The sequence below is a fragment of the Indicator indicator genome, chromosome 10 (genome assembly GCF_027791375.1).
Source record: "Indicator indicator isolate 239-I01 chromosome 10, UM_Iind_1.1, whole genome shotgun sequence".
In the NCBI taxonomy this organism is placed as follows: Eukaryota; Metazoa; Chordata; class Aves; order Piciformes; family Indicatoridae; genus Indicator; species Indicator indicator.
The window spans coordinates 6,423,186-6,541,670 of NC_072019.1; the positions used below are offsets into that span (position 1 = coordinate 6,423,186).

At 39.9% G+C, this 118,485-nt stretch overlaps 3 protein-coding genes across 3 annotated transcripts; 1 reads left to right on the top strand and 2 right to left on the bottom strand.

The window, feature by feature from the left end:
• Positions 1-39,148: 39,148 nt before the first annotated feature.
• On the bottom strand, positions 39,149-43,103 carry S1PR1 (sphingosine-1-phosphate receptor 1). The gene is made up of 2 exons (XM_054384612.1): positions 43,079-43,103; positions 39,149-41,871 (listed from the first exon to the last, which is right to left on the bottom strand). Exon 2 carries the CDS (start codon positions 41,737-41,739, stop codon positions 40,600-40,602), a length of 1,140 nt encoding a protein of 379 aa, XP_054240587.1. The 5' UTR covers positions 41,740-41,871; positions 43,079-43,103; the 3' UTR covers positions 39,149-40,599.
• Positions 43,104-50,813: 7,710 nt separating this feature from the next.
• Positions 50,814-79,852, bottom strand: LOC128969393 (uncharacterized oxidoreductase ZK1290.5-like). The gene is made up of 7 exons (XM_054384227.1): positions 79,798-79,852; positions 78,516-78,764; positions 71,758-71,859; positions 60,108-60,199; positions 53,221-53,403; positions 52,664-52,723; positions 50,814-51,189 (listed from the first exon to the last, which is right to left on the bottom strand). Exons 1-7 carry the CDS (start codon positions 79,850-79,852, stop codon positions 51,094-51,096), a joined length of 837 nt encoding a protein of 278 aa, XP_054240202.1. The 3' UTR covers positions 50,814-51,093.
• Positions 79,853-92,537: 12,685 nt separating this feature from the next.
• Positions 92,538-112,614, top strand: DPH5 (diphthamide biosynthesis 5). The gene is made up of 7 exons (XM_054384228.1): positions 92,538-92,672; positions 95,204-95,328; positions 98,206-98,314; positions 107,729-107,849; positions 110,620-110,659; positions 111,733-111,836; positions 112,388-112,614. Exons 1-7 carry the CDS (start codon positions 92,538-92,540, stop codon positions 112,612-112,614), a joined length of 861 nt encoding a protein of 286 aa, XP_054240203.1.
• Positions 112,615-118,485: the final 5,871 nt, after the last annotated feature.

Sequence of the window (118,485 nt, forward strand, 5' to 3'; positions counted from 1 at the left end):
TGTATTCTGCCAGGCACAAGGAGTACATGACCGCTGCCAGCACAGTTACACAGCATCCCTCGTCTACAGTCAGGGGAAAAAAGGTTGTACTCCTTCACTACTGCTGACCACTTGAACATGCTACAATCGAGGACAAGAGCTTCCCCCTCCACTTTCTAGCCCCAGGGCATCCCAACAGGGCTCTAGCAATCAAATGACCAAAGCCTACACAATTTTGCACCTTCTGGGTGTACTGTTGACATGCCACAACTCAAGAAAGGCTTCCCAACCTCAGATAGCAATGATGCTCATTGTTTAACACAAAGTCAAAGCCCCAGTTCTCTACAACGGAATAGAAATTGACCTTTGTACCTGGCAACTATAAACTCATCATACATATTTATTATTCCAAAAGAAATTACTCCATAAATTTCATTCTCTCAAAGTTCCATTTTGTTCAGATTCCAAACTGAAGTTTCAAGTGTCTTTTAGAGCAAATAAATTTTCTCTCTCAAATGATTTTAAGAAGTCCATTACAATAGGCATGGAAAAAAGGAAAGTTTTGAGCTATTCCACTTTATTCTGTACCCTTGCAGTAATTAGTTGTGAACCCAGACTTCAAAACTTCCATACAAAGAAGTCTATCAGGCATATCTCTTAACCAGTATTTGTAGCAAACAAGTAAACCCTTTGAGAAGTATCCTAAAACTCTGAAATACTTTATACCCTGAACAAAAGAGGATCAAGACAAAGAAAGTAATCAATAGCCTAGTGCACAGCAAATAAAATTATAAAGCAGTTTTAAGTTGATTGCTCCTTTGAAACTGACAGCTCTCAACGGCAGTGGATAGAAACAGGAGGTGCTTCTGAACTTCAGTGTATAGGACAATCACTACACTTAATTAAAAGGACAGCTCTTTTCCCTGACATATTAAAGTAACTAACCACTCACCAGCCAAAGTACCTGCAAGGATGCTATAAATGAGGGGTAACTGACCCACAGGCAGGCATTTCTGACTAGAGCAGTAGCACTTCGAGATTTAATATTTTAATAGGAATGCTGACAGTGCTCTGCTGAAATGATTGAATGTGGACTGCATTGAAAAAGAGCACCATATACTCTGCTGGCTTTACAAATGTAATGAAAACATCACAGAGCAGTACAGAAGGGTTTACAATTGCTGCAATCCACTTAGCCAGCTGCCCAGCAAAAGTTCAGTGTAATTAACAGTTTAAAGACAGGTGATGGGAGAGAAGAGGCTTTATATAAAAAGAGCATCTAAACTCATAAAGAAAATACTTTTATTCAAGAAATAGTATCATTAATTTACTCCTGAAACACAAATCTATATCCATAATAAAACACCAAAGCAAAGCTATGTCATCTCTAAAGTCTACCAAGGGAGAAAAAACAATCCATCCAGGAAAAATCAGGTGTAAAGGAGCCCCAGGTTAAATGAAATTGTATGCACTAGATTATATTTCCATGTTAGCAGTTTCCAGTGGGCTGTTTCCTGGGATCTGTTAAACTTACATGTCATGGTATTAAAACAAGATGCACACGTACAACTTGTAGCCACACAACATTCAGCACAGGCCCTACTCTCTCATGTGCACTGCTGGTCATGGCAACAGTCCACACCCTCAGGGACAAAGTAGTATCACCAACCCAAAGAGACATTTAAGATGTGGCAGAGAAGGCTCAGAGTTGAAACTTCCTCCTTCTGGTCTTTTGGAAGGATTGGATCTGTCGCAAATTCAGAAAGGCAGCAGCTTGAGTGAGAACAATTCTGAAGCTTCTGATAAATTTGTGGGAGAGTAAGTTCCAGCCAAAGAAAAGCATTCAGACTGCTAAATGATTACAAGACTCAATATCCAGTAGGGATTTTCTTAAAAAACAAACAAATAAACCAAAACCACCACCCCCAACAAACTAAAGCTCTTGAAAAGATTAGGCTGCCTAAATTTAATCCTTATTTGGTAGAAATTCAAGTATACTGACTTCTCCAGCTGAACATCTAAATGAAGCTTGGGCACAAATAGGCAAGCTCTGTGAAATTTCAAAGGAATTAGGCACACAGACTTCTATAGGAATTTATCTGCAAACCCCTAAAGACAGAGAATGACTAAGAATCTCTACACAGGGTTTTTGATCTATCCTCAGACAGAAATAGCTTTCTCAAATGCTCTATTATGTTACAAAAATAAAAGAAAGGCATAAAAAGCTATGAAGTCAGGCTTGCCTTAAGCTTAAAAGGTTTTATCAACCACACCAGGCAGTTAGAAATAACCTATATTCCACAGGGCCTGGATCCATAAACTCTACTTTGCTACCTACACAAGAAAAACAAGAATTCAAAATGCTAGGTGACAAAATGGTACCTTCTCCTGTATGTGTGCAGCTCCTGTTTAGATTTAATACACAGCAAACAATGAAAAGTTATGATTTTATGATAGATCCTATCCCACTCCGACTTCCAAAATGTTTTCAGAAGTGTTAGTCAACCCCTACAGCATCATAACAATGGTACAACTAACAGTTGTACAATTCAGCTTTACCCTATTATTAATGCAGAAAGGCTTCTGCTGAACTGCTCCTTTTCACACCAGTGGAAGGTAATGGCAATATCTACTTTATCCAAAGAGAACTGCAGGCTGCATCAACAAGTTTTGTTTCTTAATGACGTTCTGTACTGCCTCTGTCAACTGTTTGAATACCTGTGCTCTATGAATGCAGGTGCTCTATGACAAAGATGTTTTCTAGAGGATTTAGGAAAGCAGAATGCATTTAAAAAATCTCAATGCAGAAACCACCATTTTCATTAAGCAATGGGGGAATCTTTTTCTGACAGTATTTGTCACAATTTCTAAAAACATTACCACAGAAAATACATTTAAGGCTGTCAAGCTCATCATCCTAGTGTCTACCAACTACTGCTTCGTATTTATGTAGAGGAGCTCCTTCTACAACATTCAAATCATCAATCCTACCATCTACCAAGCAGCTTTCCTGGCTTCAGAAACTGAAAACAGGACTTAGTTGTGTAAGTACAGGCATGTAGCATTATTTTGGACAACCAAAGTCATCTCAGACACATACAGTTATTTTTGCATAGTACATTATACTACCCATTCAGTGCAGCATGCCCTGGAACTCAGAGCAGGGTTTCTAATAAATACAATTTATCACTATTTTTCTGCCTTTTGATACAAAGCCCTAAATAAATGAAAGGACTCTAAACCACGCAGAAAGCTGTCATTGTCAAATGTGTAATAATCACTTCCACAATCCACTTCAGATTTCTCAGGAACTATCCACTCCGTTGTCAGATCTAACCTGCCTTATCGATCTAAGCAGTGGTGGAAACTGAACTACACTCAAAACTGAGGTACAAGAATTTTACTATAGGTTAAATTCTTACTGAGTTAAACACAAATGGGTCTTCATATCCTGCAGCTGTTAATGATGAAAGACTTGTCTGTTGCCATATTCAAGGAAACAGCAGCTTAACCAGTTAAAATACCACAGTAAAAGAATGATTGTCTGCTAAAGCATATTTAACTTCAGGTAGTGTCCCTGGTAATTGACCAAATAGATAGCCGTTTCACACATAATCCTCAAATTAGCATTCTCACTTACTGGATTTATGTGATTTAACATGCAGTCGTTTTCTTAATAAGACTTACATATCCAGTACCTGAACAAGTGATTGCTGCATTTAAACCACAATCAAGCTTTTCTTTCCTGGTACTCTTGTCTGTGATACCCAGAGCATGCAATCATTTGCTTTTAAAAGCCAACATGCTGTAGGTATCAGCCATTCTTAAATTACTTCAGACATGCAGGTGTTGTTGGAAACAGGTACCTACCAGGACCCTGGGCAAAGAGTGTGTCATTATACTCAGCCAGGTTGTGTCCCTTGTGAAAAAGGGAATGCTCTCTGAAGCATAGAGCTTTCAAGCATGCACAAGTGTTTCTAGCACAATAGGAACCAAGTTTGACATGTGACATAAAATTAAGATGCTTTTAAGAATACCATGTTTCTGTTCCTCATATTCAATTAATTCAGAGGAAATGATGCCACATATATCCAGATATCAAACAATGCTTATTGTTTGCCAAACAATAAACCTTACATACATGTCATCAAAATGGTAGCTATTCATCTACCAGAACTGCCTAGATAGCATAGAAGTTTTGGGATGGAGGAGGACAGGACAACACACAACCACACCACTGTGAAAAGCATGATTCAAAAACTGAGGCACTGAAACCCAGTAAACACATTTAGAAGTCCAATTCTATATTACTTAGCTGACCAACCATACTTAATGAAAAAAAACAACAAAAAAACAACAAAGTAAGGCACTCTGAGCTCCTGCACAAACAGCCTAAAAGTTACCTGTTAGAAGATCTACTCAGTAGTGACCACTGTGTTACAAGAGGATCTACAGAAGGTGGAACTGGTTGGCAATTGGTTTTTAAGTAATATTAACAAAATAATTTGACCAGCTCTAATCTCTATTACATAACAGCCCTGATAATGAGAAGCCTTTTTCCCCTCATTTACAGCAAAATGAGATATGGTATTTCAGCTCTGTTCTCAATAGCTAGTCATTGCTGCTACACTGAACACATGACATACACTTTCACATTCAGAGAAAGGCTATTAGTAGACAAACTAGTAAGGGACCTCTTGACATCAGCCACACTGTGGTTTTCATTTGACTCCCATTTCTGTTTTGCTCTATTCAGCATTTGTGAAAACACCCTAAAACTTTCAGTATGAGTTCCCAAGTTCCTCAAGGTTTTTGAATTATATAGAATAGAATGTTACTTTATTCAAATATTTGTATCCTTTAGTTAAAAGGTATAGCTTTATAGCAAGGAAAAGCTTATCCTTGGGGTCACAGAAACAATCTACCTAGCAAATGTGTTTGCAGGTTATGGGAAATGCCAGCAAAGGTGCTGAATGATCATTGGGAACAGCGTGTAATGGGTGTTAGAAACAGGAAAGTTAGTTGTGGTTTGGGGGTTTTCCCTATGAAATTATTTTAGTGACAAAAATTCTGTGTTGTTAAAAATGAACATTGAAGAAGTCAATAGTCACAATATCAAAGTGGCACAAATCCTCCAGCTTAGGATACTTCTACAGCCCTGGAAATAGCCAACCCCCAGCTGAGAGCAGGCATTCACTGACTGCAGTGAACAAAATGGGTAAACTATTGTTATTGTGTTTTGTCTGAATTTACTTGAGGCACTACTGGTTTCTTCTTTAGTTTTAGGGGGGGCGGGGGGGGAGGAAGAATTTTCTATACAATGGACTTGATTCTTCACAGCTTTCCCCAGAAACCAGTTTCCTACCTAAAGGTTCCATAGAAGAGATTATTTTTTCTTTTATATATTTCACAAGCAATGTCTCCCTACAAAACATTTCCTCCTCCTTGTGTGAACGATCCAAACAAGTGTAATATCATCTCTGAGAAGAAAACAGAAGAAACCAGCACATGCTTCCTCATTTACAACACATGCAAGCACCAACACAATCCCTCTTGAGACTACTTAGATGACAACAGCATACATCAAAGCCACATCAAAAAGCCAAAATACTTCTCCTCTACAAATTGTGTACTGCACATTCGGCATTGCTCTATCCAACTGTAGAAACATAAAAGCAAGGATCACTTTCTAGCATCACAGCTGACTTAGCCATGATTCAAAGGCGGGAAGAGAGTTTTCATAAGTCTCAAAGTTATGTCACTGAACTGCGTGAACGCAATTCTTCAGGCAGATCATCTGCCACAAGATTGTCTTTTAAACTTCTCTCAGAATATACTAAATTCTGTTCTTACAAAACTACCACGGACTATCATCTTATGATGGTTTAGACCCACATCTACCACCACATCCTACTACAACTTCAGTGTATATATACCTCTGGGTTGGCTGCCACTCCTTAGTCACGTTGCCACTGGCAGGAGAAATCCATTTGTGATTGTTCATCCCCACAGTCACCATCACATGTTCTATTGGAGTCAGGCAGAAACACAGCCTTCCTTATCCTGTGGGGTTAAAAAGAGGAGTCTTTCAGAAAATGTCAACACAAGGACACATAACTAAATTCCTCTGGTTGAGTCACAGAACGGAGGCCCTGCAGATCAGAGAACTGAAGGATACTTGCAAGACAGCCAAGAATAAATCAAAAGAAGACAGACTTCTGGCAATGATGAAGCTACTTGTCAAGGTTACAGAGCACAGACAGAATGATCTCCCAGCTGAGAGGCACAATACATAGGTCAATGAGAACACAGACACTCCCAAACTGAGGAGAGCTGGGAAGGAAGATCTCAACTGCTACTCCCCTGCTTGGTGAACACAAGAGCCAGAGGCAGTCTAAACTCTTGGAAACATTTTGTAAAGGGCATTTGGTTGCAATAGGTTGCACTGCACATTGGGGCAGGAGCGGAGCATTTCATAGTGCTGCACTCCACCACAGTATGAGGCACAGGCCATAGCACTTCATCCTAGCATTTTAACAAGTGTACCTTATAGCATTTGAACAGAATATTTTAGGCTGCAAAACATATTAAGAGGCAGAAGATACTCTTTTGGGAGAACATGATATAGCAGCAATTTGGAGTCACATGAGAATTAACAAAAACAGAGAGGTATCTGTGTAGAGGTATCAAGAAGCTAAGAACACATACTCCCTCCTGTTCAAAGCATTTCTTGCAGAAATTTTACACCATTTGCCAAAGACATAAAAGAAATTTTAGGATATGGTGGTTTATAACAATGGTAACAATACAAAGCAGCACTGCCCTGCCATCTGCTCTAGACAAACAGCTATGCTTTTTCTGCACCTTAGAGAAACTAGTCTGGCAAATTTTTTCATTCTACATCTTGTTTGACATCTAGACAAACTTCAGCCTCCTGGGCACAAAAACAAAGGTGTAATAAATACTTCAAAATAGGTACCTACACTACTATCAACCCTGTTAATGCAAACTACTAAGTCCTTCCCACCCTTGTTCTCCCACTTAACAAGCCTCTCACAGCACTGCTACCAATCTCAATGCCAGACTCCCCTGAACAGTCTCAATGCCACACACCGGTATATGCATGGACACCATGAAGACACAAGGAGTAAATTTTACTTTAAACAAAAGCTGCAAGACAAGAATATTAACATGTCTAGTCTCAACACTGGGGGAAAAGCCATAAGGACAGTAGTGCAATTACAAGGGTTTTTTTTTTAATCTGTGATGGAAATTGGAAAGAATAACAACCATCTGCTATTTTCAGTTCTCTTGTGAAACCTGTAGTAAATGAAGCAGTGTTTTGCCTTCCAGAGCTTCAGCAGGGGAAGCTGAGAGGAAAAGAGAAGAAATTAGACTTTGGGATTAACTTCATTCAGAGGGCCAGACAGCTCAGTAAGGGAGAGCCCTTGGACCTGCCAAGAATGCAGTGAAGTGACTCATCAGTACCCTTTCACAGCCACACAGCAATCAGCCTGACTGCTCAACAGCTCACTCCGGAGAGCCTTCCTGTGAGCCACTCCGTGGAAAACATCAGTAAAGGAGTCGTTCATGAAAAAAACACCACTTGGCTTGAGATCATGTTCCAGGAAGAAGGGCTCTTCTTCAAGAACAGCATGCTGCAGACACACACTCCCCACCCCACACACCCCCCCTCCCACCCCCCACCCCCCACCCCCCATTACTGGAAGCAGCCAGCCCCAATTTCTGCCTTCTGGAAGCCTGAGCCCTCTGCTACTGCCCAAAGCACCTCTGGTGGCCCAAGCCATGTGTTGGTGCTTACTGTCATAGCTGTCCTAGGTGCTCTGCAGAAGGCCAAGCTGAAAGCCAGTTACACACTAGTAATTTCAAGGTCAAATGTAAATACATTTTTTTTCCCAAACAATGGCATATTCCTGAACTGTAATTAAACATGAACACCCATACTATTTATTTTCAACTTCCATCATTTTGACTGATGTGGATTTGACTCAAATGTTTCCACTTTTGTACCAAAGCTTTCACAAAATTTTAATAATTGCATTCAGTAAGGCTAAAGAACAAATACTAATTGCTTTACGTTCATGTAGGTTCATATATGTATATATACATATCTGTACTTATTGAAAGGTACTAATGTTTCATTCAAGTTCCATAAAAAATCAGGCCTCCCAAAACAGGGTTGAAATCATCAAACAAGAAATATGGAAATTAATTTTAGAAATATTTGCAAATCATTCCATACCATCATCCTTGACATTTCATTAACTATTTCTGATATTCTGTGAAAACAAAGAGGGAAAAAAAATAAACAGAACTTTAATATGGAGTAAGACAACACAAAACAAATAAGCTGCAAGATTTCATGAAGTTAATGAAAAATGTCCACTAAGAACTCACTAGATTACATCCTCATTATTTTTTCCACCTTAATAACTTTTTATTACAATATAAATGGAGTATTTTAAAAAATGAAGTCAGAATTCTAAAACTCAGACAAGCTTTTCAGTCAGAAAACATTTCAAAAAATAGCTCACACTAAACGTCAAAATACAATTTTCCTGTGAAAAAATATTTATGGTTTCATAAGAATACTCAAGAAATATTATTCCAAAATGCTTTCATGAAACATTGCTGATGTTTTCATTAAATAACTTCCTCAAGCATTAAAGGAGACATGCCATAGCCACAACTCCAGCAGTCACTAAAATCTAGGTGCAAGTGTCCTCAGCCACTATAGGTTGGACAAGGCTGTCTCAGCATCTGCTTACAGAGCCATAGCCTCTCCAGGCCTTAGTCTGCTAATTCTTGTCACAGGCTAAAATTGGCCTCCCCAAGGCCCCAGCACACATTGTTATTCTGCAGCAGCTTAGATATGCACATTCTCTTTCTCTGATTGAAATCAGCAGCAAACAGTGCTGAATTGGATGGTCAGCCTCCCCAAGAATAATGAGGCTCATGAACTTCACTCATATCCATGGCAGCCAGGGCAACAAACCTACAAACAAGACAATGCTGGACCCCAGCATCCTGAGTCTTCCTTGAAAAAGAAAGCAGTCTTTAATCAAAGAGGACTTTCTTTTTACTGCCCAAAAGCTGGTGCTCTAATTTCAAATGTATCTAGAATCTCAGTGTTGGAAATGGACCTCAAGAGATCATCAAGTATACATACATCAGTCCTGACAAATACCTTTCTAATCCAGTCTAAAATAACCTTCAGAAAGGAGCTCCAATACATTTTCATGGGTGACAGGTTTCCTCTCTGCTTGGAGAGAAAGGGTCCTCTGGACAGAAGTCATAATGTGATAAGACAGCCAGGAACACATGTAAATACTGATTTACAGATACAGAAAAGCAATTACAGTGGAGTGATCACTGAAAAGCCCTCACACAAGGGGAATTATCCTGACACAAAGATACTTTACTAGTCAGTTCAGCTAAGCCTTGAACTCAAATTATACTTGCACTTTTTCCTGTGGTATTTATTCATATTCTGCACAGTGACCCTTTCCTAAACTTTAATCTTTCCTTGAAAGCAATAGTAAGTCTTATTCAACCCAGTTATGTCCAGTTCAACTATGGGCAAAGACAGCTTCTTGCTTCACTTGATGTCACTTTCATTTATCTTTTCATTCCCATCAGCCCTCAGAGAGGCTCACAAGCAGCCCCTGGCAAATTGCTCAATCTTTCGTCTCCCCTATGCCAATGTTTTAAAGATTCTCTTTGATCTTAGCTGCAAGTCTAGGACAACTAAACCTCATTAGACTAACAGAAGCTACAGAAATAAATCTCAGGTTTTTTCATTGCTTCACTGTCCTCAAGGACCCTTGGTATTTTCTGACATGTATCTTCTCATAGCCACTCTTTCAGCTCTAGACAGTTCTCAGTTCCAATCCTGTTCAGTACAACAGAAAGTCACACGGGTGACCCAAATACCTAAGAGGTTCCTTGAAGTTAGTGAGATGCTGCCTTACTGAAGCTCACTGTCTGAAGAAGCACATCATTCACCTGGAGGAACTACAGACAGTGAGGAATAAATTTGGTATCACACTCCCATTCATCTTGGTATAGTTAAAAAATGAAGGCAAATCTAACATGGCTGCTTTCAATACAGTGACCCTGCCCTGTTTCTAGCAAAGCACATGTTACCCGAGCTTGCTGAGACCACAGAGTAAAGGTCACCTTCTTATTAAGAGGCTTGCATGTTTTCTGAACCCTGTTCTTGAAGCCGTTTGGAGAGACTTAAAATATTGAGCTACCACAGCAGAGAAGAAAGGAGGAATAATTTCAAAACCTAGTCCAAAACTCTCTTTGCACAAACAGCCTATCCTTAATCTCTCGCATGATTTGATTCAATTTAAACAGAATATAGTCTGGCCTTTCAAATACCTTTGAAAACTAATTTTCTCCCTGTGGTCCACTTTTTAATCTCCACAGCAGACAAACATTTTGAACATTAGAAGAGACCAGTCTAATCTATATAAGCATTAGCACCACTCAGCATTTTAAATTTGTAGAGCAATTAACTTGGAGCAACAGTCTAGTTCACAGTGTTTTGGAAACGACACAGTGTGCAGACAGTTTCACAGCTCATCAGTTTTAGAACATTTTATGTACAAGTGCTTGCAATTTAACATCAATTATGATCTAACTCATGTATGATTTTCTAATGAAGTCAAATTATGAAATAAAAATTTTAAAGATATTTATTCCCAGCTATAATAATAATATAATAACCAGTAATAAATCTAAAAATCTAATATGTTTTCAACACTTCTTCATTCTTTAGTGCTTTTGGCTTATTACTGAAAGCAGATTTTTATTTATCTGCAATCTACACTGTTGTACCCAAAAGTGGCGTGCCACAAATGGAAGAAAGTTTATTTTGTTTGGACGCTTAAATCAGTTTGGTTTTCTGCAAACTTTAGTTATTTGATAAAATACTTTTAAATTCTGCATAGCCCTTTTTAATAGACAGCATTTACTACCAGCACACTTCTGATTGAAACTAATTTATTTCGAATTTCACACATATTATTGGCCAGTTGTATTTCAGCCTGATCATATTCATATCGTGAGTTAGCACAAAGCAACCAGATTTTCTGCATGCACAATTCAATGCAGTGTTGTCCTAGTGTTAACACAGTTGGAAGACAGATAGAACAAATTACTTGGGAATAGTGGTAAACAGAAGATAACTGCCAGTGCATGAACAAAGCCATTTACTTCTGTGTTCCCCTATAATTTGATTTTAAAATTAAAATTGGATAATCACCATGTGACTCTTTTGTCAATGTCAGAATTAAAAGAGTTAAGACAATAGCAGGCATTTCTCCAAAATCATGCTAGGACTACTCTTGTTCTTGTCAGTTTATGTGCAAAACAACTGTATACTCAAACTGCCACTTCTGGAGTTTACAAGTATCTTCTAGTGGCAGTCAACAGTGCTTGTTTACATGAATAAAGGGCCCACAAAGACTATATCTGTATCTTTTGGATCACTCCCTGCAAAGTGGTGATCCCATTTAATACCTGTGCATGAAGAAATGTTGAGCCTCAGCAATGCAGACCTGTGATGTGGCTTAAACAGCCACACCTGTTGTAGGGATGAAAATCACCCAGCAGCAGTTACACAGCATTTGGCTGTGAAATGCTGAATAACCTCAAGAGAAAGTCTCTGAGATGTTGAAAAACTGAGTGACAGTGCTTGGGAGGCAGTGGGATTTAAGATGCTTCATGCATGCTGCCCGGCCTTAAATTAGTAGCTGGCACAAGCTTCTCCAAGGAGTTGTTGCCATATCCCCTTTCCATTCCCAATAGCAAGTTTCGTTGGGATACTTAACTTCCTCATTAGAGCAGCCAGGATTGTAGGAGCTCTTTGTGTGACCTTCTAGTATGCCAAGTAGAAGAACAGACGTAAAGGAAATAGGGAAAGACTAAAAATCAACCATTTACCTGGTTTCCAGTTTCCCTACAAATCTCAGCTGTGAAGGATTATTATCTGGGGTTCACAAACGTTTCAAGAGACTGTAGAATCCATTCCAATGGACTTCTACTTCAGTCCTGCGGAACAAACTAGCTATGTACACCTCTCCACGTTTTAAAAAGATCTCCTTACAAGCTGGGCACTCCTGCTATTTGTCTCTTTACTGTTGCCAGTGTCATAAAAAAGTGAGGGCTGGCAACATGGAAGAGAGAAGCAGCTTTTATTTGTTTTTCTTCGTCACTTTTTCCTGTTTGTAGAAAGGGTTGGTATGCTAGTGTGTAAGCATAACGGATTAGATTTTTGACAAGATGCAATCTCACAGAGAAGTTATAAAGTTTAACTTGCTTTCACAGCCCCTGACATTTGCATCAGTCCTAAACAAGACCTTAAAAGCAGCTGACAGAGAAACTGTGCTAAGTGTCTTTCTATTATCATCAAAACTGAAGGTTTTGGCAGGAAGAAAGAAGACTTTGCTCCAAAGTTTCACAGTAAAAGAGCACCTAAAACTATACACAAGCCTTTTATTCTTTATGCAGCCAGCGCAAATCAAGAATGATTCTGTTTCCTAAGAATAACCCAGATTGACAATGTGGTGCAGTCTGAAAGAAATCAACCAGTAGAGAAAGCAGTGGTTTACACAACCATTGAAATTTTCACTTTGTTGAATATTCTTCATCCCTATTTCTAAAGAATCAGTGCTCAGTTTATTTGTACCACTGAACACTTTATAGGCCTTTACCACTGGACACAGAAGCTATGGTTTTCTAAATCTGATAGCTGGCCTCCATGTAAGGCTGATGTCGAGAAGGTAATGGCTACTACCCCTTATTAAAATGGGCTTTTGGTCTGGGTCATGTTTAGCCAAATGCCACAAACTCCACAATGAAGAAGGTCACACCATTTCCTGCAGCACTGTGTACAGCAGAGGCCATTGAGATGGGACAGTCTTATACTGCAAGCAGAGCTTTTGTCTCAAATTTACTTATGAGCACAGGACTAAATATACCTTAGGGCACATACTGAGGATGTACAGCTCAATGACTCTGGATCAGGCTTAGACTGCAGCTTGCTTTAATCTGTGCCATATCACAGCAGACTCTGGACAAATAGACTAAATGAGCAGGCTACAGATTTCTTTGTGCCCCTTCTCATCTCTCTGATCATGAGTTGAGCTGCAAACTCCAGAGGCTTTCCCATAACATGGCAGTGACTTTAACGGACTGCCTCAAATCCTAACCCATCAGTTCAGATCTGATTAGGTCATCATTAATTTATTAAGTAACAAATTGTATGTCAAGAATATTAGTGGGTGCTGAAGCAGGCACCCATACAATGCTGTTACTAACCCTATCTGTGGCAGAGAGACACTGCAGTAAGATCCAGTAGCCAAGTCTCAGGCAGGCAGTGCTGGGTAGCAGTGTTTGCCCTATCCCCAAGGGCAATGGCTTGCTGAATATTTAAATGTCACAGTACTGTTTACTAGCAGGAGATTTTTTTAAAAGGAAAGTTGAATTACTGTCATAAAACAACAATTCACATTTTCTCTAGCTGCTACTAAGTTTGATTAGGAAAAAACAGGCAACCTGTTTAGTGGTTGCATAATTAAAGACTCACGCTGTTCTTCCTGTGGTTTTTCATGCTTGTGATTTTCCATTGTAATCCATTAAGTGCTACAGTATTAGCAGAGATTTAACACATCAGATTTAATCACAAGTACTTCCTATACATCAGAACTGTGCTCAGAGAATTGTACATTAAATAGTGGTTTTAGCGAATTATCTGACCTTTCACTCTCAAACCCACACCTCTAATTACAATGTTACTTGTTTTGGTATAAAATACTCACAAGGTCAAAACTTGCCACAGCACTTGCAGATTTTCTCAAGAGGCTCCCAGAAATGGCCTATCTGCTTTTACAAGCCATGACTGCAAATGTGTTTGTGTTATCTACATTATTTTGTATTAATGAGATTTACAGTTCTATCTTGCAGCCAGGAAAATTGCTTTGATTTTTCATCTCTGAGCAGAAGGCAACTAGAAAGTAGAATATGCTTACTACCACACAGAGTTCTTTAAACTCCTGCTATGTTTCCCCTGACAATTACTTTTCCATAAATCCTCCTGTCCTGGAATACCTCCCTGAAATTTGCTAATATGGCAGCAAAGGACATCTTCTGGTTGACATATTCTAAAATTACTTCTACTGAAGACCATTTCCCCCCTCTTTTTTATCTAAAAGCAGGTGGATTTAATTCTGGATTAGAGAGAAGCAAACACAAATGGTCTTCATCTTCAAGACATTGTTTGTTTGTACACAGTGGGTAGATTCATCTAACTGTAACCTTAAATTCCAAATACTACTATGAAGTCCAAATATTGAGCCCAGCTCTTATTTCGCAGTCATCAGGCTACTAGGAGCTAACCAAATGCATTCCTCCACTTACATTGATATAGGCTCAAATCGATACAGTAGAGCTTCATGGAGAATGCACCATGGATCTATTTCCACAAAACCATAGGAAAAAAAATAGTGGCTTAAAAAATGAGCCACCAAAGGCTCAGGAGGTAGGGCATTCAGACAGGCCATGGAACACCTCCAAGTGCCCATCGTATTATGGATCAATTAGAGGTTCTACATAAGGTCTGTAAAGTTGCTGGTTTGCTCCTGGAGTTCGAGCATGACTGAAGCCTGTGGCAATGCTTACAGTCCTACCAGTGGATCTGGACCAGTCTTCAAACATGCAACCAACCACCAACATTCCCAGCATTCATAAATGCTGTTTGTCTCCTTCTCTGAAAATCAGCTGAAAGGCACAGATGAAAAACCAAACTCCAGTCCAACTGGCTTGTGCTTTTTCCTTATACCTGTGTCACACCCCTACCTTACCTACCTTCCACATCCCCAGACTATGACCACACACTCCTCTCCAGGCCTTTCATCAGGACAACAGCAAAATGGCATTGGAGGCTTTGTAAGTTTTCTGTCTTATACCATGACTGAGCTTCGGGCATCTCATATCCAAATACTTCAGTTTTGGCTGGCCAAAGAGTTTTCAAACAAAGTCTACCATAGGAGCCTGCAACATTTTTCTTCCTAAAACCCATGCATAGCCAGTTTTATCTAGGAGAATATACTCTAGTTTGATTAAGAATACTGAAATCCCCATCCTTCTCCAATTTGAGTCTTCATTTCATATTCTAGCTGTAAATACCTGACCTGAATTCCATTAGGATGCTAGCATGAGGAGGAGTATGAGGCTCCATGGGGAACAAGGCGGTATTTCAACATCACTACTTCTGGAACGCTAATATTTCTTCGCTGTGTGTATTCCAGTCAACTTGATAATTACATCCATCACCATGAGGTACAAAATTCAGGACATAATGCAGAGTATAATTGGTATAATTGTACTTCAGTAAGTATCATATATACTACAGTCAAACCCCCACACTGCTGGAATTTTAACAGCTTTTTCTCCATGAAAAGACTCCAATAACATTATACTGTTGGTTCGTTTTGTCCCTCTATGACTTACATCAGTAAACACATTTTAATAAAAGAGAGTGCTTGTTCAGACAGTAAAGGGAAGATGTTCTCCTGGTTTTGCTTACAATTTGGAAAGGCTTCAATAAATACAGTATTCCACATGCTGAAGCAAAATTGATTTAAAAAGAGGCCTTCTTTCCATAAAACATGGAATGACCTTTACAGATGTACATCTGCAGCATGCAGTACTAATGACTGGGTAAGGACAACAGTCTGCTCAGCATCACCTTTGATCTAATTTGTTCCATTTGAAGACTTAAGACCTCAATAGGCAATGCAGAAGAAGATTGTCTCCTGCTGCTAATTAGTAGTATTTCAGCAACAAAGAAATATTTTTCTAAAGTTGTAACAACAGCTAGGTGAGAAGTGTGTGTCCTGGATGCAAGGTGAAAAATTAAGGTAAATGTAGCCATGTTCACTGACTGCTGCTATTGCCACCAGAGAAGGCAAGCTGCAAGCTGCCTTTTCTCCCCCATAAGGTTACATGGAACCTGCCTTCTAGGAACAGGCCACAAAGGGTACCACTCTGGCAGCTTCATGAACTATATTTAGAGGAAGTGGCTGAAGGGCAGCAAGCCCACACTACCATCACACAGCAGCACTGCTGCCTGTTCCCCTGTCAGCCAGTGCAAAGGACAGCCAGGAAATCCACCACAACCATATGTCACAGCTTTGGTATTCAGAGCAGACACAGCCAGAGAAGATGCTGAGAAACAGGCTCAAGGGATAACCAAAACTGCTGAGTTTTGAAAGATGCAGAAGAAAGAAACAGTGAGGATCAAAGGTAGCCAAGAAGGCTCTGGAAGGATAAGACAACCTGGAACTTGACCATTAAAAAAAAAATTGTTAAAATCAGTGAAGAGCAAATTTGAAGTGAGATTCAGGAGTAATAGAGGAAATGGCTGTATAAAGCATTTCCAGAAATGTGGAAGCAGAAGTACGGGAAGACATGAGAAAAATGTGAGAATTTGTTCTTGCCCAAAGTAATTTATTTTAGTGTGACATGTGAGCCTGTTAAATGCTGACAGGAATGAGATAATCAAAGAGTTCCTTCTTTTTTTTTTTTTTTTTAAAGAAAAACTCCCTTCTGCATTACAGTTTCCTTGCAACTCAGTGAGGGTCATCTGAACAAGACAAACCAACACACCTAAGTCACTTTCCAGCAGAGCAAATGATCTCACCGTTCCTTATGCACTGGGTTTATTGCTCTTCATATGTGAGCTACCTAACCTGAAGCTCATTCAGACATCTCCATGCTGCACTGCAGTCAGTTCTTACTACAGCAGTAGCATTACCAAAGTCTGTGAAATATGAGCCTTTGCAGGTACCTGTAACATCTTCAATTCCAGAAGGCCTGCTGTCTTCCCAATAATCTGGTGTACAGGCTACTGTACTTCACAAGGATGATTTGGTGGAGATGAAAAAAGCTATTTGTTGTCATAGAAACAGTAAGAATCAGTGCTATTGTGCAGGCTGATATGTAAGGATATTATTTTTTGGCCTTTTCCCAGGCAACCAGATTGAGAAATGCTAAAAAGCTTTTTTAAAAAGCCCCTGAAATTTTGCCAATCAATGAGATCCACGATTTTCACAAACACATCCAAATATTTACCAACTGTTGTGGATAAATTTGAAAAGCCCTAAGTATAGGGCTGAAACACTGCTGAAAAAATATATTCCTGCGTTAAAAAAAAAAACAAGCAATGGACATCTTGTAAAAAGCTACAGGAAATGTCAAAAAATAAATTATGAAAATGCCATTAACACAACAGCCAATTGTCTTCACTTCCCATCGATTAGCTGAGGCTAATATTTCAAAAGCCTATAGTGAGTGCAGTAATTAGGGCTAGTACCACAAAAGCAGCTATCTCAAGGGCTTAACAGCTGCCAAAGAGCACCACAAACTAAAACGAAGGAGAAGTGTTCATGACTTTTCCCGCTGTTTATGTTAACTGGAGAATAACAGCATCAGTAAATCATTAAACAGAACTCAGAGTGTTACCAAACCTCCTAATGCCCCAGGTAAGCAGCTGCGCTCCGCAACCAGCTCCAGAGGAAGTATGTTTACACCTGAGTTAGAATTCACAGGTCACAGAAACATAGGGGAATTAGAAGGGTTTCAGATCACCTCATTTATTTTGGACAAAAGAAGATTTCTTTTACCAGACTTTTTTATTTCTTTCCTTCACAATTTTTCATAAAATACCCTCATCCTCCACTTGCAGAACAATATTTCTCAGTTATGACAGTATGGAAAGATAATTCTGAAGGTGTGAAGGTATTAGTGGTTCATAGAAAAGGTGCATTTTTAAACTATTTGATTTAGAAAAAGAGTGACCATGACTAAGATTACACCAAACTTTGGCTGAATGTTGTGCACAGGTGGGGGGAAAAAGCAATCTAGAGTATAAAGGTGACCTCTTATCCATTTGCATTGGAATTTCCCATTTTTATCATAACAGTCCAATTTTCTCTCCATCTGTTCCAAACAGTTTAAAAACCTGTCCCATTTAGCACAGCAATCATTGCTCCCTTGCTGGAAGATAGACAAAATTATCCAAATGGCCTTACATGTACTGTGTTAAAAAAAAAAATAATAAAAAAAAATAGCCCTGTCACTTGCAAACAGCCTGTCCCTGTCATAGAATCACAGAATGGTCTGGGTTGGAAGGAACCTCCTAGTCCATCTCCCCTGCACTCAGCAGGGACATCTTTCATTAGATCAGGCTGCCCAGAGTCCTGTTGAGCCTCACCTTGAATATCTGCAGGGATGGGGCCTCAACCACCTCCCTGGGCAACCTGTTGCAGTGTTCCACCACCCTCATGGTACTGAACTTGTTCCTAATATCCAATCTGAATCTACTCTTTTCTAGTTTGAAGCCATTGCCCCTTGTCCTATCGCTGCAGGCCTTTGTAAACAGTCTCTCTCCACCCTTCTGGCAGCCTCCTTCAGGTACTGCCAGGCTGAACACCCCCCGCTCCCTCAGCCTGTCCTCATAACAGAGGTGTTCCAACCCCCTGATCATTTTTGTGGCCCTCCTCTGGATCCACTCCATCAGGTCCACATCCTTCTTGAACTGAGGGCTCCAGAGCTGGATGCAGTATTCCAGTAACATCTTACCAAAGTGCCAGAATCCCCTCTCTCCGTCTGCTGGCCATGCTTCTCTTGATGCAGCACAGGCTGCCATTGGCCTTCTGGGCTGCAAGCTCACACTGCCTGCTCCTGCCCAGCTTCTAATTCACCAGAACTCCCAAGTCCTTTTCCTCAGGGCTGCTTTCTCTCACCTCCTCCCCCAGCCTGTATGGATAATGGCACAGGTGCAGCACCCCACACTTGCTCTTGTCGAACCTTGTAAGGTTCACCTGGGCCCACCTCTCCAACTTGCCCACTTCCTCTGGATGCCATCCCATTCCCCTAGCATATCAACAGCACCACTCAGCTTGGTGTCATCTGCACAGCTGCTGATGGTACACTCCTTATCCACTGAAGAGTCCACCCATCAAATCTGCATCTCTCCAACTTGGCAAGTAGGATGTTGTGGGGGACTGTGTCTGACATCTATGAGTTAACATCCAACTGTTCTATTGCTCCATAAAAATATTCCCTGTTTTCTTACTGAAAGAATATGCTTCTATTAGAGAATACATCGTACTCTTCTCCCATCTCCACAGGAACAGTCAGAATGCCTTAGCAATTGTAAACATGCAATTATTCAACTTTCAGCTCTCCCAGGCTATGAAACTGGACAGATGTGACACTAAACTGAGCCATGAGGAGAGTGAAGCAAAACTGCTGGAGGAACAGTTCAGGTTGCAGTGCTTTTCTTACATTTAATGTCTATTTTCTCCTTGGACAACAAACAGCCTAGGGCTGCAGCCAGCCAAATGCCTCCTCCTATGCCAGATTCAGCATCCATTCTCTAACCCAGCTTCCTTTTGTGGGTTTAGGCCCTTCGTATTCAATGTGATTGCCACCTCCAGCAGCAATCTAAAGCCAGGCGGGAGGACATAATACTCTGGGAAAAGGAATAGCATGTGAGAGGCAAAATTATCAGTCATTTTGACTGTAATTGTTTTTGTATTATGTGTATAAGTACATAAAACAGAACAGCAGGGTAACTAAAAAAAAAAAAGAACCTGCCATTTTCTAGATTCTCCTTCACTGACTATTCAGACTGATGCCACTTGTTAGAGCTGAACAAAAGAGGGGAACTGAGAAGCCTGTGGTGATACTATTTCTGACCTAACACAGAAGACAATTACAGAGTGACTTTTAGGCTGCACTCCCCTTCAATAACAACCCTGTGCAACCACTAGCTGTGGAAAATTCAACACTTTGCCTTTCCCTCCATATGCTAAATAAGTACTTTTTAAAAACAAAGGGAGTTTGATTAGATATGCTGCTTTTTTCTTTTTCTTTTTTCTTTTCTCTTCCTCAAAAGAGGAGAAGTTGTGACTTTCAAAGCCATGAGTTTGGGCTACATACTTGATCAGCAAAATAATCCACTTGTCGAAGCCTCTGATGATCCAAGCAAAGTAGCACTGGCTGTGTAGTTATTTATTGACTTAGCCTGTAGTTCTTCACTGGACTGCACCAAGTCAGAGACATCTCTGACTGGAATTTGCAGACATTATGATGATATAAATAAATACTGACATCATCATGCAGACATACATGGCAGAATCCAGCTGGTTTTGGAATTATCCCTCATTTGCCCAAATTATAACAACAGCTATTAACTGATGTAACACACCTTTACTTTGCAGAAAGTAAAAAAATTATTTCAGTGTCACAAAAAATAGTTTGATCTGGAGTCCCTGGACACCACTTGAAGATGTGGAATGCAATGAAAATACAACTGTATTGCATCTACAAATTTAAAGACCTGTAAGTCAAGCATCTTTCTTATTCTTGTGATAAACTTATCTTTCTTAGCTAAAATCTAGCAAGAAATTCAGGTCTATTTCAAATACACAAAATAACAATATAGGCATTCTTAGGTCTCAGAAATTATAGGACATGGCCACTTCAGGACATATGAGGCAAACTACAAAAATATCTTCCTTCTCTGGAGATACTCAAAACCCAAATCATGTGCAACCAGCTCTAGGTGAACCCACTCTAGCAGGGGCATTGGACTAGGGACCTCCAGAGGTCCCTTCCATATCCTACCATTCTGTGATTCTGTGTGATTCTGTGGCACAGTGAAAAATTACAGTGCTCATATCATACACATTTGAGACAAACCCAAAAATGAGAAAACAGAAAATGCATTCAGGCAAACACCTCTTCAGAATATTTTCTTAAAGCTAAAAGCACATTCTTGAAGGCTGCATGATCTTATTAGATGACAGGAAAATGAAGATGGTCTGTAAACAAAAGGCCAGGAGTTAGACTGAGACACAAGCAGCAGGTGTCACGGGGCTGAAGCAAACCTCTGAAATTTCTCTGCATGACAATTGCAAGTTTGTGAAATTCCTGTAGCTACAAATTTTTCTCCTGTAATGTCCTGAAGAGAGGCTTTCCCTGGCTGAAGAATCAGGTTTCTGCAAGAAGCATACTAATTTAATTGCAAGAGTGACGTCCTCCCACTCTCCCAGAAGCCTGTGTTGGCAGACACCAGGAGCTATGGGTTAGTCTGGTGAATTATTGAAAAGGCAGGTCAGATAAATTGCTTATAACTAACCAAACTGAAATTCTCAGATCCAGAGATAACTCTGATTTTGATTCCAGAAAAAAAAAGTAATGGGTGACCAAGGGAGAAGCATGTGCTGGGCCTGGCTCACATGATGTATGCAGACATACCAGCTGGAAGAAATTCTGTGGATAACGAGAATCTGCAGCTATGGAAAAATAAAGAGTAGACCTTGCACAACAGAGAACACTGACAGCAAATATAATTTCTGCCTCCTTATGTATCATTAATGTAATGCAAAGAAATTACAGTACTAAGCAAACGGAGAAATTGGAAAGAAACAGGTGATGTCATAAGACTTAGGTTACATATATTGAGAGAGTAAGGTTTAAAAAATGATTGCTAACGCATCGGCTGAAAAACTGATTAGGCAAATTTTGGCTCCTCTTTGTGTTTGCTTTTATATGAAAAGCTTGTTTTGATTTTCTCCTTCTTTTTACAAATCCATAATTTATTGCGGCAATACACAAAACGTGCCGCTCATGTTGGTCAGGGAAGTCGGAAAAGGCATCTTTCTGTGCCCTCTGCTGGAAACAGAGAACACAGCAGGGTCAGCACTGCACAGATGGTCCCCCCTCCACATACAGAAGACCGACTTCAGCTATGCTATCAGACCAACTGATTCCGTAGTGACACTCAGGCTGCATTTTAATAAACCTAGTCAAAATGAACGTTGTCTTAATTATCCAGAATTGACTTCACTCTATTACATACCTGCAGTACTGTGTCCAGCTCAGGAGCCCTCAACACAGGAAGGGCATGGACCTGATAGAGCAGGTCCAGAGGAGGGCCACAAAAATGATCAGGGAGCTGGAGCACCTGCTATGAGGATAGGCTGAGGGAACTGGGGTTGTTCAGAGTGAAGAAGAGAAGGCTCTGGGGAGACTTAATAGTGACCTTCCAGTACCTGAATGGGGCTACAAGAAAGGTGGAGAGAGACTGTTTACAAAGGTCTGCAGTGATAGGATAAGGGGCAATGGCTTCAAACTGGAGTAGATGTAGATTGGATGTAGGAACAAGTTCTGCAACATGAAGCTAGTGAAACACTGGAAGAGGATGCCCAGGGAAGTGACCGGTGCCCTGGAAATACTCAAGGTGAGGTTCGACAGGGTTCTGGGCAACCTGATCTAGTTGAGGATGCCCCTGTTGACTGCAGAGGGGGTTGGACTGGATGACCTTTGGATGTCCCTTCCAACCCAGACCATTCAGTGATCCTATGATTCTATGATATAAATCCCAATTAAAGTGGAGTAAACAAACAGTATCTCTGTAGAAATCAAGAGAATTTTATTATTACAAAATTGTCTAAATACAAGCAGAATTATACTGCTATAAATGTACTTGGTAAGATATGAATTAGTATATTCACAGATAGAAGCACTTTACATAAACATGTCTCTGGAAATACAGTACTGATCCCAGTGGATGGAATCCTAAATCACCTGAAATTATCATCATCATCAATAATACTAAAACCAATGATGATGATAATACATAATAATATTTTATAATAATAGTAAGAACAACAGGCATAAATCTGATTATTCTTCATCAGATTTTCTTTAAAAATTTTCTGCAGACACTGTGTGTTTGAGCCCAACCAGCTTGTGCAGAAGAACTTGCCACATACATATTACAGGATCATTAGGAATGACTGATTGATTTAAAGATTAAGATCACAAAGACAGCTTAGCAGAACTACATCCAGAAAGAAACTGACCTATTAATCAAAGCCAGGAGTAGCCAGGCCTATGCTACACCAGCTAACCCCAGGGAGGTCAGGAAGCAAAGGATCTGACAAAACCACTGAATACTTCCAGCCCTTTTATCACATTTACCATTCTTCTAAAGCCATTCCTCCCCATAATCAACATTATCAGAAAATGTTATTTCACCTTAAGTGTTTGTTTCTATTTTATTAACTTCCATCAATTGCCCTTTCTTCTTTTTTCTTTTTCTTTTCTTTTTTTTTTTTTTTTTTGAGGGAAGAATCCTACAAGGATTCAAGCATCTGAGTGAAATGTGCATTTCTCATTTCTCCAGGAATTCTGCAATAACCTGTTAGTGATGGCACTCACAAGACAGATTTTCTTACAATTTTTTTCACCCATGTCCAGTTGTGATATCTGTTGGACCATTATCCTAATCCAGAATTCTAGTTATCATACAGGAAAAAGCACAGTTAGTTAAAACTGACAGAAACAATCCACTAATTAGCAGGCAGACTGTATTCTAAAAATCACACTGCTTCTTTCGCCTGTCCTACATTTAGCTCATCTCTTCCTATAAGCTGATTCAGACCAGCCAAACCTCAAACAGCCCAGATGTTTTTCCAAAGATGACCTTTAGGATTATAAGGCATACATGCAGCATTGCTCTTTGTGCTTCGCTCTTCTATGCATTTTACATTTATGTGGTTTGTCCATATGTGGTAGCAGATCTTCAGCATTCAGAGGGTGTACCTTATCATAATGAACAATAAAAAAAAAACCTGCACTGGCCATCATGCAGCCCTTTTTTTCTGGGCTTAGCTTGGCTTCACCTAGTGAAAGGCTTTACCCATTGTGGGTTTTTTCTTACTGATAGAAAACTACATCATATTCAAAACTAACACAACTGTCTCCTAATTTTATTGCTATAGATGATGCTTTGATCCTTCTAGACTTACATTTATAAAAGATTGGGTTTTTTAAATTGCCTTCCTCAAAGAAATATATCATCCCCTGTGGAGGCTTTGACTGAATTGTGTTCTCTGGGCTTCAGTTTCATAACACAAGAGAAACACAGGATGGTAAAGTCATTTAAATAAAATATCATCCTGTCCTCTTCTACCTTTCATGCTCTTATTGTAAATTAAATTTTAATCAATTCGTACCCCAGATACATTCCTCCTTTAAACATACACTTATCATGTATTGTTAAAAGCATTTCTAACAGGGCAATTCAAATGTGGTGCCAAAGCTGCTTCTTAGAAGCCCTCTAATTCACATTTATCTCTGGTATCAGCTTCGACCACAATGCTCTTCCCTTTCACATGCTCCTAGATCTGTATTCAAGCCGTGCTTTGGATTACAATCCATTTCTGCCTTCTGGGCTTGCTGAAAGGGATTCTGTATTAAACACAGGGGCTTTCAAAGCTGCAAAGAGCAGTGAGGAATCCACCTACCACACATATTTTAGAAAGTCCCTCCTAAAATTTTGTTTCTAAAGGTACAAATTTTTAAACAAACAAACAAAAACCCACCTAAACACACACACAACCCCCCCCCAAGCATGCAACTAGCTACACCACTATAAAGTTAGGTTGTGTTCTGTATGACTGAAGCTTTCGGTTGCAAAAAAGGAGAGAATGAGGTCCATGATTCACAACACATAAATGAAAAACTACAAAATATACAGCCAGCACTGCTTAGCAATTGTCTTTTCATTGTAAACTCTCCTGTTTTTTCTCATTTGCCAAATTTTAAGCATTCTACTTTCATTTACTATAGGGCTGTCTGCATCAGAGCAAGGTTTTATTGAGAAGGGTGAGGAAGAAAAGAAAGGGAAAAAAATTTCCCAAACTGAAACTCACATGTTTCTCATCACTGCAAATCTGTTATTTTCACTGGGAAGTTCTAACATGTTTACCTTCAAAGTGGGTCCAGCTGAGAAATACACTTTTGTCACACTTCATCACCACCAAAATCTGACTAAATCTTCCAAGAATCCTAACCAGTGTTAGGTCAGGAAAACTTTAGTGGACTGGAAGCTGAATTTTCAAGTCATTAAGTCATTCCCCCTGAGCACTTTCCAGCACTTCATACCAGGAAAAATAAACAAGCAAGCAAACAAACAACAACAAAAACCCCACACAAACACACCAGCTTACAGACAAGGCTTCAGCATCCAGGGTGGCACTTCCCAGGAGTCACTTGTTGAAGCTCATAGTCCTATCTGATGCAAGGCGTTCTCTGGGCTTTCTGACTTTGTGAGTGTTTGGCTTTACAAATTTACCATTTCACTATAAAGCAGCATTTCACTATTTATTACTGTTTCCAATAGGAACATTACTTGCTTTCAAGGAAGACAGTGACCCAGTGCAATACTGAGAAATATCATTAGCAGAGGAATAAAGTTGCTATATGTATTTTCAAAAGTTTAATACTGCATCTAGGTACCATATACAAAGTCTCCTTAAAAATGCTAGGAATCTGGGAATTATTGTTTCTGATGAGATTGCATAAGATTCGAGTCACATTCTGGCAAATCTAGAAATAGATTTGCAGTCATCGCCTCACAGGTCATTTTATAGGAACTACTGCTTAACCTTTTCTATTGCCTTTACAAACAAAAATCGGTAACAGCATCCCCTCTTCTGTTCACATCTCCCTCTCTTCCTAACTAGTTCAGATTTGTCAGAATAACAGAAACATTAAATGTTAAACCCCAAGAACAGAAGATGAAAGCTTGCCCTAATAAAACAGGACTATTCAAAATCCTTTCCCTGTACACATTTGATTTTGTACCCCACTGCTTCCTTTAGCAATATATCATACAGGACCAAGTCACTGCCCCACACAAGCCCTTGCCCGTGGGATTAATAGTGGATTATACGAACAGTGCGGCGGAAAGGCTGAAAGCTGCCGGGTCCCACAGCCAGTTCAGCAGGTGAAGGCGACAGGGCCCAGCTCCGGGCCTCACTCGCTCCCCGCCGCTAGAGGGCGGTCACGCCCCGCCGCAGGAGGGCCGAGGCCGGCCCGCGCCAGCAGCGTGCCCTCGGCAGCGGCGCCGGGAGCTCTGTCAAAGACAAGCGTCATCGCAGGCCTTCTCCTAGATAGCTGGAAGAAGGCGAGGTGTACTGGGAAGAGTCCCTAAACACTTCAGGTCCCGCACGGTTCTCTTGGCGCCAGCATCCGACAGGTCAGGCAGCGCGTCGAGGCCGGTGCCGTGGGTGCGCGGTAGAGAGTGAAGCTCCCTCTGCTTCCCCCGCGCTGCGGCTGCAGCCAGATTTCTTACAGACACTCGGCCTAAAGCGCCTACGGTCCGCAAGTGATAATAACTTGGAAGTGAACTCATTTTTTCAGTAATCACGTTACCTCATTACATACTACCTAATCGCAGGCTCAGTAATTCTTTTTTTTTCCCCTCTGGGTGTGTAAATTGGCCAGTTAGTAAATAAGGTCAGATTGAACACTGCTTCTAGCCAGAACTCAGGGGGTGCAGGAGGAGAACACAGATACAATAGAAACGGGAAAAGGACCACTGACAACTGTTTCAGGCTGATAAAAAAATGAACTTTAGGGATAGGGGCATTTTCCCTTTTCCAGGACAGTAATGCACTTCCCTTCAGCTTTCCCCCCAAACCAATGCTCTAAGCATCCCTTCCTACAAGCTCTCTTCTGCCATACAAAACCAACACTTTTTAATGAGAAACGAGAAGAACAGACTAGAAGAAGCAGAGGGGTAAGCATAGTCAGATGGTGAACGTAGGAGGATTAAGCACATCTCAAAGCAAGTGGGCTTTGCTCTGCTGGTGAGTCCTGTAGGAGCCCCGCCCCTGGTTGCTGTGGGAACACAGCAGGGATGTCAGGGAGGCCATAGCAAAGATGAAGCTAGCTGAACGTAGCAGGCATATAGCACACATCCATATTCCTATTGCCTTCTGCAGTCACAGAGGAATGTGGGTTTAAATTAGATTTGGGGGCATAAAAACAATGAAGACAGGAACCTGTTGGCTAAGTTACCATAAGCTGAGCTGATTGAGCAAATTATCTGCAATCTTTACAGGTGACAGACTACAAGCATAGTGCTAAAGAGAGACAATTCACTTATACGAGCATAGAATTTCCTAAATTTTCACAAGTAAGTACCAAGAAGAACCAGACAACTTTTTTTGAGAGCGTCCATACACAAATCCAAATGTACTCAGGAACACTTCTGCTTTTATTAGAAAATTGTCCCCATCGAGTAATCAGTTTTTCTCATTCACCTGACCTGACACTTAAAACGGATTTTGAAAAGCTGATGAAAAAGTCTGCAACTATTGGAACAATCCTGCATACTTCTCATTGCTGCTGTTTGTTAAAAGGGGTCACATTCATTAACTTTTAAAGACAGTTCTAAAGCTAGTAACATACTGTCTTCACATAGACATAGGTATGCACAATGCTATCTGTTCAAAGCTGTTCAAAACCTTGCAGTTTATTCTTAAAGCATGCTGACATACTAATATTATCCAATTCAAGAGAGTCCAGAGGGGGTAAAAAAAATAAAATCACTAGGGGGTCTAGAAAAAATATATCCTTGAGGAACAATTACATCAACTGGGATCAGTTAGTCTAAAGACTGAGAGAACAAGGTGGCAGCCTGACAGATTTTTAATACCTAAAATTTTTTCGCAAGTGCAAATGAAAGTAGGCAGAGTAGATGGACTAAGAAGTGATGGATTTAAACTGCAAAAAGACAATTTTAGAGATTTTAGTGGTAAGGACAGCAGAGTGCTAGGACAGATGGCCTAAAGAACTTTCAAGTCTTTACCCAGGAAGACCTTCATAAATAAGTTGAAACTGTTTCTAGGATGACCTTGCATAGTTATTATGACTGAAGGTACAACAATATGTTAGATGAATTTGTGTCATCTTTTCTGTTCAACGATCTCATGCAACACTTAGATTTTTAAGAAATTGCTAGTTTCATAAAGTACAGCCTTTCAGATTGTGGTGGGTTGGAAATTCCCCCTCAATATTAACTTTACCAGACTAGCTCAAAATCTGTAACAAATGTTAAAGGCATAACCTCAAACCACCACAATGCTCATGTTGACTGATTCCTAATGCAACACATAGCAGTGTTTTTCCTATGTCCAGTCATGCTGTAGCCCCAACGGAACATTCATTTCTCATCCACCTCTGCCATTTCCATGCCTGGCAGAATAAAGAAAGGCAGAGGCAAGTTCCAAGAAAGTTAAAACAAACAAACAAACAAAAACCTGTAAAAATTGTAGCCAAGTATCTGGAACCACCTATGTTTAAGAATGAGCAAAACTTTAAGACTCAGAAGTGGTTCATATTCCCGAAAATCTGAGTTTCAAACAAAGATGCTAGCACATTCTTGGAGATTAAAGAAAACCAAAATACATGTAAGTGGATATTCCCATCATTCGCATGATGTGTGAAGACTTGAGACAGAAAAACTCCATCTGGCACAGAAAAACAGTGCAGAGGCCTGTGACCCACAGGAAAACCAGCAACTTCACCTGCTAAACTGCAATTAGGTTAGGTGTTTAGGCTCCTACAGGGTGTGAGTTGCAAACACCTGGACTTATTCTTTCTTTTGTTTGTTTGTTTGTTTTGGGTTTTTTTAACATACATGAAAGGAACCACATCAGAGTACAGATCACCCAGACCTTATTAGAACCCATGGTTTTATATGTAAAATACAGTAATTTGTCTATTACAAAAATAATCCTGTAATTCTGCAGAATTACAGTAAAACTGCACTCCAGATGTGTGGATAACATGGAACGTTCACCTCAGAGCCTGTTCGGAGCCTGCAGCTCTTTCTCCTGATCTTCTTGTAACTTTCAGCTCCCCAGCAGCTGCCCCGCTCTACCTGTTTCTGGTTATGATTTTGTGCAACTTAACTGAGTTAGCTCAGGACTTAACTGTTAAGTACTATTACTTTCAGAGAAAGAAGAACAGAATTTGCAGTACCTGTTCTGTACCATAAACTGGAGCAAATGTTATTTCACGAAGTACCTCTGTAACTGTAACATGAATTCCATTTAATGGAAATAAACACTTGCACAGCCACCATTCACTTGTTTTGCACTATTCTGGATTCTCAAGAATGAATGAACGAAACAAAGTTTATTTTCTATTGATGCAGACTTTATGGGTTTGCTCACATAAACATTCAACCATGCCTAGTAGGGTGGGGCTGAAGTTTGGTTTTTCTAAACATCTTATGTTGTCATTCTGAAATTTACAGTCATGATCAGCTTTGCAGGATTTCCCTTTCATGCTGGGAGAAAGGACTGAGCCAGCATGCAAGGCAGTGCACAGGAAAAATTAAGAAGTGCAACCATCATTCATTTTTCACTACAGTTACAACACTGCTCCCATGCAAACCGGTGGTAAATTTTTCACTGACAGCAAAAGTTCAAGGTCTGACCTAAAACCAGCATCAATGTATTAGGCTGTGACCACTGAGAGGGTCAGATGAAGGTCTGGTAGAAGTGGGCTGAACTTTTAACAAATTTGATAGAATTTCCACCACCTTTTGCCAAGAACAAAAGTGATCTGAGCATAGGATCTGCATTAAATGAGTGTCCTCCCTGTACAACTCTTGCAGTCTTCTTTCTGCTTTACAATGCTTTCCATTCATAGTCCCATTGCTAATTAACTGTTGTATAATAACAAAGACTAAGCAAATGTGCCTTTTAGTGACCAAGCAGCAGGATCCTGTGACAGACCACTGAACAAGGAGTAATGGAAAATGATGCCTGACCGGCTTAAAAACAAAACAAAACAAAACAACAAAATAAAACACTTAAGAAAAGCAAGACAATAAGCATGAATTTTAATCCTTCTCTAGAGAATACAAGTAAACAGTGTAATTTCAGCTTCCTCAATGCTTTACATATAAAAGCTCTCTTTTGAAATACAGACAGCAACCACAAACCGGAACTGTAGTAATGTCTTTGCAATCAAAACAGTTCTGGGTACATCTGTGTGCCTGGGGGCAAATAAATTAGAGTATCTAAGGCTGGCAAGACGCAAGACAGATCAAGTCCAGACACCAGCTAGCCATGTTAGCACTGCTGAAACTAGTAAACCACACAAAATATGGTGCATCTGCTTAGGCTGCCTTGTGGTTAATGCAGCCACACAGCTTTCAGGCTCAGATGCCCAGGTCAAAGCAAAGAGATGTGTCTGCACTTGACCTACCTTCCATGTGAAGAGTAAATTAACATTACATACAAACTTCCAGAAACATGTAGCTACAAAGAGAAATAAGAAGAGCAGCCTGTTCTTCTGGTCTCCTTTGCTTTCCATCTGACTTACTCTCCCAGATTTCACCTTTGCAAACTCTTAATATACTCACAGCATGCTGTGGCAGCATTTTAAAGAGCACTACGATCAAGACAGATGCGAGTCCAAGCCTTTTTCCTAAATCACTCTCTAGGTCATGCTCATTTAACGCATATACAAAAGCACACACAGCCATCCAGAATGAGGAGTCAAAGGCAAATGACTGACAATGTTTACATTCTCCTCTCGTGTTTCATCAGCACAGAGACTGCTGTTCCTCAACCACAACTAGTCAAACAGGCCAGACATTTCTTTGTAATGGACACAGCTGTAACAACCTTCGTGAGTGTGACTGGAACCCCTGAGTATCATTTTGAAAACAAGGGAAATCTAACCATTAACTCTTTATGAATTGTTTGTAACACCAAAACTCGATTTAAATTGCAGGTCTTGTCCAAGTCCTCCACTACAGCCACCTTTGTCTAAAATTCCAAGTCTAACAGAAGGGCTAACAACAGACTATAACCAACCTCTAAGAGTTTTCCATAAGCCAACTTGCCAAAGAGAGTCACAGAGCAAAGCCAGCTCAGGAGCTAGCTACTGTGGGATAGAACTGGGCAAAAACCCAAGAGATGTTTGTATTTTGACATCCTTTCCTCTCCTACAGCACAAGGGGGATGTCAATGTTACCTGAATCTGCAGCTTTTGCATTTTTTTTAATTCAATGTGAAGTATGTATCAGACATAAAATCTCACTGGCTTCATTCATTATGTCATCAAAAATCTGAACATGTTAAAGCCATCGCTGTACTACCTCTAAAACCCAGGCAAACATGGACTTGCTTGGCATACCCAGGCAACGTTCAAAGGTGACAATCTTTTTTGAGTTCTCTGGCTTTGGTCTCATGCATGCAATTATATCAGTGAAAGTCCTACATCTGATTTGTGGGAACTCCTGCACTTTCAGTTTCATTAAACTACTGCCAAATTATGATCACGACGAGGAAACACAAGGTATTGCAGTTGATTGATGGACAGGGGGAGAATCCTGCTGGTGGTTAGACTGACTTTATTTTGTGGTTAATATTGCTTCTTTTCTGACTCACCGTATCATAACAATGCCATTCACTTTGAAGGGAAGGACTTTTGTTCAGTGCATTTGCCATAACAGAGAGGCTACACAAGGCTAAGGCTGCAAGTGGCACATACCAAAATGCCTTGGAATACAGCTAAAAATGCTTTGTTATTTGTTCTACTTTTCTCTAAGGTGTGGTTCAGAGCCATGCTAACCTCATTTTGTGCAGGGACACAGTCAAATTGGACAAAAAATATGACCTCTAGGAATACTTCTGCTTTCTCCAGTGTACATGATTAGATTTGTTTGTTTGCAGTCCCTTCTATCCCAGCAAATAAAAGTTTTGATGAAATTAACAAGTCCCAAAGAACCTTCTTCAGGAAGAAGGATCAAAACTTCAGTTATTTCATCAATAAAGGATCTACATAAATGTATACAAGATGAGCAGAGACTTGTGTGAAGGCTGGTTAATAACCTGTTTGAGAAAGCTGGATCCTTTAACTGAGTAAGCATTACTTTGCATCATAATTCCCACGGTGTCAAACTGGGGTGGTACTGACCTGCTCTGTGCCTTGTGTCTTTAAATAGCCTTTTCCCAAGAGGCTGCCCACAGATGGATCACAAACAATACTCAGGTAAGTTTGGAGGACTACAGTAGAGACAAGACTGTAGCACTTTGTGATCTGCACCACAGGTTTTGTATTTGTGTTCAGTGGAGTTTGTAATCAAACTCCAGCTACCAAGATTTTATTATAAGTTTGGGCTTTAATTTCGTATAGTATCATCTACCCTCACTGTACATCAGCTGGAGAAGTATGTATCACATACTTACACAAGCACAGAGTCTCACCTCAACTAACTGCAGGTCTACACCATCCCCACACAAACACCACAGCCCCCCATACCAGGAGGGGAGAAATCAAGCTAGACCGAAGGTCACAACACCCGAGGGACCCAGCCCTGCCACACCAAGCTTCTCCATGCTGGACCTCAGCCCTACCTGCTCTCCCTCCTTACCACCCCAGGGACACGGGATTCCCTGCAGAGTGCCCTGCGCCTCAGACAGAGGCTTTCTCAGCCACCGCTTCCCTCCCGGCAGAGCCCCATGCCAGGCCACCCCCAGAGCATGGCATGTTTGGGGGCTCTCCCGAGCAGGCCCTCGACCATACCACCTCATACAGCCCGTCGCAGAGCCAGTTCCGCTTCAGCTAAGGGAAGATAAAAACGGCGATTTCAACAAAAATCCTTTCGTAACGATCAAAGACCTGCAAAGCACTTCGGCAAAAAAAAAAATACTTATGGCTGCTTTCACCTTGCCCGAAAAGCTTACCCAGGGTTGCCTGTTTGTAGTGAAACATGCTGCCAGGTAGAGCTGGAGGTATGCGAGGCAGGGACACACACACCTTATTGTCACCCGAGGAGCAGCAGGGAACTGACTGGGCCTCAGCTTCTCCCCAAAACACATCTGTCCCCTCAGCCTGCTGTTTTCCTTACCGCGCTTTAAAGGCTGTGTTTGCTTTAAGACGGGTGAATTTGTGCTCTTGGTGAAATTATCAGCAGTAAATAGAAGTGTTTAAGTACTTCCCAATAAAAACATTGACCCTCTGGAGGCCTGGCCTGCTTTACAGCTGCTTGTGCCTAAATTCTCACCTTTAAAGTTCAGCCTTAACACCTATGAACGCAGCACTCATGGAGGCCGAGCAGCACTTCACGCTTTCTGAGCAGCTGGTTTAACCTTTCAAGAGCTGCGAACGCCGGCTGGGGGCCGTGAGGCGAGGAGTGGGGACTGCGGCAGCCCGCAGGGGCACTCGCCGCCCTTGCTTACTGTGGGACTCCTCACACTCCCATCTCCGTTACAGCACATGCTTTTGATTAATTTACTTATTACTGAGAGAAAAGTGGTTGTTTGGGGGTTTTGTGTGTGTGTATGTGGTTTTTTGTTTGGTTGGGATTTTTTTATGGGGGTGGGCTTATTTTTGGCAGTGTTTGGGTGGTTTGGTTGTGTTGTCATCCCCCTCTTGCGGCGCCCCGTGAGCTCGCGGCTCCCTTTCCCGCGGTGCCGCCTGCGCCTCCGTTCCCTGCCAGGAAGGGAAACACGGCGCAGGAAAAGCCGGGCCGGGCCAGCAGAAAAACCTGGGCGAGGGCAAGAGCAACACACAGGAGGGGGGCCATGGGCGAGGGCAGCCGGAGCGGTTTCAGTGGCCTCGTCGAAAAGGGCACGGGGAGGAAGGGAGGGTGGGTTTCGTCTCAGAATAAGCAACTGGAAGCCACCGTCAATCTTTTATGAGGACTGAGAGCCGGCCCTGCCCGCCGGTGCTGTGACTTGGGGTGGCGGAAGCCCGGCTCTCCCCAGCACCCCCCGAGGAGGGCAGACGCCGCCCGGAGCCATTTTGTGTGGAGGTGGTCTGCGGCCTCGGGTGCCGTCAGAAAGATCGCACCTTCAAATACATCAGTCTTACAAAACCGCAGCGATCCCAGCCCTTAATTAAATTCTGAAATGCTGTGGTACTTCTGAGTCTTCAAACGTCAAGATTCAAGTAAATTCTAATCTGAAATACCTGACATGTTTTAACTGGTTCAGGTTCCTACGAACTGAAGCTGCTCTCTGCCTGGCGCTTTAAAAAGTTTTCTTTCTGTGTCACCCAGCACACTTACATGGCGTAGCTGCTGGGCTGAGTATTGTGTTTCCCCATTCTTGTCTCTGCGGTGGGAAAAGGCTTCGCTCACTGAGTCTTTTATGTTAGTTCATCCCATTAAAGCGCTTTGCTTTGTTGTCCTCTGAACCCTCTTTAATGCCCCTGCATTTTTCAGCAAGTTTAGTGAAAAGCAGAACTTCACCAGTATCATTAGAGCCCTGAATAGAGCCACTTCCACTGATGAACCATTTCAAGTTAAAAGATTGAGTATTCACTATCGCCCACCTCGGTTATGCAGACAAGATCCTTTCCTTATGCCTGTGTTATTTATTAGGAAAATAAAATGCAGCCACTTTCGCATGGGAAATGGACAGCCTCTGAGATGAAAATGAAAGATTTCCTTAAGCAGTGTGTGAAGGTTGACAAAATCAGTAAGATAGCTGATAAAATGCAAAATGTTTTGAATTCTAAGACCGGGGCAGGCAAAAAAACCAAGCCAAACCAAAAGTTAGACTTTCTGGACAAGTTCTCGGCTGCTTTGTGCCAATGTAAAAGATTTGTTCAAAAAGGTGCATCGATCAAATAACCCTGATCAGAGAGAGAAGTTACAGACCAGCTGCAAGAAATTTCTTATCTTGCATTTGAACCAGATGGAAATAACATCTAAAAGTGCCTGGTGTTTGGGAAACAGCTCACGTGTATTCCTTGTACAACAGACATGTGTATGGTCACCAGATTAGAAGAAATCGTTAGACCATAGTTGTGTCTTCCCTGAAGGCAAGAAAGATAATAACTCAGACTTTGTCGAGTTGTTTTTCAGTAATAGCACGTCTTCAGAATGTCTTTCAGCCAAGATCTCTATCCTTCTTCCAGCCATGAAAATGGAGCTGCACGTATTTCTATAATTTTTTTTTTCTCCTAGTAACTGTGATACAGCAGCACCCAGCTCATCAAAGCACATGGAAACATTGCAAGTATCTGGGCAGTAAATGAGCTGGCAAACCACCCCCTGTATTCAAAATGCCACAGATACCAGCTCTTTAAATAGTAGCACAAAATTCAAAATATTCTCTTCTAAACATTCTTATGTGTATGCTACTTATATATCCTTGTGGGAAGGTGGGAATTCATGAGATGTTGCCTAGGAAAGAACTGCAGATCTAAAGGTAGAGTTCACAAGTTTAAATTTTCAGCTTTGTGTCTGTTACCAGAGAGGATTCCTTCCCTTCATTTCAAGTGGAAAATACCAAGACTGTTGTCTTGATATCCCCCCACCAATGTCCCTGAAAACTTGTGCTTCCTTACACTCTCAATCACAATCTTGTGCCAAATCAAATTTTCACATCAAATCCACATAAAATCTGTTTCTATTGCTTATAGCAATTCATGTCCCCACTTTTCATATTATGCAATTGTAGGTGCTCACTATTGGCAAGAATTTGTCTGAGACTGTATTTCAGCAATTTATACCAGTGTCTTGCTAAGTCAAGAAGTCTTGGTTTATGCCAAGTCTATCTATGCTTAAGAAAGCAAAACTACCTTTAGGAGAGAGATCAAGTCAGCACCAGGAAGGGTGAGCTATGACTCAAATTCCAGTTTTCCCAAGTAGTGATACTGCTTTCATCAAAGATTTCGTGGAGCCCAGCAGATAATTGTAACCCTGTATTTATTCAGGTGTTTCCTTCTAGCCTGTGTTTTCCAAGTGTTCATTAGATATAAAAAAATTGTGCAGCCTGTATTTCAAGCCCACTTTTAGCTGAGAAGACTGATTCTGAACAAACACTGCAGATGCTCCCTACACATGGTAATGTTTTGTGTGGCTCTGGTCATGTATCTTTCTGATGAGCCATTTCAATGTATAGTTAACTGTACCACATACTTTAAAAGGGATCTTCTCCAGGCACGTATTTGCCTTTGTATCAGTTTCCCATTAGGCAAGTACTAAACCAGCCTTGGTGGAAGGTTTGGAGAGGGTCGACAGAGCTTTGTCACTCTGCCTTATTAGGACTTTTCCATGCCAGAGCGTTCCTAGGTGTGGCTGATGGGATTTCCTGCCTTTTTGTCCCATGAAGGTAGCACGGAGTGTCCGAGCGCAAGGAAATGGTTCCTGTTTCACTCCCATAAAGATCATTCGGTAAAGTAAGAGATCTGGCTGTGCAGAGCATTGCTGGGGGTATGGGGTGGTGTTCAACAGCTGCTGCTTTGATAGGATTTCTCTGAATTTGTGGATCAGCAGGGGGGCACAGGAGGAATGTGTCACCCTGTTCCTGCAGGGAGAGGGTCCTTGAGTTGTAACTCTCTTTAGTGGATCACGTAAACACTAATTTTGTTCCCAATTAAAAAACAAAGGAACACACAAACCAAATTAAACTTTAAATATCTTCATTTATATTATGTGTTTGAGTTTCAGATCTCTCCAGGCACTTAGTTGGAAAACTGGTACCAGAACAAGTTAGCTGTACCACATGCTCTTATATCTAACTCCTGTGTGCAGAGTAAATTTGATTACTGTTAATATCAAAGAAAATCCTGTGCATGGAAGAATAATTGAATGGAGATTTATTGACCTGATGCAATTCTTGAAGACGTATGTAAAAGAAATAGGTTTTATCAGAACAAATTAGACAATAACGAATGTGCAAACTCTATCTCTGAACACAAAAATGGAGTTATAAAAGTTTGTGAAAGCAGATTTAGGGAACTGAATTTAAGTGGATTTTGTTAGTTTCTTAAATCTTCGCAGGTTCAGTTGTAGTTGGATTAATTTTGTTTTCCAAGAAAAGCAGAGCATGGGGAATTACTAACATACAATAGATGTTTTCCTGGGAAATTTCAGAACCTTCCAAATGACAAAACCTGTCCCTGGGGAATTTCCAGCATTTCAGAGCTGAGTAGATTACAAAGGCCTGGTCTACATATCCACATATTTAGATGCTTTGTCAATCTGACTCTTTTTACAACATCTGATAATGCCTCAGCCCATACAAAATGTAACCAGTACTGAGATATTCCAGGCCAAATTAGGAAATGTTACAATTGGGCAATCCCTGTATCTCACGGGTGGCAGAGAAAGAAAGGGATGGGTAACTCTATTTTTATGGCATTTCATGTCCTCTGGTTTGGGTCCTGGCTGCCTGCATTGTACAGCAAGCCCAAGGTTTGTTCCTGCTGAGCTGTCTGTAGGGCGCTCTTACTGCAGCCCCTCTGCTGCACAATGTACACCCCACCATACCTCAGTCTTACATAGGCACACCTAGCCAGTTGCTGAGAGAAAGACAGATTTGATCATCCTTTTCCACCCCTGGTCTGTTCCTTACACTGAAGGAACAGCTAGGAAAAAAAGAACATGTATCAAAAGGCCTGGTTACTCCAGATAATTCAGACTATTTTATTTCAGGTAGACATTTGGCACAATGAACCTTCTCATTTTTCACTTTATTTTCTCTGCCTGTTTGTCACATGGGCAACAGCAGGACAAAGCTGCACATCCTGTCAGTGCATACTGAAGGTAGTCCAGGGCCTGGGAAGGATGCTTCCTACACTGCACTTCAAAACTGTGCACTGCACTTCTGGTGTATGGTAGTGCATGTCTATGGACAAGGAGCTCCAGTTTCCCTCTAGTAAGCAAAGAACAGTACAAATGGCCTGTTTTTTTTTAAATTTCCCTTGTTTTTATTAGTGCTATTATTTTATTGCAGTTATTGTTCCCTGTCTCAATCTTACCTACATGCATAGATGTGGCCAGTCTATGGATTTCAGTCATCATGATCAAGAGCATAGGAAATGCTTCCCATAGCCCAGTGCCACACTCTGGTGTTTGCATTTCTTACACCATGTGAATTACATAGAGCTTTGAGTTCCTTACCTAAACTGGGCTTCCATCGCACAGTCACCTCCATAAGGGAAGCAGGCATTTTCCAAAAAGGCCTGCAGCACAATTAGATAAGTGAGGGATGCAGAAACAAAGGCAAAGCAAAGGGAAATGACTCACCTGTGGGCTATCAGCTATGAATACAGAAAGGACAGTGGTAGCCATGAGGGCCCAGTGACAGCCTTGCTGGGACACAGCTCATCCTGTCAGAGGATATCAGACCAGTGTGGGACAAACAACCTTAAGGGTCATAAGGCTTCAAGAGCAGAAGTGCCCTTGTCTTTTAGATAAAAAACACCCCAACAAATTCAGATGTCTTTATGCATTGCCTCATCACTTTTACATTTCAGTTACTCACTAGTAACTTGGTCTCTTATGGTTTATCTGCTTTTGGTGCTTTGCATAGAAGTGACTTCTTCCCTGGGACAAAGTAGTGCTTTCCCTCCCGACTGGTGGGAAAAGCACTTGTGTAAACCAGCCCTGCCCAAATAAAGGCCTGAGCCAAGAGAGACTTTATCTTGTGCGCAAATACAGATTTGACATTTTTTCCAGCCCTGCTCAGGTCACCAATTAAAAGCCTAGGAAGTGAGCACACATGAAATCATTCCTTCCGTACAGGCAGACAGATGGAGAGAGATTCCAGCCTGCTTCCACTCTTTTGTCTTCAGGGCATTTTTGGAATTTCCTTCAGGAAGTGAGGTTGTGACCAAGTGCCTTCCTCAGTGAGCAGGCTTTCGTTTCCCACAGTAGACCTTGCACAGCGCTGACACACAGTATGAGAAGGTGAGGTTTATCTCCAGACTCCAACTGCATCCTGTGCGAGTTCTGTGGAACTTAAAAGTAATACTGAGAGGGAATGGCCACAAGAGAGGAAATGGAAGTCAAGCCTTTGGAAGAAGTAGTGCAGCACCTATTCAACTTCCTTGATGTGTGCAGTAAGCTAAGAATTCCATTTAGGAACTATATTAGGGACAGATGTGAATTTTTTCACTTCTACTCTAGGCAGCCTTTGTAAAAGTGTTAGGTATGTTTTTTCTTTTGTTTGTACTTCATTAGCTGTTGGAGATGCGTCACTGCTGTAGAGATTCCAACGGCAGTTCATCAATATAACATGCTGATGAAAAACTATATTCTAGTGTTCCTTTTGTATATGACATGATCCTGTAAGTGGCATTATGCATCCTATGTTCCCACAGAATTGGCCTAATCCCAGCATATACTGAAATCAAGAAATTCCTTCCCTGGCTTCTGTCAACAAGAAACCCCCACAAAATGACTAGTGATCTGATGACAGAATATTTAAAAAAATCAGTTTATTAATGTTTAGAAGTCAATAAAGCTATGTGCAAATCGAACAATAAAAGTCAGAAATGTTTTAAATACTATTTTTTTTAACCAGAAAAAAACCCCAAGAGTTTAATTGCACTGGAAATTTTACTACAAAGGCAATACATTTTCTTTACAAAATACCACTTCTAGGAATGCCAATAACTGTAAATCAGTCAATTGCTCTCAGCTATCCCAGATATACCACTTCTGTTACAGTAATACTCTAGGCGCATGAAGTCTCCCTCATCTTATTAACTTATTTACATTGTACACATTCAACCCCATTAGCACAGGTTAGAAAAACAGAGGAGTAAAAATGATGCTGTAAAACAAATACATTCAATTTGACGACAAGTACTTCTTCCCAGAACTGATAAACCCTTTGCTGAAATTATTAATAAAATGTGCCAAGATGTATTGCATTTTGTTATGGAAGTGCATTTAGCTATAGTCATTTCACTTCAACTTTCCTTTTATTTTCCTGAAACTCAGGGTACTCTGTTCAGATTTTTCCCTCCCCTCTTTACCTTTGGAAAGGCTGTCAACCTGACACTGGACTGCCCCTGCGGCTTTTAACTCTTCTTTACTTGGGCAAAAATCCTGCTGTTGTCAATAGTATCTTATACTATTAGATTTATTTTCAGTCATCTTAAAGAGAAATAACCTTTAGTTCTACCTTACATTTATCATAGTAAGTTTTTTTAATGCTACAGAATAACAAGGTGATCAATGTATGGGGCCAAATGCTGCTCTGAGCTTCTCCATGAAATCTGACAGTCAGTGGAAATGGCTTCGGATGTAATATGGACCAACAGCAAAAATCCATAGCTGTGACTTTGCTTAATAAAACCCCAAGAGCTTTGGACTCTGCACATAACACCTTAAGACTTAACTAAAAACTCTGAAAAGTGATGCCAAATTATGGTTGTATGTTGTCTAAGTTGTATTTGTGTTACTTCTTTCCCTGTTATGTGCTAAACAAACAGTTCAGACCAACTATACCAGAGCAACCACTAAATTCACTACAGAAGGATCTTTGTGTCAGTGGTGCGCTGCAAGTAAGGGAGAAATAACTTCACATTCTTCTCACATGGGAAAAAAAAAAAGAAAAAAGATTCATTCTCCCTTTTCCCTCCTCCCCCTCTCTCTTTTTCTCACACACACCAGGCATCATTTCACCAAGGCATCAGTCTTTCAGAGTTACTAAGGAGATTTCAGGATATGAATGCGCCTGACAATCCTGAGCTGCCTCAGTGCAAAGACAAAACAAGCCAGAACAGTCTGTCCCATTTCTTGAACTCCAGCCTCGCAAATGCACCATGTGCCCCATGAGAACTAAGGCTACTCGTTCCCTTAGCCCAACACTGCTGTCGTGAGCAGGAGGCGTCTCAGCTCCCCAGTTTCAGAGGAGGGCTCTGAAATACCCTCCCTCTCCCCCCAGGTTACTCCTAAGAAGATGAGGTAACATTGCCTGAAGACATGATGGTTTCAGGACGGTCGCCTTCCTCCTTCTGTGGGTGGGAGGAGTTGTCAGACTTACTCCGGCTGAACTCCATCCCTCCAATGATTGGCCTCTTGAATTTGGTCCCAGAGTCTGCTGGGGGACATTTGCAGCAGCACAGAATCTTGATGAAAGCCCTCCGCATCTCTTTGTTCGTCAAAGTGTAGATGATAGGGTTCGTGGCTGAATTGAGCACGGCCAGTACTAAGAAATACTCTGCTTTATAGAGGATGGGACAAGTCTTCACTTTACACCCCACATCCAGTAAAAGCAGAATGAACAAGGGAGCCCAGCAGGCAATGAAGGCACTCAGGACTATGATCACTGTCTTGAGCAAAGCTAAGGACTTTTCTGAGCTCCTAGTAGCTTTGGTAATGTTTTTCCGAAATGTCAGCCTGCGGCTCCTAGTCCTCACCATGGAGTAGATCCTGCAGTAGAGGACGACAATAGATAGCAACAGACCAGTGAAAACTGTGGTGCAAAAGAGAATATAGTGCTTGTGGTAGAGAGGCAACACAGTGGAACAGTTGGATAAGAGGCTGATGCAGTTCCAGCCCATGATTGGGAGTCCCCCAAGTATTGCAGAGATAACCCAGCAAGCACTGATCAGCAAGAAGGAGCGGAAGCTGTTGCTGCCATTGTGGAGTTTCATCTTCAGCATGGTGATGTATCTCTCAATGGCAATGGCCAACAAGCTGAACACAGAAGCTGACAAGGCAACAAACATGCTGCCTTCTCTTACAAACCACTGGGAGGGGGTGAGGCTATAGGTTTTGTGTCCAGATAGCAGGAGGTTGGCAGTGTAAGCCACACCAGCCAGCAAGTCAGAAAGAGCCAAGTTCCCAATGAAATAGTACATGGGTCTGTGAAACTTCTTAGTTTTCCAGATGGTGAGCAAGACAAAAATGTTCTCTAAGATTATAAAGCAGCAAATGATGATAAAAACCACTGATGTCACTTTTATTCCACTGTCTGCATTCTCATTTAGCTTTCCCGTGTAATTATAATGCTCTTTGATGACATAGTTGACATCAGTGTTGGCAAGGCTGCTGACGACCTTCAGCGAGGTGGTGGTGCTGGAGCTCATGGTGCCCGACTGGGTGCTGCTTCCACAGTGGCCACCGGACGGTGACACTGAGCACAAACCCGGTGGCGGTCGCGCAGTAACTTGGCCCCGCAGCCCGCCTGGCACTGCTGCAGGGTCTCAGAAATCGCAGCCCTGAGAGCAAGAGGCACAAAGCCCAGAGTTAAAATATGTAAGGTTTAAAACAATCTACTAGTTTAGTTACGTGTCACAGCCACAAATGTCTTCACATAGGAATCTGCTTCATTCAGCTGCTAAAATACATTTAAAAGATTGGTGCATTCAGTAGGTAAAGCTAATCAGACGAAGTCCTGTTATGCAGAGCTGAACAGCTGAATTGGAGTCGGCAAGGACTGTTACTGAACTTTTTCCAATGTGAAAGAGGTCAAAACTCCCCAGCAATAAGTTCTATTGTACCTTCAGTGGGAAATACACTTTTTATTACAACAGCAGAGATTTAGGAAAGGAAAGAAGTTGATTTGATTTAACTGCAAATGTGTGGAAAGCCTGCACAGAAATTACTTGACAGGAGCCCTGTCTTTTCCTCCGTTAATAAAGTCTGACTATGCCTTGAAAGGGGGCAGTTATGCCATTTACCCATGCCATCTTGAAGAGTGATGAATTCACTGATCAATCGAATGATCGATCCATCTATCTATAAGCAAAAGATACCTCAAAGCTATAAACACGAACAGGGTGTCTTCACTAAATAGAAGAACATGCTTTACATGCAAAGTGAGAACTTTAGAAGTAAGAAGGAGTACAAATTTTAGAAAATCATTAAAATACGGAAAAATCAATAAAAGAGGTAAAAAGCCTTTCCCGCGGGTCTGAAACAAAGAATTGCAAAACCGCCCACCTTGCATTCGAATAATTAGCACTGCAAGCTTTTTAAATCGTTAAGGAATAGAGATAGAGGAAACTCCCTTTACACGTAAACATCTTCTAATGGACTTTCCGAAAGAATTAAGGGCATGAAATCCCGCAAGGAAAGAGCAGGCAAAGTTACAGCTTCAGCGGGGCAACGCAGGAGGTGCGATGCCAGCAGGCATTCGCCACTCCAGCCCGCACTGCTGCCGGGCTGCAGCCCGCACCGCTCCTGTCCCGTACCGGTCTCTAGCGCTCACGGCTCCTGTCCCGTGCCGCTCCCCAGCTCCATTCCGCGCCGCCTCAGCCAGACGCGGCCCCAAGCCGGGCACAGCGGGCCCCGGACAACTCCCTCGCCTCTTTTGTTTCGGGAGCTCCGGGGGACGCGCCGAAAGGCGAGCCGCGGTGCCGGCACTTCGCGGTGGCCCCACGCTCCACAGAGGCGCCCCGCGGTGCGCGGCTCCACGAACCTTACCTCGCTCAAGCGTGGCGCGGAGCCCACACCGGCCCTGCGCATCTTTCGCGTTCTCGTGGAGTAATTCCAGCGCCTGGGCCGGGGGCTCGGTGGTTTTAATGTTTCTGTCGCTGCTGCTCTCCACCCCGTTCCCGACGATTTCCCCTCTAACTCCTCCCTGCCTGCCTGCTGCCGCGGGGCGGCTCGTAGTAAGGACCCGCATGCCCAGTCCCACCCGGGCTCTCGCAACCGCCCCGTCGGCGGCCGGGGCATCCTCGCCGCGCCGCCCCGCCCCGCCCCACTCCGCCCGGCGCACCCCGGCCCTACCAGCCGGGAAGGGAGCAGCCGCTGGTGCTGCTGTGCCGGGAGTTTTATAGACCAGAAGCCTGGGGGCGCGGGGATGGGACTACCCCGGCCGTCCTCCAACCCTTCCTGTGCTGGACGCCGGCGCCTGTCGTTCACTGGCCCGGCGGTGAGGTGTCGGCTCTAATCCTACCGCCTCTCCGTCTTTCTTCCCACTTTGACAGGCAGAGAAAGGACAAAACTCGGGAAGTATCCCATGTGCCACCTTAGGCCTTGCTCATGGGGTACATAAGTAACGTTAAAGAACACACCTGGAAAAGGCTCTTCCCTTTTCTCATTGGATTAAGTTGGGGCCATGCAGAGCTGTTTTTAAACCTGGCAGGCCTGCTGGCTGCGGTAGCAGCCATGCGGGGAGTCACCTGCACTTGTGGCCCATAGACTCCTGTGCAGCACTGGACAACTCACCAGCAGCTTGGTTCCCCCAGCACATGCACCAGCCCGTGGGTGCTGCTGGTTGAGAACCAGCAGCACACCAGAAAGGCAAAAGTCAGCACTGGCCCCTGGCCAGTGGAGAACTCCATGCTACTGTCAACCATGACTCTGTGTAGTGCTTCCCACATGCAAGTAAGTAATTCAGAGGATGCTGTAAGATACCAACATGTTTGCAAAGATGAAGAAAAGTTTAAAATTAAATTTTAAAAACAAAGTTGGCAACAGTAACTACAGGCAGTGGTAACAGTGTTGTGACAGTGAGTTTAGGTTTTGTAATTTTTTCTCTCTTCAAATTTTCAAAAGATAAAACACCTCAGTGTAGGTAACAAGGTAACTCTGTTGGTAATCCACAGTTGCACTTACAGAAATTCTCCTCTTCCTTCTTTGCTCTGTTCTTTAGCTCCACTTCAAAATACAAGAGAGTATCTAAAGCTCAATATACTAGGCCTTTTAGTTCACAGCATCACCCCAGTTGTTATGGGGAAGCAGCTTTCCTCTGAAAGGTCCTCTCTTATTTATGCTAATAGTCACGCTTCGATTGCTCCACGCCTCTCCCAGAATGACTCAGATAAATTACACTGGCAAACACACGTTACTCTTCTACCACAAAGCTAGAAACTTGAAAAGATGTTTAGCCTCCTGAGAGCCTGGAGGAAAATACAGCCGTTAAACTACAACTGTCAGAAAAGGCATGCAAGATAAATCATGCTTGAGGCTGACATATGCATCCCCTGCAAGTGCCTGACAGACCCTAGATATCTCAAGCTTTCCCCTTTATTTAGCTAATTTGTAGCAAATACTAAAGTGTATTCACTAGGCATTTTCCTCTAGGAAATAATTCTCACATAACTTTAAGCAAGAGACACATATTAAAGGGACATGCTTTAATTACAGGACAGAATGACTCAAGGTTTCAACAGCCTGATGCTTTCATGTTTAGGTCACTGGCTAACCAGCTGAGAGGGCTCCAACTTGGAGATGCGACACACAGCAAATTATTTGTGAAAGGCTGTGCAAAATACCTGGGCAATTTTTGGTTTCACTCCCAGCACTTGGGTATTGGTATCACAAAAGTTAGATGAGCACACACATTTATATATCTATTGACAGCTTGGCTGAGAGAAAACTGAAATACAGTTTCATTCTTAGGCAAATGAAGCCAGACCAGCTGGATTTGCACTGAAGGCTAAAGCCTCAAAAGTAATAGGTTAATATGGTTAAGTAGGGTGTAGCCTGCTTACATGGGCTGAAACTCAGAGGTAAATTCAGGTTGGTCCAGCCAACTCAAAAGTATGCTAGTTAGTGTTTATTGAGATGATTTACACCAGGGTTATACTCCATACTCCATCCCCAGTGACAGAACAAGAACTCTTTCCTCAGTAACTCCCCAGCCACCAGGCCCAGCATTACAGAAGCTTTACTTCCATGAAGAAGCAGAAATCCAAGCTATATATAGCTCCTTTGAGAACCTGGCTCTAGAACTGCCTAGTCAGAAGAAGAACAACATAATGTTACTCATCTACCATTTCAGAAACAACTGTAAGGCAGGCCTCAGATGAACACCAGCAGAAGACACATGACCTGGGTAACCTGGTTAAAAAAAGTTCCTGCAACACATCTGCAAGCATAGAAGACGACACTGCTGTTCACAGGGATCCTGAACATGTATATGGTCTTGGACTTAGGAGCTTTTGGGGGGAGCAGAAACTCTTGGTTTATGGTCTGGCACCAAAACAGAGAAATTAGCTGCCTGTGACAACCAAAGTTCTTCTGGAACTTCCTACAAGAATTTAGTGTGGTGGTGCGGCTCAGAAACCTGGCTAGTCATAGGGCAGTTTTCCTACAGGAGAATTCTTTGGTCTCATCAGAAAGTAAATTGGAAGTTGGAGTATTCCCAAAATCTGCATATTAATGGAACAGCAGGCCTCCAACACCACCAGCAGACTGCAGCCTCTTAGTGCTAGCACTGCTGGCTAAATCATGACTGCACCAGGAGTAGCTGAACATTATCCAAACTGAAAAGATACAGAAATTCTGCAAGACAGATCAGCAAAGGATTTTTCTCCAACACATTACTCTTCAGGACCTTCAAAAATCTATATAAGCACAAAGTACTTTTATTCATCCTAACACAACTTAGGCCATAAACCAAAGCTACATCAAGACAGGGGATCCTTGAAACAGTACCAATGGAATACATCTTCTCACCAAGAAAGTATCAAAAGTGCCCTGCAGCATTCCCCAGAACTCCCATTGCTAGAAGAAACATAAGAAGTATCCAAAGTCAGATGCAGATTTGTACAGTAATCCCAGAACAAACAGACTGTATTTTGAGTAACTTAAGGTTTACAGGCACTCTAGCATGCCCTAGTCTGTGCCTTTTCAAAATCTGTAAGGAAAGATAAACAGCCCCAACTTGCTCGTTCAAATGGGTTAAAATGACACCCTAAATAAAGTACCCGCAGGCAGAAGAAACTTCATTGCAATATCACAAGATAGCTCAACCCATGCCTCAAGAATACAGCCAAGAAGTTTTCAGAAAACAGAGAAAATGCTGAAAGCAAGCAGTTATGTATCTGTAAAAACATCAAAGAGGAGCGAACTAAATGATTTTTATTAACTTGTTAACAGTAAACACAAGACACTGATACTGATTTTGATTAGTTGTATTTATCAGGCACTCTGAGTACCCAAGAGAACAAGGTAGATTTAGCATTCAGTTTAAAATGAACTCATCTTTCAGTTGGATCACCTTTCCACTATGGAGCATTGAGGTTTAAAATTATCCTTTCCACAACGGATAGGTTAGATGAACAAATTTTCCGTTGATACTCGTAGTGTTCAAAAATTCTGTACCTTCTTCCTTCAGATTAAAATAAAAAACCTGGTTTGGAGGGGGGAAAAAAAAGTGCTGACAACATGGCAGACTAAAGTACACATTTGGTTAGTACTAGCACTCTATAGTTTGGAGGTCTGGTTTTATTTCAAGTTCTTGATACTGATAATAACTAAATGATCCTTTTTGTTTTAAAAGGTTATTGTAAAATGTTTGTTGTATTAATTTGTATTTTGTTTTGAGATCACTACTCTGAAAAGTTTAAGTCCAAGTGGAAAGAACTGAAGTAGCTGAGAAAACGAGATGCAATCCTTGCACCCCAAATTGTAATACGCTTCAATAGATCTAATTATGGCTTTGGCTTGGAGTGGTTTATTTCTGTTGTTTCTTTTCCTTCCATATGTAGTAAAATGTAGCAGGAGTTCTATAGTAACAAAAGCGCATAACACAGCATTAGAAAACTTTGTCAAGGTTGATTTTTTTATTCCACTGTATGTTTTCTTCTAGGGTAAGCTGAAGACATTAATGGGACACAATAACTGAGCCAAAGATGCTACTCTGAAGAAACAAAAGTCTTCGATGGAAATCTGCAATTACCTGCTGAATACAGATATCACTTATTTGTGATACTGAGGGGAAAACAAGGCAACCAATAGGATGATAATGCTGCTAACATACTCTTAGAATTTCCTATTAGTAGTTCAGCTACAGAATGGTTCTCCAAGGACACTGGCTAGCAATGCCACTATTAAACTTTCCTCTTGGACACAGTGAGACTGGTACAATGGATCTGTGCAAAGCTGCTGGGAGAAGTGCATACCTTAACACTGAGCATGTCTAGAATGGCTTACAAGCGCTATGTGTCATAGCCATGGGAAGTAGTATCAGTGTTATTGATTTAAATTCAGTTCAGGTTTTGTGCTTCTGTACTTTTCTTCCCCCCCAAAGGGTAGTTGCAAGTTTCAGAGACAGTACTTATGCTTTAGAAGCTGCTACTATTCTGTAATGTCCTGGCAGTTGTCCTTAGTCCTGTGTGATGCTACAGAGGGATAAGCAGCTACTCACAAAGACAAAAAGCTGCATCAATTATATCCTAAATGTAATATAAGCTCACTATAGGGTACTGCAAATAATCAAAACTTTCTTTCAAAAGTACAGGTAACTTAATGTGGGCAGTGAAAAGTACCAAAAGGTTAACTACAGAAGAAGAGTCCCAACAGAGCAACACAAAAAATTGCCAGAAGATTTGGTTATTTTCTCCCAATACATTATAGTCAGAGATGAGTTCCAAAGCTTTGGAAGGGGTATTGCAACACAGAAAGATTTAACTGCTTGGATTCAGTTAGTGTCAACAAGAGTTATTCCATCTTTGACCCCATTTTCAAAACCATGGGGCTAGCATCAGCTTTCCTGTCAGAACAGTTCAGCACAGCCATTTGAAAGAGAAAAATCAGCTGGTGTTACCCACAGCACAAGAAATAGGGTGCCTATCATGCAATCTGCTTGGCTTAGTTGATTTGTGAACATACTAGTATTGTAGTTTATTACACATGCCACTCAGAAAAATAATGTCTTGAAAGTTATGTTGGGGGGCAGGTGTGGTAGAAACTGCTGCAGCCTGATTGAAGGAAAAAAAAAAACAAACAAAAAAAACCTTAAACCTAAAGTATGCACTTTGAAACTAACAGAAATAATTTTGTAAATTAAATGCTTTTAAGTGCATTCATCTCCAGTCCTATAAACAATGAAATTCAGAAATAGGTAAGAAAAAGGAAAGGGGGAGCCACTCAGTCAGGAAGCTAAGTAGCTGCACAGAACATGACCTTACTCTTTCCCCCACGTTTCAGTTCATTTGTTTCCTTTCTCTATTTGTTTCAGGAGAGTTCCTTCCATTCATAGTTTGCACTTGGGTAGATGACATTCATCAATTGTATCTTATTTTTAAATAGTGGTTTATCTTACCTAGAAAGAAGTGCCTAATCAGCCCTACCATAAATGACCTACATAACATGGAAGAGTCAGTGCTTTCCATTTTCAGGTGTATTCCCTGCATCTGTTGGCAAGATGATGGGTGGGGTACACTGTATGCATTGCTGTATCTCCAGCATGGTCATTGTAGAAAGGCAAGAAGTTTTCTCCCTAGAGAAAGCTTGTCTTACAGAAATCTGGACAAGAAGGATTTCAGCCTAGGGAAGAACATGCATGCAATTCCAAGAATTCAGTTGAGGGATGAATTTTAAGTTTTAAAAATACATGTATAAAAATGTAAACAATGAGCACCTCCAGGCTAACTGACCAAAGAAGAAATACAAAATTGAGGTAAATGTCCTGATTTTGTACATTCTGCACTTTGACGTCCTGTTGGTCTTCTAGGTTCTGCTTCTACCAGAGAATATCACTCCTTATTGCTACCCCTAGATCTCACTACTGTTCACTTCCCAATTTCTTAGTAGTTGTCCTGTTTCTTTATACTATGGATCAAGTCTGTCAGTTCTTTAGAAACTTCCATTTAGATGAAGCAATGTGGACTTACTCTTCATCAGTCTTTGCTTGGGAAGAAAATTACCACTATGGTAATGTCAATTCAGTTGTAGAGAGAAGCAAAAAACATGAATCCACAGAAGTCTATCCTTCCCTCTGCAACCTGATCAACAGTAAAAGATGATTTGCTCATTGATTACCTAACATAGTTTAAAGCTTGGGAATACCATACTCAAAGATGCAGGGAAATCTTTCCAATTTCCACTTAGTCATTGCCAGAATTTTCTGCAAAAAACTAAAAAAAAAAACAAACAACAAACCAAAACCAAAAAACCCACAAACAAACAAAAAAAAAAGGGGTGTGTGTGCAAAAAAAGCAGCTCAGATTTATTGTAATTTTATAAATGACCTTTACTTTTTGGAACTATTGAACCCCTCATCACAGCAGTGAAGGCCAGATGCATAGCTGTTCTTAGACTCGTGAAGCAGCATTCCTAGATACTGAAGCATGTCAAGCTGGAAGCCACACTAGAAAACATTGATGTGAAGACTGTGCATCTTCCTTGGAATGGTACATTGTACAGGTGTAGTGAGCACAGCATATCATATAGCAGCTTGGGGTTTAAAATAATAAATATTACATTAATCATTCTAGAAGCACTTCCAGACCAATTTTGATGGAAATGTTTACCAGGAAAAACTACCAAATCATTTTGAGGAGCTGTTATCAATAAGGTAAGTTTGCCTGTATTGTAACCAAGCTGTATAGAAGCTCTGCTATGAGGACAAACAATGCAGGCAAGAATACATGATTGCTCTAAGTATCTTCTTGATTAAAAAAAAAAACAAAACACTGAGGAGCTTCATTTCATGATATGACTAAAGCAGAACAGCGCTGGGAAAATTGCCTCAGGAAATCCATACACAATATAAATCATAGTTAAATTTTCCATACCTTTCTAGACATGGGAGCTCCTAAAATATCAAACCAGCATGACTAGAATGTAAATACTCACCCAATAAAAGACTCTGCAGACCTATTCCTCAAAACAGATCTGTGAGCTACGTACACACCTGTGTTTATCCCTCTATATACATACATACATATATTATAAGAAACTCTGAGAAACAGCATGGCCTCTCAATGATATTCCTTGGACAAACTAAAAATGAAAGCTGAAGTAATTCTTACTAAAACCTCCTCAGAATTTCCAGTAAGTGAAAGAGATCAGAAATAACAAAGATGATGCTGCTCAACTCATAGCTAGGCAGGTAGTTCATTTGTATACGGACTTTTCTGGAAAGACTTCTACTTTGTTCTATCTACAGGCTAGTAAACAATATGCATAGAAATCTCTGGGTCAATCCCACTATTAGGCAATAATATTCCTAAATCTTCTTTTGGTGATGCTCAGATATTGCTTATTACAATGAGACTGTTTTTTTTTCCTGGATATTTGCAATATAGCATATAGTTTAAATACTCTAATAGTGGTATACACATCTTTTTCACCCACCTTTTTCTTTTTCATACATTCCCTCCAACAAAGTACTTGAAAAATTATTTCACACTTAACACCTGTGTTATACACTGGTAGATGGCATTTATTCTTGCATTTTTCAAGAAGGAGTATCTCCCCATGCTCTTTGATTAAATAGCCTAATGCAGGGTGAATGGCATAGAGATGAGGTTTTGTACGGGCTTCATTTGACTATGGATCAAGATTTGAGATGGAAATGTAAGATCTCAGTACAAAAGTGCTACCCTCCAAAAATATTTGGCTGGTTCTCAATGTTTTGGATTTAAAATCAGCCATTAACAGCAGCCATTAATCTTATGATTGCATTCTTATTGTAGCCTTCTTTGAATTTAAATTACATGATGTGACTGATCACCGACAAAGGAAAAAGCTCAAACCTTCATTCACACAACAAGGCTTGGGTCCCAGGAAACATGTCTTCCATCGTGCATTCCATTCAGAATTTCAACATCATCTTCTGCTAATGTAAAATCAAACACCTATGGGGATGCATATATGGTTAACAACATAAACTATATAATAAAGAGCATTGCTGTTATTTAGACTAACCAATAAATTTTTCTGCATTTTTCCTTCTGGAAATGCTTACATTTTATCACAAATATTCCATTACGCTGACAGGCTTCACTGGGTCCTTTGCTCCTTGTAAATATTTGTAGACTGTTAAAATCGTTTGTAGTGCCCTGGCCTTAGGCAAAGGTCCAAAAAAATGGTAGCATCAAAACTGTTTCTGATAGCACTTTATATGGTCACTGCAAGAAGCATATGAACATCCTGACTGAAATCTCTCTGGAAACTTGAACTCAGTATTTCACTTGTATCCCAGTGTTCAGCTTAAAGCATGACAGTTCTTTTCCTCAGAACTTTAGCCAAAGAGAACTACTGGAAGTTATCAGGACAGTCACAAAGCTAGAAGACCAAAGGCTAGATCTATCTCTTCTAGGTATACTTAGAGAAAATACTAATGGATCTACTAATACAGAAAGAGATGCTGTGCTACTGTGCCTCAGTGCCAACTTGAAAGCAACCTCCTGTCTTCATGCATAGGTTCTTAGATGCACTGACTTCTCCTATGGCAAGACCTGCAACATGAAGGATGCCATCAGTGTTTGCTTAGAAGGTGTCTTACTCAGACAGTTGCACTTCAGAAATGAAGTTGCTTTAAGTTGGTCTGTTGTTTTTGTCAGAGCTCCTCCACGCTCAATAAAAAAAGATCTGGCAGAGCCTGAACCACTGCCAAACAAGTTCCTCCCATCCTACATTATCCAGAAATCACTGTCTGCTGGAATGACCCTTATAGTCCAACCTCAGTGCTCAAGCTTTTCAAGCCTAAACCAGAGACTAGTCACAGAACTAGAAATACCTATATAATATACTATATTATACACTGAGGGCTGTGCTACTTCTCCCCTCCTCCTATCCATCCTAAGTGTTTTAAGTTGTGTTGCAATGCATTCCCTCAGTTGTGTGAAACTTATTGTTGGGGCCATAAAGCAAACTCTGCAAAAACCAGAATTAATCTGGATTCAAAATACAATTGAGGAAAAGAAAATAAAAGGAAAAAGGAAGGATTTAAAATCTGGTTTTGCTCTCTGATCTGGTTCACAATACGGTGAAGTAACAGACATGTCTATCACAAAAAGGATCAAACTATGATTGCATTTGCAATATGGTTCAGTCAGCCTAGTAATAAATAAAACTACTAGTAAGGAAAGGCCTTTCTGAAGATATCTTTTTTTTCTTAAGCACAGTGATTAACTCTCCAGCTGATTTCCAACATTTGTGAATTATGTTTTTCTACTGTATTTTAGTAATTTTGTTACTAAAATTTGCTGACTTAGTAACTGAGTTGCCCCAATACAAAACTAGCATAGGAAAAAGGACAGGCAAATCAAGGTATTATACCCAGTCATTTGGATGTTAGTCAGACTTGAATGCATAAGCAAATCTTACCCTGCAGTTTTCCTGTATCCTTTCTGCGTTTGTGGACTTTGGAATAGTGACAATCCCATTCTGAAAAAAACAATGCTTCTCACCATTAGCATTTACACAGTTTCAGAGAAAATGATCTCTCTTCAAAATATTCGAAGACGTTCCTTCTGATGTTTTAATTTCATTTTTCAAAGGACACTGACATTTCTCCATGCTATTTTTAATTGCAGTAAATACACCACATTCAATTCCAGCATCAATTACATGGTTTATGTCAACTTAATAGATTATTTCGTTGTTTAGTATTTTGTGTTGAGTGACAGAAATGGAATGATGCCCCACACTGATTGTAGCATTTGCTCTAAAAACATCACTTTTATTGGTGATTCTTTTTATTCTCTATGATTGCATATTCGAGATATGGCCATGCTAGGTGCACTACATTCCAGCTTTCCAGTACAGCACAGTTCATGAGTATCGACATACTGAAGGCAAAAATACTTTGTGTAAATTCTTGTCTGGTGCCCAAAACCCAAGGTATTTGAGACAGACATGTTTTTATTACCACCCTGCATTACCTGTATACTCCACCGGATGCAAATCTGTGCTGGAGTCCTGCCATATTTCTTTGCCAGCTGAATGATACTAGGATGAGTGAGCACTTGCCCTTTGGCTAAAGGACAGTAGCCTTCAAAAACAATCTCTCTTCTCCTACAATAATTGACAAGCTCCTGAGGTCTTTGGAAAGGGTGGTATTCAACCTTAGATAAACAGAAACAAACTTTTAATAAAATCTCTGAGAGTACACGTAGTAGAAAACATTAAGAATAAATTTTTCTCTCATTTTAAAAAAAACACGAGTGAAAGCACTGCTTTGGGGAGAGACAGATGCAAGCTATCAGTTTTGGAAGACATGTGAAGGATATTAACCCACAAGCATTTTGCCATTAATTGACACACTAGTTTACTAAGTATTTTATGCTTCTCCCAGATGTATGGTGCATTTATCTGCCCCACCTGCAGCTGTAATTGCACTCCTGTTCTGTGTTTGAGAAATTAACGCAAATACAGTGGAAGTCAGCATCAGGTCATTTTTATTTGCAATCTGAGACTACTTTCTCTTCCCCCAAATCTGTTTTCTTTCCAATTTCTTGGATTTGATCCAAGATCATATAATCTCTGAGTTGCATAGGCAAGGGGAGGGGGCTGGGCAAGGACTGAGTTTGTAAGAGACCAAACAGAATGATTTGCTTAGGACGAGGGCTGGACCTTGGAAGCAAAGCCTGTTGGCATGGATTGCACATAAAAAATCCTTTATTCTGTGTGGGCTGTGACCAAGAGATTATACAGGGAAGCAATCATGCTGTGGAGTGAAGTGTGAAGGAGATCCTTTGTAGGAAGGAAGATCACAAACTGCCAAGAACCAGTTAAAAGAGGAAAAGTAACAGACATAGCTGTTGGAAGCAAAAGGAAACAGAAGTTATTGGAAAGTAAAGATCTCGGAAGAGCCACATAGTTGGGCATGTAGCAAAAGCCAAAAGAGAAGCTTTGAAACATTCCTTAGTATGTTACTTAAGTAAGTACTTCAGTTTATGCATTGTAAGAAGCCTACCTTCCTCTGCCTTCAGATGAAAATGGGTAGTGTTCAGTTTCACGAAATACATAGCCACATGATGTGTTTTGGTGACTCACCATCACCATTGTTCCAGCAATGCAACTCTTGTGCATTTGGAAGAGAAATACTCTTCTGAACAATTACCTCAACACATAGAATCATAGAATTGTCTGGGTTGGAAGGGACCTCAAAAAGTCATATAGTCCAACCCCTCTGCAGCCAGCAGGAGCATCCTCCGCTAGGTCAGGTTGCCCAGAGCCCTGTTGAGCCCCATCCTGAATATCTCCAGGGAGGGGGTCTCAACCACTTCTCTGGGCAATCCATTCCAGTGCTCCCCCACCCTCATGGCAAAGAGCCTGTTCCCAACATGCCATCCAAATCCACTCCTCTCCAGTTCAAAGCCCTCACCCCCCATCCCATCACCCCAGACCCCTGTAAACAGTCTTTCCCCATCCCTCTCCTAGGCCCCCTTCAGGTACTGGAAGGCTGCCATGAGGTCTTCCCAGAGATTTACCTTTTGAATGTAGACAGGCTAAGCTACAAAATGCATTTCTAGTATTAAAAACAAGTGATTTCGCTTAGAGAATTATTTTCACAAAACATTTAATCCATAGAAGGTTTACCCTTCCCATAGCAACTTTCATGATCAAAAGTTCCTCCCTGCACCTATTTTGTCACTCCTCTTAAAACCAGATCAATGCATTTTCCATTCTCCTAACAAGTACTGGATAAAGACGATTTGATTTTATACAACTCCTTCTAATTTTCATAGGACAAGTAAATTAAAAAAGAAACGTCAGATACTTTTTAATTAGAAATGCTTTGTCCTTAAGTGTGTACTGCTTTGATGTAACAAATAATACAGGAATCTATTGGAGACATAATCAAACTATTTATTCCTCATTAGGAAATGTCCACAGCAGCTCCTGCTCCCCCACCACAACAGCCTTCACCTTCCCAAAGCAGCTCCTGCTCCCCCCTACCCCCATCCTCCAACGCTGCCTAAACAGCTCCTGCTCTACCACTACCATTACTCCCAGAGCCTAGGGTAAGACCCTTACCCAGCCAAGATACCAAACAGAAGAGCTCAGCCCCAGTAAGGAGGCCCAGCCAGCAATCATGAATAACATTGGAATGATGTTCAACCCTATTCCTACCTAACCGGGGGGCCACCAGGCCCCCCGGCCTTTGTCCCCCCCCAGTATGCACCATGGGTACTCACCAATGATGACAGGAGGAGGATCCTGTAGCCCAGATGGGCTCAGCTTGAGGCTACTGCCTTTCCTGGGGGGGATTAGAAAGGGGAGTAGGAGAGGAGGGAAAGTGTCCACACCTGGGGTGGGAGGAGACTCCAACAGAGCCCAGGTGGGAGAAGAGGGAAAGTGTCCATACCTGGGGTGGGAGGAGACTCCAACAGAGCCCAGGTGCTCTGGAATTTGAGGGAAAAAAGAGGGAAAATGAGGTGGGTGGGGCAGAAATGGCCATGCTCTTTCAGCTAGGGTTCACCAGCATTTCTGTACCACTGAGAAACTGTCCCCTCTCTCTTCGTCCTGCCACCTTCCTCACACCGGATCTGCTAAATCAAACTCATACTGGCTGAAATACCAGCAATAGGATCAAGTACTGTGCTTGTGTACCAATTAGCATTAGGAGCTCAGTATTCACTCCCTTCCTGATGCCTAAAATAGCTGACAACTTCTGACATTCTAGTCCTACAGCCTGTATCCTTGTGTGCTCAGAAAGCTCATCTCGAGGAAGGAAAGCATGGCTGCCATCTCCTTCTTCGGATGGCAGCAGCAATAATCCATAATTCTATGTTGAAGCAAGGTAGAAACAGAAGACACAAACACTGAAGAGTGAATGGAATCTGGAAAAATTCTTCTGCCCCAAAGAGGGCAAATGAACATTTCCTGTTTCTCATCTTTAGTACATGTTGTCTTCTCAGACAACAATATCTGGGAACAATAGGCTGGCAGCCATTCAATATGTGCTAAGAAGAAACTGTGCCCCTCAAAGGCTAGGCTAAGTCAGTCTAAAGCTGCTATGATCTAAATTACTAGGTGGACTGAGGAACAAGGTTCAAGCAGCAGACATCCATGTCTTCAACGTTTGATGTTTCTTGACCTTTGAGTAGCTTTTGTATTTCATGTTTATATGTGTAAGACCACTGCTTAGGTCATACATGAGTCACTTCTTTGTGCCGGAGCTGACTAGAAAATACTCTCACTGTTCTTAGGCAAAACTATGAGGGGGGGGGAAAAAGAGCAAGCAGGGTGTATGTCTCTATTACAGTGGTAATAAGCAATTTTAGTAGATGTTCTCTAGATTAGATGTAGCAACTAATATAGCCTAGCAATAGTAAATAAATAAAGAATGACATATTTAGGATCAAATGCTGAAAAGTCTGCAGTACCCCTATGTGGCACTTACTACTCATGTAATTGTAAATAGAATTTAGTTGCTGGTCCAATAAGATTTCTAGCCAGCACAGTTCCAGGTTACACCAAAAATATTTAAAGTAAGAAGAGAATGTTAAGATGTCATCTCTCTGCCTCACAAGCAGAATACACAGCAACAACTACTTCCCACCTGGGAAGATTATACTTTGTGTCTTCCACCAAATGAAGAGACTCACAAATTTCAGGCTTTGTCTTTTGGTACATCCAGTTATGTGTTGGTAGCAGCAATTATTTTCCTTCTTAAATATACCTCTAAAATGATCAAATGCATAAAACAAGGACTTCTGAATTTATTTTCTTGTGAAAACTTTCTGGAAGTTTCTAGCAACACCTGAATGCAAGGGGCATCTTGACCTAGCAGAGGTATAGGGTGAGTAGCCAACATGTGCTTCCCCTCAAAATAATAATTCCTGCTTCCTGGCTTGCCACACCCTTGCTATTTTAGCCAAACTTCTCTCAGGCATGGGCTGTCCATCACAGGGTGGTAGGGTAAGATCTTGATATTTTTTGGCACTCTATCCTGAGTTATTTGTGCATAAACCCCAGCGTTTGATGAATAAACCAGTTTGGAGTTCACATTCCACAGCTGCTACTTGGTCAGCCACAGGGGAACTCTACGTCAACACTGCTTTTTACAACAGTCAGGCTGCAATAGGGAAAAGCTCAGCCAAGCTGATCCTGACACACAGCCTTAGAAATCATACCTTGAATGATGGCATACAACAGTCTCACTCCTTCCACCCCGCTGTGAGTTCTTTTCACTAGGTGAAGTTTCCCTGCCTGTGAACTTCAGGCAGAATCTCAGTGGGAGTGCACAGCCTTACAATTCTCTCTCTACAATACTGACACACAAGCCTAGCTCTAGAGAGGAACAATTCAGGTGACTTTAGAAAGATGTTTCCTAACGCCTCAAAATATTAAAATACATTTTTACCTTGTACAAATTTACATAATAGAGCTCAATATTGAGGCAATTTTAACAACATTACTAAATCTCTTTGGGGTCATTACACAGCAATTTCCACTTTTATAAAAATAGAAGAAATCCATGTGGATTTTGGAGAGGAACAGCAGATATTTGGGTTAAGCGTACTCCTTTATGAAACGAAACATACATTAATTAGATCCTTAGAAAATGTAACTTCTTTTCTTTCATGAGAGTTTAAGAGCCTTCAAAGAGACTCAAGTATAAATACAAACTTGCTGCCAAGTCAGTTAGAAACTCTGGAATAGAAACCTGTGATTTCAAGGTTTTAGGTTTCATTTTACATGACACTAGAATACAATATTTAACATCATTTTACACAGTGTTTAACAGTATTTTTAACAGTAGATTGCAATTTTAAGAGGTGCTTGCTTACTACTGAATAACAATGCTGTGTTCTTGAAAAGATGGGCTTTTCCTACTTTTTTTTAAAGCTATGGTAATATTGCAGGCTGGTTTGTAAACCAGAAGCACTGCTTACTATCTGGTTTGCAAAGACTATAAAAGTCTAACAAAGAACCTCCTCTCTTATTCCTTCCTACTTCCTCCACAGAAAAAAAAATAACTTTCCATTTTAACATCACCAGAACTATTAGAATTCTAAGAACACCCTGAATTCTTTATGCAGCTATAACACAGCTAAAAAGGAAGTGATTTGCCTTCACTTGTTCCTTAAATACTGTATACAGTGATTATTTGCAGATGTTTTGTCTTTAGAAATAAGCTCTTTGAAGTGTATGCTATTTCAAGGGGAAATACAGCAAAGATCTTTTGTGTTATAAACTCTGGACAGCAAAAGATAATTCAGTACAACACTTCCATTCCCAATTTAAATTTAGGAATTCATTAAGAGTTTGATAATATTTAAGTAATCTCACCATCAAACTCAGTGACATTCTAACACTAAGCAAGAAACAGAATAAATACTCTTTTGAGGACAACTTGAGCTATGGTTTTTAAGATTCCTGTAACTCTAAGAAGTGTAAATTAATGCTATAAGAAAACTATTCAAAGAGAGCAGTTTGCAATGGATTTTTGGTGGTGGTGGTTTGGTTTTGTTTTTCATTTGGAACAATGCTTACAACGCCTTAATGAAATAATTACCTGAAAAAAGCAGGGGCACTCTCCCACCCCTCAGGATTACTTCTGTCTCGATTCTGCCTTCTCTTTTCCAACCACAACAAAGGAGATGCCATCAAACAGCATCAAGAAACAACTCTTCTCCATTAACACTACTGACACAGCAAGACTGGTAACATTTTGGCATTGTGGCTAAGAGGAAATCTCAAAACAAATCCAAATTTCTTTTTCTTGCAGTGATTTAGGAGGACATTCAAAGACAGTAACAACATATGCCAAATTCCTGTGAGACTTCGAAGATGCATATTTCTGAAAAGGAGACACAATTGAACCTTAGCAAACTCTCTGATGCTTAAATAGTCATCGACTTGCCCATCTTAATACATATTTCAATTTTTTTTAATAATTAATTTATATGGTTTTACATTAATTTAACATTACTCATAACTGTCCTTCAGCAACCTTTGGTCTTGTGGACAGCCAAAGTCAGAGATGTTAGGTGCTGACAGCCACATTTTGAGCAACCTTTTGTGGCTGTTTATAAAACTACATCATAAACAGCTGCCAGAAGTCCTCACCACCTGTACAAAGGGGAAAAGTGTGAGCCTGCACTTCATCCATTCCAATTCCTAGTTCTGTGTTAACATAAGCACACTTCCACTGGCAGGACGTGGTAGGAATAGGAGCATGACCTTCCAAGCACAAGCTGTGGGCAGAAAACTGCAACAAGAGAACAGTTTTGAACAGGCCTGGAAGTCTGGCAGTATTTAAGTAGCCATTTTTTATATGCTTAGGGCATCAAAAGATTTTTTTCCAGGCCTCTCACAGCACCTTTCTAAATGAGAAATTCATTGAATTTAATGTAATCTTGAAATAAAGGAGAGGTGAGGGAAACAGCACCCTTGGCATGAATATGTAGTTACCTGAGGCTTCCAGTGCTGCTTTGAAGAGTTACACATAGTATTCGAACACAGACTCTCCAAAATTTTGTTAATTCTAGAGATGTTAAACTTTCACTGCTCCTTGAATTTCATTTCTAAACTGTTTTATCATCAAACACGTGGACCATTTGTTTGTGTCTTAAAACCAGCCACAAACATGCGGCCTGGGAGAAACTGGGGAAAGGGAAAGAGGAAGAACTTTTCCCCCCATCCCCTTCTGGTCATTTTCCTGAACAGTTTCCAGTACGTATATAGGAAGGAAAGAAAGGAAATTGTACGACTAAGGCTCATTTGGGTGGAGTCTTTCAAGGCATAGGAAGATTATAAACCAAAACAATCAAAGCAAAACCCCAAACCCAGATACTTTAAATACTTATCCACTCACCTGATTAACATGTGGAGTAATCACACAGTCTTCTTTTAGTTGCTCAAGATGACTGATAAGAAAGTTGCTTACACCAACTGATCTACACAGACCTTGTAAGAAGCAGGACAAGAGAAAGTTTTATGACTATCCTGCCTGTTTGGGAGGATTTGAAAAATATCAGTTTCAAGAGACAAACTGATTGTACGTATCATTTATTTGTAGCAAAGTACTGCAACGGAACAAAACCAGCACCAAAATCTACTTTGACAGTATTATCTGAAAGCATGGTTTGTCACAATCACACTAGGAAATAATTTTATAATCTAAACATGCTGGAAACTCCCCAGTGTATAAAAACTCCAGGCTAAATTCTGGGAAAAGCTAAGGTAGTATAAGCAAAGAACAATTGGACTCCACCAGCATGAAAAGAAGGAAATGGTGTTCCAAGCAGCTTGCCAAAAACTGAAGTGGAACACTTGCCGAAGACTAATAAGGCATGTGAGCGATACAACACAAGGGCATGCAGCTTAAATGCATTATGTTAACACTGCTTATATTGCTATTAGATCATTACATAAAACACAGCATACAAAATGTCAGTTAAGGGAACAGTATCTAACAAGCACCAAGCTTAAAAACGTGGCTAGATCTCAGCTCCTGTTGACATGCAAATAAAAGTAAAGTGGCACATAGGTGACATGAAGGTTACTTTTTAAAACAGACCTTAAGTGTGCATGCACATGTATAAATTAAGTGTTGACAGTCCTGAAATCAGATGTGCTTCCTTCAAACCTCAGATACGATAAAGCACAACTCCCAATACTGGCCTGCCACCACACCTTAACCCTGACTCATCTTTGATAGTTTGGTCCTTGCTCTGTGCTCAGTTAATGGGGAAATCAACTCTAGTCAGGCTATCAGAGGTCTCCTTGGGCTGTGATTGTATGGACTATGAATCAGACCCATTTCTTCAGTATATGAACTTTGTCTTGACTGACTTGATCTACATTTTAGTCTAACTGCAGATCACAAAATAGTAGGGGTTGAGAAGGGGCCTCTCAAGACCATCTAGTCCAACTCCCCCAGTAGAGCAGGATCACCTTGAGTAAATCACACAGGAACAAGCCCAGGTGGGTTTTGAATGCCTCCAGAGATGGGGGCTCCACAACCTCTCTGGGCAGTCTGTTCTAGTGCTCTGCCACCTTCAAAGTGAAAAATTTTCTCCTTATGCTTACGTGGAATCTCCCATGTTCCAGTTTGTGTCCACTGCCCATTGTCCTATCACTGGGCACCACTGAGAAGAGTCTGGCTTCATCCTCCTGACACTCACCCTTTAGATATTGATAAGCATTAATGAGATCCCTCCTCAGTCTCCTAATCTCCAGGCTAAACAGCCTCAGTTCTCTCAACTTTTCCCTCGCAAGACAGAGATGTTACAGTCCCCTAATCACGTCCAGTAATCTTTGGTCTTCTTGAACTAGGGAGCCCAGATGGAAAGTTTTTCTCAAAGTGTGTGAATACAGAAGTTCAATCACTGTTGTTAATTCAGTATTTGTGCCAATTCTATATACATGCATACAAATACTATAGCAAAAAAGAATGGAATTAACCTAAAAGTTATAGGGAAAAAAAAAAAAGGAAAAAAGAAAAAGAAGTAATTGGGCAGTTTCAGCTACTTGATGTCAGAAGAATGATTTCTGGACTGAAATTGCCCTCATTCCACAGTAAGAATTGCCACTTCCTTGAGGTCAGCAGGGAGCTATGTGGAGCTGCCTTGATTTGAACCTGGAAACAAACTTATTAACGTGACTGAGAGATGTGAATACATTAAAAGGCAGAATTTAACTTGAAATGAAAGCTAACAAAGTGCTGGAGAAAAATGTGCTACCCAAGCAATTATCCCTAAAATGCATGTTTTATGTATTAAAAGAAAAAAAAAAACTTAGCAAACAAAAAAAAACTCTCAAGTATACTATAAATTGGCATATAAAAATATGAACTGTAAGATTACAAATGATTTTGCAGATTAGATTTACCTGGATAAAACAAAATTTTCTAGCCTTTTGTGAAATTCTGCAAGTGAAGTTAAGAGTTTATTGGTAATTATTATAAACAGATTGTTAAAGCCTTTAACAAAATAATTACCAGAAAATCAGTTTACGATTAGAAAAGCCATTAACTGTATCAATACTGGCAATTTGACTGCTGTGCTGCTTTCACATATTTTAGCAGCACAAGCAGACAAAGACGCACAGCAGTAAAACCTGCACACTTATGAGCACTTTTTAATGTGATTTCTTTTAGTAGGATACAAAAGGGAAAACAAAAATACATTAGTAACTAAAATACTAGACAATTACCCCTTACAGAAGTTATCACTGTTCAAGTTGTAGAACATAATTAGGTTATAACCTGCACTATAGAGATTTGCCTTAATTCTATGTAAGCTGCCAGAATGAGCAAAACCTGGGCTTTTGGTTTACACTGACAAACAACCCTGGAGTGTCAACACTAACAAATCATTATGCCAAAACAAGTCAGAAAAACACTTTCAGTTTTAACACAATGGTCAAACAAAATATTATACTCCATTGTTAAAAGCTAAGGAGTTACACAAAACATGCTGTTCTTGCCCTTGAAGAATAAAGCTTTTATTTCAGGCTGAAATAAAACAAAGCTCAATCACAGACATGAAAGATGAAGTGCTTATTAAACTTGTCTACTTCCACAGAAAGCTTCAATTTTCCCCCTCCCCCCACCTACAGTATACTTTTAAGACATTTTGCTTCTAGTATACTTCTCATAGGAGATTTTGAACTCTGTGCCATAGTCCCATTTCATTAATTGTTAAGCTTTTGTTAGATTTCCCATCAAGAAATTTCTTATCCGTTATGTTTTGGTTTAAGTCATCTGAGTTATTCCTACTAAAATCAGTATTGCAGCATTCCTGTGTTAAGAGATGTCATACTGAGAACGCTAAATTCAAAATTGCCAAGAAAGTAAACGTTTTCCCAGACAACAGAGAAACAATAATTGGAATTTTTGGGAGAATTTCCACCCCCCCCCCCCCCCCCCCCCCCCCAAAAAAAAAAAACCAACGTATTACAACATTTCACTTAGAGGAATCCATAGATTTAATTTTGGTAAAATTAGAACCCATTATTTCAATTTCATTGCTTTTAAAGTCTGTACTTTATAATGTAACCAGTTCAACTAGTCTTCTGAGATAAAAGTTCGCAATGTGTTAGCTCCAGTCCCTTCAGAAGATACACTTTTCAAATATACTGCCTTCATTGCACTCAGAAAGCTTTGAGGCAGGGAGTGAAAGCATCCTCCTTATCTGCCTGAGGAAATGTGGTTTGGCCCCTATAAAGCACATTTTGAAAAAGTGCCAGGTGCAATAAACAGAGTTTGCAATCCTCCACTAGCTCCCAAAGCTTACTGAGGCTTTGTCCTACTCCTTGCCATTCTGACTTCACAGGCTTGAAGGAAAACTTGGCAACGATGCTTTTTTTATGCATGCTAAAAATTGAGTGACCACAATGGTGGAACCCAAACTTCCATCCAGCTTTGAAAAAGTATCATGAAACTCTGCAAGGCACATTAGAAAACATATTGGCAAAATAATGGTTGATTATAAGGGGAAAAAATTACTGTCTTTTATATTCTATACCAAAAACTCTTGGCCTCCACCACATGGGTAGTTTCACCACACTGTATTACTCCCAGCTGCTGTGAAGCAACACATCATGCTAACGGACTGCCTATTAAGTTTAAAGCCTTTTTTTTTTATGTCAATCTAGATTAGCTATTTACTTCTTCTGTTTAATATAACACCAAATTATACAAAGTTTGATTGGCACCGTTGTTCTTGCAACGACAATTAAAAAAAGCATAAACACACTGTTTTGGCACCACAGCACTGTTTTAGTACAATAGTGAACCTTATCTTTCTCTCGCACTGCTATGAACTTTTATCAAACTTCTAAATACCCTCCAGAATATTAAAGGTCCAAAGTTCAGATCAGAAAGGTTTTTTAAAATGGCAAAAGTGAATGCTAGGTTTGTGGAGCCCATTTTCCTCCCCCTCCCTAATGCTCTACATGAGTCAGAGCAAGGAAGAATTCCCACATCCATTGAACAGTGCCCATTCTGTTACATGTTCTATTCAGGCCACAGAATAAAACCAGAAATGGACCCACTTTCACAAGATGTCAGCTGCAGTAACTGTATCATTATTAAAGGAGGTTACCAGGTTGGAAAGGTCCACATTCTCTCTGATAGGCACACTAAGAACTTCTCTGTGGGTAAATGGTATTACTCACAGAGAGCATGCAACATTTGATTTCAGCACAGCTTGCTAAATCAAAGCTGTAGGCTGAGTGTGCCTCACATGCAGATTGCAAGCCAAAGCCTTGATAAATAAAACAGGTGACTCTTTGACAGAGCCAATACAGAATTAAGTTCTAAATCTATGAAATAAGTTGTTCCCATCTCACAAAGACCATAGATATTAAAAGGCTAAGTGTCCTGGCAGAATTGAAAACAAAAAATCATGCTTCCTCCTGCAAAGGGTTTCTTTTCATCCTATTCACTACTCTGGTATAGGTACTTATCCACTTTAAAATTGCTTTCCTGCTATTACGTTTCTATGACCATTAGTCCTGCTACAGGTTACCTATGAACCATGATAAACAGGAGAAGGGACACGGGTGGAAGTCAGCTTCTGTGGCTGAAACATTCAGTTCACACAGCTGTTCAATGACCAGCTCAATAGCACAATACAGCCATGCTAGCTTAATGTGTTCTGGCTCTTTGACCCTGGCTGCTCATTCTCATTACTTCAATGCAACATTGTCTTAGTTATGTTAACATATTTTTTTCCCTGAGCTGACATTACAAGCTAGATTAGATTAACAAAATATCCACCAAAAAGGCTGTTTGTCACTTGTTTTCAAAACCGAATCAGTGCCCCTGTACTCTTACAGATTTGCTCTTATTTTAGTTTTAAGCATGCACAATTACACTGTGAACAGAAAACAGGCTTAAAAAAAAGGCTGAAAATACACTTTTGTATTTAGAACTTTATACAACTGTGCCTAAACAGCTGGACAAACAAAACTGCAAAAGCAACATGGTATACAATCAATCCCACCATACTGTAAGTAAATATTGACACCACATGCTATGTTGTGAAAATGTGATCAAAATTATCAGCAACTCAGCTAAATACTTAAAGGCTATTAGAATATGTACCCTTAAAACTAGCCCTTTGAAAGCATTATTGAGATCACAGTTAGATTCTAACTAGTTTGTCCCCACTGCAACTATTGATAGCACAGCTTCCTGAACTAGGACACTTTTTGGACTTCCCTTTCAGATGTGATAATGATTCCCAGCTGATATGAATAACAGTGACCCAGCTGATGTCAATAAAGGAATACTGCTTTACAGTAGCTATGAATCTACAGCTTGAATTCAACATATGCAAATCAGATAAATGATGACTTTTCCCCCAATCATTGGCATGACTTCTTAAGACAAAAAGTTATTTCAGACAATGACTTTACTGTGAAATGTATTTCGGCACTGCAGGAGTTCATATGTTCACACTGGAACCTCTAGGCACTTGTGTGGGCACACAAACACATAGATTTGCTTTAATAAGTTAAGCCAAAAGATTTATCCTACTCTTTGAGAAAAGGGATTCACTTGGTAATAGAAAAAGCAGAAACCATACCCTCCAATAAATCATGAAACAAAGAAGTGTGAGGGCTGATCTTTACACTTGGAACTAATTTTAAAATAAGAAAACCCACCAAAAGAAAAAAAAAAAAACAACCCACCAAAAACCAAAATCAAACCAAAACCCAGAAGCAAAACATAACAAATCGGGATAGACAGCCATGCCAGTTCAGATTTGGTCCTGTTTCCACATCTGCACCAAAATGACTTATTCTGTGGCATGCTATGAAGCCTTCTTTATGATCTTCAACATAAATGTGCAGTTGTCTTTTTCTTTTTTTTGCATACATCTTTAGCTGCTATCTTATCTGATCAGCAGGGTGGGGCACAACCAACATCCTCACAACTGCAACCACCTTCAACCCATGAAAACACATCTCTGAACTGTGTTTTTGATAATAACAAGTTCAAGGGACATCTTCATCTGCACAAAGAGAATACTACTGTCAATGTGCAAAAGCTGTGTTGCTAGGAAAATTAGCTACTTGCTTTTACTTATCAAAAGTTTAGTGCAGCTTGAGCATGCACACACTCCATATGATTTCTACCAACATAAACACCACATAAATATTCTGTGGAGGTATAACAAATGTTTATGAGTTGTCAGCTGCTTATCCTTCAACAATACAAATATTATTTTTCAGCAGAAAAAAAGCAGAATGTGTCACCTAGGAAAGGATGTACTAGAATCTGTGCCACTCACACGAAAACTGCATTTGGTTTACTGAACCCTCACTCATATTTTTAACAGCTGATAGAAAATGCAGAAAGAAAAGATGATGCTTGAATTGGTCTACGCCCAAAGGCGAAAAGGACAAGAATATTGTTAAGGTAGATGGAATTTCTTCTTTCATTTGGAAATAGTGACATAGCTTCAATTACGGGCTTAAACAGTTTCTGGTCCTTTATGGGACTCTCTTCAAATCATACATGAAGGCTATTAAACTAACATATTAATGGAATAATTGTATTTATTTTGAATAGTGCTTCTCCATGCTTAATAAAATCATGTTAACATCTTAAGGAATTTCTGATGTAAGCATGGGAAGATAAGCAAAAGATTTCACTCCTAGTAAAATGGCACAGAGCTCCAGTGGGACCTGAATCCAGAAACCCCACCATGTTACTCCTTCACACAGAAGCTGGCTGGAGGCCCTCGTTGTTCCCAGCATTTTTAGATGGAAATCAAGTAATCATGTGCATGTGTGTACAAAAAGCTTGCCAAGATGATGGGCTAGCCACAATATCAGGGTCATTAAAGACACTGCATATGGAAAGGGTCATTTTGCTAGGAACAGACCAATTACCAGTGAGCATATATAATGACAATTCATGATGTCAAAGCAGCTTGCCACACTGCTTTCATCTGCCAGCAGACAAATGCCTACACAAGAATGTTGCAGCTGTCAAGGGAATATTTGACTCAATGTATGTATCTTGGAACGAGTTCTGTAGGCAGTCTGGCCTCTGTCCTGAGTTATTTGAGAGGATAGTTCTACAAAATGACAATGTATGAGACCACAAAAATTCAAACCATAGCCTTGATATTACAAGAATCCTAGTTGATTTCAGCTGTTACAACAGAAAGAGCCAGTTATACACCAATATGTCACTGACCAAAATGAAGACATTTTTTTCTCCCTTTTCCCTCAGAACTGTTTATCCCGTAACTCCTTAAAGGAAAACACACATGCAGGCTGTTGAACAAACACACATCTAGAATTCTCTGCCTCCCAGCACTGCAGTACCAAGAGACTTCTTTACTCTTACATCTTAAGACAGATGGACATACAGCAATGGAGTCACTCAGCTCCTGTGAAAACAGCTCCAAACTGGAGTAGGTTAACAGGTTAGATAACAAAACAAAACAACAAACAAAACCAAAACAAACAAAAAAACCCCAAACAAAACTCCCAAGCCAACAGCAACGACAAAAAAAACAAAAACAAACCACCAACCAAAAAACCCAGAGAAGCAGCTCACACATAACAGCATTTAAAGAAACTAATTCTTAAAACTGTTGTTTTCAGCTACTAGAAATTGGCTTAACAATAAGATCTTTCCTGCTATGAACAAAGAGCTATCTCTTGGGTCTATCATCCAGCAATTTTTAGTGCAGGTAATGCCTTTATCCTATACTATCAGGTACATACTACAATTCTAAAGAAACAGTGAAGAAAATAATAATTACCCCCCCCATTCATTTGTTCCTAATTCTCCACATAAAGGAGATGCAATGATTCATCAGTGAAAACTGCTGCATTTCCTCAGAAGCTTTTCTCTTAGAAGATCCTCTGATCGTCTGGGCTGACTACCAAGACCAGATGCAGGATCCTGATCTCCAAACTGCTGTAAGAGATGGCACAGTTTCCCCCCCCAAAAGCAAGGCTGGGCCTAAATGCATGCATCCCCCAAGGTTTGAAGACTCACGGATGACAGACTGTACGACAAACTAGAACTTCGAATCCTTTCTCACCCAGCCTGTGAATCTCTCGCACGAACGAAGCAGTGTCACAATTCACTAACACGAAGAGTGAGTGTTCCAATGGACTTTCTGTAGAACTTGGGGCAAGTGCACATACAATTTATACATCTTGGTTCACCTTACAGAATGAAACAATTGTTGTAGGTTTGTATACCATTGTAAACCTATCTACCTTTGTTGACCAGGGCTGTGTGGCATTTTTCCCTGGAAGAACATGAAGGGAAGCCAGAAAATTTTATGACTGGGCTCTGGCTATACAACTGGAATACTAAATAAAGCAAGCTAGCCTTGCCTTGTTTGTAGGGAATAGAGGACAGAGGGTAAAAATATACAAATTTCAGGTTAAAGGGGGAAAGATGTTGGGAGGACTTTTAGTGGACTCTAAAGCATACTGAAGGATTCAGATAAGAGAAAATAAAAGATAAGCATATTTAGCAAAAAAAATTATTGGTATCTCAAGGACAAACCAGAAAGACATAGGACCATGTTCCAGATACAACCTAGAGGGATTAAAACACCTGAAGAAGGTAAAACTTCCATAGATAATAAATGTAGTAGTCATACTGTTACACTAAAGGACAACAGTGGCTTCAAAATCCCTGGGGATGCATTCACATGTATCATGATCTCCCTCGTGAAAAATCACAAAACAAATGGCCAAGATTCTGGGAAATTTTTAATCCGAAAGGAGATCTTGAGATAGCTGAGTTGCATTAGACAGTTGAGCAATGAACTCAAGTACAAGGGTGAAAATAGTGCTAAAATATGAATCTTTCTTTCAAGCCTTGGGCCAGTAACTAGATTCAGTTTCGCTTCCAAAGATACAATGCACGTGGGATCTAAGAAGTGCAGCTCAAAACTTCAGTATGGTAAGTAATCAACTGGAGATCTCCAAAAAATTCTGTTCAGATTCTTATTTTAAATTGTTTGTGTTTTCAGTTCAAATCATATCAGGGCAAGAGATTCCTTTGAAAAATGTTAACCTCAAATTCCTTTTGATGAAACACAAACCCAGTATAGCATAAGCCACGAGGGATTTTTCAGTGATTGCAAAGCATCTCTCTCATCACCCCAACCTATTATTTTCTATTTGTGATAGCATTCTGGTGTTACAGCTCAACTCCAAACTTTCATTAAGAGCACAGATAGGAAGCTATTTCTTCTACAGCCAGAGGGACTTAATAGTTCACTAAAACTGGATCACTACAATCTGAGGAAGTTTTGTTTAACTTTTTTATGCAAGTCTTCTGCTCCCCAAGATACTTATTTAATAATGTTGAAAACTAATTCAGATTTATTCTAATTTTTTCCCTGTCATGCAGCTTTTATTATCTGATGGCTGAGTCTAACAATTACTGCATACTGACCTGGAGAGGGGTACAGACACAAAATCTCTGGTCTCTCTTCAGCTGGGTGAGAAGACACTTCAGGCCTGAAGCCTGCAAGTTGTGCTAATGCAGCCCTGTGTCTTAGCTGCTATGTGCTGGGTCTCACATGAACATAGTTGAATCTATCTTTGTAGACATAACACAAGAACCCCCCAACATTCTGTCAAAGCTATGAATGCTCATTCAGATAGGATTTCTCTTATGTTTTTGTACCAACTTGTAGCTATTGTAACCAATCTAAAACTTAATACAATCTTTAAAAAAAAATCTGCACCAAAGACTTTCACAGTCTTAGAATCATAGAATTGTCGGGGTTGGAAGGGACCTCAAGGATCATCGAGTTCCAACCCCCCTGCCATGGGGAGGGACACCTCACATTAGATCAGGTTGCTCAGAGCCACATCCAGCCTGGCCTTAAAAACCTCCAGGGATGGGGATTCTACCACCTCCCTGGGTAACCTGTTCCAGTGCCTCACCACCCTCATGATGAAGAACTTCTTCCTAACATCCAATCTGAATCTACCCATGTCAAATTTTTTTCTATTTACACTCCTCCTAGGGTAATCAATAACACCAATTTAAAAAAATAGTATCAGTCATTTACATTATTTTAAAATGTTGCTTGCCCCAGGTAAGTGGAATTTTGCAGAATAAATATCAACCTGTATTTAAATTGAAGTTGAAAGAATGAGACTTTCAAATACCTGCACTCAAATGATCTGTGACTATACAGAAATGATTAAAACGACCATTTGAATAGCTCACTATCTTTCCCATTAGGAAGATAAAGAGAAAAAAGTTATGCAAGACAGGCAAGATCAAACACATGTGAAAGCAGAATAAAGCTACTAGGATAGGAATAGAAATGGAAGGTGAAAATACCTTTTGGCACCTATACATAAAGGATATGCACTAACTTAAACACTCATCAGGGAAAAAATTATCAAAGATGAAGTACCTTGTTGAATCTTTGGACTTAAAAGTCATCAGTGCCTTAAAACATTCGGTCAGTGCAGTGCTTCTTAAACCCCAGAATATTGTAATGTCTTACATAGCAGAAAATACTTGTTTGCAATTTCCTTTATGCTTACTATATAGAGCAAGAACAAAAGACGTATCAAAGAATTTATTTCTGTGTTTCCAGAGGCAGACCAAAAGTAACTGAAGAGTTGGAAATGTAAGAGAACAGGTTTATCTACGGCTCTGATAAAACTGGGAGTGGCAGAGCCTGTCATTGTCTTTGTGCAACTCTCTTGCTACAATCACTATTTCAGGAGGTCTGGGTTAGCAGGTAGACTCCTTAATCCAATGAGCGTTCTTCTGTCTGTAGAACTCTGAAGCTGCAAACAGGGTGATCCACATTGCCTGAGAGAATCTTACAACACTATTTCTAGTAATACTGCATACTTGAAGAGCAAAATCTTCCTCTTAAATCTACATGATAAATTTTGACAGAGGCAGTCTACTCTGCCATTTGCTACGAATATGAACTGCAGTTCACAGCACACCAATAAATCAACAGTTATCAGAACTATCAGATTAGCTCTCTTCTTGGAATATTTTTTTCAAAAGTTAGCACCAAAGAATCTGCAGTTGAGTATTTGTTCCTCACTTAGTCATTATGTTTTGTTAGTCTTTGTAAAAGCACAATCATATCACTATATATGGTAGATTGGAAAATGACATCAAAAAACATCTGAAGGAAGTAAAACTTAGCATGATTTATGCTCAAAACAGAGGAGGCTGCTGCAAAGATGTTCTGTAGTGGCATACTCATTTCAGTGTTATCCGTAAATTTCCTCAATGTTCTTAGTCTCATGGGCAGAACTTGACAATGTTTTATGTACAAGCCACAAAAAGTTCTCATTTAACTTACGAAAATGCTAATGCTGTGATTTCCAGAGATTCGTGTAACTCATGCCCCCAAATCCCACAAATACGAGCATCCAGTTCAAACTGAGTTTTTGAACGTCTCTCGCTATCAACTCCCCAAACCCCCAAAACGTATTACAATTCCTTTTGCCAAGACAGGTTTGCATTATGATATCACCTTGCTCATAGAGCTCCTCCATGGCTCTCCAGGTTTCAGCTCGGACCTCTCGATTGCTTTTGCCCAGAACATGTGTGTCAGGCCAGTGCATTAAATAAAGATCTAAAAGAGAAACAGAACCAGACTACTCATTACAGTGTCCAAAAATATAGATACCAAACCACGTGAAGCAGTATTTTCCATCCATAATGGTCCCTAGCATATTGTCATGAAAATACTTACAATCACTACGCCATGATCCATTTGGTTTTAATAAATAAAACATTTCATTAACAACTAAGGTACCAGAAGCTGAACATGTGCCATAGGTTTACATCACTGCAAACAGAATTTCTGAGTCACATATGCACTTAACAAACTTTTAACAATAACAATCCTCATTTAAACCAAAGGCATTTTGGTCACTAGAATTAAGACTGGACTAGTTCTGAACTGCTAAAAGTCTTCAAGTTTACGGAAGATAAATCACTTTGGCAGTTCTATAGGTATTTTATACAACCTCAGTGGTGGATCTGTTTTTTTCCTTTCTAAAGAATACATCCATTTACGAATTTCCATTGAAAATTACAGATCAATCTTTCATGCAGGTTTTTGGTTTTTTTTCTATAATTATGTGGCAGCATTTGTGAGTTTGTTTTTTTAAATATTTTAAGGGAAAAAACTATGCTTTACAACATTTTATGAAATGTCAGCACAACTTCAAACACAATCAAGATTTACTGCTGATTAAATTATCTAAGCAATTACTTAAACTGTCTGTATCAGGAAAGCATTTTTTGTGTGTTGTCTCCATGCAAGAAAACTATCCTTCTGTTGAAAAAAAGGGAAGCATTTCCAACACAGATTGTTTTAAAAATGAAAGATTTATATGTCTTAGACCCAGAGTTCCAAACCAGATTACCTAAATTTAAAAAATTACAGGTTCAGTAACTCCTTTATAAGTTTGTAGACACTGCTAGGCGTCTGAAAGAGAAGGAGAAGGTTTCTGAAGGAGAAACAGTTCCATTTCCATTTAAATTCTAACTGCAGATTAAACTGCAAGCATCCCGGTCAAAGAGGTGTTGGCTTTTGCCACACTCATTAGTCCAACACGAAACAGGAAAAGGAAATAAATGCACGACTGATGTGCTCATTGTCTTTGTGCTTTGTAATATTCCTTTTGGGGCAGTTCAAAGATACAGTTAAGAAATAAGAAAAATAGACTTGTTTGCAATGAGCAGAGATTTTGATCTTTGAATGCAACACACAATTCATTTACAGCACTATTTTCTGGAAACACAGATCCTTTGGCATATATTTTTTTTCTATTCACATTTAAGTAGTGTATTAATGATTACTATACCACTGGGCTGATATCTTGGCTTTGCACCTCTATAAATAAAATTCAAACTCAATTTATGAGGAAAAGGTAAAAATTAAATTCACTGTAACTGACCATTTACCATTTGTGTGCGTTATTGCAACACTTAATTACAGTATTTTGCTTACACAAAGCATCCAATTAGAACAGTACTGAATTTTGAACAGTACACTACAGAGATATTAAAGAAAAAAAATATTTTGTGTCTATCACAAAAATCATGAGCCAACTGTGCACATTTTGATACCAGTACCTCATTAGACTTTTAAACAATTGAACGTAGATATCTCTGGCCTTGGATATTCACTCTTCCCTGTATAATGCTTCTGAGACCTCTTCATTGTGAACATCATTAGCCATCAGTCCTTTATTTTAGAAAGGTGTTGTCAGGTATGTCATGTTCCTGTCAATTTACTGTGTTTTCTGAAATACAAATTACTTCACAGCTAGAAATACACACACTAGGGCTAAAAAGCGTCTACTGGATCACAAAGTGCAGACCTCCTGACTGCAGGAAGAGTTTGCAAAAGATGTGGGGCAAAGGTACCTTATCTTGGAGATAGAGAGTAGAATGGTCTCTCTTCCACTCATCCACAAACCACCACAGCACAGCTAGAAGCAGAAGCAATACAATGTACCTTGCAACGAGCAATGGAGCTGCCACTCTATTTAGATAAACTAAGCATAGTTCATTTAAAATTAGGATCTGCTTACCTCTATTGCAGGTTAGAAAACTTTCCATAGTACCTGGCCAATAAAACCAGTAAGCACCTCACAAACCAAGGTCTATGATTTCATCTTCATTTCATTTGTAAACATATTCACATGTGCACAGGGTTTTTAACTTAAAATATTTCCTCTCCTAGGGGATTACAAGAACATTCTCAGTTTCATTTTGGAGGCAAGAAATTAGTTTTAAATTATTTATCAAAATAGCTTAAGGTTCTAGTAATTATGACAGACATTACTTTATCACTGGAGATGTTTAAAAACTGACTTTTTATCTGTTGCCAATGATGGTGTCATGCTTTGTAGTGAGGGATAGCTACATCAATACTTTGAGATGTATTCCAATCATATCTTTTTAAAATAATTTTAACTCAAAACCAAAAACAGCCCAATGATTTGGAGTACCAGGATGCACTTAAGAGAGAACAAAACTCTCCAAACATTCACAATCAGATTTTGTCCTTTAAAGCATCCTTTACAGACAACCAAGCAGTAGTGGTGCAGTGGCAAGTCAGGGCCTGAAGTTCAAATGTCAAAACTCAGTGCTGCAGGAAAACTAAAATCAACATGTGAACTGCTTTCACAGAGATTTAAAATAGGAGTGGCTTATTACATCGCAGTGGTTGCAGCATCTACAATCAACACAGTTCCTTTAAATTCAGAAGCACAGGGAAATTTTACACATTTGAAGCCAACTCCATGTTGTCATGGAAATAAAGAGTTTGCAATTCATTCAAATTCCTAGTACAATACTAAAAAAACCTGAAACATCCAGGGTCAAAATTAACTAAAAAACCCATAGTTGTGGCTCATGCACCCTCAAAGCACAAATATACTTTTCAAGGTTTTGCAGACTTACCTTACTGCAATATTTGTATTTTCCCTGCTTTTTTTATTCATCACTGCACTTAGTATGCACATGATGCATTTTTGTCTCCTGGCCAATCTTTTTATTTGTTTCTTTTTTATTCTATCGGAACAAGGATCAATGTGAAGCAACCTTCAAAATGCTCAGAATTAACAGACAATCTGAACTGGGTGTACTATAACATTTCATATGATTTGTCTGTTCCATTGAATATGCTAACAGAACATTTGTCCAGCTCCAGTTGGGGATTTGTGATAGGTTCATTTGCCTGAACATGGCAGACATAGAAGAGTCAAAAGGAAAACAAAATTGTTTATGAATTCAGTAACCCATAAATCACATTCAGGAAGTTACTCTGGAGATCTGATCCAAATCCCAAGGAATGTATTCTGCTACTGCCAAACCTTCACAATTTGCTGCCATTTCATATGGGTTTACTGTGACTGCTAGTTGAGGACCAGATTTAGAAAAGGCAGAGTATGTTACAACCACTGCCCACATATAATACCAACTCCCAGCTTCTCGTGGATTTATGACCTGCTGATTTGAATAACAATCCTGGGATACTGCACTCCTCATACCACTTGCCCCCAAAATGGTTATCAAAACCATTTCCTAACAGTATTTTACATGAAATACTTTCTCTTAGAAAGCTGTGACTGCTTTCAACAGCTCACCCGTTTCAACAACTGGCATTCTGTATACTGCTAGATTATTTCCCACCTCTACTGCTGCCTGCATGGATAGACTATGTAGTCCATTACAGAATCACAGAATGCCAGGTCAGAAAGGACCCCAAGCATGATCTGGTTCAACCTTTCTGGGTAATGGTATAGTTTAAATGAGATGGCCCAGCACCCCGTCAAGCTGAGCCTTCAAACTGTCCAATGTAGGGGAATCCACTGCTTCCCTTGGGAGATGATTCCAATGTCCACCATAAAAATAATAGGACCTTCCTTGGAACAAAGAGTTTAGTTGCATATTTAGCTGTCAGGGATCCTACAGCTTTTTCTTTTTGCAGTCTTTTGAATGACTAACTTTCCCTCCAACATAAAGGTCTAACATCACAGATGTATTATTTTGTGTCTATCAATTTTCTATATGAATCAGGGATCTTTACAGAAATGCTGTGAACACCAACATATTTAGTTAACATTGTATAATGAAATCAGGCAATTATGATTTCATTGCATTTCATTTACCTTTATTTAACATTCTTGTTTCACAGAAAAGCTGCCAGCTTTGCACAATTGTAACTAAAGAATTTACTTTCCTGAAAAAGCTTGGACAAAAATGTCTCTTACTACCAAAACTTTTCTTGTCATGGATTTCATGGCCTCTCTATGGTATAGACTGACCAGCAGCAAAGGGACACAAAATGCAGGTATGAATGAAAACAGAGCTAAGGTATCTAAAGCTTAGCTTATAGACATACTTTCAAACCAATCTTCTGCATTCCAGCTACCTTTGTTAGACTTGTGATAAGCCTCAATTTACAATAAAAAGCTCTTACTCTAAGCATTCTTGAAACACTTGAAAAAACTTTGTTTCAAGATACTACCACTTTTTTCCCTGAAAATCCTTTAAATAGCACCTTCCACCTCAGTGCTCTCAAGCAGGACTCCCTAAAGCACAATGCATTCTACAAGCTCCATGAACACAACATGTATTATACCTCCTCTAAGGGTCTACTTCACTAGTGTATATATATAGCACTAAACATAGTACTCAACCTTATCTCTTCCACGAGTGCAGACCATAACAACAAAAAATGGTTGGTAAAGCTGATCCAACAGGGATTAAACCCAAGCAGCCAAAACTGTTAGTCTACTTGCTATCCTATCCTTCTTGCAGGTCACCATGCTCACTGACAGATCAGTGAACTGCATGTGAATTGCTTCCTGAACCATCATGGTTTACAAATCATCAAGTTAAAGCAAGCTGAAGCCAGCATTGATTTAGGTCACTATGTCAGATTAAGTGGTGGTTCAGGAAGAGCTTTATAATTTTTCAGACATCTCCACATCAGTAGAAGAAAGGTGAAGAAGTAGGGAAGACAGGTGAGGGTATAAATAACCCCAAAACCCCCAAATCAACAAAACACAAAAAAAACCCCCACAAACAACAACAACAAAAAAATGGTGTGACAGAAAACTGCACAGACAGTTGTACTACTCCTTATTTTGTCTTAGTACATATGAGCAAAAAAGAAGTCTGAGCTAAATGTATCTCATGAACTGACGTTCTGTTTATGCTAGTTCAAAGATTCACTCACACATTTACAGTATTTGTGCATTTCTTACTCTCATGTATTTTTTTCTTGTTTCATGTATTTCTGCTAGCAGCAATATGTAAGGAGAGTATCTGTGGAAGGGCGTACTTTAACCACTCCACTGGATGAGAAAATAAAAGCAAATTACAGTACCAGAAAGAATCAGCAAAAATTACTTCCTGGAAGTGAGTCAAGTTTTCCTCTCATCAACATTCAGCACCAGTGCCATAGCAAGCAGAAGAAAAAAAGAAAGCAAGAAAAACATAAGGAAAAAGCAGACAGGAGGAAACATGATTTGCTTAAAGAAGAAAGTCAGGGCTTGAAGCATTATGAAGTATCCTTGCAGCGACCTGTATTTGCACAGGACAGACAAAAGCAGATCTGAATTCATTTTGCACTGGTCTGTATCTCTGCAGGAGGTTAAGGGCTACATTTCTAGACAGAATGGGGACAAAGATGTACATACAAACACCTTAGTCTTTAACTGATACAGTTTTCTTTCCCCCTTAATCTTGCAAAGTACCCAAGCAAAGCGCCTCTATAGCTGCATTAATATTCCATCCAATTAATTCTGCGAAATCTGTACTTCACAAAAGCTGTTTATTTCCTCATTGAAGTTTATTTATTGGTAACAGAGGCACAGGGTGAGAGAAGCAAAATGAGGGTTTTCAGGACACTGACTAACTACCAGGTAATATCTGATAGTTAGATGAAGAATTCCTTGATTATCAGCATAAACACTGTATCCACCAGTGTCATTATTTTAATTATTACTTTAATCTTCCTTTACCTCTACTTCATTTTCATTGTTACAGCTAGAAAAGAAGCAGCAAAAGCATTAAAAGAAAAAAAAGAGGCATCGGGTACCTCCTCTTCTATGATCCATTGCAAAGAATTAATTGGTGTCATTATTGCAGCTCTTTGCCTGTCTGATATGGGAGTAACAAGTAAGTTACAAGTGCGTAAATCTAATTCAACCTTTTAAAGCCTTGTAGAAACTTCTAGTGTTTTCCACAAAATATATGGCATCAGACAGACAAAACCAAAGGCAGTTATTCAGAATTTTTAAAAGTTAATTGACCTACGAGTAAGTTTTAGAAAGGGCTACGGTTCCTCAAGATGTACCAGATCGCACAAGAAATTAGGCATTTGTATCACTCTGTTACCAATGATTCACTGTAAGGTTTATGAATTCTTCTTTCATAGGTTTCAGGCATTTTCAATAAAACAGATGAAACTCACATAGTAGCTTCTCAAATCAATTTAACAATGACATCTATCTTTAAAACAAAAAAAGTATCTTGTTCTCTTTAAATATTTATAACACGGCAAAAGTCTGTGCTCTGAAATACATGCATGTCAGCTTCCTAGAGAACAAACAGAACATGGAAACTGCAAATGTGCAAATAAAGGCAGAGACTGCTTTCTGTGATCCATCTGTACTACATCTTTTCTTTCAGGAATTCACCCATCTTGGCAAAAACTCACATGGCAGGCACAATAAACGAGCTATAGATAAAGACTCATACCAAGATACTCAACGCCAAGTCTCTCACATGACTCCAAGCAGGCTTTTTTTGTGTTTTCATAGCCATAATCACTATGCCATAGTTTGGTAGTTATCCAGAGGTCCTCTCGCTTCACACCACTCTCTTCGATAGCTTTTTGGAGAAGAGATTCACAGCCATATCTTTTTGCTGTGTCAATATGACGAATGCCACAGTTTCGCAATGCATGGACCACAGCTTCATGGGAATAGCCACCTTGATGGGAAGTACCTGAACAAACAAAATCAGAAGGGAATTGTCAGCAGTGGGTTATTAGGGACATATTTTATCCTTCTTTACTTTCTGTTTTGCTTTTCTTGTATACTGTCACTGAATCTTCCAAGTCAATGTTCATTTCCTAATAGCAAAGAAATGTGAAAATACATAAAAAGCTAGAATGTTGACACTGATCAGAAATAAATCTACCAAAATCAAATATCAACAGCTTTTAACTGTAAAAACGTCATTTCATCAGGCTCTTTCCTCACAGAGAAAGTGCATACTTCATGGAAAATTAGTATACGGCATTTAATTTTCATACAGGAATACGACATTTACAGATTAAAATATTGACAATAAGAAACAAAATACAATTTATTTACTTTTCAGAATGCACATCCTGAGACCTCTGCTTTGAAGTCCTGGTAGCTTCAAGTTATTATTGCATTATACAACCCCAGACTGGGCCATGGCACAGGTGCAATTCACATAAGGTCAAGCTCAGCAGTAAACAAAACAATGGAATCCTACACAAGAGTTACTGGACAGGCATACAGAGGTTTTCAGAAACAAAGTACTGTAACTCTCATTGTGTAGGTATTCACTGGACGTGTATTTTGCATGTCAAGAGGACGGAAGGAGGAGGAGACTCAGCAGGAAAAGCAACCAGCAGGAGGACTGTCAGATAAAGAACTGGTTAAGAGCAAGGAGGATGATGTTTCTACTTAATTCTTTCCTGTTAGTTGTTTTTCCTGCCATGAGCCCCTCACCCTCATTCACACGATTCCCACACACAGCATTTGCTACAGTTTGTAAGAGGAAATGCTCGGTCAGTTCCAGTCAGCTACCAAAGCCACCTTCTGAGATGATGATTAGTAAAGGCCCCATTGCTACAAACGAGCCATCATGCAAAGGGCTACATCACTAACTTAAAGCAGAAGGGCCTCAGTGCAGCTGTGACAGTAACAGGGTCTACAGCTACTGATAAATCTAAACAAAGGATTCCAGGTCAAAGAAGAACAGTGAAATTTCTATCTGCTGTTACCTTTCTCTTTCTTGCCAAGCACAACATTTCTTTCTACATCAAATGCTGTCTGCATGTTATGAAATTAACAAATGTACATGGCTGCCCAGACTGACAGACAAATGAAACAAATGAAAAGTTACTTTCACCTCATCCTCAGAACCTCCCATACCTAAACTGGATACAGAGCATCCATGAAGTCTCCCACACACAATGCATGCAAAACCAAGAATTTAGAAAAGTCCTACTTGCATGTAAGGCAAGCCAGATTCTCCTAAATGCTTATAATTTCTGCTCATTCCTAATGAATGCCTAAGGAAAGCCAATGACACCTCTTTAATCTTCCTCAGTACTTCAATTCATTTAAAGTAAAATGTAATATGGTCCAGTATCACACATATGCACGTGAGGATTATGACATTCTGCTGATCACAATGGGACAAGTCCCATTCTATGAACTACAGAGTACTGAATTCCTGATTTATCTTGATTTATCCTCTTCATGAATTTTAGTGATGAAATGATAATATATATATTTCTACAATTTTGACAGGTGTCCAATACGTAATTTACCTTCCAAATATAAACAAACGTTTTAATGTTTGAAAAGAAAAAACTTCAAAATTTTCTTCTTCATAGCCACTAATTATGATTTACATGTGACTAAATTTCTGAGTCAAGGCCCTGTAACTTTTTTTACATTGAGGTAAGTCAAGCTAGATTAACTTATGTTTTAAAAGCAGCTACTTGAAAATCTCCACAAGCGTTTAAGAATTTTAGATTAATGCGATGCTATTACAGTGCAAATAATATATATGCAATTCTTACACTATTTAGATACCAAACAAATCCTTTTAAAGAATTACATAACTAGCATAGAAAAGTTACTATGCATTTTCATAACAATCCCTTCACTTTTAATAAGCTAGTACTGGTGCCAAATAAACAAGGTTGTAACTATTGTGTCTGTTTCTGGCTGAATGGACATTTCTAAGCACAGAATGAATGGAGTTCATTTAGAGGTCTTGCAAATAGACTCGCACTCTTTTCATGCATAATGGATTTCAGTAAGAACATTTAGGACAAACAACTTTTTTTTTTTTTTTTAAACATTTAACCCTTTTAAGTTAAAGGGAGAGAGTGGAAGAAGGAAAATTCAGAATAGTTTTCTCATTGTTCCCCATTCAGTGATGGCACACACACTTGTTTCACAGGAAATAAGAGACCAAGATCAGTCTGGAAGGAATTATCTCAATTTCTCTGCCTATAAACAAACTACAGCAGACCTAATGCACAAAATAATAATTAAAATGAAGGCGTAACAACAATGCAGTACTATCACTTGGCAAATCAACTTAATCATGAGAAACGGGCTTCTAAGTTAATTATGCCACTAGAGTAACAATTTCTAGACTTTAGAAATCACTGTTTTCTTGTGTTTACTCATGTGATTAAATGTTACAATTCACAGTCACAGAAGGGTGACAAAAGGAGGAGTGACGTAAATTTCTGGGTTTTTTACATTCTAAGTTCAGACAACATTATTTGAACACATTAACATTCTTACATGTCTGGGATTTGCTCTTTGTTCAGACATGTAATTCACAGTGTACATGTATATTTATAGACAAAATCCAATTTCACATTTGGTTGGGAGGCACAAGGATATTGTAGTGGGAACATGTATATAGGTCAGAGGACTCAAATCCATTGAAAAATCAGGCTTAATTGGTTATGTTGGGGGTTTTTGTCACGATTTTTCATCTATTTCTTGATATCCTGAAGAGCACTGCTATCAAAACTGGGATGAGAAATGTGCTCTAGTAATCCATCCATAAAAATTTCCAGAGATTATTAGGAATGCAGCATCCTGTTCACACTGCAGTTGCTACAGGGGAAATAAACAAAACCAATCAGCAACCTCCTCCAATAAGACAAAAATCAACAACATCCCCCCCTCCTTTGAAACACCAAAATACAATACAGCTAACAAACCACAACACTATTCTGCCTCTCCTCGTTTATGCACCATTTCAGCTGATTCTCAGCCTCATTAAGCTTTCTGCTCTCCTTCACGGAAGCTGTAAACTACACACAGAGATCCAAAGCACCAATAGCTTTTCAAAAGAGAATCAGGGCCTACTTTCTCTCCCTTTCTCCCTTCCTTTGTGCAAGAGTTTGGCTTCATGGTCCTTGTGAAATGTGAAAGTATTATGTATCTGAAAATACAAAAATGTTCCGCATCATGAATAACTTTGGCTACTTAAAATTATTGGAATCACTTATATTAGAAGAGTTCCTGTTAATGAAAGGGCAGCCTGGATATTTGGAGATCATACCCAAGATTAATGATCCTCTGACATCAGTACTCAGGTAGGGCAAAGTCAATGATAATAGGAATGTACTGAACAGACTTGTATTATGTAAGCAGTGCTTTGGTCAGAACTGAAGCAGCACACAGGTTTATCTAAATCTTGGTCACTCAAGGCCATTGAAGCTGTTTAAAAGTTGCAGGAATAACTGTATTTTGTGATGCTACGACACAAAAATGCAACTGCAGTGCTGTAACTCAGGTGCCAAATGAGGCTGTTGGACACAAATATAGTGCAACCTGAGCTACAGAAGTTGAAATATGGACATGAATTCACTTCTCCAAATCTCAGAGGACAGTGAGAACCACCCTGCCAGCATCATAGTAAGGAAGGTACTTACACACTACAACAACATACTGGCATATGAAGATTCACCAGAGAATTCCTGATAGAGGTCTTTGTTCCATTTACATATAGTACAGCTGCAATGCCATAAAATGTGGGTATGTGGTATTTTCACCTTCCTAAACAACACCACTGTGCTAACGAAACAATACTATTAGACCTAGCCTATGTAGTCTAAAGATTACACCATGAAGTTTCTTCTGCCCCTGTACGGATTATGGATATCACTTTTTTTTTTTTGTAATTTTCTCATTTATTTTACAAAATATGATCCATTGTTAGTGCAAAGGGATCTCTCTGGGACTGTTTTTCTTCTGGGTGACTCAGAAAGAGCTGATGAGAGTTCATTAACAAGAGGAAGAAATGCAGGCAAGCATGATTTTAAACTCTGTGATTGTACTCGGGCAACTCTACACAGCACCAAGGAACAGAAGGCAGGAATACAGCCTTGCTGCAATGCAAAAGAGTAAGAGAAAGCCCTTACATGCTTATTATGTATCCAGGGAAAGGGAAGCCAGAACTGCTAGATTTCTGTCTTCCTGAGAGGAAGGAAAAAATGGCAATGGGCCATTGTTGACAGAGCACTCTATTCCCTCCATCTCAAAGAGGCTCGGACCTTAAAGGATATTCAGATCATCTACTGTAAAATGACCATACATCTTTGGTCAGTGACCTACAATTATGTAGTCAGAACTTTAGAAAAAGGAGGTACTAAACCAGCTTCTCAGAAGGTATCACTAAATTCTGCAAGTACCATCTATCATCAGTGGGATGCTATGCTATTTAACTAGTTCACTAATGTATTTCTGGCAATACAAATACACAATCAGTAAAAAAATTCGATTTTTTTTTCTGTAGGAGTAAAGAGATTTACACTGGAAAGAGGCAGCTGTTTAAATTATTCAGCTGTTGTACATAAATATGTTTATCATGCAGAACTCAGTTAAATTTGTAAGGAAAGACAATTCTGGAAAGTGATCTATACATTTGAAAAGTAATTATGAATGTGTAATTTATGTCAAAATTTCGTAAGCAGAGCAGCAGCACACATTTATTTAAATGCCTCTACAGACCGACTGCCAAACCTTGAAGTCTTTTCTTTTGCTCCACACTTTCCCACCACCGTGAGAACTATTTCTCATTAACAACCAAATTGGTTTCAGATGCTGTGCTATAAGATGTTACCTTAGAAACCATTTGGTAAAAGACTGTGGCTTCCTTCCATAGAAATCTCAAGCAGTGAAAAGGCAGATTTTCTGGCATAAATCAAATCCAATTTCTAGGGTTCACTAAACCTTTTCTCCTCAGAATAATGTTTTGTGACTAGATCTTAGCAGTTAATAGTGTACAAAGAATTGCTGGTGTGAACCAGTTTTAAACGATTTTCATTCTATTCCCTCTAACTCAACTGAAATTATGACCAGTACTTATCACACCTTGCTAGAATTTTTAACTTAGTAATAAATAAGAATATGTACTATGCACAGCAAATAAACAAACTAAGAAAAAAGTATTACATTTATTTTTCTGCCCTTTAATACATCTCCTTGAACTATTCTATCTGATAAACATTACATTGTTTAACAACATTATACATTTGGAAATACTTCACAATAAATGAGACAGACCTATGACAATATTTTCCTACTTCTAACAACTTCTGCAAAAAAGAATCATCAAAATAAAAGACCATAACATCCTATTGAAATACAGAGTATCAAAATCATTCCTGCTGTGAAAGTTTAACTTAAAAGTAAGTTAAATCAATAATTTACAATTAAGCATAATCAGCATACAATTAAGCAGAGGGACAGCAATTTTAAAAGAATATAGTTTACAATAAGACTAAAAATTCAAAATAATTGTAAAGATTATAATGTAGGGAGAAATAAAGAGAATTTCATTTTATAGTAACTTGCAGCTTAGAAGATGAAAATATATGTACAGAAGCTCATGATTTTAAGATCCTAATTCAAGATGACATTCAAGTTGATGACTAATTTTTGACATTGTAACAGTGCCATTTATACCTACCAGACTACTTGCAGAATTAAGTGCAATTGTGAATTGTGTCAAGATCCTACTCCTGCAGTATCATGTGATGCTGCAAGGTCTGAGACTTGCTGTGTCTCATTGCTAATTAATTGCATTCATGAGTTCAAAAGACAGCAGCAACCAAGTTACCCAGAGTGCAAACTAAATCTGAACAATAAAGAAGGTTTCTGGTCAAATGTCTTTTTTTTTTTCCTCCCCCCCACATCATCTAAGAATTTAAAATGCATTTTCTGAAGGTTTCCAAGACAATAAGGCATCTCGTAGCCCTCCTTGCACATGGCACATACAACCGTAGAGTAGTACATATTAGAATGCAATTAGAATTAGCACTTCCTGCCATTCAGGCATTCAGCCTGGGGAACAGACCTTATAAAACATGTAAAGCCACAAAATGGCTTTTCCCTTGCTCTCCCCACTCCCCCCAAACCTATAACAAGCGTTTTATATCATGCTTTGTGCTGGAGGCACTCAGTTTAAACATCAAGAAAGTCGAGGAATCAGTACCTCCCTCCTCCTCCCAATTTGCAGGCATAAGGAATTACTGCAGTTTAGGTTACAGCAACACGTGACATCACCCTACAATGCTGCCAACACTATGCCAGGGGCCTCTGGCCAAGAAAAAGTATACTAACTAAAATCTACTACATGAAGGTTCAAAGATAAGTCATCTTTTCCCTCCCTCCCCTTCCCCTCCCTCCAAAGTTTGGAAACATGGCAAAAGACAAAAGTTAAATATAATGCAGCTTGCTTCTCTGTTCATTTTGAGTGCAAATAATTTGTTAATCTAGTGGGCAACTAAGCTTGCAACGTTTAAAAGTATTAATAGCAGCAGGAAATTCAAAATAATACACAAAGTGCCTCTGCTTATACTTGATAATGGTTAGAATGGATAGAATGGATAGAAACATAAATGTATTACTTAGACTTAGCTGTGTTTCTCATGCTGGATTCTGTTTGGTAATCACTCTGTTGCTGATGTGACGCAGATGAAGTTTAAATGCCTATCGCTATCTTTGTGCTATTAAAGCACAGGTCGTATATTGAAATACAAATCTCCAGCAAAAATATAAAAAGCAGACCTCAGACCTGTAGGTGTACAATAACAGCAGAGACAAAGCAACAATTTCCCACTGAAAAAAACCCAAACTTATTTCTGTACTGTGCATACGCTCCAAGTAAAAATTGGCCCAGAATTTTGCCTTAGACACATCTACTACTACCCCTTCAAACAACATTTGTACAGCGTTCAGTCTTTTTAAAGGAATAAAACACCACCAGACTGGAAGAAGGTGAAGTTAGAAGAAAGCAAGGAAGGCAGGAGCTCAGCAGGTTTAGTCAGGTTAGTAGAGGATATGAATGTTACCCACAGTCTACAAATACACAGCTGCCTGGGATATGGCTGCATGTTGTACATGAGAGAAGTTAAATATCTGGAGGCCCTCAAAGCTCAAGTACAGCTTCTCAAGGTCAGATCTACTGAACCAGTGGATGAATTGAGACAAAGATTTATAGATATGGCATTTTGTTCAGCACAAGAGGCTATTAAGGCAACTTGGTAACCATGGGTGAGAAGTATAGAATAAAATAAATAAATAAATAAATGACAGAAACATAAAACAAAGGGACGAAATAAACAGCCAATTCTTATTACAGGGAAAGATTAATACAGTGGGAAGCCATAGGTCTTGCTGTAAGGACCACTGTTACATAAATTTCCTTAACAACTGAAGCCATGAAGAAGCAAGAGACATGAAATAAAAAACAAAACAAACCCCAAAAAAGCAAGGAAAAAAAAATTTAAAAAGGAAGTAACAGTGGAGAATGACAAATAGTGAAGGCTTGACTCTGCTACCACTGAATTGAAAAGCAAAATCTCATTTCATTCCAATCCCAACAGCACTAGGTCTTTTTTTGACCCCAGCTAGGTTTAGGAATGAGCAACTCTAGTAAGTAGGTAACTGCATTAGTAACATGTAATGAAAGAGAAGGTTAAAATAGTTCCATTGAGCATTATTTCAAGTAATATGCAGTATTTTGATGAAAAAAAAATCCCAACACATGATGTAATGAGAGTAGAGCAATCTGATTCTATGCTTTTCTCCAGAGAAATCCCACTTGTGAAAAGGTCTGGGAACAAAATGAGAAGTCTTGTATGGTTGCAATGCAAATGATGCAATATCTCCAGGAATGCAGTCAGTGCAGTCAGTAAAAACTTTTCCTATTTCTTCACTTAAAGCTACATCTGAATATCAGAAACCTTATCTAAAGAATACTCATAAATGAGGATTTTAATGGTTTCCCTTGAGCATGCAAGATTCTGTGTGTGTCTATTATTTTACTTTGTTAGTAGTGCAACATACTGACAAATACAGTGAAAATGGAATTTAAGCAAGATAGTATTGCTAACTGACATAATAGTATTTATTCAGATTGATTTTTATTCCTCTCAGGCTTTGACAATTAGACTTCAAGCTGCTAGAGCATTAAGTGTCTGCTTTCCCAGTTACATTGCCTAGCATAACAGCACTGATCATTCTTGAATGATCTCCATAAAGAACATCATTACTACTCATAAAATGCTCACTGTGTGTGACATGGGTAAAGCACAAAAGAGTATAAAGACTTTATTATTTTGTTTAGCAATTGTTTGTCCTCAAGCAAGCCCCAAACAAGCCTGCAATTAGTTTTATACTTTAATAAGAAGGGATCACTAAAGAATTTTTTTATCTCATTATGCTGTTATTAGTTCTAGCTACCTAAAACATTATATAAAAAGCAACTTTGCACAAAAACATTCTATTAATTTTTGGTATCACCAGAACATCTTGTCAGGAATCACCAGCCTCTCCCCATCCCCCAAGCCCCCTCAAATTTTCATTATTACTGTGCCTAAAAAAAACCAAGCAACCAAACCAACCAAAAAAACCCCAAATAAACCCCCCCACACCACCTCTTCTAATGGGAATAATAATACCAAATCAAGAGGATGAAGACAGTTTCATTAGAGACAGCCAGAACAAACCTTAAGAGATGTCTACAATAGGTGTTCTGGGCACCTATTCTAATTATATATGTTATACATATATTTTAAATAAAGCATTCAGAGAGTGTGTTTGTAAAAGACTTTATCAAGTTTCCCTCATATCACAAAGCCCTCCACAAAGAGTAATCCATGTTGAATTTCACCATTTCACCTTGAAAAAGCATTCTAATATTTGAGTTACATGAAGAAAAGCTTTTGTGCTGTTGAATTACATCCTTTAGAGGGTAGGGGTTTTATCCATCAGACTTCAAATTAAAAAATAAGATGACAGTAAGAAGGAGGGGATAAAAAACAAACCAAAAACAAAAAAAGGAAGCAACAGCTTTCTAAGTGGGGGCTTCCTGCTTAAGGGAAGCAAGGATGCACAGCACAAACTGTATGCATTTTTCTTCCAAAGCCTGAAGAGATGACATTGTGTGTATCATTTGGACAAGTGATTAATTTTTGAGGATGCTGTTTTAGATAAGCACCAAGTATCCTCTAGTTAAATTAAGACAACATAAGAATAGGTAATTCTCTATTATAGTAAAAAGACTCTCAAAGTATGCAATTCTCTGATACATGTAACTCCTACAAAAAAGTGTAACTGCATCAACTTCAAAACAATGTAATTTTTTATTAGTTATTTGCCCTATATTTCTAAAACACCGATAAAGTGTAGCAAATATGGAAAGAAATTATAGCTATCTTATTAGCAAGATAGGGAATGTATTCATTTTCTAAAGCAATCTAAAGCCATTATGAGGTAATGCACTCTTTGGGGAATAGTTTTACACTTGTATCAAGTATTAGGGCCAAAATGTCAATTCATTTTAGACGTAAGCCTACTCTAGCTGAAAGCAGCCATTGTAATGAAAATTATCATTGACCGCAAACATGCCTGAGCCTCTCTAGAGGAATAACATTGGCTAACATAATTGTCAGAATCCAACTGCAAGACATACAAAGTTATCAACAGGTTTTATAATCATAGAATAAACAAGATGCAGATTGTTTTCAAAACAAAAATTTAGCTACACAGCACATTTCTAACACCAAGGTAGGCTGCCTTATAATAATCGGCAGGCATCTCAAGAAAGTTAACTTGTTTTACCACTGCTGGCGGCCTTGTCTTTTTGCTGGACAGAAGATGGATAAAGCACAGTATGAACATGCATTCATGCACTCCTGATATTGGATGTACAGAATTTGGCATGTTATTCCAAGTAACCTTTCAGATTCAACATGAACTTTGTTCGCTGTATAGTCTCTCCAGTGTACAGATCCATCTTTCTCACAAGATTTTAAGTGGAAATGGATTCTTCTCACTAAGAACAGTTTTGGTGAGCAAATGCAGAGCATCAGAGAGGGAATGGTAGCCTAAAGAAAAACCACTTAACTTCCTTCCTTCCTGTCTCCCCTTTTGCAGCAAACCTTGACCATCTTACTGAATTTTGCCTATACAACTATGGAAGGACAAGCCAGTTGTGACATGGAAACCCATAAAATAAACAAACAAAAATATTTAAAAAGTACCACTACCATAACTTCTGGCAACTGAAGCTTGAACAGAGAGAGCAGATATTTTTGACAGAATGCTACCCTAAGCTCCTGTTGTGCTCCCATTAACATGTTCCGCCTGAGAAACACATTACATGTCTTCTGCTCCAGCTCTCAGCAGCTACAAAAGCAGTTTCATCACTTGGAAATAACTTACATACCTATCTGAGCTGCCTTCCAGTTGACATGACTGGATAGCTGCAACCAGCTTGATGCAGCATATTTATCTATGTGAAGCTTTTAGAAAGATTATCTAGCAACAAAGACAACATACAGCTCTGTCCTCTCAAAGATGATTTTTCATAGATAACCATTATGTCTGCATATTTAAAGGGATAAGAAATGATAAAGAAACAATGAAATCTTAAATCCTGCAGAAAACTGCCTTTCAGAAAATGCATCTTCATTGAAGAAAGTTCTCCTCTACTTAATAGCAGAGTCCTTTTTTTTCTTTTTGTGCTGCCAATGTTAGTTAATGCAGTAAGGCTGCAACAACAACAAAAAAAAGCGTTAATTCTTAAGTGCACATAAGTGGCAACACCTACCATAAAGATCCCATTGTGTTAGGCTGCATATCATGGTACTTACAGCTTGAGCACAAATGCCAGTGCAGTGAGCCTTGAGCTACTCTCACACCATACCCCAGCCCCAATATTTCTTAAATGAGGGCAGTAAGTGCAGCTATCAACATTTTATAGATTTTTAAATACTATTTTTTAAAATCTTTTGGCTAATGTTGCCAAGTTGCTAAGACTTTCAAATTAATATATGCAGATCAAATTATGACTTTGGGTACTTTGAAACAAGCACTGCTAACTATCTGTTCACTTACTGCTTCTGGATGAGAAAACAGCCCTATTACAATTAGAGGCCCACTCCTAGTAACTTAGATGGCTTCTTATGCTCTAAAATCCACATCTCACATTTTACCCTCCTTTATACTAATGAAAATCCTAAATAATTGCTCTGAAGTCGGTACACGCTCATAGGATAAAGATGAAAAGAGCACAAGGGTCATTTTATTTTACAGGTTAGCTTGGTGACTTGTGTGACTGATTAACTCCAGTGTCACAAAGAATGTTAAGTGCCTTTGATTTGTGTATTTATGTAAAATAATGGGAAATCTGGGAAACTGATTTGACCCATGATAATATGGCGTCCTGGAAGACTGATTGGGAAGGGTGTTCATGTTTTAGAATATGTTATGAATACATTAATTGAGAGATAGATTTAACTCCTTATTTTTACAGGAAAAAATAAACTAACTAACGTCTGCAATATAAAAAAAACAATTAAAAAAACAAACCAGAAGATGCGGTCAAGTATGCAATGGTCATTTTTATGTGTGTGGTATACATTTGCCCTTTTGCGGCTCATTTTCCAGGTACTCTGCAATTCTTATTTTTGGGACAATAAAAGGTCTCTGTTACAGGGGGGTTGTGGAGTCCCCTTCTCTGGAGACTTTCAAAACCCACCTGGATGCATTCCTCTGTGGACTACCCTAAGTGATCCTGCTTCGGCAGGAGGGTTGGACCCGATGATCTCTTGAGGTCCCTTCCAGCCTCTGATATACTGTGATACATAGACACCACAGAATCACTGGTATTAACTCCCCTTTGTTCATACCGTCCTATGCTGACTTGGAAAAATGGCTTCTAATCATTTAATAGTTTGGCTCTTTTGAACTGTTAGCAAATTCACCAATTAGAAGGATTTGGAGTTCAGAATAGTATAACCCTGATATTCCTACATATAACTAAGAAAAATATTCTGCTGCAAGCCAGTTGTGGGTTCATACCATATACAGCTCCTTTCTCAAAGAGCTGAAGGAAAACAAAATCTTTGCTTGCCTTGTGGGAAAAAAAAAGATTTCAAATTTCACAGGCACTTTCATGCCTGAGTTCACATTACAAAAGTGTATTCTGGTTAGCCTGTAGTCTTGGTTCTAGGTCTGAATGAGACTGCTTTTCTGAACTACCACTAGCATTAACTCAGATGACTAATACGGTCTTATAATGACATATTTTCCCCACATTCAGATTTTAGAAAACAAGTTTAAAGAGTTTAACCAGCTCTACTGCAGAAACTCTCACTGCAAAACTAACAATAAAATGTGAATTATAAAAAAGTCAATTTCCCTTTGCATTTTCTTATTTTCAGGCATATCTTTTTCCCTGGAAAAGACATTAACAATGCCATACACAATTGTTTATGAAACAGAAAAAGGCATGTCCTTGTTAAACTTCAATATAATGTCACCAAACCTCGGTTTTCAGTAAGAAAATAATTTAATAAATAAATAACAATAATTAAAAAAAAACCACAAACCACAGATTCTGACACCCTGTCAGGGTTTAACAGCAGTTGGGTTCTTTCAGCACACACATGGGCCACGTCTTTCAGTGAGCACGAAGCAGAGGCCTTCTGACTCTCAGGGTGCTGAAGTACCTAGAGAGGCTTTTGGTGGTGACAGGTGCAGCTGACCAAAAAAAAAATCCAATAACTTCCAGTAAGATTCAGGCTTGAAAGTCTGCTTTAAAAAAAAAAAAAAAAACACCTCTGAAGTCTCCTATGTGAAAAAACAAGTCACCAAACCACCAAATAATACCTTGGAGGAAGTGGAAGAACGGATTTGTACTCGCAAGTAGAAAAGCACCCGCTCTTCAGCTTGCCTTGGGGCAGGGCAGCACTTGGGGCCCCAAAAGGTCCTGTTTAACAGGGCCACGAAGGTTCGCCCAGTAATAAATACGCTTCTGGAGAAGCAGAAGCGAGCTCCGCACCAGAAGTTTCCCCGAGGCAAGCCCGGGAGCAGGCCAACTGCAGAGAAACTCCGAGGGGCCGGCTAGGCCTGACCCGACGGTGACCGCCACCGTCTCACAATGCTTCTCGGGGACGGTTCTTGGGGGGGAGGCGTCTCCGGCGCGAGTTTCGGCCAGGCCTGCCGCGATTCCCGGCACTTACCGAGCCCCAGCACCGGGATGCTCCGGCCGCTAGCGAGCAGGAGCATGGGGCAGCCACGCAGCCCGGCCCCCCGCACAGAAGCCATGCTCAACCACCACCGCCCGCGCGCCCTGCCACCGGGACCACAGCTCCCGGCAGCCCCTGCGCCTCCGGGGGCCACAAAGCGCGGAGGGGGCGTGGACACTCGCGACGGCGCTGCCGGCGGGAAGCAGGCGGGAGGTGGGCTGCTGCTGCTGGCTGCGGTGTGTGCCTGGGTGGGCTGTGTGGGGCTAGGGGGTGTCCTGGTGTGTGTCCTAGCGTGAAGGGGCGGGTGAGAGGAGCGGGAAGACGGGGGACGAGGTTTCGGTGGCGGCATTCGGTGGCGTTGCGCGGGGCGCTCCGGCTGACCCTCGTTCCCCTCCTGTGATAGGTAGCCGCGGCGGCACTTTCGCACCCCTGTCGTAAGGATGCTGTATCTAGTCGGGCTGGGCTTAGGAGATGCCAAGGACATCACAGTGAAAGGGCTGGAGACGGTGAGGCGGTGTCACAGGGTGTACCTGGAGGCCTACACGTCCATCCTCACGGTGGGCAAGGAAGCGCTGGTAGGTGTGACCGCCGCAGTCGCACGGAGCCCTAACGCCAAGGGGTGAGGAGGGTGCTGGGCCCGCAAGTCGGTAACGGCAGCTGGGGAAACGAACAGTGTGGTTCTCGAGGAAAGGCGCGCACGGAACCTTCAGAGGCTATATTTTATGGGATAATTCGTTTCGCTGCTGTGAGAAGCCTGGAAAGAAAGTAAAATTTCCCTTCCTGCAAGTGCTGGTGACAATTGTCATGTCAAAATGTGACAGTGTATGGAGATCCTGAAAGATTGAATGAATTATTTAGAAAACTGTCTGATCTGTTTAAAACCAAACAAAAAGTAATTAAAAGACAGGCCAGAAAAATACGTGATTTGGAACCTTGAACCTCTGATTATGCCTGAAGTATTACAGTGTGCCTACTGGCAACAGTAAAATGACTATCACACATTTCCATGTTTCCTCGTGGGCCAGGCAGCCTCCACAGTTTGAAATTTCCGGACTCAGTCAGAGATGGGCTGTTGAGCAATGTGGAAATAAGTCATATTTGTTTGGATGTTTATTGATTTAATTCTTTTAGAAACTTTGATCTCCCAAAGATGACATAATTGGGAAAAGTGATCAGTCAAAACAAACTAAAAGACGCTATGTTACATGAAACTGCCGGAGTGTCAATAGTGCAGTTTGCATACAAGTGACAATGCCGAATGCTGAATTTTGTAATCTGAAAGTCAGCCCCTTCTAAGCAACATGAAAAGCTGTGGGAAAGCTGTCAAGAGATAAAGAACAAATTCTTTCCTGCAGGGATTTTCTAGGCATCCTCCTATGCTGATGCTTTTAAAATCAGATTGTTAAATTCAAATGACATGACTTGCTAAGATTATCTTGTTGGCCTAAAACGTATATTAAAAGCTATTTAATTGTCGACCATCTAAATTTGCCCTCAATTTGGTGAAAGTACTGTTTGTATCCAGTGATGTTCTAGGGAATCTACATTTTTGGGGGGTTGGTTTTTTGTTTTTTGTTTTTTTTTTAGTCAGGAGAATCCTTGTTATATATTCTCTAATTAATGTGCTTTGATTTGCATTGTGGAACAGTCTCAAAGCATACAAATAGATTCCCTTAGATGAAAACGAGCTGAAAGGTGTGCTTCTAGAAATGCACCTTTGTGCACCGTAATGTGTATTTGCTTACTGTACTGGACTAAAATTAGTCTGGTCCAATGGTAGACCCACCAAAATGTCTGTCAGCACCAAGTGCTTTGCATTATAGGCTGGCTGCTGTCATGCTGGGCCACATGCTAATGAACATCTAGTGGAAGATACTTAAAACAAATGGAGTGTGAACATTTGCTGGTTTGAGTATAGACCTGAGCAGTACTTCAGGGTGGCCATCAACCATTCTGAATGACAGATACAAGATTTGCTTACACATATATTTGGTCCCCTTTCTATCAAATCTGTAGGTTGCAGTCTCTCTCAAGGAAATAATATCCTCATTTTACAGAGGTAGAGAAACTTATCCAAGAGTGGTGAGCAAAGCATCTTTAGAAAAGGGAACTGAACCCAGTAATGAAGATCCCATATTTATTATTCTGTGGGATGGATTTTTATGGAAGCTTCTCTACAAGTATGAAGACTCTCTTGTTAATTCACTATTCTTTGTAGGTGGTGCTATTACTGAAGTCACAGAAGTGAGAGAAAAATCTTTCTGGACCATAGCTGACTGAATAGTTTTGTCAATTTGTTAATGTTTGTAATACCACCCACATTTTCTAAATACTGTTTAGAACAAAACCACCTTTTTTGGTCTATGCCCTGGGAAAAACCCTTTTATCTACTCATGTCACAAGCATGTGGAATGTGTGGTGACCCATGATGTAGATATGCTCAGGATGGTCAGACAACATGTTCTAGAACTAGCTAGAGTTTTGTTACACATGTTCTCTTCTGGCAATAAAGGCATTTAAAACACACCAAGGCACATGATGATTACTGAGCTTCTGAAGAAAAGCAAAGGACACGATCAAATACGTGTTTATCCATATAGACAGTAAATTATTTGTTGCAGAGAACTGAAGATGAAGGATTAATGTGAAATCATTCCTTAAACGAAGAAAAAAAAAATCTAAAAAATAGGTTGTGGTACAACTAGTGTTGCATTTCTGTCTTGGTTCGATGTCGGTGTCATAACTAAGCTAATGCCTTACAGTAGGGTAACAGCTTAAATTAACTCTACCTGGAGTCCCCCCAGGGACCTTCAGTCGGCAGGAGTGATTGAGTTACTTTTGGGGCAGCTCCTTAACTGACACAAAAGGCATAAAAAAAACAAGTCAGTGTCAGAGTAATGTGTTTCACTATTTTTTTCAGCTTGGCAGATGCTGTATGGGAAGCTAGGTGTTCCTGCAAGGGAGGCTGGTTTCTGTAAGACGTGGGTCAGACTTCTTGGACACTTCTTTTCCCATGTCCATTGCCTGTGATCCTGAGTGAGCAGTCAGAGAGATACACAGTCCAAAGTGTCTTATTTTGTTGTTTCTTATTAATTTCAATTTCTAGGAAGAGTTTTATGGAAAAGAATTGATTTTGGCTGACCGAGAAACAGTGGAACAAGAAGCAGACAGCATTTTAAAAGAAGCTAATGTTTGTGATGTCGCGTTTCTTGTAGTTGGTGATCCTTTTGGGTAAGGCAAAGCAACTTCTTAATTATTGCTGCAGCTTGATCCCTCTCTTTTTTTCAATAGGAAGGAGCCATGCTTCATAACTGTAATTTTTTATGAAAAAAATGATTTTCAGGCCAAAAGCATTATGTCTTTGTATGGTTTTAAATTGCATTAAAATATACGCACTATTGTCTACACTTTATCTTGCTTTGGAGTTTCCTTACCTGGATATCCCTTATAGATAAGAATAGTGATCCTCCAGAATGTATCAATCTTTCCTTCAGCAGTTACTTGTGATTTCACTCTCCATGCCAACTTTTATGGAGAATATTTTGTTCTAGGTTTTACCTGCTAACAGAAGAAATTCTAGGCTGTCGCATAACTCAAGAAGATGCTGTGTTTTGAGCCATGTTCTGTTAGTTGCTATTTGTACTTACAAACCGCAGCTTTTATGTTCAGTTGTTTTAGAATGAAGGCTAATTGTTGGTTGCACAATGCTCCTGTTTTGATATATGATATTTTAAAAAATCATTTAGGTCATTATAAATGTCTTTTTATTTCTGTTTATTAAAGCCTTGTGTTTCCATTTTTCATTCCTGCTGAGGTGTGTAGTTTTTTCCCATCACCAGAAGGATCCCCTTCTGTCTTTTCAGTCAACCATCATCAATCTGTAATGTCAAGCCATACAGAAGAGCTTTTAAGTCTCCAGCTGGTGATTCAAGATTTATGCCACAGCGTTAAGTGGCACAAGAAAAATGGAATCACTGGGCACCCTATTTGTGAATGAAAAAAATGAGAGAGTTTCTGAAAAAGAGGAGCAGTGTACCCATCTGTCAAAAGCAGAAAATTTATGTAAATACAAGTTGGAAGGGAACTGGCAAGAGCATGTTTAATGTAACAATTACTACTTAATGGGCAGATGATTCTGCATTTCAGAAACATTAATTATACTTTCAACATGTTAACACTAAAACTGGGATTCATGTTGAATGTAGAACCATGTTACCTATACCTTTGTGCTCAGACCCAGTGGCTGAGACAAGTACACAGATGGAATAAACCACAACACACATGCGTTGACATGTAATTGCTACTTGTAAGCAGTATCTTGGTCTTCCTCAGTGATCATTAGTTTCAGTGTCAAAATAGTTCCATTCTGATTACATCACTGCAGAGAACTACCCTTTTTTTGAATGAGTTGCTTCTCTCTAAGTGTTTATGTTCTTAGCTCTTGATATTGCAGCTGGAACTGCTCCTGTGCCCACATGGAACCCTAAGGATTTAGGGGTTCATGAGGTTACTTGGAAATAGTACTGAATGTTTCTGTCCTAAGAGAAGACGGTATTATCCGAGTGGTCGTGGGGGTGCTTCTGCTTTTAGCTGCAGTCATTATTGACAGATCTCTTAGGAGAAAATAATGGCTGAAACAAATTTGAGTTAATGAGGCCAGCTGATCCCCTGCTCAGTGTTAGCATAACCACAAAATCCTCCATTTCTCCTTGTCCTGTGTATGTGAAGGGAATAATACAAGGCCATAACCGAGTCCCCTCTCCTCTTAGAGCAGGCATTCTTATATCACCTCTGCTTATCAAAGCAAGGACCATACTGTGTTTACTAACCAAAGTGTTGTTTTAGATTACTGCATTCTCCTAGGTCTGGGAGTCTTTATGTACCAGGGTCTGCGATTCCCCAAATTTAGATTCAGAATTCCTCTATTTTCCTTCGCTCTAGTCAAACTGATTTCTTTTTTCATTATTGATCCTTACAGTTTTGTCAGCTGCTGCCACATTTGTGTTCCAGTCAAAAGCACCTGATCTGCTGATTGGTGCTAGTGAGGCATGCAATGTCAAAATTACAAGACTAAAAATCAGGAGAATTTTCTTATGGTAACTAAACCAGGCCAGGGTGAAAGCAGTCTTCCCATTTCATTACTCTAATCAGCATATGCTGTTTCTTTCTTGCTTCCATCTTTGGAATAGCCACACAGAAATGTATACATCTCAGCAATGAGATGGCTAAGGCTATTGTTCAGATTCAGGGAAGGGGTAGCTGCATCTTCCTATTTCACATGGAAAATGGAGTGCCAAGCGTATATGCAAGCCAGATACGTATGTAAACATTGTTGCAGCTCAAAGATTTGCTGGCTCTACGGATCCTTTAATCCCAGTTGCATTAACTACAAGCCCAGTAGTTCTTGCAGGGTGGGTTTTGAGCATTAGACCTGGAGCCAAATTTAGCTTGGGTCTAAGCTTAACTAGAAATTTTTAAATTATTTCAGAATAAGCTTGATTAGTCCAACTTGAGCATTGTTAATTTGAACAGTTTGGCTTAAATATTATTAAAGTTGATTTAGTCTAAGGATGCTTCTAAATACTGCATTCAGTTTATCTCAGTCTCTTCAGAGTTCCAGTGTGAGTGTGTTGTTTTTCTGGCATGCACTGGTATGGAAAGGTGAGGGCCTGGCTGTGCAGCAAGTAAGGAAATACTGAAGTTCTGTTGAAAATTATGCCAAACACAGTTGACTTCTACAGTTCAACAGATGTCCACAGACACCTGCAGAAGACAAAGGATACATGGAACTTTCCTTTTGAAGTACTTGCCAAAGCCTCTTTAAAAAGAGACAGTTGTGTTGGTGCTACAGTTTTCATGATGTGAGAAAATGGTGAACAACTGTGACGTACTAAGGATGCCTGTATTTTCAACTTGGGAAGGTGACATGTGGAAGTGTTACTGGACTTTTCCACAGCAATTGGTCAAGTCTTTTTTGCCCTTTTGGCACTTCTGCATTGCCCTAGTCATAAAGGGTTTCATTCTACTTTCAAAACAAAATGTAAGACTAGTGACACTTGGTCACTTCATTGCTTGAATCTTTTAAATTCCTTTCTCTTCTTAACACAGGGCCACAACACACAGTGATTTAATACTACGTGCAGTAAAATTGGGGATTCCATATGAGGTCATTCATAACGCTTCAATAATGAATGCAGTGGGCTGCTGTGGTTTACAGGTAACATTTTTGTTTATATCCTCTTCCACTACTGCTGAACTTAGAACCGGTGAGCTCTTCTCTCCCTTTGGCAGAGCATGTTGTAATCTGAAGTTTGAAGATCTGCAACAACTGTACATTTCTTCTGCAGAGTTTAACGCTTCCCTTTCAGCATGCCAAATGTCAGCAAAAGTCCCTTTTGATGAGCACATGTGAAAATGAAGAGCAGTGTTTCTATTCTCTCTAACTTCCCTCTGCCCCAAGAGACTTTGATATTCAAGTTACTTTACAGCTAGAGCTTTGCTCATGTTGGCTTCCTTCTACTACTGATGGTCACCTGATAAGTTTTTATTCTTAAATTAGGTTGATATCCTGTTAAGAAATATGCTGGTCTTGTTATAAAAGGAACATGCAAAAGCCTGTGTAAATGCCAAGTCTCTGTGTATGGGCACCCCCAAACCAAAACTGAAGCAATCACAGGAATGTCAGCATATTACAGACAAGAATTGTAGGTTTGAACAGTAAGTTTTCAGCACTGAAGGAGGAAGCATTCCTTCCTAGCTTAATATAAAAGAGCACCATTTTTAAAAAGTTCAACAACTGACACCTTCAAACATACAAACTCCAGTAGCCTTATTTCAGTGCTGCCCAGCAGTAGAAAATGTGTTGCATTAAGCTGGGTATTATCTCTGTCTCTGATCATATCTGAATGGTTTAGAAACCTGAGAGCCATCTGCTCTGGCATTTCAGCAACGCTGCATTGATGCCTGTTCTGAGACATGAATGCTAATGCTAAAGGGAATGCAGCACAGGATTCGCTCTGTGATTCTTCCCATGAGTACTTTCTTAGTGGTACCTGCCTACTGCTGTAAGACTTGGGCAAAATTAGCTTTTAGGACAGAAGTAGGCTCCTTGGTATCAAATGTACACGTACAGCAGACAGGTGACAGCTGTCACACAGCTGCGCTTACTGGGGCAGGTAACACGAGTTGGGGCTGGCACTCACCTTTTCCCCTTTTGGCTTCATGGTGGTACAGTTTGTTTCTGCTGCCCAGTGTTTTTTACTATTCTTTTACATTCATTAGGAAGAAAAATGCAAGGCTCATATTCCCGAAGAGAAGAGAACAAGCTCAGCTTGTTTTCCCCACAACTCCAGCTGGGCATACGAAGGAGGAGCATAGCACTTCTAGATTAATTGGAAAAAAGGAGCAGAAAGCTAACAGGGAATAGACTGCAAACAGTCCATCAGGTTTTTCACGTATGCAGAGTTTTGGACATGAGTTTACCATTCCTTATCCCGTACTGAAGGGAACTGACCACAAAGGAAAAATGATGTTACTCACTCTGGCATTAGTTTCCTTTTCCATTCTAGCTCAGGAAGGGGCTGCTGTCTCACAAGTCAGCATTCCTCTTGCATAAAGCATTTTAGGAAATAGTCATCCTAGTGTATTACCAGACAGACCATAAGCAGCTGTATATTTAACTCTTCATTGCTCCTTACAGGCAGAAACAGCAAGTGAGGGGTATCATACAAAACAATTAGCCTGTGATTTAATTAGAGTTGTGATGGAAGTTTATAATCTAAAGAGTCTTTACATTCATGGCTGTCTCCTGCCATCAATTTACTTCTGGGGTTATTGTGTTTCAAACCGCTGTCAAGTATTGCAGGGATTCCTCTTTTGCTTCACCACAGAAAAGGCTTGGCTTTTTTTCCTGTTTTAATCTGATTGTGATACAAAACCTCTTTCTTTCTTACTAGAGAAAAACAGGAAACACCTTTATACGCTATTCTGAAAGCTGTGTGCGTAGTGAGCTGTAACTGCTGATTAGGCCTTCAGTAAACTGCAGCTACAGCCCAGTGTTCACAAAAGAACATGTCTCTTGTCATCAGAGCAGTGCTTCTGTGCAGCCAACAACATCTGAGAGTTGCGCACTTGTGCTGCACAGTAGTGAGTCACCGAAGTCAGCAGAGCGATGGCCTGTCACATTCAATTCATGGATGTATTTCTTGCCAAGTTGTAAAGAAGGTTGAACATCTTATTTTCAGATACTTGTGTGTTTTTTACTCTCTTGCCCAGTGTTTTGAAAGCTGCACAGGCAACTGTATTTGTATGAAGAAATACTGGCTTGTTTTAGGTTTACAAACTAACTTTTTTTGAACTTCTAGGAAGCTCCAATAGATTGATACAACAAGCCACAGCTATTGAAAGCAAGACAACTCTATGACTTGCTGTGTGGCTCCCTCATACACTGCTTTCATTGTGCTTCACTGTATCAAGCTGGGTTTTTTTTCAAGGCTGAAGAACATCTTTTCCCTCAAACACAAATGAATACGGCTGGGGGAAAAGCCAGGAAAAGTGCCTCTGTGTGAGTGCCTTTTAGCGTGCTCCCTGCAGGTTCAGTGCTCATCTGACATGTAGGCATGTTGATCACTCTGACTCCTGATGTACTGGGGAACAATCATCAGTAAAAAAGTCATGCAGTTCGTACACCACAAGGGACATCAGGGCAAGGGAACAGAAGTCTCCAGAGGAGGACTGAAATTCTCAGCACTTCTAGTGGGTGGTAACAACTGAGATATTTCAGCTTCCTCAGCGGCAGCTGCACAGAGGTTACATAGCTTTGGAAAGTGTTGTGGTTTTGGGTAACAGGCTTACCTCTTTTTCTGCCACTGCCCAGCTACCCTGTGAGCAAGATACTGCCTTGGATCTATCCAGCTGGGATTCAGCATTGCCTGACATCCATGTCTCTGTCTGTACCCACACTCAGTTTTTCAGAGTAGGGCTGATTGGTAAGGATTTAGCCCCAGGATAAAGAGGCAGAAAACTCACAGGGTATCTAATTTACACCTTTTTCATTGCTTCCTAATCTGCATGACATCTGGGTTAGTTTGAGAAGATCACTGGCCAGAGCAGTGCTCTCAGATCAGAATTCTCTCTGAGCCCATGCTGGTAATATGTCTTTGAGGTAGCAGTATGGATGGCCAGACAAATGAGGAAGACTCTGCATCGTACAGACCTGTGATGCACATAAAGGAATGATGCAACTTGAAGTGGCTTGAGATAATGGCATTACTGTGAGAAAGGCACAAACCTGGAGGGAGGCCATGGGATGAGACAAGAAGCTAAAACAGGCCACATTTCTGGAAGAGTAGTGTTGCTAGTTTTGAAAGCATTTACTTTATATTTTGGTAAGGCAGCTGAGAAAAAAAACATGTTATGGCAAAGACCTGCCTTCATTTTGAGACATACCCACTTTCCACCTGAATAGCTTCTGAACAAACATCTTGCATGTCCCCTTGTTTCTTTCAGTGATTCATCTCAATCTGTTTGGTGGTGGGTTTTTTTTTGTTTGCAATCCAGTTAGTTCTTGTAAGACAATTCCAGTTATAGCTTTGTCTTTTCACTATTAGTAGGTCACTTAAATGCAAAAACAGTGCTTAATGTGTTACTTTTGAGTCTTTACTGAACAGGTGATTACATTGTCAGCATCAAGTAGGAAAATATTTATAGAAAAGGAAGCTAAAGAATGCTATCATTACTCACTGTGCTCATAGTCAAACAGAGAACCTGTAGTAGCTGCAGGAGCAGAACCTTGTGGGTTCCACCCTCTTTCTGCACCCTAATCTTCAAAAACACTTTGTCCTAATAGGAGAGGCTCTACACAAAATGTTTTTTATTCACTGACAGTGAATAAACTGTACCATCACTGGTTGTTTTTCTCACAACTAACTGCTGAGCCTTTTCAAAGTTAGCATTTGTTTCTTAAACCAAATTAAAGGTTACATCAGTACTAGTCACACTACTTCATTATTCACAATTGCTGTTCAACTTAGTGCCATTGATTACTAGTAAACCTGACCCAGAAACATCCATTTCATCAAAACAGATTTTTCCCCCTCCATTTAGGTATCTTGTAGATTAGTCACCCAAGTGACCAGAGTAGGAAGGCATCATTATTTGATATTGCTGGGAAGAGTCTTAGGAGGTTATTAAAGATAAGGTGACATTACCTTGGAGAGAAAATCCTGTCCTGTTTAAGTCTTCTTGGAGTTTCTGAGTCTTTTGATAGTTGAATTTCGTTTTGTTTGTGGAGTAGCTATTTCCTAAGTGCAGATACAGGAGACAGGCAAGAGAAACATGGGTTCTTCCCTTCAACTACCTTTATATAATTTGTCTCAGATGCCTTTATATTATTTGTCTCACCTGCCTCCAGAGTACTGCAATCATTTGGAGTGGGCTTCCTTCAGCCAGGCATCTTTTTCTTCACAATTCCTTTCTCTCTGGCATGTACTAAGGGGACTGGAGGTTTTCAGGATAGCTGAGCCAATCTGTTATCTTGAAGTACAAAAGGAGTCATAGCCCTATGTGTGTGAATGGTAAAAGTGTCATGTGAAGGCTCTCATGAGAGGCATTCAAAGTTACTAAAGGTCTGTGGTACTAAATAAGAGAGCATAAAAGTCCAGAGCTAGGATTGTAGTTGTCTCATGTGACCAGTTACAAGCGAAAATTAAGTTCGACAGGTTCTTGCTACCTTTTTGTTGATTATTGTCCTACTTTCTAAGCTGTTCTCTGGCAACAATATATAATATAAAGAAGAGTAGGAGCCATTTAGTCTGATGCATATTCTGGAGGGTTGTTAACTGGTTACGAGACAAGGTGAAAAATGTAACTTGTGAAGTCTCTTTTGTTTGGGGGATGAGTGTTGCATAGCCACACATCAAAATTCTTAGGACAACAATAAACACAACGTATCTTAGCTTTCCTCTGTCTTCTCATTGAGATCTATCAGGAAGTAAGCTAGGATGATGCAAGGTGCTCTATGCTTTCCAAATTCCATTAAGGAATAGTCTTAGGAAAAAAAGCCTCTTGCTGTCTGTCAGTGGGATATGATCAGGCTGTGCAGCACCTTCATTTGCAGAACACACCTGTCCTGTGAGAACGACCTGCAGTGTAACCTGGGACCAACTGAACACAGAAGATTGCTGAGGAACATCTCAGTCCTGCCACCTTGCAGGCACTTGCATGTGTATACAGGTGTCAGGTCTGAAAAATGTAATGATGAGACTCTTTTTTCACATTCTTTCTCTGATGTGTCCAGTTCTGAAGCTGTTTGAACTTTTAGGAAAGGAGGTAGGCTCATAAGTGAAGAATTGCTTTGTCACCATTGCAGCTGATACAGCAATAATTCTGGGAAAGATGCTGTAAAAATAAGTGCCTGCATTTTGAAATGTTTACTTCTTGGTCTCTCTGCAGCTGTTGCCCTACTGACCTTTAATATCATCTCACATCTTCTCTTCTGTTTGCTTTAGTACTTGACAGAGAGGATGGAGGATCTTCCTTTTTCAGTTTCCCCATATAGTTTCTCAGCTTGTTCCTTCTTCTTATGCCCCATATTTTTGTGGTGAATAGCCACACTGGTATTTTCAGTGAGGACTGTTGATGTGAACCACTTCAGGTGTCTGGTGTTGTTCAGACTGGCCATAAACAAAGCTGCTCAGTAGATTCATTGAAATTCCACTTGCATGCAGGCTTTTCAAGCTGAAATCATGCTACAGCACTTCTTTTACGGTTTATTCTGGTCTCTCAGTTAGTAGTCAATTCTGCTTGTATAAACAAGGGTTATCATTTACAGAAGCATTAGAAATACTAGCTGAAAACATACACCTCAATACCAAAAGTTGACAGATACTCTTTCATATTGTATTTGTAAATAAGATAGGAAGTTATTGCTGAGGTGAAGAGTGACAAACAGCTCTGAGTAGTATTTTATGAGAGGCTTAAAACTCGAGCAGATAGAGCATTGCCTTGGAGTAGAGTGCTCTGGCTTCCTTTCCTGACTTTAGCTATTGCATTGCAAAATTTAAGTGCACAAAACTTTGCTTAAGCCAATTACTGCTTGGGCGGGAGGAAGAGTATTTCCAAAGACTGAGGTCTTTCAAAATGACCTTTTGAAATTTTTCTGTGAAGTGTTTGAGTACTGGAGAGAAGGTACGGTTAGTTTCCAAGCTAAGAGCGTGAAGTATCTGTCCAACCATTTCACTGATCCCTTTGAAACTGTGCCACTTTTGTGCCTAAGTAGAATGTAGGCACTCTTACAAATCTGATGATGAGTGCAAATGTGGTGCTTGAGATGTTTTAGCTTGTGCAGAACAGATCTTGCCCAGTCCTAAACCCCAGCTGCTTAATGTAGAGTGCAGCACACAGAAGACTGCTGTGAAACTTCATTTGTTGTTGCCTCTCTTTAAAGCAGTGCTGGCAACTGTTCAGCATGATGGTTTCACTGGAAATACACAGAGCTCTTCATTGTCCTATTAAACATCTTCTTAACAATCTCAAAGCATGACATTAATCCTCAGGTGTGTTGTAATTCATCTCAATTAACAAACCATGTGTTACGGTTTTATTGCAACAACAAGCATGATACCTTGAATTTAGGGCCCTGTTCAATCTCTTGTGGTTGGTGGGACGAATCTTTTTAAAATGTCAGTGGGTTTTAGCTCTAGTGGACCTGCTGTTCTCTGTAACTGCTGAGTCCTTAGATCAGTAATGGAATTTTTGGTGTTTACTGCTCTCTCTTAGTGTGGCTTTCCTTGAAAGTCTGAAAGTACATGCTAGATTTAAAGAGGTAGAAATTAGAATGCAGCACAGGAAACTGTATTAGGAAGAAATCGAGTCTGCAAGAGGTACAGGGAGAGAATTAAAACTGAGACAGTTAAGTGTTGCTTCTTTAATGCAGCTTTACTGTGGTGGGAAAAACAGTGCCTGTGTTCACATAAATGTCACACCTCTGCAGACATCAAACACAGAAAGAAATACTAGTGTCTGTAGAAGAGCTTGTAAGGTAACTGGTTACAGCTAGTCCAGCACAATAGAGGTATCCATTTATTCCTTCAGCTTCAGGAATTCTGAGATCACTGGTGTACCAGAAAGTTCCCAAAGCAGTATTTCCCCCTGTTTTATTGTAAAGTATAAATACATATTCATTAATGTTAGGAAATCTATTCTTTAGAAGTTCAATTAGTAGAGGGGTGTAAATTGCAAAGACATTTCTGGGAGGTTAATAAAATATGCCTCATTCCATCTTGTATAGAATGTGTAGAAGTCACTTGTTCTGTCAAGGTGTGGAGAAAGGAAGTGTATTGTTGTGAGACTGTAAGCACAGTTTTGTGTGTTAGCAATACCTGGTGAAGATATCCTTGAGTTACTGCTACTGAGCAGACAGGTCATTGCTGACAAAAATGTTTTACTCTTTTTTTGACACTGAGATTTCAGTTTTAATGCAAAGCCTAGTAGACAAAGGACAGATTCAGTGAATCTTACTGGCAGTGCTTGCACAAAAGGGATAACTTGCTTAACTTCTTGTTGGCAAAGATGATGGAGAGTCTTTTTAATGATCAAAATGGAAAAGAGAAAAATAAGCATCAGAACAAATGCTGTAGGGTATAAAGCTGAATGCCCAACTTGTTTTTAGTATGTGGCAGGGTGGTTTAAAAGATTTAATTTCCAGATAGTAACACTTTGCCCATTTCTGCATGTCTTTTTCTTTGGTAAAAGTTAAAAGGGGACATTTCTCTCCTTAGAATACCAAAGGGACTGGGATAAGATGTGAGGTTAATTGAGGTCAGTTTCTGTTCTGAAGAAGGGGTGCTGCTCTTTGGAATATAGCTGCAGTGGCTTTCAGGTGGCAGATGGGGTAAGCTAGTTAGGTTGGTACTGGACATTTCAGTGGTTGTCGATGACTGAAGGAGATTCAAGGTTAACTTGCTCTCAGATGCTTTAACAGTGAAAGGCAGAAACTCCTTGCTGGAATGTTTTTTCTTCAGATTTGCTGCAAAATGGAAAGAGTTCTAGCTAGGCCCATGAAAAACAGCGAAAACAGAGCTGGGTTTATTTATTTTTTGAGCACATCCTTGAAATAGTTAACAAGTTACATCAGGAGCAATTCATTTGGTTCAACCTATATTTAGTTTACTGTAAGAACCTTTAGGTTGTGAAATGTACACTGTGTGTTCTTGTCCTTGTGCTAGAACGAAATATTGAGAAGAGGAAGTGTTTTCAGTAATATTCCAGGAATCTTTGAATCAAACAAGCATGAATGGTTAAAACCTGAGCTTTTGGTCTCTTGAACAAAACAAACGTGTTTCTGCTTTGATTCACTTTCTGCTCTGCCAGCATAAATGAGTTAAAACCACAACCTAATGCCACAGTAAAATAAGTATGCATAGGGGAATCCCCAGATGGCACAGACTTGCTTCTACAGAGGGTCCTGTTCTCTGCTAACAGCACAGACTGTGTCTCCTGTAGTAAGCTTGGAGAAGCAGTTTTTCCTTCCAGGTTTACAGAGAAAGTAGGGAGGTTAGTCTGGATAACTGTTGTTTTGCTGGTGGCCTTGAGCAGATGTAGTATTGGCAAAGTGTAAAATTCACTTGGGATGGATCCATTCCAGAGCGGAATTGACCAGAACTGATGGAGGTTTTTACCCTTTCTCAAGTTGGTTACAAAAACTTCCCAGGCCAAATGCTGCCTTAGCTTACATACAGCTTTACTCTTGCATCACTGAAATGATTGGCAAGACCATTGCTTCAAACATCTTCACTGAGATCACGGACTTATAGTAATAAATGATGTTAAGGCTGAGAATAAAATCAGTGAGTTTGTTGGACACAGAATCCGCTAGCAATATGCTTCTTACCACATATGCATAAAATACCTTGCCCCTCTCTGTTCCATGCACGATCTGCCCCTGTCTTCAGAACTTCCAGTCTCTTTGGACTGGTACAGCTTTCATCTGGTGAATGTGCTGCTTCAATGCAAATACTGCTATGCCAGTAGAATCAAAACATTGTAAGTATTACGGCATTATTAGAGGACTCCTAGCCTTAACCTAAATCAGGAATAGTAAGCATGAATTTTCATGCTAGTTTACAAAGGCTTGCCTTTAAAAGGACTTCAGAATTACGTAACAACAGAAGTTAGATTGAAAGTCAATATATATTGAAAAGGAGAGTACAGATAGATAAAAGCTTTACAGGTAGTTAATTAGTCGTTCTTTAACATGCTTTACTGTTTGCTGAGTGAAAGAACAGTACCATCTCTATTATGAGGAAGAGAAAGCAGTTCAGTAATTACGGATTGTGTTAAAAAGAAAGGAGAGAGAATGCACTAGAACTAGTCAAGAGATACAGAGGAGCACAGGGCAGCTTTCTGAGAAGGAAGCATTATTTTAAATGCAATGTTTTGTTGTGCATTTGTGGAAGAGCAGCCTTACATGTTATGTAGCAGGGTACTCTCCCTGAGGTATCAAACTTCTTTAGGAAGCAGGGTCAGAACATTTCAGTGTTGCCAATTATTCATGATGTTCATAGCATTTTTTTATGCTCTGCTACTTTTTCTTTTTTAGTGTGTGTGTTACTCCATTTGCTTTGTTTTGCAGTTGTACAATTTTGGAGAAACAGTTTCCATCGTTTTCTGGACAGACACATGGAAGCCAGAGAGCTTTTTTGACAAGATCCAGAGGAACAGGCAGAATGGAATGCACACACTGTGCTTACTTGGTAAGCAGCAGCTACCCTGCTTCCTTAGCTACCATCTCCTGCAGTGTCCAGAAACAGTAGTGATAAGCATGAGAGGAGGTCTATGATTAAACAGATCATAGAATCAGAGAATGGTCTGGGTTGGAAGGGACCTCCAAAGGTCATCCAGTCCAACTCCCGCTGCAGTCAGCAGGGACATCCTCAAGTAGATCAGGTTGCCCAGAGCCCTGTCAATCCTCACCTTGAATATCTCCAGGGATGGGGCCTCAACCACCTCCCTGGGCAACCTGTTCTGGTGTTCCAGAGATTCTTAGCCAATATGTCTTTGAAAATACACCGAAATTTGGAATGTTTATGCATACTTAGAGTCAGTCCAGCCATTGTTTGTGCTACAGCAGCCACAATTTCTTAATTCCTCTTCAAAAATCCACAAGAAATGCTGTCTTTGTAGAAGTCAGATAGGAGCAGGAGGCCCATGTTTGATCTAAAGATCAGTGTGTTTTTAAGCTAGATGAAGCTCAGGTTGCAGTGACTAGCAGCTATCTTTTATTGACCTAATTAGGTTAGAGCTCAGCACAATTGACTTTCTGGGAATAAATTGTATATGTAACCCTGGTTGTTTTGTAAGGTGATATTCTCTTTCCTAAATTCTCTCATCTAAGGATGTTTTGGTAAAAGGTGATTGTCATGTGAGAAGTTCCAGTGCTGTAAAAAATCCTTGCTGATCATGGAGCTGCAATGGAATGCTGCTCCCACCTGAGCCCTGTCCCCAGGCTCTCCCATGGTGGTATCTGATTTTTATCCTACCCAACAATCCTTGGCTGAAAGCCACTTTCTGAGTAACTCTGCTAGTCTAGGTAATTTCTCAAATATGATGGAATTGCCTGCATATAAACTAGTAAGACCCTTGCAAATTTATATATATAATTATATACCTTTCTGTATCATCTGTCAGACACAGCTGGGATCTCCCACTGCTAAATAAATTAATATTTTAAGTAAAAATAAATTCTGCTGTAACTGGAGGAATCGTGATCAGGAAACAATTTAAATGTGTAAGCATCACTGCACATAAAACTTTCCAATGCCTTGAAAGTTGTTTGTTTTCAAAATTAGCTAAAAATCAGAATTCTAGTGATTTGTTTTAAAATTGACTTCACAAGGATTGTGACAACTATAGTATGTTAAAACAAAGTCTTTTTAGTCTTTTTTAAGATATTTTGTATCATAAAAGTAGTACTTTTATGATCTCCCTGTTCCTGTTTGATTTTTGTAATGTGGTAATGAGAAAGTATAAATTTTGAAACAGTAAAATCAAATAATAAATCTCATGTTTCTGGAACAGTTGTGGTACCTGCCTCTAATTGTAGATCCCCTGCTGAAGACTACCAATTTCCAAATTAATGATTCTCTTACTACTACTTGGTGATGCTGGTCTGTGTATCCATTGTTTATCCAAATGAAGGAGGTCACCAGATAAGCAAATGTGACATAAAAAAGGGTTAGTGCTGATAAATTTCTGAATGCAAAGGGACTCCATGGACCTGTAAGGAATTTGGAAAACTGCACTAATAGTCTTGTAGTCTCACTTTGGTTTAACTTAAGCAATGCTTTTTAAAAAAAAAAAAAAAACATATATCCAGCTTTCATTGTGATAGTATCGGGGGCATTTGAATAGAGTTAGCATTTGCTTGCCTCTTGGAGAGGCTGTGGGCTGTTACTGTCCTACTATTGCAGAAGTACAGAATCTTACCTGACTCCTTCTGTGTTTCTTTTTTTTTTCCTTCCCCCTCTTACCAGAAGATTGTTCTAAACTTTGACGGGGACAGGAAGGAAATGCTAACAAAAGGCAGGTTGCTGCACAGCAGTGGTGTAATGGCTGTCGATCAGTCACACTGTTTTACCTTTTGTGACCGAGGTGGTCTCATAATTTAAGAACAGTCCCAATACCCTGCTGTGCTTAAATGTGCTGGCATTTTGCTGTCCTGTGGTAAATACAACTGTGTGGTGGGTTGAAATTACCCCCCAAAATAAAATTGCCAGACCAGCTCAGTTAGAAAGCAAATGAAACTGTATTTAGAAGCCTGCTAAAGTCTAGAAATATGGAATGCAATGAATGTGTACAAAATATACAATATTTACACGTATTTACAATTTATAAACAGCACAACTACCCACTTGGACAAAACCAGGGGGTTACCAACAGCTTCCTCCTCTTCCCCCTGCCTTCCCTCCTGTACACGGGACAAGAGAAAGAAGAGCAAAGAGTAGTTTGTTAGTACTTAGCCATAGCAAAGGAACACAGGCAAGGTCAGTAAGCTAGCAAAAGCACCAGCTAGGGCAAAGAAGCAAAAAGAGAAAGAGTTAGTTTACACAACTAACTTTATGTTAGTTATCAGACCAGTAGGATTATTTAGCCCTTATCATTATTTTCCTATTTACATCCAATGGTAATTTATTTACATTCTACCACATTTTGCTCAAGATCTGTGGAAAATTTTCTAGGCATCAGCCTAAAACTACCACAAACTGCTAGTTGTGTATTTAGCAGTATTTTTAGTCACCTGTGAAATTTGCCCTATCTTTGGGTGAAGCCACATACATAACACCCCAGCACTTTGTGATTCACACATGAAACAGTCGAAGGTAATCTATGTTCCTTTTTCCTGTAATAACTAGAACGCTGTTACAAAGTGTCCAGAATCTGTTAACTAAATTACACTTTACCTACAAAGAAAACTAAGCAGGCTGTTTGTAGGGAATTTACATTTCAATATGTTTTGTTCTACAGATATTAAAGTGAAGGAGCAGTCTCTGGAGAATCTAATGAAGTGAGTCACCATTTTGAAAATACAGAGAAACACACAGTGTGTCTACAAAGGGCTTTTTTGTACCAAGAACAAAGGTGCTTTGCCCATATTCCAATACTGAACTTACCTGCCTTCTCCTCTTGTACTTCTCACTGGCCACATTTCTTTTGTTTCTTACAAGGAGTGGCACTTTTTTGTTCATTACAATAGGACCTGGCTTTATTTTTGGTAATAGAATGAAGTTGAAGCAGAGCATAGTCTTTTTTTTTCCAGCTATTTCTATGAGAAGCAGTAAGTCATAATGGGGTGAGTTTTCTGCTTGGCAAGTGAAGTGTTACTTTCCTACTGTTCTGCCCCATCTTGAAATAGATTTCATAGCTGAAACAGCATTCTGAATGCCTTCCTCCTTACAGTGGCTAGAAGTAAAGTACTGAACACATACCACCATTTGTAATCAGTTAAATAAGCAGTACATAGAAAATGCTCTCGAGTTCATTTAACTGTCTTCAAAAAGGCCCTTGCTGCATCTCAGTCATCTCTTTGCAATCTCTCTGTTTAGGCAGTGGTGAATATAAATGGCTACTTTATGCTGCAGCTCTGGTCTAAATTAACATTTGTGAAGGCTTATAGTATCATTGAGGTTTGTTTTTTCTGGAGTTGCAAAATAAAATATGTTTGACTGAATCCAGCTGGCATAGAAAGCTGCATTTCATTTAAGAATGTATCTCTAGTCTGTAATCATCTGTCTACAGGGCATTTGACAGAAAAGCAGTACTTTGCCCTTGAATTAGTCTAATGCATCTTTCAGGAATAGCTGCAAAACCTGCATATTGCTTCCAGCAGATGAATTTGCTTTTAAGACTCAAATATCTGCCAGCTGGAGGTCCTGCTGTTTCACAGGTGTGGCGAGAACACAAAGAGACTTCTGTCTTCCTTAAAAGTTTCACTCTTGTCTGAAAGGCAAATTCTGAGAGCATGGACTTGTTTAAGTTCAGATTTGCTGGTCTAGAGGTTTCTTGAAATAAACTGCAAGAACACTAGGGATAATGAAATGGGTCATACGTGACATTTCTCTACTTTTCCCTTCCCTGCAGAGGTAGAAAGATTTATGAGCCACCACGCTATATGAGTGTCAATCAAGCTGCAGAACAGCTTCTTGCCATTATTCAAAACAGAAGGCTCCAAGGAGAAGCAGCAGGTACTACTATGCAAACGTTTCTCTCTGCTACTACCCCTTTCACATCACACTTATTGATGAGCCTCTGAACTCTGTTCCCTTCTTAAACCCAGCCATGCAGAACTGTGATTTTGACCTTGAATTCTTAATACTAGCCAAGAGCAAACTGTGAAAGATGTTTATGGAGACAGCAGATGTAAAGATGACTCACTTGTTCATCTAGATGTGTGCCTCCTTTTAGAGTTCATTCCTCAAATACTGTTAAAATGAAAGTCCTTTATCTTTGATACAGAATTAATCAGAAGCAGCAGCTTCCTCAAAGTGAACACAATTCCTGAATGAATTTGTGGTCTGCTGCCAGTTCCTTTCCCATTCTTGCTCAAAAACATCCCTAAGATACAGCTTCATCTCCTTTGAAGAACAAGTTTCTTTCTCTGCCATCATTCCAATGATTTAATTGGAGGTTGAACAAAGCAGTGTTAAAATTTTAAGCATTTTGAGTGCTTTTTATAAGATGACCATGAAGTCGATAAACGAAGCATTTAATCTTCTTTCAAACTCGTTTCTTACAGACATGACTGAAAACACCATTTGTGTTGGCCTTGCCCGGGTGGGTGCTGCAGACCAGAAGATTGTTTCAGGCACACTGCATCAGATGTCCACAGTGGAGTTAGGTGGTCCACTGCATTCCTTGATTGTTACTGGCACTATGCATCCTCTGGAACTGGAAATGCTTAAGCTTTTTTCTGTAGATAGTTCTAGCTTTGAAAATAATGCATTTCAATGGACCAAAAAATAAAACGTTACTCCATCTTTATTTCATGAAAGAATGAAGTTACTCCTGTGAGTATTTTGAGCTTGCCCAAGTGCAGTCAGAGTGTATATTGCTTCACAAGACAACACTGAAAGAACATGGAACCATTTTATCTGCACCTGCTGATATCATCTTCTAACTTGTGGAAACCCTCAGAAACCTTTAGAGCTTAAAAACCTTTTATCTGATTCAGTTCATTGACATCTACATGTTGAGGATTATGATAGTAAGTGCCATCAGAGATCTGAAGAAGCATACCAGGTATCTGTCTGGCATCACCTTGTACTATAGTACATGACCCAAGCCCACCACCTGTGTTGCTGTAAGTGCATTTTATGTTTTCAGTTCTGCTTTGCACCTTTCCAGAAACGCAGTATTCACCAAAAGAAACCATCAGTGTGCAAAATCTGTTGGGTCCATATCCATCTTCACAGTTGGGAGAGTATCTCAGAAAAAGGTGAGAATGTTAGATCTAAAGGAAGAAACCCAAGTGCTCACCTTTTGGCCTGTTGGTGAAACAGAGGAGAAGCCACATTGTTTCTCATTTCAGAAGGCTGCAACATGAACTGGATTTCTTTATCTGTTAAAACTGGACTCAAACCACAGCAACCACAATTCACTTCAGCCAATTTTCAGAAAACAAGACTGCCAGAATTCTCAAATTCTCTTGTAAATCAGCTAATGGGTGACTCTGGCTGGTATATCAACGAGTTAGTCTTCACACTCTATATGAGAACAAAGCAGACCTGTATGCATATACATAATTTTTTTAACTGAAGATTTATTGGAAAGAAATTTTGATCCCATATCTTTTCAGCAATACAGGACACTTAACATTTTATATTCAAGTAGAAAAGATTACATTAAAAATCTAATATTGCACTCGGGACAAGTCATGGCCAAGCTACTAAAAACATTAGCATTCTAGACCAAAATCAGACGTAGCCTTCAGAATTTTAGTGAGCTGCCCTGTGTTTTATCATTAAGGTTTCTTTCCAGGTATTTGGATATACTGCACTGTTCCATGTAAGATCACTGCTAAGAGCAATCCCTGTACTTTAAAGGTAAAGGCAATATGCTGTATGCTACCACGAATAACTGGCAGTTTCCTTATTCACAATATTTCATACTTCAGCCACAATACTGTAGTGATTTATTTAACTCTTGTAGAAGATCCCAGCATACATGAGTGGCTTCGGTGCACATGGGACAGGAAAGGCACAACACATTTTCTGCCACATTACCACATAGGTGGGAATCTTATGTGAGTCACTGAAACAGACAGGTAGACAAACCAACATTTGCACACAGTGAAACACGTGGCCTTCACATGCCAGGCACAGGCAGAAGCACAACTGGCAGCCTTTTCACATTAGAGTAGTCTCTGGCTAATGAAGTCCCAGCAGTTATGGTCATGGCAACAAAGCCTGAATGGGAAAGAAATCCAAAAAGGAGTCTTGGCAAGTTGGAGATAGGGCTTTTCATAGGCATGTACAGTAGGAATTAACCCCTTAGTCAGCATTAGGGATCAAAGAAATGGATTATTAGGGGAAAAAAAAAAAATCAACCCAAATCCCTCTATACCCATTCCCAAACATGCTTACAAGGGGCGGGATTCTCAAGAATGATAGCAAACAGCAGCCTGATGGCTGCTGGGGAAAGCAGGACAGGGCTTAACTAGTAACTAAAGCTGCTGCACTGAACTGGTATTTAAAGATCTTGTTAGATGAGTATTGCTTAGGATTTGCACATTATAGAAGCATGAAGGTTTCTGCAGCTGAAATCTGCACTGTGAGAGAAAAGCCATGAACTTAAAAATGTGATTGCAGAGTGGGTGCAAAGGGTGGAAAATTAGTTCAGCAACAGTTTCTCATGCCTCTTGTATCTTGTTTACATTCCCAAAAGAGGTTCACTTAAAACAGTTCAAAGAGATACACCATTTTTTTCCTTCACTTTTAAACTTAACAAGCTTTATGACTTCTTCAGGAAAAAATACGGCTGTTAAGAGTCAGTAAGGTTCATTTTATTAGTAGCAGCAGCTTCAATTTTTATGTAAAAATAATGTCAGCAGCTCTTACTAACGATGCAATTAAACTTTTGAGTAAACAGTATTACACGTAAAGCAGAGTAATATATTTGGACTAGCACTTTCTGCCTTAATCCAGCAAATCATACAAGTCATGTAGCTGGCTGTAGGGGCCCTGTTGGGGAGCAAAACTATGCCTACGTAGAGACCTACAGGCTCAGCCTGCAAAGGACCAGTCTTCAGTGTGCATGCTCTTAAAAGCAGTTTTCTTCCACTCTTATTTACATCTGTAGCACTTGGGTTTATCTTCTTACTTTGCTGCAGGTCCTGTAAAAATCATGCTGTTTGCAGGCTTGGTCTTTGGGATAATGTGGTTCTAAGTTACTGTTTCCAGTCACAGAAAAGAAACACCATGCAAAGACAGATCAGGAACTCCACAGTAAGCTTCAGGTACATGAAAACATGAGAAAATCTTACTTGGAAAACTTGGTTCAAAATTCAGTAATGGATACCAGGAAGCTGCGTTTTAGCAGATGATCTGCAGATCATCCATCTCTGGATATCTTCAGTCACATAAATCTATCTTCAAATAATGGCATCTCCAATAAAGTATTAAAAACAAAGTGTTACATAAGCAGCAAAGTGTTCAGTTAGCAAAACAAAATAATGGTGCTTTGACTCTCAGGACAAAAGAAGCTGCACTTTCAATTGCCTGATCTGTACTCTCTGAGCAAGTATCCCCTCCGTAGGTGAAAAAAAAGTATAAAAATCAGATGTCACTCCTTTTACTGACATACTAGATGTGACTGTACCTACTGGACACATCATCTATTGTCTTTTGTAGAATTTTGTGATGCTTCTCCTTTTTCAGAAAGTCTAAAATGGCTTCAAGTCTGCTTTAAATATGACTTACCTATACTATCCTCTATCACATTTAGCAAATGATACATTTCTTACTATAAAAACGTAATGTTGTCCTTAAAAATAGTGAAGAAAGTGCTGCCTTGGTTAGAAAACTCAGACTTGTACATATGCTTCCGACAGTCATGTAAGTCATAAGCAACAAAAATGTCAAAAGTTACTAAAATCAATATTGTGTAGTTCTAGCCAGCTTATAGACTTTTCCACTCAATTCCCTGTATTTACAAAGTTTGTACATGTAAATCTTAAAACCAACAAAGCACCACACCACCATCAAACAAACCCAGCTGCCACTCAGGCAGATTCTCAGCTGGAAGTGAATTGCAGTTGTTTTTTTTTTTTATTAAGAAAACTGCAACAGTGGCCAAGCTCAGCAGCTTGCACAGCACTTGAATATTTCAGCAAGTTCAGGAATACTCAGTCCAGTCCCAAAACATGCTGGTATAGAAATGATTTTAACCAAAGCCTGCTTGCCCAGTGCTTGCCTTTAGTGTTATGAGTTCTCTAGCCTCAAATAGTAATATTAACACCAAAACCCCCATAATAAAGAAATCATGCAGTGAACAAACATGAAGCAGTGTATGTGCAACATACTACAAACCAATACCAGATATCCTGCTCTATAATCACCACCATATTTAGCTAGTCTGCGAACATACATGCAAATGGTATCTCAAACTGCACTACTCAAATCTGTGCAACAGATTCTTGCACCCTACCCTGCAGTCTGTCTTTCCGATAGACTGACCTGGCACCTGGCAGAGCATCTGCAAGGTGAGATAGGGAGCCTGACAGGGTGCCATGCAGAAGACCAGAAGAGAAATACGTGGAATAGTTCAGCCAGCTTAAAGGGCACTCTGCACCTGCATCCTCAGGAGAAGCAAACAAGATCAGAAACCAGCAACAGGGATAAAGAAGGCTCTGATGATCAGAAAAGACTGTAAAGCTTAAAAGCTTTTTACTGCTATTTTTTCATTACAGTTTTCAGTTCCAAGCACAAGAGTACATCCCCGAGCTTTGTAGAAAACCAGCATTCGTATTCCAGTATCTCATCTGAAAAATCCAGGAACCACCTATCAGTTTGGCAACGTCCTGCTCTCAGCTGGGACAGATAATTTTCTTCCTAGAAGCTGGTACAGTGCTGTGTTTTGGATTTAGTGTGAAAATAATGTAGATAACACACTGATGTTTTAGTTGTTGCTGAGTAGCACTTATCCTACGTTACGGACTTTATCAGTTTCTGATGCTCTGCTACTGAGCAGGTGCACAAGAAGCTGGGAAGCAGCATGGCCAAGACCGGTGACTAGATCACCACTAAACCATGTTCCTCAGCACAACATCTATACACCTTTTAAATATCTCCAGGTATGGTGACTCCACAACTTCCCTGTGCAGCCTGTTCCAATGACATTCCAAACCACAAGACATCAATCTCAGTACATAAACTGGAGGGAGCTGGCAGTAGCGGGCTTGGGGGAGGCCAAAGGTGGCAGATTGATGCGCAGTCATCAGTCAGAGGGTGGTGAGCAACTGCATTTTGCATCACTTGCCTTTTCTTGGGTTTTAGCTTTCTGTTGTCTTCCTGTTTATTATATTTCAATTGCTAAGCTGGTTGATTTACTATAAGTTTGAGTTTTCCTTTCCTGATTTTTCTCCCATTGCCACCAGGGGTGGGGATGAAGAAGCAAGTGAGCAGCTGCACAGTGCTTGGAGGCCGGATGGTGTTAAACCACGAGAGACAACCACCATGTTCTCATGTGAAGAGATCAAAATAAGAACACCAGAATGAATGCAAACAACTCTTCATCTCTGTCATGAATTCAGCAACATCAGTGGCAAACAAACCACTTCTGTGAAGGACTCTTCAAGTACTTTCATAGTGCCTAGCTATTACTACACAGACACCATCAGCTTCAGAGGGCCTTGGTTTCAGTATCACCGAAGATCAGGTACCAGAGTACTGAAATGCCATACAAGCAGTATCAGCCATGATTTATCAGAAACATGCCTGTCTTGTTTATTACTCCACAATGTTCTGTTACCAAAACATCTTATAATAAATTTTCCTTAGTAAGTTAACTACCACAGAATAGTGGAATTATCATCTCTAATACCAAGTATAGCAGATTGTCTTTGAAAACACTCAAATCTGATGGTGTAAAATGATTATAAATGCTAGAAAAACATGACAGACTAATGTTTCTGGGAAAAAAACCCAACTTACTGCACTGAGAAGTTTTTCTTTTTTTTTTTCCCTCACAAAACACGAGAGGCTACAGTAAGACAGTCAAAAGTATCACACTTGCCAGCCTGGAAATAGCACAAACCATGGTCCTTATTTCCATTTCAGGTATAACCACTGGGAACTGCCACTTTCAGTACTAGGAAAGGCAGAAGTTACCTTGTCAATGACGTCAATAAAAATTATTGCAATCTATTAAAATCAAGGAGATTTAAGCTTTGATAAAAAAATTAGGGATTTAATTGTTCCTGCCATGTAACTTACAAGACAGAAAACTTCACGTATTGCCTCTACCATCAGCATCTTTCCTCAGCTACCTGTTGTTTCAGTGATTATGAACATGAGTTGATCATGTGAAGTCTCATTACTCTCAACAGTATGAAGAGATAAATCTAACATTCTGACTAAAATAATTGCCACAAGATATGTGCAACAAAATACCCAGCTTGTTTCAGAAGCAAACCTCTCCAGGACAGCTTTGTCTTTTTCACTTAGAATTTTTCTGCCATTTTGGTAAGCTGCAGGTATAAGGGAAGTCTAACATCTACAGTTACGCAAGTACACAACCCCCCCACATACATCACCAGTAAATAATCAGACTGTGTACAAGATACTCAAAGTAAAAAAAACCCTTTGATGCTCCATATCTATGCTGGCAAATACCTCT

What these genes read in the sequence shown, in the direction of transcription:
- DPH5 (XM_054384228.1), top strand. Translation starts at nt 92,538, where the DNA reads ATGCTGTATCTAGTCGGGCTGGGCTTAGGAGATGCCAAGGACATCACA. An exon ending in CGGTGGGCAAGGAAGCGCTG is followed by an intron (nt 92,673 to 95,203) that starts GTAGGTGTGACC and finishes TTCAATTTCTAG; the next exon opens with GAAGAGTTTTATGGAAAAGA. An exon ending in TGGGCTGCTGTGGTTTACAG is followed by an intron (nt 98,315 to 107,728) that starts GTAACATTTTTG and finishes TTTGTTTTGCAG; the next exon opens with TTGTACAATTTTGGAGAAAC.
- S1PR1 (XM_054384612.1), bottom strand. Translation starts at nt 41,739, where the DNA reads ATGAGCTCCAGCACCACCACCTCGCTGAAGGTCGTCAGCAGCCTTGCC.
- LOC128969393 (XM_054384227.1), bottom strand. Translation starts at nt 79,852, where the DNA reads ATGCAGACAGCATTTGATGTAGAAAGAAATGTTGTGCTTGGCAAGAAA. An exon ending in GCATCCGGTGGAGTATACAG is followed by an intron (nt 52,724 to 53,220) that starts GTAATGCAGGGT and finishes TGTTTTTTTCAG; the next exon opens with AATGGGATTGTCACTATTCC. An exon ending in GGATACAGGAAAACTGCAGG is followed by an intron (nt 51,190 to 52,663) that starts GTAAGATTTGCT and finishes GCATCCCCATAG; the next exon opens with GTGTTTGATTTTACATTAGC.